Source organism: Poecilia reticulata, chromosome 7, assembly GCF_904066995.2.
Source record: "Poecilia reticulata chromosome 7, P_reticulata-male-v2, whole genome shotgun sequence".
Lineage (NCBI taxonomy): Eukaryota > Metazoa > Chordata > Actinopteri > Cyprinodontiformes > Poeciliidae > Poecilia > Poecilia reticulata.
Window position 1 is genome coordinate 29,178,367 of NC_088836.1, and position 123,211 is coordinate 29,301,577.

The 123,211-nt window shown below is 37.4% G+C and overlaps 4 protein-coding genes across 6 annotated transcripts; 2 read left to right on the forward strand and 2 right to left on the reverse strand.

The window, feature by feature from the left end:
* Positions 1-23,880: 23,880 nt before the first annotated feature.
* Positions 23,881-26,368, reverse strand: LOC103467845 (N-acetyltransferase family 8 member 3). The gene is made up of 2 exons (XM_008414553.3): positions 25,182-26,368; positions 23,881-24,648 (listed from the first exon to the last, which is right to left on the reverse strand). Exons 1-2 carry the CDS (start codon positions 25,198-25,200, stop codon positions 23,903-23,905), a joined length of 765 nt encoding a protein of 254 aa, XP_008412775.1. The 5' UTR covers positions 25,201-26,368; the 3' UTR covers positions 23,881-23,902.
* Positions 26,369-61,381: 35,013 nt separating this feature from the next.
* pfdn4 (prefoldin subunit 4) lies at positions 61,382-66,976 on the reverse strand. The gene is made up of 4 exons (XM_008414554.3): positions 66,842-66,976; positions 66,385-66,492; positions 65,411-65,551; positions 61,382-61,799 (listed from the first exon to the last, which is right to left on the reverse strand). Exons 1-4 carry the CDS (start codon positions 66,869-66,871, stop codon positions 61,668-61,670), a joined length of 411 nt encoding a protein of 136 aa, XP_008412776.1. The 5' UTR covers positions 66,872-66,976; the 3' UTR covers positions 61,382-61,667.
* Positions 66,977-70,371: 3,395 nt separating this feature from the next.
* bcas1 (brain enriched myelin associated protein 1) lies at positions 70,372-83,836 on the forward strand. The gene is made up of 15 exons (XM_017305972.2): positions 70,372-70,476; positions 70,620-70,691; positions 70,856-70,940; positions 71,599-71,912; positions 73,591-73,773; positions 74,546-74,605; positions 74,951-74,986; positions 75,199-75,414; positions 77,616-77,675; positions 77,827-77,868; positions 78,000-78,053; positions 79,023-79,145; positions 79,263-79,343; positions 79,658-79,873; positions 81,770-83,836. Exons 2-15 carry the CDS (start codon positions 70,653-70,655, stop codon positions 81,848-81,850), a joined length of 1,590 nt encoding a protein of 529 aa, XP_017161461.1. The 5' UTR covers positions 70,372-70,476; positions 70,620-70,652; the 3' UTR covers positions 81,851-83,836.
* Positions 83,837-95,499: 11,663 nt separating this feature from the next.
* On the forward strand, positions 95,500-108,619 carry znf217 (zinc finger protein 217). Of its 3 annotated transcripts, none has more exons than XM_008414556.3 (6): positions 95,500-95,657; positions 98,271-99,605; positions 99,712-99,819; positions 101,061-102,353; positions 102,483-102,611; positions 108,430-108,619. In XM_008414556.3, exons 2-5 carry the CDS (start codon positions 98,309-98,311, stop codon positions 102,593-102,595), a joined length of 2,811 nt encoding a protein of 936 aa, XP_008412778.1. In that variant the 5' UTR covers positions 95,500-95,657; positions 98,271-98,308; the 3' UTR covers positions 102,596-102,611; positions 108,430-108,619. The 3 variants fall into 3 exon arrangements, with proteins under 3 accessions (XP_008412778.1, XP_008412781.1, XP_008412780.1); XM_008414559.3 differs by lacking the exon at positions 95,500-95,657 and adding an exon at positions 95,664-95,871; XM_008414558.3 differs by lacking the exon at positions 95,500-95,657 and adding an exon at positions 95,664-95,857.
* Positions 108,620-123,211: the final 14,592 nt, after the last annotated feature.

Genomic DNA, 123,211 nt, shown 5'->3' on the forward strand with positions numbered 1-123,211 from the left:
TTATGTGAATAAGTCTTTATTTCATTTTAATTTTGTTTGAATGTTGTTTTTATTTCCCTTTTTTCATTTTTACTCACTGTTTATACTTTTATGTTGATTTTCTCTCATGTTTATCTAAAGATATCACTATTTAAATTCATCTTTCCTTACTGACTTTCAAGATTTCTTTGGTTCACTTAGTTTGTAGGCCTTTTAATTATGTTGACCTCTGAACTTTGACTGGTCCCCTGCAGGTTTTCAGCCTTCCTTTTGTAGGTTTGCTGCCGTGTTTGAGGTCATTGTCCTGCTGCGTTAACCCACTTCTTTACAGCTTCAGCCGTTGGACAAACTGTCTCACATTTATACTTTGGTATAAAGGGGTTCAGATTTACTCAAAGACTGCAAAACAAGACCTACACCAGCTGACAGCTGGTAATGAGGCTTTAGTACTGATATGCTAAGTTTAGTTTTCCCTAAACATGGAGCTCTATTTTGGTCTCTTCTATGCATATTGTTGCAGGCATCTTAAAAGTTCATTCAGATTCTTTGTTATGTCTTTGAGATTAGCTGAGATGCAGTTTTGAAAAGCGAAATTGCTCTGCCCTGTTTAGTGTAAAGATGCTTTCTCCTTCCAGTTGTGCTGTCATAAACTAACATTTAATATTTTAACAGACGTGGTTTCTGAGACTGAACTCTGGGGGTTCTGATAATGTTTCTAAGGATTACACTGTTTTACCAGGAAGCTCTCACACCCAGAAACATTTGGAGCTCTCTTAAATGTTTTCCACTCGTAAAGTTTTTTTTTTTTCTGTTTGAAGACTGAGTACAATTATCTAGTGAATGGCTTCATAACTTTTCCCAAATTGTTGGGCAGCAACAGTTGCTGGTCATGACTGATGTTCTTCTTCCTTGGCGTAATAGTCGGACACACATTATGCCAGAACCTCTCAATTAGAGTAAAACTACTGGAGCTCTGTTACTCAAGTGCTTTAATTAGCACCACCTGGTTACCAACTTCATCAAATTTCATGAAAGCACCAAGGCTGTTTTCTAATGTTGGATTTGTTTTTGTTTTTCAGACAATGACAGTAAAAAAACAAAACATGATGTATTTCTGTCTTTTTGGTCTAATAAAACAACTAGATAATGAAGTAAGTTGAAGCAGGTGTATTTAATTTTAAGAGTGTTTGTTGATATAATGGCATTGCCCTTAAAGATATATGTTTGGAGGTTTTCTCAACTGAAGTCTTATTTGTTGACACATAGTTTCAGGCAATCAAACATCCTGTTCAGGAGATGAGAAAGTTTGTATTTATCCAATTTTTTTTCCCAGATTCCTATAAAATCAAGCCTGTTCAGAACCATGATTTATTGATTGATGATTTGAGGATGTGATGACAGAAGAAAAGAACGCAGAAATATTGTAACCTGGAAAAAGACATATCTTGACACAAGAAAACTTTAAGAAAATGACTGCTTGCCAATTAATAAGTGGTCATTTTTGATTGATTGGTAAGATCAATCAACTTTTGGTGAACTCAATTATAACTTGCAGCCCTGATTGGGATGTAATGCAATGGCACAAAACTCGGTGTGAAGATTGAAGCCACTTCATTTAAAAAGCTGTGGCGTGCTTTGAATTTCTAAACTAATTCTGACCTTTCCACAGGTCTCGTTTGTTTTACTTTTTTAGCACTTAAAGCTGATTGTTTTCAGCTCAGCTTTAGTTTTACAAAGCACTTTTCACTTTGATCGCATCCAGCGGGAAACAACACCTGAACGGAATAACAACTCTGGATAAATCCAACAACAAAAACATGAGCCACTTCTGAATGCACACACATTCACATGGTTGTGTCTTTTTCTCCACAAGGACTTTACATTACACAATGCATTCTTCAGTCCTTTTATTTTCTGATAGTAGTCTAATCCCACCCCAAAACCAAGATCTAAACGTAGGAATCAGGTCGTGGACCTTATTATTCTTTTCTTTCAGCTTCGACTGTTAAAAAAAGTAATGTTCCCAAGAAAATGGAACAACTTTAAGGGGTAAACATGGAGCAGGGAACAACATGAACTATGAGCGTAGACAGCAAGAAGTTAACGCAGAGTGACACTTTACTTGCTACCAGTAAAAGCTGATCATTGGACAAAGATGGCGTCTCCAAGAGCTTCTCAAATCTCCAGCAGATGATGGGATAATTGCAGACAGGTGTGGAGTTTGCAGCAGGATGGCCACGCCCTCCAGCAAAGATCCTCCATTCAGGAAAGATCTCACACACACACACAGACGAAACACATCCACACAGCTAGATCCATTACTTGAACAGAGGAGTGTTTGGTTCTTAACCCCTACTGATGGAAGAACTGTCACTGAAAGATGGAGTAAACCATCAGTTGCTTACTCTTTCTGCATGTCTTTCTTATTACAAATATGCAAAATAAACTGTGGACTAACATTTTGAGATTCAATTTATAAACTATAACAAAAAACAGAACCTAGATTTTCATGGCTTTAACAGGTCCTGTGCAGCTTCAGAGATAGCTGAACACACTCAGATGCAGTTTTCTGGCCCAGCAGATTTCCACTTCCACTATTCTGTAATTTTACAACTGACTCATAAATAAGAATGCAAGAACACTTTAATCTCAGTTGGTAAAGTCTGTTCTGGATAACTGATCATCCAGTTATTGAATCCTATATTTGGAAATTGGAGAGAAAACAGGGGGAAGATTTAACTAGTTATGAGTGAAAACTGATTTAAATTTATATGAAGACTAAAGAATCAACTACTTGATTTCCAGTCCGTAATATATGATGAAGGGGGAGATATTAGCTTTAAAATGTGCTTAAATTACAGTGGGAGCTGCTTTCTCTAGCCAACATCATTTGGTCCAGTGAATGAATCAAAAGGACAATCCAATTAGTAATACCTAAAAGGTGTTAATTCCTTGTAATCCTCTCCTCTGTATTACCAGCGGCAGCATTCATCTTGAATCAGTAAACAAGTGTGGAGATAAGGCAGCTCCGTGCTTCAGGTAGCAGAATATGAGAGTTACATGATTCATGAGATCAGAATCAGCCTGTTGCCACTTGGAATGGGTAAACACAGCAGCTACAATACAGAAAGAATGGGGGGAAAATTTGATTTTATTGTGATTCAATATAAAGCCTTTTCTTTATAAAGCCATTCCTTATGGTTTTGTTGATGTCGTGTGTAAGATTTGAACATGCAGGATTAGATCTACTACCTGGGGCTGCTCGTGACTGAGGGCTGTATACGTTTTGGGGTGTGATTATGACTGAGGCCCCAGAGGCTGAATTTAGTGTCTCGGTTAGTTTCAAACACACTGAACGTCTTCGTTCAGATCATTACCACACATTAAAGCAGCAGCTTTTCTGGGATAAACATTTAGCTTGTGGCAGAGTCGTCCAGCATGCGTTGCTGGAAAAGTTACCATCTCACTTGTGAAATTTAATGCCCTTGTTTTCCAAAAACAGAAACTAATCCCACAGGGGATCATTACAGCCTCAATATCTAGAACACCGGAATAAAACAATAGAGACGAAACCATGACAAAAACAATCTTCAAAAACAATTTTTCTACATCAAAGTGCTCCAGTCATTTTAGACTCTACAGGATCTGTAATAATGATAATGACTATCATGCATAAGCCTAACTGCAGTTTCTAGACTGAATTAGCAATTACAAAAATAAAGTATTATAATGAAACATTAGACGTAAAATATTCATATGCGATTATCCCATCAGTGCATGGAAATGATGCTGGCCATCATTTCCATTTCTTATCACAGTTCAATTTACTGTGATAAATAAGAATAAAACCTTAATTCAATCCATCCATTCATCTAGAAAAACCTTCCAAGGGAGCCATCCATTAACATTTCTGATCAGATTACTGAACCGTCTCAGCTGACTTCTTTCGATGTGGAGAACCAGCGACTCCACTCCAAATTTCCCCCTGGAGCTTCTTGCTCGATATTTAAAGCAGAACTCAGCCACCCGACCTTTACCTGTACTGGAGGAATATTAAAACTCCTTCAAACTTTGGTTAGATTTAAGTTTAGGTCTCTAAAAGTCACAACTTATTATTTCACAGTAATATGTCTGCCTCAATAAACAATGAATCAATTAATGAGATGATCATTTTTAATTGCATGTTAGTTTACTCTCCTCCTTTCCCTTTCTTTTTCTACTGGACTCGAGTCTGGATAACACCAGGTTTGAGTCCGTGCACCAGACACCTCGCTTTTCTGTTTCTGTAACGTAATGAGGAGTGAATATTCACATCAGTTGCATCTGAATGCAACTGATGTGCATTCACATGCATTCGAGAGAATCTCTACATTAGAGAGAATGTCTAATGTATTATTAGTCTAATAATACAGAGAGAATGTCATTTTATTTATTATTTTTGATTGTTTTGTATATTCAAAAAGTCTTCAAGCTTCAGCATTAAATGTTATTTAGAAATTCCACTATATTTTTCTTTAAGAAGGTGTATTTGCCATTGTCATTATATCATTATGTCATTAGTTGAAAATGATCAAACAACAACATTGTTGTTTGTCACAGTAATTTCTGGAAAAATTTTAACATGCCGCAAATTTTTTTTATTATTGTGACAAGACTAGCGCTATCCAAATAGCACAAACGAAGCTGTTACTAAAGCAGTATTATAATGACTTCAAAAGGCAAATATTTTTAATAATCAAACCCATGAAACATAAATATGAATCCATGGATGGTTGCCTGGAATGTGAAGCTAGCTCTTGCTTTGTTCACACAATGACGAGATGATTAAAATGTACCTTGCAGGAAATGATCTTAAGCTTTCCATGTGGATGTGTCCACCAAACTCCCATGTCCCCCTCAGGAGATGGACCATGATTGAAATCTGTCCCCACTGTTAAACAGACAAAGCAAAGCCATGCCACTCCTCCCAAATCTAGGGCTTGACCGCTGCAGGTTTTTTTAAAAAGTTGTCTAATAGCATCATGCTCTCTGTGCACAAACCAAAAACACTCTGCAGCATCTTCCCTCGGACCTGCCACTTTCCAGTGGAGTCTCTTTTAATCAAGCCATAAAATTGATAGTGTTTCATTTTCCCAGTCAGCTCGGCTAAATGATGTGTTTAATACTGGTGCATTATGCATTAAGAAAATCAAAGTATTGGTCATTAAATAATAATGTGTTTTGATCTGAAGACAAGAAATGAAAGCCAGGAGGAGAAAGCAGTTTTTCAGAGCCATTTCAAACTGAGTTGCAAACCAATTTATGCATGAAGCGACGAGGTTGCTGTGAAATTTGTACTTTTGAGTTGCCGTGCTGAATATATGAGTGTTGTATGCAAATAGGTTTGGAACAGAACGGTTGATTGTTGGGCTTAGAAATTGTAGAAGCCACGTTTGCATGCAGAGCAATTTTTCAGAGGGCCTCTGTGCTTACAACAGGCCTGGTTCTGATTTCTACACCTCAGGAAAATCTGGCTTGGTTTCGCTCAGAGGCTGTGGGTTTGGGTCAGAGGGGCTGCGCTGAGTAACTGAAAGACACTGTAATAATATTTGAACTTGTTCATTATACACATTTATACCTTTGTAATTAATGCAGCTGTCAAGATCCAGAGGGAGTGAGAGCTGCAGAATGATAGATATTTTAGATATAAAAACATTTTCCATTCTTTGCAAAAAGCTCCATCTCTGTCAGATTGGATATTGTGTCAGTTCTTGGCAGCTATTTCCAACTGGAGCTACTGTAGGTCCGGACTTAGACTGTGTCATCTTAATATCTGCTGAATAGGCTTTTAAAAATAATAATAAAAAAATAAAAATCCTTTGTAGCTTCCGAATAAACTCTAAAGCGTACATTTTTTTGGCTATTCTGCAAACTTTCAGTTGAATAAAGTTTGATAACTATGTTAAAGTTTTGCTCATCGACTCCTAAGAATTCTTCAAGTAGTTTGATATTTGTGTTCATGTTTATCTTCTTAGTTAGAAGTAGGTTTAGTTTTAAAGTAACTTTTTTTCAAAAAAGAAATGTAGAGGAACAAAATAAAACATGAACAGTAGAGAGCAAGATGTAAACAGAAATACAATAAGGGCATGATAGAACATGCAAATTATAATGTCAAAGTAAATTGGTTCTTGTGGGTTGTAGTCTTTCAAGGACAGATGTAATTTGAAGTGAAGTTAGCGCTTTAGCATTAGCTTCCCTTAAATACTGTGTTGGAGTAGAGCTTTAGCATTGGCAGAACTGTTTACAGTGCTTTAGTCAGCTAGCGCAACCTTTTTGTTACTGATGCCCACCTCTGAATCAAACCACTCATTTCTTTTTTTCCCCAAACATTCAATGAAATATAATGGCATAAATGTAACTAGCTACAACCATTTCCATCTTCCATGACTCATGGACAGATGAGTCCTCTGATAGGTTCAAGGTTGTGATGTTATTTTATAAAACAAGCATGAATCTGGAACATCTAACGGCAACTGGTTGCACAATATTTTATAGTGCAACCATGTTACATTAAAATGCATGCCTCAGTTTTCAGATTTTCTTTTTTTTTTTTTAAAGTAAAACCATATGTCCTTCTTCTACTTCTCAATTATGCATTGCTTTGTGTTGCTCTGTCACATAAAATACGTGGAAGATTGAGCTTCTAATGTGACAAAATGCAACAAAATTCCACAGATAAGAAAACCATTTTTCAATGTCATCATTTTTGTGGGTAGCTAAATATGTTAAGGCTTTTTTTTGAGTGTTTTGGTAAATTCAGCTCAGTCATCAGTCACTCTGCTCTTCCTTGATGACTTGGTGATAATAACCGTGAATGACAAGCTCATCTCTCAGGATATTGTACTTTTCCTGTGACTGTTTTCTTGAGAGAGATGAGATGCATTATGTACGAAAAAGCACATTAATGGTAATGTGGATGCCACAATGAAGATGAATTGCCTTTGCCTTGTCAACTGTCTTCTGTGAAACCTCAGAAAAGAGCACAGGGAGAAAGGGATGGTTACTTACTGGCAAAAGGCAGTTTAGGCATGACTCAAATAAAAAGGTGCATTAGTGGCTGTGATTGACAATAGGCATGCGAGTTGTCAACATTTTGTATCTAACAGCCAGAAAAGACCAATTTTGAGACAGCCTCGAAATGAATATTCAGGATGATGAAAGCGTAAAAGCACCAATCCATCAGACAAATACGTGTTAAACATGCTTGAAGTTGAACGAGCTGAATCTGTGGCGAGGTGAAGTCTGTTAAACACCCAAGGGAAAAGAAAATTCTGCTATTTTTCTTGGATTTTTGGTGGCTGTTATCCGTGCAGTTTGTTGCTGACTCATTCAGCTGATGCAGTTATATTGGTCTCAGTTTGATTTAACTTTTAGAAACCTTTATATCTAAAATGTAAACAGATCAGTGTGAACCCACACGTCTGATTGCTCTGCTCCATGAGTGTGTTTGGACAGGGTGTCACAGACCTAATTGCTGGGCTTCTGCAGCAGGTCATTCGCATGGTGAGCTTGGATTACCTTTACACAGTCGGCATAATAATAGCACTTGTTCAGCTGGAGCTGATTGCAGTGATTATTTCTGCAGTGTTGTTTACAAACAGACTTCCTACCTGATTGTGATTATAAAGAATCTGTGGATTGGATTAAAGACATTTGGTGCAATGTGGGTTTTAATACTCATTTTGTTTGAATGCATGACTGTAATGCAGGGACTTAAAGAAGTAAAACACAGTTTCTGAAAACATCTGGACCATAGCGATTTAGTTTTTTGCAGCAGATAACATACCAGACCAGTTTGGCTGAAGACATGTGATTGCACACTGATGTTTCACACGTTCACAGTCAAACTTCATGGTTCAAATCTGATCTCAGAATCAGATCAAAGAACCTGATTGAAGTCAGGAGGGCAGCCCTCTATCATCAGCAGGGACAAAATCCCCTTAATTGAGCTCACTAACAGCTAACAAGAAAATTATATGTAATAATTTTTTGATTTGTGTTTGTGAAGTGTGTGCTGCTGACCTATCGGCCAGTTCACCCTTGTAAAAGAAGCCTTGATCTAAAAGGGCTTTTACTTATTTACCTATTTTCAAAGGACTCCACTTTACAGTTTCACAGAAATAGACGATTTGATGTTTATTTTGTAAGTACCAGTACATTGCCTGCTATGTGATTGTGTTCTGAAAATAGGTTAAACATTTTATTTTAATACAAACTCTTTAAAATGTTGGACATCTGTTCATCTGTTATGTTTTTCACTTGTATTTGGTGTTTGAAGAGCAATGAACAGGTGTGCATTTTAACTACAGGAGTCAAGTAACCAGCAAAGGTGGCAAAGCAAGCACATGTGGAGAATGCTAATGAATACAAAGCTTCATAGAGATGAAGGAGAGGTGGGGATCTGGCTGAAGGGAAGGACAGAAGGGCAGAATGGACAAAACTGAAACAGCTGTTGGAGTTTTGCTTTAATTCGTGATCAGACGTGTTATGTTTGAAGAGCTCCAGATTTATGCTTATTTTCTAGAGATCTGGCAATAAAAACCAGACATCACACTGATGAAACCGTGTAGTGTGTGAAGGAGGCGAAATGTTTTCAAATGAATAAATACATCAGGATGAAACAATGCAGTCCAGGACTCCACCATTGACATCCCAGTAGATGGTAAAGATGGACAGGAGCTTTGTTGTCACGGTTACATTGAGAAATACAAGCAAACATGGGGAACAACTAAATTGGGCTTGCTATGTGCCATATCTGATGTTGGGCTTTTTTTTATATATAAGTAAGTTGTTACTTTTTATAGTGATGGTTGAGAAATTAAGCTTACATTTGTTAAAATTACTGTTCAGACAATAACTTTTAAATTTACATCATAGTCAAAACAGCCTTACTAAAAATAGACAGACAGCTACAGGTAAAGAGCCCACAAACACTTCTTAAACATTTTTTTAAAATTATGAAAATTAATGCTTTAGCAGCAATAACACTGAAGAATATTATAACATTATCATGAATTACTTAGTAAAAATTTTATTAGAATCAATTTCATTGTCCTGTTTTATGAGCCAGCACTTTTTATAGCTATTGTCTAACTAACTACACATTAAATACATATTTATTGTATTAATTTCCCTAATAAATATTTGCCGTGATTTGCTTAATTTTGTCTCTTTTGACAAAACCCTCAAAACTTCTTTGTTTTCATTCAGCACATAAATCTGAGTTTAGTTGTTTCTTTTCACCAGAATATAAAAGCACTGCATGGGTTTCTGTGCCCTCAAGAAGCTTAAGTAGATAATTAAAAAGAGTAATAGGAGCATCCACCACTGCTCTGTATGCCTGGTAAGCAATGGGTCAAGCTGGTCCTGTACTTTATCGGTCAGAACAGCTTTTCCCAGAATTTCATGACAACAGAGTTCAAGGTCGCTGGTCAGAAATCATTAAATGATTTGCCACTGGTACAATTATAGATTCCTTCCACAGCTTGGAGTCCCTCCGCTGAATAGGAGACAGGTTGAACAGCTCTGTAAAGTGATCACACAGTTTGTTACGCAGGTTTTATACTGTATGTGTGGAACATAAACCTGACTGACTGAACACGGACTGAGCACAGCAGGCTCAGGGAAGACAGGACACTTATCCAACGCTCTAAAAAAATTCCTTTTCATATTAGAAAATAAATAGAAATCATTCATAGCATGTACAGCCTAACTAATCCTTCAACTCCCCACCTTGCAGCCACCAGAACCATTGTTCTGGTGGCTGCAAGGTTCTGTTGTTCAGTCCATTGATGACTTTCAAGTCGATCCATACTGCCTTCAGATTGATACAAGATGATTTTTACTCTATTTTATTTTTATATTGAAGCTTGCTCCTCCTGATCTCATTCATACTCGAGTCTTTCATGAAGAGAATATGGGAAACTATCACACCAACCCTCTGATATGTTGGTCTTTGGTTACCCACAGAGCAATACATTTGATGCATTTAATAGTAGTTTTTTCTGTACACTTATTAACCATTCTTGATAACTAAGGTTGTTTTCACACCTGATGGACTCGGTTCAATTAGGGACCAAAATTGCAACATTTGCTACATTTTCATCTGGTGCAGTTTGCTTTCACACTGCACTGTGTCAAAAGATCCAAACTAATTGAAAAACCTGTTCACTTCCTCACCTGTGGTGGTTCTGCCAAGCATTATTGAAGGAAACGACACAAAACTCTTCAACGAAGTTCAGGCCAACTTCCTCCTTTGCAAAATGGTAACAAAAATGGAGTAACATCAAATTTTAGCGATTGTTGGATTTCCTCTTTTGTCTAAACAACCACAAGCCATTTCTCTCTTTAGTTCTATAGACTCACACTTATATTGGCTCTGTTGACCCAGAATGTCCTGCACTAGTTTGCTCTCTGCTTTTGGATCGGTCTCCAGTCCGGATGTATCCACATTTGAATGGCACCATAGTTCACGTCAACCAAACCGAGACCTAGGTTTTAGGCAGACTAGAATTTGCTTTCTAGAATTTGTGGTGCGCATTCACACCACCCCAAATGAAACAGACTTTCACGATAAATGAACTACAGTCCAATTAAGGCAGACTAAATAAGGCTGATGTAAATGCACCCTAAGGAATCTTCTTCAGTTTTCTGGTTTGGACTAAAGGAACACTGCGGTGGATTCGATTCTCTTTTAGCAAACAAGAATCCTACCAACAATAACAAAAATGCCTCTTCATATTCTGGTTTCGTCTTACTAAAATAATAAACACGGAGACCGATAACTGTCACAGTGGCCAGTTTTCCTGAGGAAGTATTTGAACAGCACTTCTGACTCAGTGAAGCCAATGAATCCTTTACTTTTCACCACTGACACAGTAAGATTGATGAGACTCACTGACTTGACTGACTGCTGCTGCAGAGGACCTCAGCTGTCTGCGGACTGATGGTAGGAAAAAGCGCAGCCATGTGAATGTAAACCATGAAAGCTGAGGCTCCTTACGGCTCAGGAAATTTGGTGATACAGAGATCCTGTGTTGAAGCCATTCCCATTTGCTGAGAGGGAGGACATCGTTCAAACCTTTCATTCACTGCTGGAAATGCTTGAAAATATAGAATTAGCTCTCACACCTTCAAGGTAAAGGACAACAAAGTTGCGAGCAGGAAGATTGATCAAAAGGATCGTCACTGATGGGAAAATAAGTTGTTAATTGGGACAAAAACGTAAACGGGAAATCACACTAACAGGTTACAGTCACGTGCATCCATCACTGATTGTAGACATGAAGTGTTTGGAAACAACAGATGCTGCCAGTGTTTATACATTTTTATAAAAAAGAAAATTATGTCGCTGGAGCGTTGACAAGTTTTGGTAGAAATTCTGTCCTTTTCATCTCAGGGGCATAACAAAAATGCATTTAGTGACTTTTCAGCATCTTTTAGTTACAGATCTCCAGCTGTGGCTGTTTACTGACGAAGAAAACATTGAAATAGTCCATAATACAACTTCTAACACTGGTTTCCACTAGAAATTGTACTTAAATGGCAGTTTGGTGTGGGAATTACACGTTTCTTTTATTGCTGTTTGAGGCTGTGCTAAATATAAAAAGAGCTGGGCAAAAAGAGGCAGAAAGGCTGTGGCTATCAAAATTCAGCAAAAGTGTTTTCAGGAGAAATTCTCTTCAATAAATGTATAGTTACAGCTGCACAGTGCCATTCAAGCATATTCATTCCCCCTGAGCATTTCAACAATTTGTCACATTACAACCACTAACTTCAGTGTAGTTCATTAGAGTTAAATGTAATGCACCGGAATAAAGTAGTGCGTATTTGTGAAGTGGAGCAACACAGACAGGATTCTCAAAAAAAGTGAAATCTGCGTCGTAAATTTCCAGAATCATCTTTCACTTCAGTCACAGCTGCAGGTCCTTTGGGGTAAGTCGCTACCAGATTTTGGACTTTTAGAGACAGACATTTCTGCCAATTCCTCTTTGCAGTATCCAGTATGGATGGAGAACATCTGTGAACATATTTTTCACATTTTGCCACAGGATCTCTAATGGAATTAGCTCTGGACTTGCTGTTTGTTCACCAATATTCTCTAACATTTATGTGCCTTTATGTTTCTGTTTGACAATTAAAGGTTAAAAATAATTACATGTAATATTATAGTTTTATTATACAGGGTGGAAAAAAAATCACAGACTATAAATTGGATTTTTATTTCGAGAAATATGGCCGTTTCCCTAAAATAATCATACTATGTAATCCAAAAGGTCCTTCCTGAAGAGTTTTTACGTATCCTAAAAACCACGTTATTTGAAAAATGCATGATATATCAAGAAATATCAAGAAATAGGGTGAAAATATATGTCTTTCTGATTCTTGAACCCAATGCATGCAGGGTTTTTGGCTCTTGTTCTTGTTCCTGTTGAGACGTGTTGTCAATTTCCTCTTCACTGAGATATTTATGAGATTAGATAATAGTGTTTTTGGTTCACTGTGGGTCTCAGTGACTTTTAATTTACAACTAAAACACCAACCCAGATAAGACATCAAAATAGCTTTCTGCTTACCATAATGTGTTGCGCTAAAATTTGGTAGCGTAGCCTGGATGTAGACATTTTGTCTCACTGGGTATTTTGGGGAGAAATAAAAGACAATGTTTTTGAATTCAATTTAATTTAATCAGATGAAGTAAAAAATTTAAATAATGCACTCAGTATTAGTTGAAAGTAGTGCCAGCAGTATTAATTTATATTTAACAAAAAAATGATCATTCATAAAATTAATTGGATTTAAAAGAAATCATATTTGGAAAAGGAATAAAAAATTGTTTGAGAAATCATTGATGTTGCAGTGGTGAAAGTTGAGAATAATTTGTCGACTTTGTATAAAGGTTAATATGCGGTACTTCCCTGTGGTGTTTTTTGTTTGTTGTTGTTGCAAAAATCAATGCTTACACTGAATTCTTGTTAAAAAAAATCTATTGTTTGTTATATAATAATTCCACCCAAGGAAATAACAAATAATCCACTTAATTGTGAGTGGATCTAAACTTCTGAATGAAGTTCAAAATCTTAATTTATAAGATAATAAATTAGTTATTAGTTACAGAAAAACCCTGTAAATTCTAGACTCTAACAGGTAAAAGTGCACAAAAATCCGTGTAGGACGGCGAAGTCCTAGTGCAAAAATTTGCGTGACAGGTGGACGGAGCCTGGTGCTGCAAGGTTAGAGACCTTGTCCTGTCAGGCGATGGGGCCTGGATAATTACCGCGTTAAACGGACGGCAGAGTCCAGCGTCGACAAACGCTTAAATTCCACAACGAAAGTATGTTTTTATCTTTTTTAATCTTTTTTTTTCAAAATCTCTTTCTCTTTCTTATTGTTTATTCAATGTCACATGCTGTTTTTATTTTTTTTTATTTTGTAAAGCACCTTGAAATGCCTTGCTGCTGAAATAAAACAAATACAATTTGATTGATTGATTGATTGATTGATTGATTGATTGATTGATTGTAATTCACCTGAGCAGAGAAATCTGCTCGTTTTCTACTCTTCCCAGATCCCAACAACACAAGCTGTAACATCACCACCATTATATAGTTCAGCAAAGTTTTGCCAGTTAAACAGAATAAGACATCAGTCTGTCGTGGAGAAATCCAAGCAAATTTAAGATGCAGGCATGATTAGGCCTGTGTGGTTTGTGCATTTGACCCCGAGGAGGTGATGTGAGTGATGAGGCCCCTCATGTGGTGCTTACTCTGGTCTCATCAGCTTCTTTTCTGCCCATGAATGAGACAACAGGATGACAATACAACACAGGAACCCTGGTGTGTACCAGCAACTAAAGCTGAAAAAGATGGAAACTTTATGGCAACTTAGTGGGGATTTTCAAATATTGTCCAACAACAATTACATCTCCTGAGAAAGTAGCAGACGGATGTGCTTATTTATGGAATCTAAGCTAGCCGAGGGTACAGGCGACCCACAGCAGACATCTCCATTTCCATGCAGCACGCAAAATTAATAAACATCCATCTGTCTACCCTTCCTCTGCAGCCGACGTTCAAGCTTCTGGGCTGTAGCAAGTTGTAACTGGGTAAAAGTGGTTTTGCCCCAGAGCCACAAGGCAGGCGGCCTGGAGGTGTAGCCTGGTCAAATTTAGCGATATTAGTGGGGCTCTTCAGGCGTACAGTGGGACACAGACAGAAACAGGGCCAGCAAATGAAGGATGAAGGTTTGCCTGGATGTCTGTGTTTGTGTGTGTGGCGCAGTGGTGACAGTGAGTCTGTCTGTGGGAGGATGGATGAGTGGGATTTCACCCAGTTGGAAAGGAAGACTTATTGCTGTGGTTTGGAGACAATATCTACAATCCAGGATGGTTTTGCAAACAAAACTGTAGTTTCTAAATCTTTATCTTTTATTTTGCTGCATCGTGTTAGTGAAACAATAAAGTGACAGAGTAGCCATTAAAAAAAAAAAACAGATTTTCCCCTAAGTCTGTGTTTATTGATAAATGTTAAGGGGCCATTAGGAAAAGAGACTAAGACTGCAAACATATTTTTCTTTAAAGGGGCAGTATTATGTATTTTCCAGGGACATAGTGACAGTTTCAAAGTCCTTTACAATAGTCAAGGCTGCAGTTAATCAAAACTTGTAGAAGTTGCTCAATGAAAAGTGTGCAAGCGTGTGAATGAAAGAGTCTCTGTAAAGTGCGTTGTAGAACAGTGGAGCAATTAAAAAGGTTGTTTCACAGAAGTCAGTTCAGGAGTCTTTATTAACACAGTGTTGCTGATGTCCAACAATCTGGAGCTGTTTTTAGATTTCCTCTGGGGGTAAAGAAGGAAAAGACGGGGTTTATAGAGGACAGACCTTTCCCTGAGAGTTTAAACTGTTCCTTCTATCTTCCATATAACTTATTTTATGTCATATTTCTGAAACGCAACATGCAACAAAAATATAAATGTAAATTTTGATGCCTCACTTTGTCAACACATTGGTGAAAATGATAGTTTTACTAGGAGTTGCAGCTTTAGCATTGTTTAAACCTGCAGTTCTTCTGGCAGCAGTTCTGACAGGAAGCAAATATAAACCTTTTTGGAAAAAAAAAAATTTATGTCTGTTCAAAATTGCAAACAAATTATGTTTTTCCAAGCAGCGTCTGCTTCACATTACCTCGGTGGTTTCACACAGACTGCCCATTCCTAATTTGTGCACCGTGATGGAGGAAGAGAGAAGAAAGAACACACATCTGCCCGATAATTGTTAGTACAGGAGGGATCCTTGGTTATGGTGCTGATTTCACTTCTCTTAGGACAATAAAATCAGAATATCTCCTGGTGTTGCAGCAGTAAAATGGTGCCGTTCCATTTCTTTTATGAAGAAAAGGGATTATTTTTAGAATATCCCTATCAGTGGGGTTGTATTGATTTTGAAGCAATACAAATTTCACCATATAGAGATATATAGAAAGTAATGAATTTATCAGACTTTTAAAAACGTTAAAAAAAATCTATCCTGTGAAAAAATTGGATTTCTTGGTTTCAGTGTCAGAATTACTTCAGCAATTATTTTCAATTACTGTCAAACAAGAAGATTATTATTCTCAAATGAGTCCAGAAACACTTAATGATCATGGTGCAAGTGCTCAGGTTATTTTATGTGAGGAAATGCTTGAAATGTATTTATCCGACAAGATCCATTTTAAAATGGCTTCACTGTATGGTCCATTTTGTCCACGCAGGTAGGTTTGTGTTTCATTTAGCAAGAAATCCATTTTGGAAGGAAGAATCCACCTCAAAATGATCCTCAGAGACGCCAGAGCTTCAGCAAGCACAATACACTGTTTAGATATATTTGTCAGCCTGTCCAAACATTAATACTCTAGAGATACGGCTTCATGAAAAATGTAAGTTGTTTCTCTGTCTCGACCTATTAAATCCTCTATTAAGCTTCCAAAGGCAGTCAATAGCAGCTTCTGAGCCATTTGCACTTTGTTTTGTCTCACAGCTCAATACTGACGGCATGTAAAGCTGAGGAAAATGCAAAGGTTTCCAAGAGCAAGTACAAGAGATCTATTAACATATCACATCTTATCTTAGAACCTGTTATTAACAGAAACATTTTACATTAAAACTTTACATTATTGCAGACATTCCCATTGTTTTTAAACTGCTTTTGATTTAAAAGACTTGACCATCCTCTTCATGAGACTGTTAAAGTGTCTTCAGTCAGAGGCTTCTTCAAATTCAGTGTAATACAGACTGCTACAAGAGATCTTTCCTGCTAAGAGCCATCACTACGTACAATAACTTGTCGAAGAATTTCAATTAATATGAGTTACAACAACATTTAATTCCCTTCGGGATCAACAAAGTATTTTCAAATTTGAATTTTCTTGCTTTATGTCAGTTAGGATTTCTACTTTCTACATACCAGAGAATTTCTTTTTTCTTTTTGACTAAACTTACCATGACTTTAAGCAAATTTGCCCACCCTGGACAATGACTGTGTGAGTTTACAAGGTCCTGTATGGTCAAAAGCAGCATAAATATTTAGATTTCATTATGAAAATGCGCACAGGACCAAACACCTTAATTTTATTTTGGAGAAATATTCCGTGGTCTGAAGTGTTTGACACAGTAATCGTTGTTATATTTGGATGCTGAACTATTCATGAGTTACTTCCCCAAAAGAGATTCAGAGTTTGTGACTGTGGCCAAGAAAGCAGAGAAAGGTCAGGCACAGACATCAGGAATTATAGCGCATTATACAAGCAGCAGCATAATCTGTGCTAATATGACAGCCACCATGTTCGCTGTTACATAACTGATAGCAGAAACTACGCCAGTGTCACTTGCTTTCTGAAGGAGAAATCGAAGGCCTTAACAGGTCTATTTCTCTCACTCAGAGCTGCAGGCTCATCACGCCTGAGCGAAACGTCGTCCTCGCACAGCAACACATGCCACATATCGTCACCGCAGAGCAACATAATCTGTGTCTCACTGAACGGCCATAATAAGAAATTGTCCTCCAACTCTTGTCATGGAACTTCAGAAACCTTTAGAATAACATGCAGCTCAATCAAAGGGGGGAATGTAATGTATTTTCCTTGAAAACTTTCAGTGTGGATTTTTTTCTTTAATATAAGTGGAATCGTGATTAAATTCTGCTGTATACCCATGTGTGGACGTGATTTTAATGTAGTTGTGCAGAAACTCACCCAGGGTTATCTGTCTTTAGCAGAACATGACATTAATTGCAGTAGTTACAAGTCAATTTTCTATGGCTTATTAGCTAGACAGTCTTTTTGTTAACTGTTACAGCGTAATGTGAAATCTGGGAACTCCTGGGGGAGCAACAGACTTGTTGATTCTTGTCTATTTCTCACACCTCACAGACCTGCAAATGCATGTCTGCATGTTTTCCTTTGTTTCCTGTTTGTGAGCAGTCTTGGCTTTTCACAAGCTCAATCATGTAGCAAACAATGCAACACAGTACAAATATGTAACAGTATTTACATACTTACATAGAAATGCATTGCAACATTACTAAGGCAATGGCTAAATGGAGTTTTTATCTGCTATGTTTCTAGCTTGTATCTGTAGCTAACTGTGCTGCCCAGCTAATATGGAAAGAGCATAGAGAGAGATGTTCTTCCTAAAGGCAATGATGCATCAACATGACACACTTAACACAGTACATACTAGTAAGTAATGAATGCAGCAATATTTTCATCAGTAAGTGTACTTCTAATATTTCATTTGACAACAACCTAAGAATTTGCTAATGACCTAAGAAATCAAAGCAAGTAACAATTGAAAAGACACTGTGAATAAGTATTGTACACACTTACAGAAATGGATTCCAAATGTCATAGAAAAGCCTTTTCTGAGCAACACATTCATTGCTCAGAAATTTTGACCCATTCTTCTACACATAATGTCTTCAACAGGACTTTATTTTCATGCATTTCAGTTCCTTCTGTAGATTTTCAGTTAAATAATTGTGACATTCCTGGAAATTAGCACTCGCCTCATTTGTCGTTTCTAACAGGTTTCTTCCAGTTCTGCCCTATAATCCCTGACCACACTAGTCTTTCCTATTAGTTTTGCAAGTCACTGTATTAAAGAAAATGATATAACTGGGTGCAGAGTAGTGGAGAAACAGAATCATTTGCAACTCCCAGCAACAAAAAATTTAATTGTTGGTGAATATAATGAGGACCAGGATACCTGCAGCTCCTTTTTCAATGCGAGTGAATCATTACAAATACAAATTTATACTGCAGCAGAGCACATTACTTCACTTTTGAAACAAGTTATTTCTATTTCTAAGAGAACTTTTGTCTCGCAACATCTGTCAGACGATGCTCAGGATGTTTTATGAGTTTGTGGTCACCAGAGGTCTAACTGGGGCAGCAGACTGAGAGGAGCGAATGCCAATAGGCTGAATAAACCGATCTGCAATGCCGGTAATGTTGTTGGGGTTGGAACTCGGCTCTTTATGTCGGAGAGTAGAAAGCTGATTAAGTTAAGAGCGATAGTGGAGACGACTCCAAGTCCACTCCGTGCTGGTCAGCAACAGAAGCGCAGACTCACTCATCATGTTGAACCAGTGAAAAACCCAGGAAATCGTTACCGACTTCCTGCAATTCCTCTATGTGACTGCCCAAAGTGCATTTATCCAACTTTGGAATATTTTACTCATTGTTGTGTTGATTGTAATTTTTTTTCTTTTTCACTTCATCGCTGCAATCACGAGTTTCTGAAATAGGATTTGTTGTATTATGTTGTGCTGCTTTGCCTTTTAATGAGAAGAAAACCTCATGTATATTTTCTTGGCTTCCTGGGCTCATTTCTTTCATCTAATTGTTTTTTTTAATGTAACAATTTGATTCTTCATAGAAAATACCCAGTGGTGTAAACAGTTTTACTCTAACGATAAAAACTTGGTTGACAATGGATTTACTCTGCAGTATTTCTCAAAATACAAAGATATAAAAAGGCACAAACGGGGGAGGGGAAACTTATTCTACGTTATATATATTGAGGTCATTGACATCATAAGAGGTGGAAGAATTCAGCTAATCATCTGGCATTAACAGATTTTAACATCTGCCTTCATGTTCCAATCCAGTTTGCTCCGGTCTCCATCAAATTCTGTCTCCATGTGTTTCACTGCAGCCAAATGTTGCTTAAACTATGCAAACATGTCCCATATGATGGTTATTAGTCAAAGTGTTCAAATGAATTTGATTAAAACATTCCAATAAGAAGAAAACAACACCGAAAATAAGTTTTCAAAAGAACAAGCTTGTGGTTGCTGGAAGCTCGTTTTTGACAAGGTAAATTTAATCTTGATAAAATGAAACTTTACAACAAAATAACAAAATATTTGAAAAAAAAAACAAAAAACCACTGACCTTGACTGTTTCTTTGTATACCAATCTAACTGTATACACTTGGAGTAATTGAAAAACTTTTGTCCCATTTAAAATAATGTAATATATAAATGCATTCATTCTGTCTTTTGACTCTAAGGATCCAAACTAATAAAATAGCACTAACCAGATTTCAAAAGTTTAATGCAATTCATTTCTTCTGTGCAAGGACTTTATCAATGCTACTGTGTGCACAGTGCTCGCTCACTTTTCTCAGTCGGTGCTTATAAAGGACAAATTAAAACCTGATTGTCATTTTCCATCAGTTGTCACAATTACTTGAAGTACCTTATTTAAAACTGCAGTTTGTAAGTCACTGCTGTGATTGAGATGCGACTGCAATACGAGTCCCTCGGTTCATTAGCTCAACGAATATACACCAAAATCATTTTAAGCACAGGAGGATCACTCCGGAACTTTTACACCTCACTGTATCGGATTTGTAATAAAAATTGATTGTCCCATATTTCTCGTAATTACAGCAGCTGCAATCAATTTCTCCGTTGTTGTTGTGTCCAATTACTTCGTTGAACAAATCCCCACAGTCCTCTTCCTCTGAAGCTGCAGCTCAGCAAACAAGGCAGAGCTTCATCCTCTGCGACATTCAGCCTCCATGCAGCTGGTTCCTGTTTAAAACACTTATCAACCACAGGGCCATGCAAGAGTATTCACACTTCTCGAACTTTTTTCACATTAATCACATTTCACCCCAACAGTTAGATGCAGTTTTTTGAAGACAAGAAGAAGAAGTAGATAGTTTGTAAAGTGAGAGAAAGATGATGCGTTCTATTTTAAGTTCTCAACCCTATAAACATTTTTAATTAAAACAATTGCTTTCAGAACTCACCTAATCAACAAATAAAGTCATCTGGTGTGTAATTTCATCTCAGTATATATCCAGTTCTGTTTTAATGCTGAACAAACAGCATTAAAACCAAGGAGCAAAGCAGACAAGTCAGGGAAAAGTTGTGTAGTTTACATCCCACTTAGGTTAAAAACTATTACTGAAGTTTTTTTAATCCATTATCCAAAATAGAAGATTATGCACAGCTATAAATCTGCCAAGTTGTGGTGATCCAGGTAAAGAGAAGCATCTAAGAGGATCATGGGAGGTCTGGAAGAGCAGCATATACCCACATACAGGTGGGAGACCCTGTATGGCATGACCATTGGTTGTTCCCAGTCAATGCTAAAACAATAAAGTTTATTTTGTGCCCCCCAAAAAACAAGAAAACAGATTTTAGAAGTATGTACTACAAAAATTAAACTCAAATGTACAGTTTTCAGATTTTAGAACAAAATGAATCATCTAACTTTTACAAAGGAAAACAAAATATTGTATTTGAAGAGTGAAGCTTAGTGAGCTCTTTCCATATATATGGAAAATAAAGAAAGATAGGTAGCTCACTTAAATATAAAAGCACATAGTATGAAACTACAAATCTTTTAATTAATTTTAACAGCCCTTCGGTTGTATATGTTCTATGTGGATATTACAAAAACATCTTATTGCCTTTATAATTAAAAACATTTATGTCAGATCACTGTCCTAAACACACCATCAGTGACATATGATAATGGACCTTATGGACCTTAAGCTATTTTGCAAAACGAATGGGTAAGAAAATTGTTTCCGAATACATAACTTGTTATGATGCGTTTGTCTTGCCAAAGATAATCAATTACATACGTTGAAGTTTTTGGTTGTATTGTAACAAACAAAGAAAAATCTCAATGGGCACAACTTCTATTCCCATACATATAAAATACATCAAACTACCCATTCATCTAATATTTTATCTTTCATAAATATTCATGAGCATAATTTCCCACGTGCTCCGACTTCCTTAGCTTGGATTCATATGACCTATTTAACAAATTTCCACTGATTTTACTGTCAGAATCTGGTGTGTGGTCTTAACCTCTCCTCCGAAAGAGGATTATGTCCAATCATTCCATGAAATTAGGGGCAGATTTTGCATAATTTCAGCTTTTTAAATGTAGTAACAAAAGTTAGAAGAAAATGCAGACAGGAAAAGCTTTGCAATGTTTCTTGGGTTTATCTCCTAACGAAATTGGCCAGGTGCTCTTCTGCACTGAAGCTCTAGGGAATGAACCAAAAGTAACTTACTTCCTGTGGTGCGACAATGAAGATGAAATGCGATTATTCAAGGCAGTGGTGAATAACATATGATGATGAATGATCCAAACAATCTACGTTTGGCTCCAATACAGCAGCACAAAGTGAGCTGGTATCCTTAAGCAATTAATCACCATAATGTTTGCCTATTCAATAAGGGTACTAAAAGAAACAGCCCTGTTTACACACAGTCGCTGCTTGTAATGTTGATTACTTGCTTTGTTATTGTCATCAAAAGTTTGCCTAAAAGATATATAAGCGCTTTCTATCATAAGCAAAAACGCTTAGATCAAGATAGGACTTTGATTTATAAGATAAGGAAAAATACTTTACTGCAAGAATGCAGGAAGACACAATATTATCTCCAGCTACGCTGAAAAAAGTTTATACACACTCACACACACGCACATGCACACATTCAATACCATCCCATCACTTTTCCTCCAAGACCAGACAAGAAATGTTTTCCAATTGGATTTTTGATCTCTTCCTTTGAAGAGATTGTGGCCATTTTTTTATTGATCTTAAGCTATCTCACACTGGGAATCTTCACTCCTATAATGACAAACCGATAGAAAAGTCTCTCAAATCAATCCCAAAGAAATTCCTAAGAAATTCTGAGATGAAGGTGTCAAAAACATTAATGTTTAAGATCAGGCAAGCCAGAGTTGAAGCTGAAAGAATCTCAAAGCTGATACGTACTTTAAACTGTCATGAGGACACCAGTGGCCTCAGGAACCCATTGACTCACATGTAAGCGTTTTGGGGGTGACAGTTTAGGGGCTAAAAAAACTAAAGTTAGGTAATTCGTTACTTAACCATTCAAGGTTTTCCTGATGTACATTGGCACAAGTTTAGCTGTGGTGATTATCATAACCACAAGACTTGTGATGCATCTTGATCTAACGTTGTCACCAGATCCAAACAGCGAGAAGCTCCTCAGTGCTGCATGGGTATGAGTGGAATTACAATTAAGCTGTCATTACCTTGAAGCCAGTTGTGCTGGTGATTGTGAGAGGCTGACAACAGGTTGGCCAGCATTAACTCTCATCTTCCTTTGGCGGGTTCAGCACCTGCCTGCTGGCCACCAGCCGAATGTTTTTCTGACAGGCTCAGCAGGAATGATTGATGCCTGAAGGTCTCTGATGGTGAGTCCGTCTCACTGCCAAGCTGCTCCATCCAGCCAGCGTTCTCTCTTGAAACTCATTTTGGCCACACCTGTCCTTGCACGCTTTGATTCTCGATGTATTTATTTATTTTTGCTTGTAGGCTTAATGCCTGGTAACATGTACACACTTCCAAGATAAACCAACACTGTGTGGCACTGATAATTTTTTGGGAAATTCAATCACCTTTGGGGGATTTCTGATGTAATGTAGGATGAAAAATCTGTAACTCCATGTTGTTTACCTAATGAATCTTGAGGTGTGTCAGAACTGCTTAACAAAATCTAAAGAAGCTGGTGAGTTCCCATGGTCCTTCATGGTCCTGTATCCTGTTCAGAGCAAATATTATTGCCAAATGTCAACCTTTTGTTTGGTATCAAACACAGAGCTCTTTTTGTGTGTTTCACTGGAATGCTCTGCAGTATTGAGAAGTCTTTATCTTCTTTTCATGCCACACACATACACACACCTCACACCTTATCTCCAAAGAATTTTAAACCTTCCAATGTCCTGATACTACTGCATTTCATTGGTATTTTAAGCAAAGACTTGTAGGGTCTTAGAAGTCAGCTGGCATTAATTCCTCTGAGGCGAAGGGATTCTACTTCCCCTAGAAAGAAGCTTAAGAGAAAGTTCTCCCTGCTTTCAAATGACTATTTCTCCGTTTTCACAAACATTTTATTTCATTTTCTGTACAGCTAAAGAATGACTAATTAATTCTGATTATGTTTAATGTTCCATAATCATTTTAATGCTTCATATACATTTATTTTTTTCCCTTTGCAAACAATAAGCTTATTTGACCAAGCGAAAGAGTTGACTAATTGTCTCATTGTTCTGAAGGTTTGTGTGCAATGGACTGTAATAAGAGCAGGTGTATGCATAATGTATCACAGTAAACAAAAATACAAAGAAAATGAATATTGATGCCGCTTTGTAGAGAAAAAGGAATATTTATTCTTCTAGTCGAAACTAAGAGGCGAGCAAGCTAACAGGTGCAACTAGCTAGCGCACACAAAAAATTGTTTGAATTAAAAATGACAAAAAAACATAACTTAGTTGTAATTTTCTTGCTTTACTGAACTGTTTGCTCAGTCTCAGGTGTTGAGGTCAAACTAGTGTCAATTTTTCTTAAATTAACTTCTCCATTTCAATCACATTTATTCTTGCTAGCTTGGAGAACCAGGGATTAGCATGGGTGTTATGATGGGACGACGTTTGAACAAAGCCTAGTTTTTGACACATAGAAATGGCCGCGGTCTGAGGCGAGCTAAGATCCATAACGAGGCGGGAGAAGCCTCGCTCCTTGCAGAAATCCAGAGCCTTCCGTGTGAGCTGTGAGCCCAGGTTTCTGCGGCGCCACGCGAATGCCACGACCACGTGAGTCATCCGGGCGTAACTTCTGTCTCCTGCGTCTTGATCAAACTCTGTGCCGCTCACTCCACCGTTCAAGTCATCAAACCTTTCGCCTCCTTCCACCCCCCTTTGGCCCGTCACCGCCACCATTCCCACCACCTTGGCCTGACCGTTGATGTCTGCCTCTGCCACCCAAAAGCCATTGTCTGGGATTTCCAGGTAGCTTGCTTGAATGTCGGCCATGTCTGTGTTTAGCCTCCCCATCATGTAGCTATCGTAGATGTCATGGCAGCAGTAATAAATGAAGCCAGCCCAAAGGCTCCCAAAGAGCAATGCTTGAAAGTAGGAGCTACCTCCGAGGACATAGCCGGCCATGGAAATACTGAGAGCAATCCCGACATGGTCTGGATTGCTAATTGCCTTGAAAAACGCTGGGTAAACATGTTCAAGTATCCCGTCGTGAAAGAGTGACATGACCACATCTTGATCTGAGGGTTTGTATTCCCTGATGGAGAACTGGACTGAAAAAAGAAAGGGAGGGGGAGGGAAAAGAGTTTTCAGTGAGACTAATCTGCCTGTTGTTGCAATAATAAATTCCTGATGGATTTCACAATAGGCTCAGTAAGCTTACCTAATGCTTTTAAAAAATACACCCATCAATATACCTCTTACAGAATCACACAGTTTTTCATTGTAATAAAATGCCTTTGAGCTTTAATACAAAACCTCAATTTGCATGACAGCCTGAGGTGAAGCTCACAATTGAAATTATTAGCCTATTATTTCATTTTCACATTCCAAGCATGAGTCATTGTGCGATGGAAAACAATTAGGTCTCAAATGCACTGCTGATAAAAATCCAATCAAGGTGAGATCTTGAGGCAACAAACAAAAGGTCTCCGGTTTCACTGAGTGCTGTTATATGTCATCTGGCATTTAATTGGTGACACTCATTCTCTCACTTTCTCTCATATTAGCAGTTGAATCTCACTTATAATCAATTCCTCTAGTAGGAAAAAAAAACTATAAAAAAGCTGAAAAGAGTCTAACTTACAGTCGCTTTTGTGGGCCATGCCGACTCTTTCCCCTTGTCTTCCGCTTGCACTGAAGAATTTAATGCTGCTGCTGTGCCTGGACTTAAGCTACAGATTCTGATAATCAGTCGTTCATGAAAGGGATTGAAATTGGTCTGAGCATGCTCACCATACACACATGCACGCACGCACACACACACACACACACACACACAACAGGAAGACCTTAGACGACTTGCGACCAATGATTGTTGAAAGCACTGAACAATGTGTATACTAAGCCACACAGTTAAATTGAGATGATATCAATTTGTGGAAGTGTGTTAAAAGTTTGATTGAAATTATTCACAGCAATGATTTGATTAAGAAACATAGACTTTTTTTTATAAACTTAATTAGCTTAGTCAACAGAGTAAAGAACTCAATCACTGGGTTTCTTTGGGAGGATGAGCACAGATCCTGAATAAATTGAGATGGAAAACTGAGCAGAATGTAAATACATTGCACGATTGAGGTTTTAATAGACAATCCCCAGCCTAAAATAATCATAATCATAATACAGGTGCATCTCAGTAAAACAGAACATCACTGAAAACTAGTGAAACTCCTATTATTCACAACATTCAAAGTGATTACAATTGTCTATTTCTGTTAAGTTTGATGATTATATGAAACTAGCAACTATGTTTCTTTGAAAATTTGAATATTAAACTGGACCTAAAATACTGATTTTTTTAAATACAGAAATGTCAGCCTGCTTCTTTGTACATATTGTACGGTATACAGTATGTACTCAGTATTTAGCAGCTCTTTTTGTATGAGCAGCTTTTTGTAGCCGCTCTTTTTGTAACACCCTCCCAACAAAGAGGATGTTATGTTGGGTCTATTATTTTCCTCTGGAGCTTAGCTTATAGATTGCCTCAAGAGTTTTTGTCAGGTGAATTCGGTTGATCAAGCACAGTGGAACCATGATTTATACATTTCACTTGTCCACTCAATAATCAAACTGAATCACTGTTTTCCCTTACTCTAAACTATTTTTTGCTAGGATAACATGGGAGATCTTCCATGTCACCGACTGACTACTGGATTTTTGAAAAACTTGGTCTTTGTTAGCTCTAAGCTATTCTGAGCAACATTAAATGAAATAAACTTAAAATCCTTCATGTTATGTGTAATGATGCTACATAACATGAGTTTTTGAATTGTACTAATAAACTACTGCATTTTCCCACTATAAGGCACCTAAAAACCTTCAATTTCCTCAAAAGCCGATAGTGCGCCTTATTTATGGACCAATATTGAGCCACAACAGGTCTAGTAACTACGGCAAGCAGCCGCTGACTTCATTTTCCCCCGTAGAAGAAGAAGTGCGCGGTGCATGCTGGGATAGCTGTCAGAACGCTGGTTTGTTATTAACGTTTGATAATACATTTAAAGCCATGGGGGGGAAGAGAGACAGAGACTGCGGCAGCAGCATGTCGGTTGGTCTGTGTTACCCAGAAAGCAGTTGGGCACAATATCGCAACACCAACACCGTGAGTGAAACAATAACTGGGGCAACCTACTATATAAAGTACTCGGGGACCACTTCTTTACAAATGTGGATGTGTAATAATAGAGTATGGAACAAATTGGCAACCCAAACTGAAGCGTCTATTCTATGTGCCTTATATATGACAAAAGTTTTAAAATAGGCCATTCATTGAAGGTGCACCTTATAGAGCGGAAAATAGGTAAATGAAATCTCAGATGATATTCTGGGTGAATTGATTTATGAACTTGTACTTTTTGAGTAAACACATTCTGGGAAAGTTTTGGCTGTTTCCTTTCTGCCATTGAAGGTTAAAATAAAATTAATACTGTCAGCCTCTCTGACATAAAGGTGTCCTAGCCTGTTGGTGTCTTGTGCAATAACCTGGTGGCCCCTGGACATGATTTAATTTTCGTTGGCAGGAGAGGGGCCTTTACACCTGCTTAAATCAATAGCACTGTCTCATGAATCCATAAGGGCTGGAAGGTCGAGTCGTACTGGAAGCTTCTGGAACCGACTCACAACCACCATGCAAGTTCTAAATCCTGAACCTCCAACCTCACTAACACTGAAATCCCTTTTGGTGAGGATAAATCCCCTTAAGAGTCTTCCTTTCCTGTTTCCCAGTCTGATTTAAATCCCATCGGATCAATTTAAAAGCTCCGGCAACATTAAAGAAACAGACGGAAATTAAAAGCACATCGTTGTTGGTTTGATTAAGCTCAGTTTGATGCATTTGAAACAAAGTAATTAATTCCCAGGTTCTGTGGAAAACTTAATTAAACTCAATAAATTAATTTAATAAAATGCTAAAGGCTGCAGATGTGCTGATTTTCATTTATTGGTGGTAGTATTATCACATATGTTTTGGTGTTGTTAAGAGTAGACACAAAACGTTTAGCATTGCAATCATGATCATCATGACTCATCCAGGAAAAGGTTTAGATGAATACAGTTTGTTAAAGTAAAAAGATAACTTTCTCAGTTGACCATATTGTCTGATTTGACAAAAAAAAAAAGAAAACTACTAATGCAACTGAAATATTTGAAGTGGGATAATCACAGCATGGTGGCGCAGAAGGTACAACTGCTGCTTTGATGCACAAAGGATGAAGTTTGCGTTTTCTCTCTGCACATGCATGGGTTTTCCCCACGTACTCTAGACTCCGCCCACATTTCAAAAACATAACTTTTTGGGTTATTAGTCCCTATGGTTTTCCTCTGTGTCTTCTTGTTGCTGTGTGATAGACTGGTGACCTGTCGAGAGTGTCCACTGCCTTTAGCCTGATGACCATTAGAGACAGTGTGCTTGTTGTGGCCCTCCAAGGATTAGCAGCTATACACAATAAATGGATGGATGATTGTGGCATGACAGAGCAGAAATTGTTCCTGGAAAAACAAATGTGGTTCTGTTGTTGGTTTTGAAAAAAGACAATAGACTGCTTGTTATAATAAGGAGTTGCATGAGCAGCTTCTGAGGAGGGATCTAGCTGACCAAGTTGGCCAAGTTAAGAGACATGGAATGTGGAGAATAAGTCTGAGCAGCAGCTATAAGCCGACCAGAGCTTAGAAGCAACCTGCATGAAAAAACACCACCAAGTCTTGCACATATTCCTCACCTTGAAAACAGGGACTGATTATTTACAACTGAAAGTACACAAACAATTTGCTCCTGCAAGTAAGACAACTAAATCCACAGCATCTTGGTATTTGTAAAGGTGGTTGAAATCATGAATACTAGCCAATTTTTATTCAAAATCTTCAGATGTCTGCTACAAAGGTTAAAAGACATTTCATCTTTTTGGCATCATTAAGTTCAAGTAGGTCAACAAAACAATAGTTTCACCACATGAAATGTAAAGCTTTTGACTTGCCTACATTTAATTTAGAACAAGCTAACAGAAAATATATAACCTGTGAAAAGAATAGTAGAAAATATATGCAAATATTGTAGTAGTTTCTATTAGTATTAAAGTTCAGGGACGGCATTTTATAGCTGGATTAGGTTTTGCACAATATCCCAAGCTTTAGACATCTCTGTCCCATCTATAAACTGAAAATGAAGACAATATGGCGCCATTTCACACCAAACAAGAAATGGCCATCCACCTGAACTGGCAAGACGGTCAAGGATCGTATGAACACTGGATTCTGTGAGGAGTTGATTTGAGTCCCTGAGGATTTCCAACATTGTGCAGCTCTCCTAAATCGAGCCCTCTGTGGCTCACACGTCACCACTTTCCTCAAAATTTTATTGTGTAACATTTATTCAATTATAGATTAATTATATCAAAGCACATCAGAATTAAGACTATAAGGTTCAACATGCGCAGCTCTTCTGTCTTTTGTAAGGAAAAAAGAAAAGAACACCAGACTAATTTGTCTCTTTTTCACCAGCAGAATGACTCTGAATTTCTCAATAACGTGGAGCAGAACGTCGCAAGTGACTTTCTCTAAAACTTCTCATTTTATCTCACAGCTTCTTTGTTAGTGCATGAAGAAAATACAATACAAAGAGCAAGGACACCATTAATTGATAAAACTTAACAAAGACGATGTAAAGCTGGAACAATCATTGAGTGCCATTTTTTTAATTTTTTTAACAAAAACAATAGAAAATGCTAAATGCACAACTACCCTGTTACAATTTGGATGTTTCCATGGCAACAGATACAACTGACAGGTATCACTAACAATGAAGGATAATGAATTTAAAAATAATATAGATTTGACTGTTTTGACAAGATTACCTATAATCACCTCCTGAAAAATCTGACAGAGTAACATGAGTCCCCTGTACTTTACATTCTACTGCAATTTTACTAATGTGAGGTTTGGCTGCTGCAGATTCTGAAACGATGACAAGTAACAAAACAATGATTGAAAATTGATGTGCAGGATTTGGGCTGGGGAGAATAATGCAATTTTGCCTGGAGGGAACAAAGCAGCTGAGGTCAACAAACACTACCAGACAAAAGCAGGACTAACATAGCCTTGAAAATGTGATTGAGAAATATTCAGACCATAACAGGGCAGGGCAGGGCGGGGGGAAAGGGGGAGGGGGGGTGCTCGAGCACCTGCCCTTTTTGCTCCTTGCCCCAAAGTGCCCTTTTGGTCAATTTTTTAAAATATTTTTTATTATTATTTCCTAAGCCCTCTTCTGACACATAAAAACATGTGCTAAAATTCTATGCTTTTTTGTACAACATAATAAGCCGGTCACCTTGTTACCTTTGACCTTTTGCCCGTGACGCATGACGCAGTTGCCTCTCGCGAAGTGAGATGAGGCGGCTAACTAGAGCTCAACGTAGCGAACGTTCCAGATTACAGAACAGTTTTTGGTGAATTATAAAAAAAAAAAAAAAAAAAAAAAACGTTTTTGGTGAATAAAGTGGAGTAGACCTGCTACTTGTTAGATGACGGAAAACGTTGAAGTATCGTTTCTGCTTCAGCTCGGAGTCGCGGTTTAAGCAGAGAGGTAATGAAATACAACAGACACTGACAGGCCTCTGCGTCTGACTTTCTCTGAAGAACCACTGAGCGGGAGGAGACAGTCAGGTGAGGAGAAACTGTTCTTATCTTTCGATTCAGTATTTTTACCATACAGACATTAGGCTGTTGTTGATGACCCTGATAGATTCAGGGTCTAGATTCAGTCGTTAGTCGTTAGACTGATAGATTCAGTCGTTGCTGCTAGCTAACGACGTTGCTAGCAAAGCTAGATAACTAAAAAGCTTCTTCCCTGTACCGTTAATGATATCAGTTATTCTTTAGTATTTATTATGCAATAAGGGCACATCGCCCGTCCAAAACCGATCATCTCCATAATGGATATATATCCGATCTTCTAACTTCCTTTGCTGCATAATGTACATTTCATTTATTCTGGCGTTAGGTAAACGTATCTTGAAGGAAAATAACACTTAAATAAAAGTCCAACAAGGATATTCATTTAGAATTAAAAATAACTCACCCTGCATTATCATGATATATATAATGAATGTAATAAAAGTGTGTAATTAATGAAGAAGAAAAAACTCAATCCAGACTTTAAGTTTAGGGTCTGGTTCACGGAGTATGAAGTTAAATTTGTTTCCCAATTATTCAATGGGAAAAAAAACTAACCTCAGTTAAGTAAAATAAAATAGTTAATAATCTGTCCTAGAATCCGGTTAGATGTGCCCTTTTTTATTTTGTTTTTGAGCACCTGCCCCTTTAGTGGTCTCTGCACGGCCCTGCTCTGGTCTGTATCTTTACGAGACATTTTGCTTCTAAGGACGTTGGAGTATCGAGTCGAGGACGTTTTGAAAAGACGCGGTTGATAGCAGATGGTTAGAGAGAGGAAATATGAGGAAATGATCCGTCGCTAGAGGACCCAAATTTGGGTCCTCGGCGCTTGCCGCAACAAGATCAATTAAAAACACATGCTATACATTTATCAATATAGGCATATTGCATATCCACGTAAAGGGAAAAAGCTCTTCTAAATGATAGGTTCGATATTTTCTTCCTCAACAACACCCAGATTGAACACTAAGCAGATTAATAAAAAGAAACGCAATTAGACGCTAACGAGGCTAACGAGGCACACCCGGTAAAAAACTAAAAGAGCAAGGAGGCCTGATATACAAAAACTATTAATCAGAGTAAAGCCGAAGCTCTGAGGTTTTTAACAATACTAGAGTCACCATGCTACGTGCAAAACTCAATGAACCAGCAGCTAAAGAAGAAAAACAGAAATGGCTCATTTCACGAAGCTAAAATCAAAAATCCAGTCCTACCTTTGCCGTTTCGTGGTCATAATCCATATTAGAGTAAATATTTCCACTTGGTCCGATAATCCCTTTTCCCTGAGTACATCTCAAATGGTTTTTGGTTCGGCACAGAGGCATTTCCGTGTTTTACGTGCATTCACGTTATGCAGGGTCAAATTTGGTCAATTTACGTCACATGCCTTTTTTTCGCTGTAATTGGTGAATGACTTTAGTTTCCGTATTAATGTCAACGCCCTCAGATTCTATTGGCTCTGACGGTTCGAACGACATGTCAATCGTCAAAATTGACCAATGGGTTCCCGAGAAACTGCCCCGCGTAGTTTTGAAAAATTGAATGGGATTGGGAGGTTTTACGCACAGAGCGCAGCTATTGTAATATAATTATATATTAGTTTTTCCTTTGATCATATCATTTTGACAACTTAGTTTTCATTGCTATTTGCATTTTCATTGTTATATAATTCTATTTGAAGTGTTATTGTGAGTTAATCTGGTCCATTTTCAGTCTATTACAATTTGTCTATTTTTTTTTCTCTTTTTATGAATGAATGCAATGTGGATTTTTCAAAAGAACCCCCAAAAACAATTATTAGATGCAATTACTTATTTATGATAAATAATAATTTATTATATGAAAAGTATAAATGATTAAAACAGACCCTACAGAAATAAAAACTAAGAAAGTTCAAATGGCACAAATTGTGCCAAAATGGCTCATTTGGAAGGTCCGCCTAGATTTTTATCTAGAAGCACCTCTCTAAAACTCATATGATTAACTTTTTTTTTCATGAAACTTGGCACAGTAAAAGGTCAGATTGTGTACTGTTGTTACTACTTTTTTTGGCTTTCACTGCATGTTTTGAAAGGAGCATTCATAGATTGAAGTGGTTTTTTTATACGGAAATTGATTTTTTTCTTAATTTTTGCTGTTTATCATATTAATACACTTTCCTCAGTAACAGGCAGGGTGGTTTTTAGAGTTGTAACATGTTCCCTAGGGTCTTGCCTTTGTTTTGATACCAAAACAATTAAAATAAACTCTGTAGTTCTTGAGATACATTCAATTCATTTTGGGCATGTTATTTTCAGCCATATTGCTCAAAAGGAGGCCATGTTCCGAAGAGGTCCAACAAGGATATTCATTTAGAATTAAAAAATAACTCACCCTGCATTATCATGATAGATATAATGAATGTAATAAAAGTGTGTAATTAATGAAGAAGAAAAAACTCAATCCAGACTTTAAGTTTAGGGTCTGGTTCACAGAGTATGAACCAGACCCTAATAATTGGGAAATAATTGTTTCCCAATTATTCAATGGGGAAAAAAAACTAACCTCAGTCAAGTAAAATAAAATTGTCAAATCAAAACTTTTGGAATTGTAATAATTCCTTTTTTAAAAAACAAATCATTTTGTTTAAAAAAACTTTTTTAAATTAAATAACAAATTTTTGTCTAGTGAACATAAAAAGTAATTTGCCAAACATAAACTTTTATTTGCACACATCAGAAATCTTTTGTTGTGATTTTGGGCCCTACCCACGACTCATGTGAGAATCACAAGCAAAACTTTGAGTCACAAACAAAAACTTAGAATATTAAGAAAAGATTTCTGACAAGCGCAAATAAGTTTGTTTTGCAAAAAAAAAAAAATAATTCACTTCATGAGACAAATGTGTGATTTAAATGTTTAAAAAAGTTTTTTAAGCAAAACTCAGCAGGCTTTTCTCATGGTGACATGCATTAACAATTAAATATTTGCTTTTGTTTTTTTCTTTTTTCTGCAGTTCCACGTTAAAGTTTGATGCAGCTCTTCTTTCCTGAATGGATCATCTTCCTCTCCACAGCAAGTGTAGCAAACAGGAAGCATATTTTTTTTTATCGGAACACTAAAAGGTTGCATTGTGCCCTTGTTTATATTTTTAATAGTGTAATTCTGTAAAGACAAAATATGTCTGGTGGTCCAGCTCTGATTTACATATCTTGGTAAATTGCGGGTTTGAATATTGTAATACTTTCCTATAACAAAATAGACCTGCAGAAAGAAATTACTAAGAAAATATCTTACATATAGCTGAATGCTCTATGTAGAGATTCTCCTTAGCCTTGATTGTATATCTCACAATTTTTTAATTTATCATTGTTTATTAAACTTTGAAAGCTGAGTGGCTTTGTTAATATTCTGTCCTAAAATACGGTTGGATGGGCCCTTTTTATTTTTTTTTATTTATTTTTTTTGAGCACCTGCCCCTTTAGTGGTCTCTGCACGGGCCTGTTTGGGCGTCTGTATTAAAAAATGTTACAGAAAACATATGGGTCCTCGTCCGAGGCGTCAGGCTTTTTATGACCACACATAATTTAACTTATGGGCTCTGGAGATAATTACACAGTGAATACATCGTTGGCTGAATACAGAACAGTTGAAAGATGCAATAAGCAAAAAATAAAAGAATGGTGGGAATGGAAAATCACAATGCAGCGCTGTGCACTACCTGTTTTGGACAGGGGAAGTGTACAACTCTGTACAATGTGGGAGTGTATTTCTACATGTGTCTGTAAATACATAACTATCATTATAAGTCACAACATTTCAGTGTCATAACTACTGAAAGTACTGACTTTCAGGGCATATTTGGATCGATTGGGGATAAAAATGGCAACATATAGCTGGTTATAGCTGGTTTGGTTCACTTTCAGATTATACTGTCAAACGAACCAAATCCTTTAAAAACCTGTTCATCCCCTTGACTGTGGTGGCGCTGCATCAAGAACCACAGAAGGAATCAACACAAAAACTTCTGAAGAAGACACTGATCGCAACTTCCATCTATGAGAAACGTAAAAAACAATGAAGTGTCAGATCTTAGCAGTTGAATAATTTCTCTTTTGTCTTTTGGTATTTCTACCGATAATGCTAGACGCTGGTGTTTTTTATTTGGTTGTATTTAATCCCTTGCACTAATCTGCTTCCTGCTTTTGGAACGGTCTCTGATCTGCTTGGCATTCACATTTGAACATCACCAGAGTTCAGTTCAACTGAACAGAGACCTAGGATTTTAGCCAGAGCAGAGTTTTCTTTTTGGTGAGCAGAGATTGATTACACGTTCACACCTCCCCAAATGAACCGCACTTTCTAAGGAAACTAAGTGTAGTTTGATAAAAATGGACTGTGCACTTTTAGGTTTTAATGTACCCTGAAAGCTCAGTGACAACTGATACTTAATGACAAATTTTTAACTCAAAAACCAATTAAATTTTGAGTAAATTTTGTACTGAATTCTGTAAGTGACGGAAGCCAGTGAAGATCATGCAGAATCGGTGTAATATGGGCAGATTTCCGGACTCTCAATAGAATCCTGGCTGCACTGTTTTGAATGTATTGAAGCTTCTGAAGATGTTTTTTATGGATTCCAATGAACAGAGAGTTGCAGTAGTCGAGCCTGGAGGAGACAAAGGCATGGACGAGAGTCTCGGCGTCAGAGAAAGAGAGAGATGGACGAATTTTGGAGATTTTAAGAAACAGGTTTTAAATAGATGCTTAATATGATTTTCAAATGTAAGATGAGAATCCATTGTAACTACAAGATTTGTAACTGTGGTGGAAAGGGGGATGTCTTGTCCAGAAAAGAAAATAGTCGTCAAAGTTGAAGACTGAACCTGGTGAGGTGTTCCGATTAACATGGCCTCAGTTTTGGAGCAGTTTAACTGAAGAGAGTTCTGATAGGTTGGGTGTTTGTCAGGCAGGAAATGACAAGTACACTAATAATGAGAATGAGAATATGAATGCAGACCCTGTTTCATATAAGGACTTATTAATAAAGTCATCCTATCCATAACACTTGAAGTAATTAAAAGTCTTAGCCTTTATCTGAGGAAATGTAAATGGAGACATATTGACTCTTTGCTTTGCTTTTCTTTCAGATGCGTTTAAGTTTCTTCAAGTTGGGTCATCATATTATATTTATTGCAGAACTGCTAGAAAAATAAAAGCCTCTTAGCTCTGTTTAGCGTATCATCATCATCATAATCATCTCTCTCTCTCTTTCTCTCTCACACACACATGCAACTTAATCCACTTTTCTTCCGAAAAGAAAAGTGTCAGGCTGTTATTAGCCTCTTTTTGCAGTAGTGTAATGTATTTCAACAAGAAAACACATTGATATAATTCAGAATCAAACATGTACATGTGGCTCTGGGTCCATTGATAAGACAGTTACAAATACTCTTCAATTTATTGATCTGTTTTGAAACGATTGTGTGCTAAAGCTTTGAAGGGACTTGGCATCCATAAAGCTGAAGATTAAGGCTGAAGAAATAATCAAGATGAACATAAGAAATATACTACAAGTCTTTTCAGCACATCATTAAAAGTTTGCCATACATTTAGTTAAGAGTTTTTTCTGAGCTGATTGCCCATTGTCTTGAAGTTGAAAGTCATCAGATACACCTGAGTTGCCTTGGAAACCAACTAAAAACTAAACTGCTTCATTAAAAGTAGAGTGGAGACATGGGTACCACTGAACTGAAATTTTATTCGTGGTTGTATTCTTCCACAAAGACTGAAAGGGAAAGAGCCTGTTTAGTATGCTTGTCATAACGCTTTGACATTAAGGGATTAAACCATAAAAGTGTAATTTCCCCTTCATATGGCAAGACATCATTTAATCAAGCCCTAAGAAAACTTTTCTCCCCTTCCCACTGCTTTTCCAGAAACCTGGAAACAAATCTAGTGTGCGGTCAGTCGTGACTACCAATGAAAACAATGTCTTGCTGTCAGCTTGACCAGTGTATTTCATCTGATATTGAAGTTAAACATAATATTTTTTAAGCATTGCAATGAAACTAGCAAAAAATAAATAAACAATAAAAAAAAAATCAAATTTGGCTCTATTAAAACACATAAATAATACCTATCACCATTTATAAATGTGGCCTCCTTGTCAGTAAATTGCTTAAGTCTCCTTCATACCTGTTTAGGACTAACTTGTGGTCCTCAGGAGTTTCATGACAGTTATTATGTCACTGAATAAAGACATATTTACAATAATATTTTATTGTAAAAGCAATCATAATGTGACTGCGTCTTGACACTGGGCAGATCGAGGTTTGTCTGCAGAATCACATCTTCGTTTTTTGTTTCCTCAGAGCTTTTCCCTGTCGGAAGTTTCTTCACCTTCACCATCAGTTTAGCCTTCTTGAGTGATACTAGGTAAAGATTTGATCTATAATTTGAGCTTCACACACAATATTCCCATGTTGGGCCAAAACAACGTGGTTGATGGTTGGGTCTCTGTGGCATGTTTTTAGTAAGCCTAAAACACGCAACAGAAAAAAAATAAGAATCAAAAATAGATAATATAAAGTTCTGTTAATCTATTTATCATAGACTAAAGAGAGGAGCAAGTAGTTTACTCTGTAGAAGAAAGACATGGACCCGCCCTGTTCTGCTCCTATCAGTCACACATCCCAGAAGATTTACACTTGACTCACCATGCAGTTAAAACACACAATAAAATGAAATATGTAAAAAAAAACAAAAAAACATACACAATACAGTGGGATTTTGCCATTACACCTGTTTTTCAAATTTATTTGTAACTTGACAAGCCGGAGCAACTTTATTTACTGCATTGGTTGAGCTGTTGGAGCCAAGAGAGTAAAAATAGGGCCGGTACTAACAGCTACCTAGCGATCAAATTCTTTCAGCATTCATCAGATCTAACCATCCAGGCAGAACGGAGCTAATTGAGGTTTCAGGCTACAGTAAATTTGTGAATTTTGAGAGGAAATTGTGTCTCTATGAATGTTTGACAGACACTTTTTCAACTTGGATACAGTGAAAAAAATCCACAGTGCTCATTATTTCCCTGAATGGTTACATTCTGGTTCGTTCTGCAATACACCAGCTTTGTTATGTGATCCACAAGTATGGCTTCTGTTGTGTTCCCCTTATTCCACTCACACTGGTGGATTCCCAACTTCTGGTTATGATAAATCTGAATTCAGAATGCCGTAACATGACCAAAGTGTGTGAAGTCGCAGGGAGGTCAACCTCTAAATCGGACCTTCCTCACTAATCCGAAGACTGCATTCCTCAGAGCATTTCTGAGTTTCCAAGCTTATTCAAAGCATCTTTACACTATCAAAATCCATTTTAGTCTTACTTTGACAGAGCAACAACACAGCACTGCTCATGAGTTTTCAGCTATCAAAATGTGGAAGGTTAGCTGCAAATAAAACAAAGACTTTTGAAAAGGGACGGAAATATGCAATCATAGGATTTTGTTGTGATATATTTGCATCGTGTGGTAAAAGCAGCAGACGTACTGCAAGCAACCCGCTGGTATGGAGTTCTCTGTGTATCGGCTGATGCACAGCTGCAGGCAAATATAGTCTGTGATTTCTTTTGGATATTGCCTATTATGTTGGGTTTTTACACATCTCAGTCCCGAGTGCTGTTTAAAAGCCATTACTATTCAAATATTATAAAATCATCTCCACTGATTTTTTTCTTTGAATTTGTACTAGAAATATATTGGAGTCAAAAGAGGCTTTTGGAAAAAAGAATCATAGCTTATTTTACTGGTGTTGTTGAGATTCGAGCTGACATATTATGAGAACTTTCATTTGGTTTAATCACATACACTAACGATGTATAGAGGTTTGATTGGCTAAAATGTATTTAGTAGGGCAAAAGTCCATCATTGATGATCTAATAAATAATAAAGAATATGTTCATTTGGCCGTTCTATTTCGATAATTATTATTATTAGGTGGCTTGCAGAAAAAAGATCCTGGGTTCGAATCTACTTTGGACCTTGCCTGTTTTCCCACTGCATGTTTTATTAAAAACTTCTGAGTTAATCACTAATTTAGTTCTGTCAAATAAAGCACCAAATTATGCTGTTGCAGTGTCTTAATTATCTTAATTATTATAAAAATAATTAAGATAAAAGATTAATTTATCTTAATTATTTTATTTATTTATTTTTAATTTAGGGTGAAGGGTGCTGGAGAATAGCTACTGTACAAATAAGTATTACAACATCATCTTCATAAAATCAGTATAAGTCCTGATAATCCTAAATCAGTCATGATCAGGTGTTGATGAATAGCAATCAGTTCTATGTATTGGTCTAAATGTGAATCTGTCAGATTATATCTTGTTTCTAATGACCCACTACAAAGTAAATAAATCAGAAAAATAATGGGAGCTTGTTATGCTTTGGTTGTCTTATGATTCTCATTCTGATTGTAAAAGATAAGAACAATAAAAGTCAGAAACGGCTGCAGGCCCATAAGGGGTTGGAAGACGTTCTCTTTCAACTCTTGCTTCATTATCTTGCTTTATCACAAACCAAGTCATGCTTCGTTTTCTTGTAAGTGCAAAAACACTTCACAGCGCTCAGACAAAAGCGTCTGTCTCACCTTAAGTGAGGATTCGAGGTAATTTTCATTCTGTCTGAGAGACTGCACCCAGTAAAGGTGCAACAGTCTGCAGTATTTTTAAAAATCGGATCTAAAGAGGTTTGATAGGATCAGCAAACAGTAGCTGAATAAGTAGTTATGATCATTACAGGACATAATCAGCTCATTTGGCCACAAGTGGAAAATCTGGATCCCACAGTGAATAGTTTTAAGAGTAATTGTCCCTGAAGAGGACATTCACTTTATAAACAATGGAGATGGATTGATGAATTGAAGGTTACATCTTGTCTCAACCATCCATGCAGCAAACAAAAGGGAACAAATGGCCTCAGGGCTTTGCTAGAGGAAGACAACACCAAAGTTTTACTACTTTTCCAAAGCACATATTTTAGTATTTTGTTTTTACTTCCAATTAATTGAGGGTTTTTTTTTCTTTCTTTTTCCTAATAAGGAGATTTATTAGCATAAATAATACGGTGATCATCTGGTCAAACCTGATATGTGTCATTATTGCACATCTAAACAAATCAGTTTCTTTAAAATACTTGTTTCCATTTACAAAGAAAATACAAGTCATGTCTGTCTGTCTTCTCTGTTGTCTGTCAGTATAGGTCATGAATCACCATGAATCCTAATGTACATCAAAATAGTCCATCACAGATTCAAGCATTAATAAACCAAAATTTATTAATTTATTAAGTGAGCAGCCACTTTGGAAATGTGTTATTGGATTACTGGATTTTGATTTTCTGTTTTAAATCTACTTAAATATCCATCCATTTTCTTACACCCTTGTCCCTCGGTGGGGTCGGGACGGTTGCTGGTGCCCATCTCCAGCTAATGTTCCGGGCGAGAGGTGGGGTCACCCTGGACAGGTCGCCAGTCTGTCACAGGGCAACACAAAGACACACAACCATGCACACACACTCACACCTAGGGGCAATTTGGAAAGGCCAATTAACCTGACAGTCATGTTTTTGGACTGTGGGAGGAAACCGGAGTACCCGGAGAAAACCCACGCATGCACAGGGAGAACATGCAAGCTCCATGCAGAAAGACCGGGGCCGGGAATCGAACCCAGAACCTTTGTGCTGCAAGGCAACAGCTCTACCAACTGCGCCACTGTGCAGCCCCACTACTTAAATATAAACTGGGTAATGTTTTGTGAAGACTAATGATATAAATGACCACTTGCCACTAATGTAAGTGCTAATTATGCTAACAGCAGAGAAACAAGTTGCTGTTACAGAAAAATTGTCATTAGTGGCCTTGCTAACTAGCCTGAGCATTCACAACATGCTCTGGCCTGGAGAACCAGCTGCCTAGCAGACTTAAAGGGAGAGGGGGTGTACATGGGCATGATTGACAGCACTAAGATCCTCCTCCTGGCTCTGATTGGCTGTTTTTTTATTGGGAGCAGCATATTTCTGTAGGTGGCTGAACCACAGGAAGGAGAGAGGAGAGCTTTTTTTATATATATATTTTTTTTTACAGATTATCTGTCACATATCAAACTGTCACTGCGTTGTAACAGTTTAATTTTTTGACATGTTTTTAATAAAGCATATTGTTTATAGAAGTGACATACTGCAGCTTTATGTAGCTTCCTCAACCCTGCAGATTTTCTCTCTTCATGCACTTTTGATGTCAGTGAACTTGTCCCAGAAACTTTCTTTCTCTTTAAGCATCACTTTGAGCATCTCAGTGCAGATTTCTCCATCCCTGGTGTCCTGCTACCTGGTAACTTTTTACTTACCTCAGCAATTTCAACCAACATGATGGACACCCCTGGGTTATTAGGCTCTGCCTCTCCTGCAGCATGGTGACTTAGAATCAAGAGATCGTCAAGGTGCCGCTTCAACTATTATAAAATTAAAGAAATGTTAACATAACTTAATTCTCTGAATTTCCTTTATCCACTTGATTTACCATTTTAATCCAAACATACAACTGTAAGTAGAAGAATAAATGGCAAAGTAAACTAACATTGGAAAGATGAAAAACACAAAACTATCCACTCAAATGTTTTCCACTTAGACTTCTGACATCAAAATGCTGCGTGTAGAAAGTCTGATCAGATATGACACCATGTAAGACCAGAGTGTGAGCTAAACCAGAGAGGCACCACTTAGCCTGCCTCTACTGAGAATATTTGCTTTTCAACAAATCATTTAGGAAGACAGATTGCTGAAAAGTCAGATACATAATGTGGTTGGCTGGGTTTATTTCACAGAAAATCTTTTACCAATTTGTAAAAGAAGTTGAAATTTGACAGCAGTTGAAATTTATAACCAGAATTCAGACAGTGGGAGGAAGCTGGAGTACCTGGGAAGAATCCATCTGTTCACAGGGAGAACATGCAAACTACATTCAGAAACCCAGAGCCCTCTTCCTGCAAGACGACTTCAGATGGATGGATTGTTATTTAAAAATATTCCTTCCATTTTTTTAATTTCTCATCTTTTAATGTCTAATTAGACATCTTATTTTCAGTGCATGACTTTTTAATATATGGTTCATTTCTTTTTTTTTGTATTTTGGTGACCAAATATTTCCATTTCTTGCATTTTGACTTAAAGATTCATTAAATCCTATTGAATCACTTGGATTATAGCAATATTTTTCTCATCTCCTTTCTGGAACATTCCTGGGTCCCAACCCTCTTCATGTAACAGCCACGGAAACACACTCAATTTGTAGAGCTTGTCCTTAAATCTGCGTTAATAGAAACTGGCTTAGCGGAGAACTAATGAACCAAATAAAGATCAGGGAAGGCCAGTTTGCTGAATAATCTTTTAAAAACAGATTTGACATCAAGAAAATGCTTGAGACCAGAACTGTACTAAGGCTCAGATTCATCCCAGTCTCCCACAGGGGATGACTGGGTCAGAAAAAGAAACTGCAGCAGCCTCAAACTAAACTCCATCTATCTCACTTAAAAAGCTGCCCACCTCCACCTAGCCAACCGATACGCCTGGAGACATCGAGGGGGATTAGGGAGGGATTTGGCAGACGGATAAAACTTTGAATAACCAGTGGCTTGTTTCTTTCATGAGGAGAAACTGATTTTGTTTAAGGTTAATTATGGTCTCGGGGAGGTGGTTGTAGGCTAAATTAAACAAGCGATTCGTCTGGAGCAGGGAATATTTTGAAGTGTAACATCTTATTGAATCCCTGATTAAAGACAAGAGGCATTGTTATGTTGAGGATGAATAAGTGTAAATGATCAGGTGAATAGGGAAACAATGCTTAATTCATCCAGTCATGCAGCCATACAGTGGTATAAATTGACAAACAGGAACTTCTACAATATGCTCACTTATCTTTACATTGCAGATTCTAAATGCAGGAATTATCTTAAAGTGATTGAAATGAAGACCTGATCAAAGCAAGTGTCATTTGTTCTTTTCGCTTTTCTGTACTTTTTTTTTTACTTAGCACAAAGCTTCTACGTGGATGGATTAGAGATATTTGTATCACAGACATATTATCAGACATTAGAACTAGGAACTTCAGCTATTTTTATAGATGTTGCAGAAAAAATGCCTTTAATTAACTTCGGTCTCTAATTTATCTTAAATCCTAGATTGAATGTGGATCCTTGTTAAAATAATGTCAGATGACCTAACTGATCTTATTTTCATATAACACCCTACCAAAAACGTACACAATTAAATTCACATACATTTAGGACACATCGGTTTAATTCTGACCAGATATTTGACCACTCTTCTAGCCCGACCTGGCAGAGTTCATTCAAATTGATTTGGTTCCTTGCACAGGTTAAGACAAAGCACACAAATCCTCTAGAAATAAAAGGTTGGGGCCACTTTTTTCATTCCAAAACTAATTTTGATGTGTTTGTGGGAACATTGTCCCGTTTTAACTTATGTCTGACTGTCTGTCTGTCTGGCTGCCGATTTGAGGGGAGGTTGAAACTTTTGTTGAGGTTGAGGCAGAAAGTACCGTGCCACACTGACAGGGGGCACAGCTGAGCCCCAAAGCTGCCCACGAGCTCTTCTTCTACACATTCAAAGGACATAAAACAATCGTCAAAATACAGTCCGAATATTAATGTTCTCTCGCCAATTATCTCCACTGAAGCAACCGTACTTGAAAAGAAAGGCAAGCAAATTTTTTTTATTCTATTCCATCTTATAATAAGTACAATTTTGACAACAGAGTAATAGAGATAATAGTGAAGAAGGGAGGAATTTATAAACAAATACAGTTAAACTTGTATATATTTTTCAATCTTAATAAAAGAAACAGACAGATTGGATGAAAAACATTTATGTATTATTATTATTTTGCTATTTAATTATTGGACATTATGGAATTGATCATAGAGTAATTAACTTAGGAGTTGAGCCACAAAACTCAGAGAAGCATCAAGTAGAAATTTATGAATGTGCGATTTGACGCAAAGTCACATTGACAGGAAATAGCAGCACTGTATCTTTAAAAAAATATCACTGAAAATGTATTGTGACTTTTTCATATATATATAAAAAAAACAGCTCAACTGAATTATAAAAAGCCTAAAATTATGACATTCGCTCCCATAAAAAATGTGAGTGCTCTTCTTACAATTTTTGTCAACGAATGGAGTTTAAAGACTTAATGCAACTGTAAATTTTACATCTCTGTTTAAACAAAGGGGCACTCTCCATTATGGGCGCTTTCAGTTATTTATATTTCTATTACCTGGTTGTGCTTGGTGCTCATTTAAAAGCAAACAGCCTCTTGTTTGATAAAAGAGTTTTGTTTAATGCATTCTGCCGAGCTATATTCTAAAAATGGATTAGGCAAAGGAAGCATTCAAGTGTAAAAATCTATCTGTGCAACAAATTATTTTATCTGATCTAGCATATTACAAATGCACATCCCGTAAAGCACAATGAATAAAAACCTGGCACTTTGTTGATAAGGCAGTAGCTCTGAAAATGCAAATTGAACTGTGGGATTTAAAGGATGAACAAAGAAAATAATTTGAAATAATCATATTCTTAATGTTCAGTGTGCGGTGGCAGCAGCGACAAGACGATAGAGTAGTAAACAAACAGAAATGAGTCATGATCAGCAGCTGCTGCTCATCTCTGTTGTACTCTAAAGATTCCCCATCTGACCTCTGGTCCAACCAAGAGTGGAGGTATAATTAGTGAAACCAATGCGACAGCAACTGCTGCATCAAGCTGTCAAAGGGCTTCACACATCCAAGATTACTGGTCGCATTTCATTTCAGATTGGATCTGAAAAAAAAAAATCATTTTTTTTTTGTTCTGGAATTTTTGAATAAGAAACAATGAAGCAAACGTCTGCAACAACATGATGCTGCAGATACATACCCAATGAATAAAAATGAGGCAATTTTCTTTCTAGCACTTCTTATCCACAATGTGCTTCAAACTGTTTTACAGTTTAAGAAGAATGGAAAGAAATATTAAAAACATTAAATACCTTAAAAGGATATAAATAAAACGTATGCATCACATAAAAAAATAAAGTGTGACATGCTAATTTAAATCAGAAGTAACAAAAAATATTTGATAAGGCCTTTGTTGATCTTCAGAAATTGACAGGAGTCAGTAGTTTCTGCACAGCTCAAATGTTCAATTTATTTTGGAGCAAAGAACCTTACATAATAAATAGTGCATCTCCTTATTGAGGTCTGAACCAGAGAACTTTGTATATTCGGCTCTTTGAAGGCCTGAGGAAACTACATCTACCCACCTGAAAACAAACTCCAAATGTATTTAGACCTAAGACTTTTTAGATGAGTAAAAATGTTGTACCTGCTGATCGTGTCTTGATTTTGACAGTATCACTCATTTTACACCAGTTTGAACAATGTAATCAGTTCTTTGATTATAGTTTTTGTATCATTAAAATTCAACAACCTTCTGCAACCGGTCCATCAACAGTTTGGTTTCCTCAGTTGAATTCCCAGCTGAGGAATTACCAGAGAAGACCAATCATACTCGTTTCCACAAATGGAAAAAAAAATGTGTGAAAAAAAAAGCGTCTGGAAGTAAGCATACTAGTAAATTTAAGCTAAAATCTGTGAAATAATTATATTGTGATATGATATTTGTACAGAACATTGGTTTCAGGCAAGTACACAATGTCCTCAAGGAAATCCTCAGATTCAATGTGAGTTGCTAAGGTGAACTTTTATGGCAAGTTATATCAGTCAGGAGGAAAAAGTCTTGGTAACCAAACTACAGGACGTGCTTTGGGAGATCAACCTGTCCATTGTGACTTACAAACTAGATGATAAAGAAATTCTGCCATCATTCGGTTAATTTTTACTCCCTGTTAGGATCAGTATTACCACTCTGATTACTTACCAAAATATTTAATTGACAAAATAGTTTGTTAATTAGATATTGGCAAAAAAAAAGATCTTTTTTATGGAAAAAATATCCACAAAAACTTCAGCTTATTGTGTTAATAATCATTTAATATTGGAATTATGTGACTCTCCAGTCTTTCCTCTATGTTTAAGCTTCTTGGTTTCTCTTCAGGTAGATGCCACATTCCCTTCATGGTGTAACTGTATGCTTGTGTTTTTTGTTCTTCATTAAATCCTTTTTTCACCCCATTCTGCTAGACTGCCTGCATCTGTATTGAAATCAGGTGGGCCTAATTAGAGGGATCAAAACAGCTGCAAGAGAGTATGAATGGGGGAGACTGAAGAGAGGAGACTAACACAGATAACAGATCAAAATTGGAAAAGATTACTATGAAGATGAGAGAGCAAATCAAAATGTAGAGAAAGGAACAAAAAATTAATTAAAAATAATAATAAAAAACTAAACGTGAAGGAAAGAACTGGATATGGCAAGAACGGTACAGTTTGTGGGTACAGAAAACCCACAAACTGATCAGAACACAAACACACAAGACAGCAAAAACAAACAAACAGTTGTTATCATGACACAATTGGCCTGAATGCAAAGTTTGCCAATTAGGCATTTTTAAATTGTATTTTATGATGTTTGATCAAATGTTTGTTTTACTTTTTTAACTGAAGTGCAAATTTGCTAACTACAAACTGTGAAGACAAAATTTAACCCTCAAATGAGTGAATTACCTGTTTGATGAAATGGCAACATTTAGCTTTCCATTGGCTCGACTGAAGGGCTTTAGCTGCCAGTTACCCGTCCAGCCATCACATGTCATCACCCGTTTACTCAGGCAGAGAAAAACTAATCCATAACTAATGGCACAGTATTTTAAAAGAGGAAGACAGATGGTCGTAGCGCCACACAGGGAACGGTAGCGCTGAACTGCAATGAAAAGGTTAGCTGGGTTATTCATGGACTGTCTGAGAGTTATCAAAACAGTGGGTAGATAATTTCCAGTGTTTGGGTTCAGATTCATGACAAAGTGCCTGAGCAGCCAAGCAGAGCGGGTTTAAAATGCCTCATTAATGCTCCCAAAAGTCGCAGGCTACAAGCGCAGAAACATTTTAATAGTACCTCAGTTTCATTGACTTTCTTTGCATTTCAACACTAGTCATGGCAAAGTTGCAATTTCCTCTTAAGGTGGACAAACAGTATTTGAAAAACTATAAAATTATCAGAGGAATAATTAGCAAGAGAGAAATAATTGCTCTGAAAATAAATGGGGTTAGCTGCTACTCCAGGTGCCTGTGGTCCGAGCGAACCCTGCTCCTGCCTGCTTTGTCGCAGACCTGCTCAGTCTGGGACGTTCTCTTTTGACATCATGTCCATGTTCTGATGTTCATCTACGGAGCAGTTAGGACAGAAATTACCACTTTCTTTTTTTTTGTTTTTTTCCACAAACGGATGATAACAGTTTAAAATATGCAGTGGTTTGCATGGTGCAACACGTTTATGTATCACCCCATCTGCCCCGCAGAAACATTGACGCCGTCAAAAATACAGTGTGGTTCAGAGATGTACCGTTAAAGATAGCGATGAAGGATGGCAGGATTCCAGGGCTCACATCGTGTCTAATCCTTACAAAGCTAAGGTGGAAAATGGTCCTCCTCATATTTTTAATTGGGTCACCCTGTTAACATAGTGTGACTGTTGCAGAGCATCAGTAATATCTTTAGATCTGTAGACTCAGAAGGGGCTCATTTTAAGACTAAGCTCCTCCGACGGGTGATCTACATATATTTAGATTACATAGCGTTTATAATCATTTCTAATATGCTGTTTTTTCATGTAAATATTAGGACACAGATATATTAGAGATAGTAAAGCACTAATATTTAGATTTAAATAACACTGAGGTCTAATAGCACACGGTCTCAGTACTTTCTACCTGCCCCTTAAAACACTTCTTTGCTTGTTATGAAGAAAATGCTCTGAGCCACTTTTGGGCTCTGTGATAAGCATCTAATATCGCTGTGCTTGATGCTGATTTTGCTCTTTCTTAGAGTCAGCAGATATATCAAAATATAAATTGCATGTGATGAGAATAAGTTGCTCTACGTTTACTATCTTCTTAAACACATGGGGAAACTTGGAGAAAAGAAACATGATTAGGCCCCACCCTAAGAGTGAATACTGTCTATTTCCAGTGTTTAAAGTGTCTTTTTTATTACATTCAGTCCATGTTAAACAATGGAGTAAAAGATTAGTCAACAGTAAGTAATGATACAAGATCATACATTTCATAAAACATATGAGTCTGACTTCTCAATCGCAAATAAGGAATATTTATGTTAATTACTTGCATTATAAAACCTGGCATCAGTGTCTGCAATATGAATAACATAAATATCTTTATACTTGCAGTGATGGTGTTTCATAAGTTCATGAGTTGTTGATGGATGATTGTTTGAGATGCACAAGATAATTTTAGGTATTTCCGCAACATTTTTTGTCAATTAGGTTGTGCATCCACACAAATTAATTCTTTTTTAAAACCGGGTTCAGGGTTAATAAATTTCAAAATGGCAGTTTTATGTTTCAGTGTGACCGTTAAGACTCCAGCTCTCTTTCTATCCCGTGAGCGCGAGCGCCTTTAACACAAAAAACAAACATGGCGCCGTTGCGTGTTTTTTGTGTCGTTCTCTGGCAGGGTTGTAGCGCCACCGACTGGCCTGGCATACCTATTACATTATTTTCTGGGGCACTGCAGTCTGTTGAGTGGGCTCCCTTTTTTCCCTAATTGTTTACAAAAAATATGCTGTGCTTCTCTTCTTGTGTACCTTTTCTACTTTGACTTCACTTTAGTGGTTAAGATTAGTTCAGCAAACTGCTGTATGAAGAGGTTCGTTACAGAACAAACCTCAGTATAGAGAAGAACCAAGGAACAGAACCAAGGAACCAGGAGTCACTTGATTTGTATGTTGAAAATCATGCCATTTTTGACTACAATTTCACAATTATCCACCACTTTGTTGCGGTCTATTACATGAAATATGTGTAAATAACAATGTTTGAGGATGCAAAATCACCAAATTGAAAAGAAAATTTCAAGAAGTATGAATATTTTGGTTTACCATTCATTTAGTTAAACATTTATCAAGCATTAAGTTAGTCAAACCATGAATCATAATAAAGGAATATCACCTAAGTTAGGAAATTTATAAGTGTTGAAAGTTTCTTCTCGATTTGTGGGTCTAAAAGTATTTATTATGCTTTTGATCACAGCAATGATAGCATAACATTTTTGCCCAACTTTTGAATTTCCTTTACCATGAAGCAGTGACAGCAATACCTGCAATAGATTATCTCTATTGATTTGATATTTAGGTTTTCATTCGTCTGCAATAAGCAAAATTTCAGCCGCAGACTTTTCATTAGCAGAATGTCACAGCAGAGAAGATGGTGAATGTGGAGGAGGGTCAAAGTTAGCTTTCATGCTCCCAGTCCAACACAGGGGACCTTCTCCATTTACGTACTCGGTAGACACTGAAAATGTAGACAACTGACTTATATAAAATAACAATTCTTTTTATTTTATGTCCATATCCTTCCTAAAGTGTTAGTTTTATGTTAGTTTCCATGGTATTTGGGGTCAGTTTTGACCCTACCTTTTAAATCAACAAACAATGTACTCAAAATACTTTTTTATTGCCTAACGTCTTGGTGACGTTATTAAAGTAACATAACATTGGTTAAATGTTTACAACAAGGAAGGAAAAGTATCTACTTTGTTAACAAGGGTCAGTTTATAATCCTATGTTGAAAATCATATAGAGCCACTTGTGGCTTCTTCTTTACCATATTATTGTGAATTTCTGGATGTGGATTAATTCCTGTTCAAACTCTGCAAATTTTGCTCTTAAATAGTTTGTAAATGCTGCCCGGGTAGTGAATGTATTCTGAGATTTAAATGCTCTAAATTGTTGGACTGCATGTGATTTGTGTGATCTACATAAACGTGATATTTCATGTTTAAACATGCAATATATTCAAAAGATTACACAGTTTCAGGTTTTTGTCTCTGAAAAAGTACGGTCCAACCAATAAATGCAACTTGATTCAGAAAGACTGAAAAAACGAACGATATGAATAATATGCAAGAATGGAGAAGCAATTATGCCTAACATTGCCCCGACAAAAAAATGAAAAGCACATGGAGACGGGGAGAATAACATGAAGTAAAATGGCTTCTACTGTGATGTGGCAAAGTGTTTTTTGATAACTGTACCCTTTACGTGCCCATTACTTTTCCAAATGTTTTTACTTTTTTTTTGGCCCAAGCAAATCAGCTATCATTTTTCTAATGCAGCGATACATCAAAGATAAGAGCACAGACCTTTTCCAACCTCCACTCACATCACAAAGGTCTCTTGTGTTTTTCATTCCACTGAACATTAATATAACATAATTTGCTTTAACATTCAGGAATGGGATTGCCAACCAGATAATTCACATCAGAGTTAAAAGTAGAGCTGTCTTCCATTTTTATATCTCCACAGAATCCACATGAACTCTCTCCAGTGCAAAGTTGTGCAAACTTTCTTATTGTCAAAAGATAAAAACAGGTGTTGTCTCTATATAATATCTTTCTATTGTGCTTATTTACAGCTGTCATTTGTTTTCCAATACACTATTTTCCGAAAAGGGCACCTTTAATATTCCTGCAAAAACCTAAATGTCAAGCAGAAAGTGGCCAAAATACAAAAGGGAGCACAAACAGACCGAAAGATTGTTCACAAAGATTCGACCTCTTGTTAATAGCAGCAATGTAGCACAAAAATAGAAGAAAGGAAAGAAAAAAAAGCATCTCGGTCCCATTCATCTTCCCTTTGTGTTTTGTCAGGTGCACACAACAGATTCTACTCTGATACAAGGAGTCAGAGAGTCGGCAAACCTCTCATCTGAGCACATATTCTATTACAGGAAAAGCACTCCACAGACTTGGACCGGCCCTCTTGTCTGATGCTTTCAGCTTATGAATGAGGATGGAGACTTTTTCCTCTGTGGTCTTATGCTCTGAAATCTGTGTTGATCTGACAAGCAGGGAGAAGTGCTGCAATAAAATATGTGGACTGCCAAAGAAACATATTCATACCCACTCAACTTTGTCACCTTTTCTCTCCATACAACCCCAAATTTCAGTCCACTTTATAAAAATGTGATGTCTGCCACACCAGTCCTCGAGTCTTAAAAGTTTTGGATGCATTTCTGCTCCAACACACCCAAATTTAGTGAATGGTTCATGACCAGGCTTTTGCTAAACTTGTTGACATGCCAGGGAGGTACAGTATTTCAGTCTTTTCTTTCAGTGTTGGAGAACAAATGCATCTAAAAGTTACAATTAAAATCACACATGTATATGTTTGTGCATGTGCTAAGTCATTAAGAGACAAAATGCGCCATCGTCCTCCTAGTATTCCCTGTTTTTTTCCGTCTTCTCCTCCTGTAGTAACATCTGGTTGTTGATCACATGACATGTGTGATGCAAAATAAAAAGTGTTCCCAATTCAATGTGATACAGTCAAAAAAACATTTAATGATTATTTTGTTTCCATTAAGCAAACACAACTAGTGACACTCGATAACTAGACATGCAATAGTGCAATATTTTGGACTGAATCATTTTAATACATAATTTCTCTCGTTCTAAACCAGAACCTTATTCCTCCCTGTATGTTAATGGCCATTATTCTGCCAGAAGATTCAGGCTCCTGCAGGTTTTATGTCAGGATTACTCTGTATTTAGCTCCATCCCTTGTCCCATCAACTCTAACCAGCTCTCAGTGCTGTAACCCTTTTATTTTTTTAATTATAGATTGAATAGTGTTGCGGAAGATGTCCAAAGCTTGGTATATTGTTTTTCAACCTAACCATATTTTAAACTGCTAAACTGCATCCCTGACCTGTCTGCTGTCTTCCTTGGTCTCCCTAATGCTGCTTGTTCACTGATGTTCCTGAACAAACCTTTGAGGCCTTCACAGAGCAGCCGCATTTAAACTCAAATTAAGTCTGAGACTGATGGGCTTCATTAATCTGATTGGTTGCATTGGATTTGATCAAAAATATCAAAGCAAATGGGGATGGAAACAAACAAATGATACAATTCACATTCATTCATCTGTACAAAATGCCAAACTTTAAAGTTATGTGCCACTTTATGCTACCGTTTGCATAAAATCCCAGTTAAAATATATGAAATGATCAATAATCCTTTGATTGAAAGCACATATTTACTACTCTGACTTGGTGTCCATTTCTGTTCATATGTGGAAATAGAACAAATTCACTGCAACCACAGGATTATTTTGTGAAATGAGTCAAAAGGCGGCTGAAATAAGTGTAGAATTGTTAGAGATACTTGAAGCAATAGTTACTTAGTGTGTCTGACCCAGGTTAAAATGAGGGAGTCAGACTCACAAGGCATCTGCTACAAAATGCTCCACTGGGTTGGAGATTCACCCCTCCAGCATCACCTGAAGCAGGTATTAGTGAGCTGGGGAACCACAGTGATTCTATGGTATCACTTCGGGCCCTCGGCTCCAGCTGTGGCGTCGCTGGAAGCTGCGGCTCTAAAAGCCACGGCGATGCATCCAAAGCAGCCTTTGCATTATTAGTCAGAATAGAAATAACGCAGCCCAGCGGGACTTCCACAGCTGTCATAAGTGAGAGCCAAATTTGAAATACTAAGTGGTGAGTGAGGGAAAATCAGCATGAACTCCAGCTAGTGATGACTCTCAATCAGCATATCTTTATAAAACATGTGCAGCTTCCCTGACTCACATCCAAGGACGAGGGCTGGAAGAGCCGAGCTGACCGAAGATTCAGTAATGTAAAATTCAATAAGTAAACCAAACCCAAAAGACTTCGCTGCTAGCAGCAGTCCTCAACAAATAATATTCTATAGAACGCAAATGTTTCGTTCTGTAAAAGAAAGAAAGAACAAGCAAGAGAGAAAGAATGAAAGAGCAAATGTTAAAATGTATAAACCTTACCAAACAAGAAAGCAATCATTTGCATATCAGATTCATGAGCAGTTGACCAGACATCCTTATCCAGAGCCTAACTCTGCAGCTTCAACCCAGGATGGCACACTTACTGAGGTAAGCAACATTTCAGGTTTTTGTTTCTGCGTTTCCAACCCGTAGGATATAAAATGTCCTGACTTAACCCTTCCAGAAAAATCCTATAAAATTAATTTCTTCCCATGTGGTCCCCATTTCCTACATGCAGAAAATGTTTCATGTTGTATTCACACGTTGAACATGTAATCAGATATTTCTCATATGTGTAAAAATGTGGAAATATGTGAAATCCATGTTTTTCTTTTTACTTTTTATTACGGAGCATTCAAAATCCACATGTAATAGAAACAGCCGTTATTCTCCCTCAGAGGGGGGACATCACAGAGCAAAGTGTTCTTATGCAGCTCAAATCACTTCTCATGTGGTACATAGTTTTTTTTACATGTGATTTTTTTTCATGAGAAATTCATGGGATATTTCCATGAGGAGAAGATCACACTAATCCTTACCAAATACTCTGGTAAGCTGTCTTCAGGTTGGTATGCCGGACACTTGAAATTGAAACTGACTGCTTGCCATACTGGTCATTTAATACCTGACCATATTAGGACATTCAGAGCATTGAAATTTCCTCCCCAAAATCTGTGGAGTTGATCCTCAAAGCTGAGAATATGACGTCCTGTTTCCTGATACTGCAGCACATTCTGAATTCCTCACCCTTGATCCCAAAACGCATGCATTATTCAAAACAGGAGTTCATTACAGATAACAAACCCAAAAAACCTGACCGGATTTGATGTTCCTCACACGTTTGGATCAATATAACATCCAGCAAATTAAGGCGAGATAGAAAACAATGTGACAGGAGCTGGAGTAATCCTTTATGAAATCAACTAATAATAAGCAAAGTTTCTTTCTGTTGTTTTGAATAATAAATAAGGACATAAGGTTACGTGTTCTCCCTTATAGGTTGAATTTCTTCCAAATTGAAGGGAAACTCATTATTACTCTTGTTATAGTAATGTGTGCTGAATAATAAGAAATATGCTAATCCTTTCCAATTTTCTTCCACAAACATTGTTTTTTTTTTTAATCAGCTGAACTCCTTTGTGATGCATTTGCTGACAAAATTGAAACCCTTTGTCTATCTCCGGCTCCTCAGACATGTTTCCTTTGCACCAACTCATGATTGCAATCAGCCGTCGACATAATTTAGCAGTGCTTTGTGTCATTTTACCCAATAACTGGATCTAATAACCCAAATGTACAAAGCACTGAAATGCAGAAATGGATGCTGAAGTTGACAAAAGAAAGCATAAATCAGAAAAACATTTTCGCAATATAAACATGTTATGATTTGGGTTTTGGATCTGCTAACCCAAAAGTTCCTCATCTGGACGTGGCCTACATGCACGAGTGGTTAAAGCGAACCAGCCTCTCAGCTCTGGCCAACTAGATTAAAGCCAGTCTTAATTGTGCTGCACCCTTCTGCCTCCCTTTTTCATGCTATTCTCTCCTGAGTTGGTCGAGTGGCCTAATTGAAAGCATTCAACAGACAATTTGCTGGCAGGATGAGACGAGCTTCTTGGCACACGTCAAAGTTCCACCCGCCAGTTGGAGCTGAATGAAGCGCTGAAACCGGAGCTGAAGTGAAAACACAGCGCGGCGCCATGCTGAGGTGTTAACAGAAGGACTGAGCATGAGGTGAAAAGCACCTGGACCTGAGAGGAGTTCACTAAACACATGAATCAGGGTTTTATTGGACTTGAGCAGTAACGCCGAGTCTTTTCCTGCTTGGACGCAAAAAGCACACGCTCGTGCTGAAATTTGGGCCACTGTTCATCAATTACATTTAATTGGAAGGGGGAGGGGGAAAAAACGGACAAGTTATAATACATCCTTGTTTTCCCACTTTTATTTCAGTCCATTAATTAGGATATGTTTCACTGAAGGAGGGAAACATGTACGCTGGAGGAGTTATGGCTGTGGAGACGACTACAACAAACCCTCTCAGTGCTGTTGTTATGCCATAAATTGAAACTAATTAGGTGACAGTAGAGCTGAGTCGGCGCAACTCTAATATGACTGAAGGGTCGTTGGTTGAAATCTCTACTTTGGGAACATCCTGGCAGATTAAATGGGGAAAAGTCATTCTTCCTGAGTGAACGCCATTAGAGGAGTGGTACACACACACGCACACACACACACAGCTGGATAATGGACCTGGCTGTGAGATTCTCTGTTGCACATGCAACTTTTAATACCAGCTAGGTTCCTTAATGTGATTTACCGTGAATTTCACATTCATCCATTCACCCCCACAATCGTATGGCTGCCACCTAAGATTCTCGGCGAAGACGAAACCATCCACCTTGCAATTACGGTCATGGACAGTTATCTCAATTTCCTTAGCTCAAATCCTGCACCGTCGCTAAAAATGTTTAAGTCAGCATCCTGTTATTCCTGATTTTGAAATCATAGCTGGGTCTTTACTGTGTGGAGCTTCCATGTTCTCTCTTTATGTCCATTGAAGAGTTCACTAAGTCTTGAGTGCACCTGGAGTCAGAGCTTCAAGAGCTACCACTACATCTGTGTCAAACTCCTTGAATTAGGCCACTTCTGACACAGAGTCATTATCAGAACTATCTTAACAGGAATAAGAAGAAAATAAATTAGACTGTTGACAAACGGTCAAATGTCCATCATCCAGGCAGAGGCATTTTATTTATTTTTTATTAATTATTATTTTATTTTTTGAATGCCAATCTGCACTGAAGACATTGATTGGTTACCGAGTTTAGTTCTGGTCGATAATTTTTTTAAAAGTTTGATTAAAATATTAAATGAACGTAATAATGGATGTTTTTGTAACAGAACAAGCCAAGATAAGCTAAATATGAGACTATAGACAATAAGTTAAGAGCTGGCTCTTTGTTAGAAGCCGTGCATAGAGAGACAAACTTCCCATCTAATGCTCACCACACATTTCAGATGTTCGTTTGTAAAAATATTTCCCTTCCACTTCGAATTTTAGATGCTACTTTGTGTTGGTTTATTGCAAAATAAACAGTAAAAAGTAAAATTAATGTTTGTGGTTATAATTGGACCAAATGTGGAACAGTTTAGGGAAATGAATACTTCTGTAGTTTTGACCATTGACTCTACTGAACACCATGTTTATGAGAATTTATTAAGTAGTTTTGTTTGGAGAGTTGTCACGTTAATTGACTAGTTTGTGAGTCTCAGTCAGAGGTAAGGTAATATGATTAAGACTTCTTCCCTTCTAGTGACCAAATTAAATCAATAAATTACAATGTGGGAGTTTCATGTCTTTCAATAAGCAAATTTGTTAGAAAACTTTAGTTTCTGTCCTCCAATCGTTCCTATCACTAATCACATGGTAAGGCAACAATTTAATGACAGATGCAGACATATATGATGAAAATATATTTCTGGTTAACACAAATAATAGATGGAAGCTTGCAAGCTCTGACTCCCACACATTTAGACTTAACAGTGCATGGCTAAATATTTCCATTTCCAATTTGGCAAATCATAAATGGAAGACAAACAAACGTTTAACTAAACCACTGTATGCTGGTTCTGGGATGCTTAATTTGTTTTCAGAGCACTTCGAAGTCCTGATTGCTTCCCAGATGCTCACCGAGGGATCGGTTCACATACAAACTTGTCTTCATCATTCAGATGATTCATCGGCTGCCACCGTGGAATTGGGCCGTTATTGTCGGAGCTGATCAACTTGATGGACAGTAATGAAATGAATGACAGAATATATTCCTGCACAGGGATGTGCTTCCACACACAGACACACACAAAGTCCCCAACCGCAGAAAGTGGAAGGAAATTCTTCAACAGCTTTTTGTTCATCGGTGTTAAAATTTACAGAATCTTGCAGTTTAATTGGATTGAACCAATTAGAGGTGAACAAAGTATTGGCACGTTCAGTGTTTTCTACCAGTTGTATGCTACACACAGCTTAACGACTCTTTAATCATTTGATTTCTGGGTTCTGTTGTGTCCTTGATGGCTTCTGGCTCACTGTCTCTTCACAACACTCAATTTTATTTGAAGCTTCAAGACTTCTCTTAGTATTTTCAGTGCATCATCCCTGTTGTTCTCTCATGTTTACGCTGTTGAAGGTAAGTAGATTTGTATCTTTTCATATCTCATGACCTCCTAAAACACTGGGAATATCAAATCATCTCGATTTAAATTAGCTAATCTTTTAACGCTCAGAATTTCCACACATTCGATTTTTTTTCTGTTTACTGTATTAACTGGGCAATTTTCAGAAGTGAAAAGAATGAGGTTAGTGTCACCAGAAAAAATTTCTACTACCTCTGCACCTGTTTACTAATCTATTCCAAAGTCGCAGGCTTATGTGTGACAGCAACATAACTGTGAAGCAGGGACAGAAAATAAAAAATAAATAAGTCAAACCAATCCAAGAGTTTCCATTTTTTTCAGAACCTTTTCCAGGAAACATGGTGGGTTCACAGTATCACTCAAAAAGCACACAGTTTTGTAAGCTCTATGTCTATCTAATCTTAATGATGTCATCATTAAAACTTATATTTCTAACTTTATGTGAGCAAAAGTAACAGAGATGAAATGATGGATTTCCAAAAACGGTTCTTAGGAATGGATCTGCACTCAGCTTTTCTAACAAGGATGTAAACTCACCGATTTCTCATAACTGTCCATTTTAATGGAACTACTGTTTATGTAATATTTAATTCAAACATCTCATCTTTTCACTTGTTTTTGTTCTCCTTAACTGTAAGTCATCAAACATTAATACACGTGGCATCCTAGCCATCTGACAGAGCTAAGAACAAGCTAAACGTCCAGAATGCTCCATTCTGATGGCTCTCAGTTCTACAAATACATGCATTACTGTCCATGATGGGCTCAGCTGGCCGTTTGACAGGTGCTGCATTGTGCTTTTGAGAGGCGGAGGATGGTGTGTAATGAATAGGGTCTGGCTGAGACACAACAGCTGGAGGTGATGAAGAATGGCTCTGGCTTCCTCAAGCCGTCGGGGTTGACTCTCCTGACATTTAGCCAAACATGTGGAGATAGTGAGCAAACAATTTTTCACCTTAGCGAAAAACAGTGAAGCGTTCACAAACTCTGAACTAAAAGCAGGTGACGGTGCACCGGCTTTCCAGACCTGCAAATAATGCAGATCTGTTCATTAAGAATAGATGATGTAATCAAGCTCTGTTTGATGCATATCAAACTCAAAAGCACACACACTCATTCTGCTTCAACTTTGTTCTCACATGAAAATACTTATGAATTTTTCTCCATCCCTTATTCAGGATTCTTCTGCCAGAACCGTGACGTGAACTTTACAGGCGCATTCTTAAATATCTGCAATGTGCAGACATGTTTAAAAGGTTTTTCCTAAAGCTAAAGTCAAAGCGGTTGATTCGCTGTAAAATTACTGGAGAGACAGAGACACCCACTGGCATGTTTCAGCTGTTACTTGATGCCTGAAAAATATTCAGGGAACGAATATCAAATTTATACCTTAGCTTGACTTCGCATGATGCTCCTTCAAGGTAATCTATGCGTGTTCTTGAAAATCCAAAGTGCCTTAGCGGCCCTCCAGCAGACTTTGATAATATATTAGCTTAATTATTATTAGTTCAATTTTTTTATTTGACAAACTAGAACAAGGTCATGCAAAAACTGTCAAAAAGCTTTTGCAGTTCAGCCAGAGGGCTCCAATGTATCAGCATTCAGTGCTTGTAGTTGAAACGGAAGCAGAGAAGTAAAAGAATAGATAGGAAATAAGCAGCTGAAGAGCATAAGAGCAGGGACAGAGAGTAAACAAGGCCATGGGGGAAATAAGTCCAGTCATTTCCATGTGTGTTCCTCTGAGCCCGAGGTTTAACAAGCTGTTCATAAAGACGAGCCTGTGTGGGTGCAGCTCCTCTTAATCATTGCAGCAGAAAAACCTACCGGGAGGAGAGACTTGTTAATTGAGATCTTGATCCTCCAGTGGTGTCTGCTATGATTTCAAGCTTTCCGGTTCTTCTTTTAGATGTTTTATTAGCTGACGGGGGCCACACTCCAGGATGCAGTTTAATGAGGTTTGTGCATTGTTGATATTTGAGAGGGCCACCAACCATCCAGCAAAAAGGAGGGGGAAATGTGTCCTAACAGCAATGCGAGAAACAACATTTGCACCTGAAATTCATTCATTTTATGACTACAGGAACAGTTGGAGGCATGAAGGCCCAAATAGAAAGAAAAGTTTTAAAATTCAAATTGGTTTGCGATCAGAGATGTTCATATTTGGGCTGGTATGATATTCTGACGATAATTTGACATCAGAAAATCATCCTTCTTGTATCAGAATTTACCCATATGTTTTAAAGCTAATATGAGTTTATTTAAAACTAAAATAATATGAGAACAGATCATTTTATACGTTGCATAAAAATGCATGTAAAAAATGCTTCTTTGCCATCTGCCATCAAACCTTTTCTATTCAAGGCCAGATAGGGTTGCCAATTGTTTTTAGCATTTGTTAAAAGCCAGAAATAGTAATTTTTAAATATATAATGTAACAAATTCAGATGTTAACACTCAGATAACTACGTCTTTAAGTAATTTGGGAAAATGGCAGTCCAGATGTCTTGGATTTGTATGCTTCTCATAGATTTCATTTAACTCAATATTTGACTGAAGGGGGAAAAAAAAGACACTTAGAAAATACAAGTCAGTTCAAGAGCAAGGGCAGCTTCAGATCAGCTTCAGGATCATTTTAAGAACAGTATTATTCAGACAAATCAAATTAAAATCAATGACTACCCAAAGTCATCCCATCCCTAAAGGACAGATCCTGGAAGAGCACGCGTCGTCAGGACAACAAAATGAAAACAGAGACAGGAGCAGACGGATCTACAATCTGCTCAGATTAAGTTGAACAAAGCAAATCTGATTGGCGGCGTTTCATATTCCAGAAGGACGATAACCTGAAACATACCATGAAAGCAAAAAGAGGTGGAGTATTTTCACAACAGCTGAGTGCATACCCCCATCCTGCTGCAGCAGAATAAAAATAATCTCCATGGATACTCAAAGGGTCCAAACATCAGGGAGCCGCTGCCAGCAGGGACACCGATACAGAACATTTTATTTTTGGTTTGTTTACTCACGATGAAGGGGAGGGCCGGAGAACTAATCATTATTATTGCAATAAATTAAGTAACAAACTGTTAGAACTAATTTCAATTAGAATTTGTGCAGCTTGAACGTGAGGGCAGGATTTTCTCCAGCTACCTGTCTGTGTACCCAGCCTCTCACCTGTTGATTCCTGGAGTTGGTCCCTCTCTCTTCTGACTCTCCATATCATTAGACAAGCACAGAAAATCAATCTAAGCCTTTAAATTAAACTGAATCTACACTAAAGATTTGATATAGTTTTTATAAATCTAAATTTTTGCTTTGGTATTAAATTGCTCCACATGCATATTGTTTCAGAGTAATTTTATCAAATGACCTTTGATTACTGCTTTGCCATTTTCTTTACAAAAACCAACCAACTCTAGATAAGTCAGCAATCTTTCAGTTTTTAGGCTTTACAAATTCAACAGTTAAAGTGGGTTCAATACGACCTGATCTGAACCACAGCACATATCACATTGTATTACAGGCAAACTACAAAAACATGTAGGAGTAAACTTCTCCCTCCAGACAGCATGCATAGGAATTAAAAGGTTAAGCAGCAGGCAGGAACTGCTAAATAAATACAGCAAAAAAAGGGGATAATAAGGAGGCGTTTACAGATTCCCAGGAGGGAAGACATCAGCAATAATGTTGTAGAAGGCTGTTGCTGCCAAAAATCAATTCAGCTGAATAGTTTTTCCTCAGGTTTTAGGAGCCCATCGATCAACAGATAATTTACATGTTCAAGGCAGCTGCTGATCTCCCCCAGAAAGCTCTCTGAGATTGGATTATGCCATATTTAATGCTGCAGTATGTAACTTTAAAGATGAGTAAATGTTTGTTAGACATTTGTTGAAACTGTCACTATATTGTGACAGTACAGTATGCAAAGCTTTACAAAGCTCCTCCACTCTTCCCAGTGCTACTTTTGCAATCTGCAGAAAATGCACTCCTGATCTAAACCAATCAGAGCCAGGAGGAGGGCCTTAGTGCTGTCTATCATGCTCATGTACACACAGCTCAAGGGTCTAATAGCGAAGAAACAACTTGTCGTTAAAGGAAATCTGTTTATTTGCAGCCATTGTCGATCATGCTAATAAGCCTTCGCATTCATGACATAACTGAGTTGTATTTTAGTTCATCCTATAATATTGCATGATTGAATGACAAATGTGGAAGGAGGTTAATGGTAGGTTTATGTATATTTGCCTACTGTGTATGCAAATATTTTAAATCCCCTTTACTTAAGATACTGAAGTTATTTTTGATGTCTAGGATTTTCTTCATCATTACTGGCTAATCACACCATTTCCAAGTTGTTGGAAGAGGTGAATACTGTTGAACAGATAAATTCTGTAAGTCAAAGTTGACACCGTTTGCTCTGGTTTCGTGAAAAGAGTAGTAATAAACTTGACTGAGTGCTTTTTACCTTAAACAGATCAAATAAAATAGCGATTTTTAAATGGTGCTTTTATATTCACTGCTTCTGTATTTCAGCTTGATGAAGACATGGACTAATATGCAAAATATCCATCTGAGACATTAGTATAGCCATAAAAAAAACACTCATTCGAACCTGATACATTTTAGTAATGAATGAGTGCAGAGCATTTTACAGCGACCAACAACCTTTACGCTGTCTAACTAAAACACAGGCGAAGATCCAGTCAAGATTCTTGATAAATTAGCTTTTTCTTCAACTCTGCGCATCACTCTTCTTCAATTTACTGTAGTATAGTTATTTAAACCAAATGCATCAGGGAAGTGCATTGATTTTATCCAACAGAAAATCAGAGTTTTTAGATTAATGCAGTTCTTATTAGAGACAGTAAGACTTACAAGTTTAAATTAACTTCCACCTTTTTACTTCTGTTTTACAGTAACAAAACACAAAAAGAAGTATTAAGGAGTACAGGCATGCGAGATTATCGGCATTATTTCATTTAATAACCAAATATTAACAGGTATTGTCCTTTTTATTATGCTTTCCAATATCAAAGCACGGACTTCTGTAAACGCAGGCCAGAACCTACAAACGATCAACATCCACGTTCATGTTTTTGTTGGCATCATCAAGGATCTGAAACATGAGCTGGAAGGAAAAGTAAAAGTCCTCAAGTTTCCATTTGGCAGCTTAGCTTTCATCTGCCTCCAGGTTGATGTTGTTACCAAACTTGGCATAAAGCTGGACCTTCAGGTCGCCCAGCACCTGCTGGATCTCTGTCACACGTTCCTCCAGGCCTTTGACCTCCTGCTCCAGGGCTTCCTGTCAACAGATGTGGACAATCCAGTTATAAGACAAACAGAATCCATTTTGAAACTCTTGAATGTGTTTTATAAATGTATCTTTTTCAGTGAGTGAAACCAGCTTGAAGTTACTGAAAAATCAACCATTAGGAAACATTACTTTTCACTCCTGACCTGCAGCTTTCTAATACTGACAAGGGGCTGTAAATGAGAGAAGCTTTCCAAACTTTTGCTGGTGCTTCATTTTCTTCTCTAAAAACTTTTTTTATTCCTTCCTGTAGCTCAAAGTCTTGGATGTGAAGAGGTCAACATGAAAACAAACAGCCATTACAGAACGGCAGGGAGCCCTTGTTAACATTCTCTCCGTGAGCCGGATTTTCCTGAGTAAACTCATGAATCAGTTTGCCCTTAGAACCTCTTCTGCAAAGAATCCTACTGTAAACAGCAGGTTTTCTGCTAATTTTGAGTATAAAACATTTACCTAGTTAAACTGTGTTATTTTTATATTCTGGAAAACAAATTGTCTACCAATTTCCAGTCTAATAAAGTGTTATTTCTCTGTATTTTCAGTATCTAGTCCAACCAACAGTACATCAACTAGGACCTCTAAAACCTAGACTGGATTATTCAAAACTACATAACAGATTACGAAATTTAAAAATCTATTCTAGGATTTCTAGACACCAGTTCTATTCAAAAACACTAATAATCCCAGAGGATTATCTGTTGTTATAACTCATATTATTCAAATTTCTTCAAAAATATGCTAGAAATCCCAATCTGTATTTCTGTAAATCTGAAGAACCTTCTGACTGAAGACACCATTGTTATATTACAGTTAAAAAAAAAAGAATAAAAAAAAAGAAAAAAAGTGTAACTTTAGTAAGCAACAATCTGTGGGCTTCCTGGCAATCAATATAAAAAAAATTAATTTGATAAATCCTAAATAAATTATTGAAATCAAATCAACGTAATAAGATCTTAAGTTATGTTTTTCATGGTTTACGTTAGTGGTGTGTAATTCAGCCTCCAGGGGGCGACACTCTGCATGTCTTAGATTGTCCAACACAGCAGACTGAAATGACTAAATTAGCTGGTCAGTACTCAGTTATGGAGATTAATTTGATCAAATCAATCTCCATAACTCCCTGTTCATTGAAGAAAAACATCTAAAACATGGAGGACAGCAGACTTTCAAGACAAACAACCAACACCATATTGAAATAAAGACTAAAGTTGGGAAACTTGAATATATTTCTTAGACACTTATCAAGAATTTCCTTGTAAATGAACCAGAAAAACCAAACTAATCCATCTGACACTGGAACCTCAGCTGGTGTTTCCTGCTCTTGCTGCCCTCTGCTGCCCATGTTTACTGCAAACAAAAGTCCAGTATAAAGCCACCAGAAAAACAAACAAACAAACAAACAAAAAAAACAAAACAATTAAGTTCTACAATTAATGGTCCAAATGCAGAAGATGTTGACTTTAATATTTAGTCCTACAGTGGTCGTGAAAATGGAAGAGGAGAGAAATGGCCTGTCATCTTCAAAAGGTTCTGAAACTATGCCAATAAAAAGGTCTGTTTTTGTATTTTTAAAGGAAGGATTAACCCAAATATTTAAAAAGTTGTACATTTTGACTTGTTTGAAAGGCAATGGTCTAAGTGACACCTACAGTACAAGAGTGAAGAGGTCAGACATAATGTTTGGAGATGTTAAAAAAACTCATAGCTATAAATAAAACAACACATTTCAACTTAGAGCTAAAAATGTTAGTCACAGATGGATGAATGGGTGGATAAATGAATGGGTGAAAGAATAAATGGATACTGTGGACAGTGGGATAGAAAATAAATCCAGAAAACAGCTATCATTTTCCACACATTCTCATCTTTACCTGGAAAACTCCAAGCTTTCACAAACTCCAAAGAATCTCTGGTTACAAAATACCAACTATTTTTTCCACTTTTATCAAAAAGTTGTTTAAAAAAGTTCTTTAAAATTATTTCCACAAATACATGTAGAAATCACATTGCATGTTTTGTGTTGGTTTTACTCTTCACACACATAGATTACCACAATGCCTCACCTCATTGAAGGAATATTTATTAAATGACATTGTCATTATTAGAGGTGTGCCGATCAATTGGATCATAATCGGACGATTTCCGTGAAAAAGTGTATGATCAGTGATCGCCGATTACTGTCTCTTGTTGCCGATACCGATCACCTGCATCTCATTTCTCAGCCTGTCTGTGCAGCTGCTCTCCTCTTTCCTTCACACTGCGCAAACGCGCAGCAACAAATCCTAAGCGATGTCGTGTGGAACTATAACGCACTGAGTGATTGAGGACGTTTGCGTGTTGCAGCGGAAAATTGAAGCACGTGGGGTGAAGCACGTCAAAATGCATCAACACAACAAATCAAATATGGTATAAAAACAATGTCATACTTGACGGAGTTTGGCTACATCGAGGCTCACTGCAGTAAAAAAGACATATGGAGGATCAGATAGCAGGTAAAGCAGCGCACAGCTACAAACACTCACCTGGATTAGCATGACGGTCAGAAAGCTGAACAAATAACCCGCAAAATTATTTAAGTCTTCGAGCTGCGATGTAAGACGCTGGTTCTGCTCTCGCTGTTGAACCGCTGCTACGCGCTACAGGTAGTAATATTTCACAGACGGAGCGCCGCTTCTGCTCCACCTGGTAGTGACTCTCACACTGAACCTCTGCTTAAAGCTGCAGCATCTAACCTAAAAAAAATTATTTTACATACGTATTAAAACTTTCGCTGTCCTAACATGAGACAGATAATCTCTAAAAAAATAATCGATCTCCTCCCTGTTCTGCATAATTACTCCGCTCAGTCAGAAACAGCCACTCAGAACTAGCAGTAATCAGCTAGCCACCATGCTATCAGGAAGGTTTCATTCAATAACTCAGGATTGTTTATTGCAATGGAACTTGTTTTTGCCTTTGAATGTTAAGTTTTATACTTGAATTTTTTTGGCAATGTTGAGAGGTTTTATTTTGGGTCTTTGCATTATTTAGCCTCTTCAGAGCCTTCATATCTTTTCAGTTTGTTAAAGATAGTATTACCGATAGCAGTACAGTTTGCACAATGCCTGTTTTGTTTAGTTTTCTTCTTGGAAAAAGTTATTAAAAACAAGTTTTTATCTAAATTAAGGTGAATTCATGGTTCCTTTTCCCACATAATGTAACCGGTAGTGTTTATGATTAAAAAATAAATAAAATAATTATGTGATCGGTATCGGTGATCTGCCCTCATGGGTGATCGGAATCGGTAGGAAAAAACCTGATCGGCACATCTCTAGTCATTAGATTTAAAAAAGACATTGAAACATTTTTTCCAAACTCTGTTAGCATCAAGTTCATAAGCATCTCCTAAAAATGAACCTTAGTTTCTTTAAGTATTACGTCCGCTCTCTGCCTCTCAAACATTTAAGGCACAGAAGAGAGAGCAACAGAGTCATCATCATAATACAGGTATGCTAAAAATTATAATGTTAAGCTTCTGGAATATAACTCCAACAGAACAGCATATCTTATTAAGCTTTCAGAGAAGACAGAATAAGAACAGGTGCTAAGTGACAAACACGTACCTTGGCAGCTTCTAGCATTTCTTGCGTTTCTTCCTGAGAGTGGCCAATAAAAACACCACCAATCTGGTAAGGGACCAATAAAGAGTCGTCATCCAACATCATGAGGTCATCGCTGGCGTCCTGCAGGTTCTGCAGCGTTTTCTGCACAGTGATGTTAGCAGACAATTACACTGAGGGCTATTTAACTGTTGACATTAATTTAGCAGCTCACCAGCCTTTCAGGAAAATGTAAAACTCCTTATTAAAAATAACCTACCACTATTAATGATATAAATCAAATAGTATATGTAATGAAGTAATATTTACATTAGATGAGTTTGATATAATCAAAATGTTGTCAATAAATGAAGTGTACCAGCTTGTATCCGTTCGTATTGCATATTGCAAGTGAGGTCATAATTTACATATTAATGTAAAAAATATAACAATTCTGTAAAAGGTACTGCAAATCCTTTCTTGCAGCAACATAAAAACTTTATAAACATCACTGCTCCCAAATGACTCAAACTCAAAAAGTGTTTACATCCCTGCCATTAGCAGTTTTCTCATTTCAAATAACATTCTTGCTGTCATTTACATGTGTTCTTCACTTCTTAGTCTGTTGTTTTTTATACATATACACATTTTGTGAACTTTAAATTATACTATTTCCCTTAACATGTCTTTTAATTAATGCGAGTATGCCAATTTAAAAATGACTGAGAAGTCGTATTTTTCTTATGTTGTAAATGTCTCTCTTCTGCAAAGTCTTTTAAACCTGTTTATATATGTCCTTTGTGAATTTCCCCACTGTGGGACAGTAAATAATGTTTATATTCTAATTCAAACTAAACACCAGAACCTTCTGGTATGCATCAGGACAGCAGGAACATTGTTATGTTGCAGTAATTTCAGATATGCGTCTCTGGTCAACTCAGTATAGTTCAGTCTTTATGTTCACATTACTGTAGTTTTAAAATCGTTGTGATACTTACTTTCTTCGACTCTATTTCGTTTTTGAGTTCCCCCATCCGACTCGTGTTTCTGGCAAATTTATTGATCTTCTGTTGGTCTTCAAAAGTGACGACAACGTCTTCAACCGCCTGCAACCAAGCTCCCGTTAGCAGGTTCACCAAAAATATACGTCAAATATGGCAGACAGAACCACAAATCTGTGTCCTGTTGGCTTTCACTGCTCTTGTTTGGTTTGAGATAACAATCGTCATATCTGAAGAACTGAACTACAAGAATAAAAGTTAGCAGCTGAGGGACTGGAGCTAACTTGCTAGCTAGCTCACTGCACGAGGATGTGACATGAATTTAAAAATGCTCCGGATATCAATAATTCTGACTTCTATCTCTCCAACACCTCAGCTCTTTAACTTGTTCCGCAAATACATACTGCATATAAAGGTTCAAGAAACAAAAGTATTTCTTTAAAACATCACTTACTACAGGTCCCTTCATGGTGGCAGCTGCCATCTTGACTTCTTCTATTTTTGAACAGCGGCGCTCAGCAGAACACGACTGCAGCAGCGCCTTCTACCGGGGGACGAATATATTGCACGCATATACACATTTTCACAGCATACTGCACTCACTCATACAGATTTATACCCATATGCATGGCAGGGGTGTGTAGTAACTAGTTCTATTCCCTCAGTAAATTTTTTTAAGAAACGTTTTTGAAAAAAAAAATATCTTAAGGAGTAGTTTTATTACACCATTCTTTTTTTTAAGTCTTTGTAAGGAGTCTTGCAACCAAATTTGGGACTGTTAAAGGCTGCATGTCATCCGAGCTATCAGATTCAGAAGGACAGAACAAATGAAATAAATACCTGTCCAAACATTTACTATATTATATTTTTCTTGCTCATAAATTATTTTTTATTAATTTGTAATGTTGCAATTAGGTTGTTTTTTTTTACATATTAAATCCAGAGGAATTGTTCACCATAAGTACCGTCAAGCCAATATGATTTATAAATAAAATAAATGAAAGCATCAAATGCTCTAAATACAAATTACTCCTCTGAACTCCTGAAAACCCTACTCCAAAACAAACCATTTCTATTCTAATAAAAAGCAATAGAGAATACTTTGTTTTTTTATACACTGACTGAAATCTTTATGTGCTGTGCCTCACTTCATCCTTCAGCTGCAGGTGAGCAAAGGCTGCTACTTTGTAACTGTAGTAATCAATACACATTTTTTCTGTCTATCCGTTTGCTGTTCTCTTTAGAAATTCACCACAGTATTGCACAGTGCTATTGTTTTTCCTATCTTTTGGTGACACACTGTTCAAGTACTGATATGCTGCAAGCCAGCTCTTTTTTCCCCTTCACTTGTCCAGCTTCATTGCACACAAATCTAGACATATGAAGAATTTGAAACAATTTTAAACTTTTTTCACTTTGTTCAAGCAAATAATTCTTATGCATTTTCAGTTCAAGCAATCAAATACTTGGGAATAATTAACTGTCTCAAAAAACAACAAAAAAGATTCCCTTGAGAAAGTCCACAAACTAAAATAAATAGATAACTGGTAAGAAAACATTTTGGCATAAACCATTATGCCTTTTTTCTTCGCGGCACTGTCTGCAACCGAAATTACATCCTTACATTAAACACACATTGCACTTGCATGCTTTGCTTAAACATTTTAAACAACATATTAACATGTAACAATTATCACACCAGAATCTGCAAACTTTCCAATGCAGATCCAGCATCAACCGGAACTGCTGCTTTGCTCGTATTTGGACAGCAAACAGTACTGCACCCAAGGTCAAATATTTGCTGAACACATCTGCGAGGTAAGAGCATCATTAATCTAATTGTGGGCAACACCATAATAAGCTGTTACACACAAAGATTCGGGACAGTCATGAGGACCTTTGCAAATATCCCAGTTTTCTGTCTGAAAATCAATGGCCTGTTTGTGAAAGTCTCTGCCTCCAATAAAACCAGTAGGCTGCTATGCGTTGGTATGCCATGAAGCGTTTGCATGAAGTGCACTGGCCAACAAGGGGAATCCAACTCCCACCTTAGTGTGCAGAGTATGGCCTACAATTGAGGCATTGTTTTTGTGGATGACAAGGTTTATCATACGAATTTCAATACAATAAGTAATGCATTTTAAAAAAAATGCAAACACTTAATTAGCTGGTGTAAAGCGAAGTATAATCAGACTCACTGAAACATAGAGTGAATTCTTGATATTATACTTAAAGCAAATTGAGGAGTATGATGTATGATTTAATGGTAGAGTTGTTGTGAAAAGAAAGCACATCCTCTCAGTTCAAGACTTTTATGCATCTAGAAAAGTACATGCTCTGGTCTTCACTAGGTTTTAAGATCACTTAAATATCCCCACATTGTGAAACTGATAACAAAAGCACTCTACAACTTTATCATTTATTGAGCAAAGTCAAGCTAGTCTAACTTTATTCAGCTCTGACAGAATTTTGGCTCAGTTTACGTTCAGAACCATCCTTCACTGCTTGTATGACCCAGTTTCAGCCAAGCTCCAGCTGTTGGACAGATGGCCTCACACGTTGTTCCAGAGCATTTGTTTGTGGTCGACTCAATGGATGTAGTGTCTCACCAGATCAAAACTGGACTCTTGTGTGTCATGTGTTGCATCAGACATGCAACTGGCCAATGAGTTAAAGGCACCCTGAAATTATCCAGTCACAAGAGGCCTTCCTGTGTGACACCAGAAAGCCTCACAGATGTGACTTTACCCAAAATAATAAGTTTTTTTTTTGGGGGTTTTTTTGCAACAGCTTATTCAAAACTTTGTTTTGTTTATTGAAAGTATCTAAACACCTCTAGATTTTGCACAGAATAAAAGTTTCATTGTTATTAATTTGACATTGCTCATGCAACATTGAAGCAAACTTCTTAATTTGTGGATTCATCTGTAAAGAATCTTGTAAAACAGATTAATGCAGCTGCAATGCAGAATCATACAATTAAAGATTGGAATGTCTGGAAAACATTTGTATGTTCAGAAGCTGACAGTCAGCGACTCTTAATAACTGTGGCTTAAAATGATAAATAAAAGCATGAGTAAAAACATCTTTCTTGGAGCCACAGGCTTTGAAAAATTTTTTTTTTTCCACAGGCTTTAAAAAGATATTTTTTTCCTACCAGTATCAATATCCTGTAAGAGAAAATGTACTAATCATTTTCCCCGTTTTTTTTTTTTTTTTTTTTTTACCAAAGTTTAAAGTTTTTCTTTAACATAAAAATAGAAAATAGAAATAGAATAGAAAAATAGAGATAACACAGTCCTTTCAAATAAAAACATCAAGGGTAGATATCTATAAGAAAGCAGTCTTTTTTCAAAGCTTTTTCAAATTAAAACTGTAGCTGCTCTAAACGAGTTTTATTTATCAAGACTGAGAGCAAAACTGGTCTTTGAATCAGAAAAGTTGTAAATTTTGGTCTAGATTAAGGGATACGTTTGTCTGATAAAATACCTAGCAGTCTATTTAAAGTGGGCAGGAGAGAGGAATCTCTTTGCAAATAAAAAAAGTCAAAGTTCAAGGGTTGATTCATGCTACGAAAATAAGAAACAGAAAATGCCTATAATGACGTAAACATTAAGGATTCTCCTTTTAAAGTGAAAAAAATGAAGCAACATTAGTGCAAACATCCAGTTTTTTTTAAAGTTACTAATGGATGCATGCCAAAACAACATCCTTCATTCGTATCCTGTTACTCTGGGTAACAGTCATCAACAACCTGTCCTGCACCGCCTCAGTTTTGTGCAGTAGACCTTAAAACTCAATGAAAATATGTGTTTGTGTTATTGTCCCCCCTGTAAACTCACTACATCTGCAATATGTTTTCTAACTTAGAGATCACCAAGCTTTCAGATGGATTAAGATGAATTTTTTACTGTAGGAAATCCAGCTGACTGCTTCAAAACAGTCACACCCATTTTAAAGCATACATAAAACAGTCTGTCAATAACAGCCTTTATACGCAGGCAGCAAGACAGGAGGAGTGCATCCATCTCTCTGACAGGCATATATTCTTTTTTTTTGGAGTCACTTGACCTACAGGAGTGTCACAAGGTAAAATATTTGACTAAACATACTCACAATACTCATTAATTGTACTTTTAATGATTAAAATATTTGATTTCTCTATTTTGTTTTATGTCTCTACGTAACATTTCATATCCAAGAGTTTTCTTATTGTGCTGGATGTGTTTTAGAAGAAAGGGTGGCAAACCCAGACTGGGACCATCATGGGAAATGAACACTCATCTCCTGAAGAAGTAACTGAGGTAAAAATCCTACATAGTAGGCACTAAACATGTACAACAAATCTTGAACTTTACAAATGAATGCACATGGGAGAACAGCATGCCTTAAAACTGGTGATTGTGATGCAGCTACATGTTATTTTTGAAGTTCATAGAGATGCTTTGTTTCCCTTATTCGTCCATAGAATGGGACAATTCCAGAAAAACATGAAAATGGATCAGTGAATGGCATCTCTGCAAGCATCACACTCAATGGACTGGAGGCTGATGGTGACTTTTCATCCTCCTTTTAATTTCTGACTCAAAATAGACCTTGGTTTGCCGGCAGAATGAGCAAAGCTATGCACTGGAAATATTTATCCTTCTTGTTTTCACCTTTCACCAAATTCCACTTCCTGGGAAAATATCACAGGCTAAATTGGCTGACCTTTTAAATGTCCCTGTTTGACTTACCATTCAGACTCATAAGTCTCTGCAAATACAGAGAGTCCCAGCTGGGTCCTGTGTCGGATCTCCTAATGTAAACTCTGGGCGTAGTCTCAGGAACGCTGACAAGGAGCGATTATTTGATCTGTCACAGTGAGGTTCGTGTCACTGCAGCGACAGCAGCGCTGAGCAATTCCCACAGGTTCTTTAGTTTGTCTAAGAGCTGGAATGTTGACCCTGGAGATAAAGATGCCACTTTCTTGCACCGACTAGCCCATGTTTACTTCATGAAGAATTAGACGCTAGGATATCAATTAAATGTTGCATGCAAGTGGATTCAAATCCTAATGTGCATTGATGCCTAGCAGACACAGCTGTGTAATTATTGAAAAAGATCATCTCAGACTCCTTATTTACACTAAACAGGACTTTCTTAGAGTCTCTTTTAGTGATATTTTCAACAATAAATAATCATTGTGACTGGTTTTCTGTTTTTTTACAGTCAAGAGTGACATCACAGTTCATCAGAATGGCAAGCTGCAGTCTCCAAAACTTGAGACGAAAGCTGAAGCCGATAATGTGACAGCTGAACCAGAGCCGGAACCGGCTCCGGCTGAAAGTGTGTCTGAAACCACTGACTCCCCACCAGCCGACACGGAACCAGTCAAGAAACGCAAAGAGAAAAGTCATGGTTTTGGCAAACTCTTCAAAAAGAAAGACCGTAAAGCGGACGAGAAAACCGAGGTTCAGGAAAAGGAAAAGATCTCCAGTGAAGAGCAAGTGGATGCAAGTCAGCTTCACATTGAGCCTCAGCAGGTGAGTGCAAGAGTCCTCTATATATATATATATATATATATATATATATATATATATATATATATATATATATATATATATATATATATAATGCTAACAGATAATTTCCATACTGCTTAGGTTACAGATAAATTAGTAAAAAAAAACGTTTTTAACTATGGAATGATCTATGAAGCAAATTAAATGTCTGCATATTGTCATTTCAGATTACATTTCATCAACTAGAAGTGATTATGAACAGAAAAAAATATATTTCTAAATTGCCCAAAGGTGTGTTTTATTGCCTCAGTGATAAACTGATGATTTGTCCACGGTGTAGAAAAGATACAACTCGCAAGTGTAGTTGCAGAAAATGTACAGATGCCGTAGCTGCTGCTTTTATAATTCTTTACTATTTATTAATTCTGGCATTAAATATATATTTACTGTATCTAAATACTAATCCTGACTTTCACAACAAATGATTCAAGCTGGAATCAAGGTGATCAGTTCTTAATAAAATGTGTGCTTTTAAGTGAGGAAGTGGTCAGCATGGAGAAGCCAGAGGTTATACATGATGAGCGTAATACTGCAAACCAATTCAAGAATGATACAGTTATATAGCATTAGGCTCAGAAATTCTTGATAAATTGGAAGGAGTCAAATTCAAAGTGCCTTACACCATAAAAACACAATGGACAGCATTAAACATTAAATTTTGTCAAACGCCATTATCAAAATCATCAAGCCAATATACATCAAATACATTGATCAATGTTCCGGTTATTATGAATGAAAGGCATCTCTAAGCATGTGGATTTTTAGCCCTAAGTTTAAGTAACTGTTTTGGATGTTTTGCCATTTTCTGGAAGTTTGCTCCAGATTAGAAGAGCATAAGAGTTGAATGCTGCTTCTCCATGTTTGGTTATACGGTTCTGAGGATGTTCCCACAGCCAAAATGGACATACAAAAAAATAAAAAATAAGACAGCAAAACGTTCAACCCAGTAACAATAAATGAGCCTATGAAGAACTCAAAGGCAGAAGCTGAGGTTTCTGGATGATTTATCTAACATTGGAAACTAAAGAACCTCATTAAGATACATCCTATGAAGCCCCATATTTATTAAACTATGCTGCAGGTTTGTGGCACCAGCATGGAAGTTCTTAAGAAATCTGAGCTCCATTAACTGGTATAGTGGATCAGAAAAGACACAGCTAGCTTTTGCTTCCTGTGTGCATCAGTGACCCAGTCTGCCACTGCTCCAGACAAAGATAATCAGTGTTATTGGAAATCAACATGCTTCTGATAGCCCAAATCATACCAAACTTTAGCTAACATTAGCTTTTTAGCTAACTTTAACATACACACAGTTTTAACTTGATGGCCAGCCTGTTGAAACTGCAAAATAGAAGTAATTTTAAATTAAATCAACCAACCAGATGGACATTGCAAGACAGTGGTCTTTCCTGACATCTCACAAGGCATATCTCTCACACATTGTTGAATATCAATGAGTGAGGGGTGGGACACACACATTAATAAAAGGCCCGATTGTTGACAATGCCCCGAGTAGGCAGAGGCATGGTTGGAATTGTGCTCCCATCTCAATGCTGCGATTAAGACACTCACTGGTTGCATATCAGCTCTGCTGCTCCAACATCCTCCTCAAAGGCCCATTCTCTCTGGCGGCGTATAGGAGACGGCAAACGTAAAGCAAGAGTCGGAACCTGTGACTGAGCCAGAGGTCGGAGCGACGACAGAGTCGAGTCCAGAGGAACAGACAGTTCCTGCAAGCGAGAACGGAAACGATCAGCCTGAGGAAAGCCGAGAGGAGAGCGAGCCAGAGGAGAATCCAGTTATGAACTTCTTTAAAACACTAGTAAGTGACACCGTGTGAGAATTTAGGTCATGTTTAAACACTGTTGAAATGTCTAGTTGTTTGTATTGTGAAGGAGAGGTGTACTAAACTAAAATCAAGAATCTAGTCTTGTGAAACTGTGAAAAGAAAAATTATGTAAATTGGAGATTGATAAAATATAAATATAAATATATATATATTCTTCTAATAATTACAATCTGAATGTCTGTAAAAGCTCTAACATCACCCTTTGACTGTAAATGAAATTATGATGACTGCCTGATGGAAATCCTACAACAAGCAGCCATTGTATTTCCTCTTCATCATGCTGTCTTTTGGATGCATGGTGTTTTAAAGAGTTACCACCGCCGCAGCCCCATGCTAATCAAGTCTTTGAACATGCGGGAATGTGGTGGCCTTTTGTTCGTCCCATAGGGTGAGCTCACAAGGGAGGCCTGTGCCGCTGGAAGTTGAGATTTGTGCAGATAGTGCGCGGGCAGGCCTACGCCATCTCCGGAGCACAATGGCCGTCACAATGACAGCCCATGTACTGTACGCGCTCTGTCAGAGACCTCAGTGTGCACTCTGTCTGCCTCGGTTAGCTTCCCATAAAGGCTGAATTCATTAAAAAGGCTTTGGTTTTATAGAAATAATAATTAGTTTTGCTAGCTGGTGCAGCATCAACCACATCCTCTGACTGGGAGAGTTTTTGTTTTTTTACGATGCTTCAGAACACATTTACACTTGAAATATTTTTCTGGTTAATTTATTTTCCCATTCTGTTGTATCACAGGTTACTCCCACAAAAACACCTAAAAAGGAAACAGCTGCTCCCGATGCCGCAAAAGATCAGGTGAACAGATGTTCAGTGCTGAATTTATTATCGGCCCTCTTTCCTTTTCTTACAAGTGCTGATTATCACACCACATTTCTATTCCCAAAGCTGTTAGAAGTGATTGCAAAATGCAGAGGGCTAATTAGCAAGCTTTCTACCAGTCTGGGGATTTCAGCTGCAAATTATAGTTAGATACAGTATATTTCTATTTTTGGCCCTCCTTTTGAAATAATGATGTCTTGTTTCCTAAAAATGGGGCATATTTGTTACCTGTAGTGGTGCATAATGAGCTTTTTTGCTGATTTTTATTTGCTTCTTTTAACCGTGTATTTCTAACTGCTTCCTTTTTTTGTTGCGAAATAGTCCCAGAAGGAGACCACACCTGCAGAAGCCACCACTGTGAGCATATAACCCATTGCAGCATCTCAACGTTCAAAAGAAACCACTTTCAGAATTTACCTTATGTGGCGATTTTACAAAAAATAAAACTATTTAATCATTTAAAGTAGATAACAATCTAACCTAAGCTTGCTATTAGAAAATATGCTTGTTGGTAAACATCATTGTATTGTTATCTTTGCATCAGTATATCATTTTTCTGTCTTGAATAGTTTGCACAGACATCAGAACAGTCTGCAGCACCCAAAGGAATGCCTGCTCCACCCCCGCCACCCCCAGAGCCTCCCAGACTGGAGACCAAAGGAGAACCAGCTTCCAAAGCTGCAAAGCCAACACAAAAAGAAGAACCAAAAGCTTCTGCAAAAGAACCCGAGTCCGCAAAAGGAAAATCGACAAAAGATGCTCTGAGTAAATTCTTCCGACCAAAGGTAAAGAAACGCGACAAGTTCAGCTGCACTGCATTTTATAATGTAAAAGATGTCGGTACTGATATAAGGCGAGAGGGGTCAAGGAGAAGTGTTTCAGCTAGCAGAGCCAAGCGTACAGAGGTGGTACAGTAGATTATTATGTCCTCACACTGACCATGACTCATCTGGCTCCCAATTGGACAGAAGCTGGTTTGTCTGGGAGTGGCAGAAAGAGGCCAAGTGTTGCATCTTAGCTGACGCAGCAGTTGAGTAAAGTTGCCTCTTTTGTGTAATGAAATGTTTTCAGATGAATTGCAAATAGTGAGCATGAAAATGCTTATCTGGCTAATTTTCAACAAAAAAATCCATCCAGCATCTCCTTTAATCATTTTTATTGCATAAGATGCGTCAGTATAAACTACTGGCTATTAAGTATTATGGTGAATAACCATAAATGCTCATATTCAGATTTCAATCTAGTTGAGCAGATAAAGGAGAAAAGGTTAACGTAAAACTTTTGAAGAAGTTTTACGTTGTTCTGGCATAAAACATAAATGACTCATAACTTAATTATGCTGATCTGATCCGCAAGATTTCAACTTCAGCAACTTCAGAGTCAACCAGTGATTTTGCATCTGTGTTAGGGCAATGCAAATATTGCATGTCTCACTTGTTGTGCAGTCGTTTTACTCCCTGCAGTAGCTTACTTAGTATTAAAATTGCTTATGTGAGAGAAACAGGACAGCTATAAAATTTAACAAAACTGAAAAATTAAAATGATGCAAATAAAATCAAAAATACTGTTAAAATTTTCTTAGTAATGTTTTGTACAATTTTTGCTGACCATTAATTTAGCACAGAGCCTCATTTGTTGATAATAAATGTCTTTACATCAGGCCTTTACCATTTTAAAGATTTTTTGATGTTTGATCTTCAGACATTTTGTTTGATGTGTTTTAGTTGTATTAAAGACCATTAAAGTCACAAATAAATATTTATTCTAAAGAAAAAAAAAAGGATTTTAGTTAAACTTTAATGTCAAAATGTTAAAATTCAGCTCTTCACAATGCCTCTTGCTGTAAATAAATCACCAATCATCAAGTCCCACGCAGATGTCAGCTTTGAAAAATGAAGGCCGGCATTCCAGACACAGGAGACACAGCAGTGAAATTTTGTTGTGCATTAAATTTGTATCATGCATCTCAAAGTCTAAAGGCCAAAACAGATTGAAGGTTTGTTAAAACTCGTCAAAAAATACAATTGGATTACAACCCACTCAGTGACAGACAGTCTGTTCTCCTACTGCTGCTCCACAATGCAACACCACCTAGACATCCTTCTTGGTTTTGTTTTAAATGTAAACATCACGCCAACTGACCGTCCCACAGTGAAATTTATTTGGTCCTTCTAAAGTGTGAATGACTAGAATAAAAACAGATTTTTGCAGTAAAACCTACGACCAACTGATAACGTATTCTCTCAGTCTGCACTTCATCACATCCTCCAGCCACAGCACTCGCTTGCCCTTTCATAAATCAAGTGTTATGGCTCTGTCACTACCTCGTTTCACAAGTAGCGCCAAGAGCAACACGTTTACAAGAAACTTCATGTCACCTTGGTTGTTTTAAAACTCACAGAGACAGCCAGAAGGCACCCAAGTCCCAGCTATTAGTGTTTTGCAAAAGGCATCAAGGAGATCCCTAACAATATTTCTGGTAACATGGGGAAATGTATGTATATGTGTACAAATCCAGATTTACATGAAATAAAAAGGCAGCTAAATACTTTTTTTTTAAATCCTTAATAACAAAGCTTGTATACCTCCCACTCTTTGAGAAATGCAGGATTACTTAGAATGAGAAAAGGAACCATTAACTTAGACCAATAAAATATATTAAGCTCTAATTATAAAAGTGTTTTTCTACGAAGTGTTGAGGCACTGTTCAAATCTCGTGGTCCCACAGGTTACAGCTCGATTGAAAATGAGCATTTGCACCAGGTGTTGTATTCCTATGAATTGGCATCAGGGCCAGAAGTGAAAAATGTTGACGGATACCGGAAAGTGAGCTCTAATGCAGGACTGGATGCAAATTAAGGCACACATATGTCCACATGCACTTAAATTGAAATGCCATTGGCAAAAGTGTCATTTATTGTAAGATAAAGCTTTCTTATCACTTTAATATTTCACTAAACGTAATAATTCCTTCACTGTCCTGCAGACCATCAAGGAGGAAGCACAAGCTATTGAAGTAGAGGTACAGCCAGTTGTAGAAGTACAGGTAACTTAAGAGACTCTGGTATCTATTCATAAAAATCTGTATATTAGAGTGAATGCCTCACTCCGGGTGAAATCATCCTTTAATTAAGGGCATTTTAATTTGTATCTTAATGTAAATGGGTTCAGAACATAAAAACAGTTTTACTCTGCAGGAGACAGCAGTGGAGGCACCAGAGCCTGTTGTAGAAGTGCAGGTAAACAACAAAAAGTTCTCAATTTTGGCTTTTCATTCTCTTTTTGATAGTTGAATAAAATTGTCTTTAAATCTCCATTCTGGTACAAAAGTTATATTACATTTGCATTTGCTTATAAAACTGAATATAAGGTTGAATCTCAGCAAGCTGCTGTGGAAGTGGGCAAGCAAGTTGGAGAAGAGGAGGTAAATATGCAAGATGGCCGCCAGAATGTTAGCTCTTTTCACTCTTTATTTCCATTCTGCAGGCATCTTTGAAATTATTCCAATCAATGTTTTCTCACCGACAACCCCGTTTCCAGAAAACTGCAGTGGTTTAAAGAAATGTAAATGAAACTGAATGTAGTGATTAGAAAATCTGATTGGAGTAAAAGTGAAACAAAAACACCCACACTTGTTTTCTACCCCACTGGAGACGAGTGTGAGAAAATAACGGACAAAATACATGAAGAAAAATTAGAAAACTCCCCGTGAAAAGGTTGAAAAACTTAAATATCTTCAACATTTTATACTTCTGAACATAATACCATGTTGAAAAGCAAAGTCAGCCACAGAATCTTCATAAAATTTCACCAGTCTTCATTAAATCTTAAGCCAGAGTTTAAACCTGGCTGCACATCTGCAGCCAGGTTTTGGACCTGCTGCAGCAAGTCCAAAACTCAGCAGCTTTTGTATTTTTGATGCAAAAACATATTTCATATTTTTCTTTTATTTATTTCTCAGACCCAAATTAAAGGCCAAATTAGATGATGTGTTAAATTTATCTTCTTGTATTTTATTAAAAAGTACAGATGTCTTACTTTTTGGAAAAACACATTTGTTCCCCAAAAATCTTCAACTTTCTTGATGATTCTTTGGAGGTGGAGAATCTCTGTGTCCTCTGAAACTGACATTTTCTATTTTCTGGGATTCCTTCCTACATTGGCTCTTAAAAGCACCAATTCTTGTTGTTGTCATAGCGGATTGTTTGGGTTTCTTTCTTCCTTCAGGAACTTTTTCCTTCCCTCTCCCGTCTTTTCTGATTGGAATTCCTCCTCTCTCCCGTCACAGGTGGCAGCTCCCGCTTTCACTCCGTCAGCTACATTGACGGCCGCGCCCTTGGGTTTGTGTACGTCTCATGACTTGTGTTTTTCCTCTGTGTTGTTTTGACAAAAGAAGGTGGATCCTTCCAAATCTGGCACTCTGGAGGCAGCAGCGAAGCCAGAACCACCTCCACCTGTTCAGGAGGAAAAGAAGCTAACCTCCAAATCATCTTTCATGTTTCTCTTCAAGCCCAAAGTAAGAACTGATTCACGTCAGATCTCCCCTCTCCCCCTTATAATCTTTTAATATGTATAGGTTTGCATTGTGATAAAAATCACCTGTCAGCGAGTAACAGATTGATGTGAACTTGAGGTACTGTTAGATACCATGACCACAAAAGTCCAAGCAGCCTCCACAAGTGGAGTTCGACTCCTCAAGAAATCAACTGGCCTGGTAAATAGAATCATCTCTTGTGTGAATAGATGCATTATTAACCAGAATAATGCCATCTCAGATTAAAACGTGCTCTAAACAGCTTATTTGCCCGAAGCGTCTCTCCGTTTGCTGTCATATTCAAAAATCATAACAATTTCTCAGAGCGTGTGTGCTCATCTTTCATAATGCAAGCTGTGTCCTAACAGCAGGGTGTGCATCTTAATGTCGGTTCAAATGTCGCCTTGGAGTTCAAACTCCGAGCAGCAATAACAGCCACTTTACTCTAAACTCATCCTGGAGCAGAACAGCTAAACTTTATGCTTCTCTTTTAGGCTGCCGACCCCAAAAAGACGACTCCAACCCCGCCCTCTCCCGCAGAGTCGCCCCAGCCTGCTAAAGCTAAGGAGGAACCTAAAGCTGTGGCCAAGTCAGAGGCAGTAGTAGATAGCAAGCCGGCGGCAGCCGCCTCTCCGGCTGGAGACGATGCAGCGAGTCAGGCCAAAAAACTGGAGAAGAGGAACTCCATCCAGCTGTTCTTCAAAAACCTGGTGAGAGGAGCTTCATTTTTCACCCAGATCTTGTTAAAGCAGCAGCTTAGCTCTAGTGACATGTTTAAATTATGTGCAACTTGCTTCTATTTAATTCAGTTTATTTATATAGTGTCAATTCACAATATGTGTCATTTAAGGCAAGTCACAGGAAAAAAATGTCAATTCAATTATCCAGTTATTCATACATTGATAGGTACATAATTTAGTAGTAAAAAAATATATATATACAAAACTTTTCTATTGAAGTCAGTGGTATCCAAACTTTCTGCATTGGGCTCCAAAACCTTGCAAATCTAAACTACTGGTGGGTTAAAAAATTTATTAAATTAAAAACACAAAATTATTGTGATTTTTAAATTTTATTTAGTTTTACCTACTTAACAATAAACACGCTTTTGTTTAATCTGTATATCATTAAAAATCCAAGACATCAAAAGCACTTTATATGATCATAAAAAGAAAAAAAAAGATCATTTCAAAAATGTTCAGGTCATCAATTGTTTTCTATTTTGTTTGCCAAATTTTTATTTCACTAAATTTGTCATCAGAGGCTAAACAGAAACATTTCAGGGGACACAAAAGGTCCCCGGGCCACACTTTGGACACCCTGATCTACAGAAGCCTGGCAAATTTTTTGAACTCGTTGACTTGCAGCATTCACTTCCCTTTAAGTTGCATGTTTGTAGTTATAGATAAAAGAAAGTATACCCTATTTCAGTCAGGACATGATCCTAACTGAAACGATAATCTTTACCGTTTTAGAAAATTATTGAGATCTACTCAAAAGTGCTGAGAGTCAAGTAGCAGATTTCATAGCGTTATTGGAACAAAACTAATTTACTGCTAAGATTGGATTTAAATTTAATTTGGTTAAATTAATTGGGTAAGAGCTATAAGGTAATTTCCAATTAGTTCAGTAAGAGACAAAAAAAACAAGAATTATATCTTTGACAGAGTTCATGATCAGGCAATATTAAAAGACTGAAAAAATGAGGACAGGAAGTGCTAATACAAAGCAATAAACTATCAAAATACATGCTATGTGGCTTGACCCAAACTGGGTCATCAACAGGACATTGATTTCAAACAGATGGCTGAAAAAGACGTGAACCAAGGTGCTGCAACAGCCTCGTTAAAACCACATCCCAAACTGACAGAAATGCTGCTGAGACCCTCAGAGAGCTGCGCAGAAACAAACATCTGCAAACGTCCAAGAAATGAAGGCGCAACATAAATAATAACAGGCCAACATTTCTCTGCAATAATATGAGAGAAAATAAGTCAGTGAGAAACCAACTATTGTTTTTTCTGATAAAGTTAATTCTGCAGGCTAATGAATCGGATATTTCTGGGTTTTTCCACATGCAGATTTTCTATTTTTGCTTCCTCTTTTTAAAAAAAACAAAACAATACACATGTGGAATCTGTTCTGTGGTAAAAATCAGATGCACATTATTGTTTCCTAAAATATGAAATCTTGGGAGTTAACAGAAGCTGTAATTTATTTTTTACCATGTGTGCATTTGCCTCATGTGATTAACATTCTTCATTCTAATTTTTACTCCCCACTAGATGGCAGCAGCCACTTGTTATATTATTGGAGGTTCAGGCCCGGCCCTGCTGAGAACAAAGCCGATTAGCACTTCATGCCACTTCATGTCTCTCAACTTTCAGTTTTACACCCAGCAGTGGTTTAGTACAACTATGGTAACATAAAGTGAACATACTTCACATTGTTGTCAGTTACATTTTTTTTCCTCTCATAGACAAGCTCCTGGCAAGGCAGTTTAAGGAAATAGTGGTAAAAGAGGTCATTTCCTGTGGTTAAATATAGTTGTGCAGACAGTTTTACAGTGAACAAGAATTTACTGTTTTCTCCCGTCTTATTTATAGGGTCAGAAACGCCACTCTACAGATGCTGGGGTCCAGACAGAACCAGCGACTGCTGCTACAACGTCTGAGAAAACCAAATGAACCCTTTAAGTTTCCCTGTACAGAACCCCCCCGGCTGTCCCCTCCCCCTCTTTCTAGCTCTTACTTTGTCTTTGTGTCTGTCATATTTTGTCATCATCATATTAACTACTTTTTTAGATGTTGCAATATGAAAAGGAGTGCTTTTAAAAAGGATTCAGGAAAGAATCGCATGTGGGTAGATGAAGAAAAGGAGACATGGTGCCTATAAAATACTCTGCCCAACCCACTAAAATGGCAAGTTTATAGTGATGTAAAAAAAAAAAAAATCAAACCAGTACAAAACACTTCAGATCTTTTCCCACCTTTAACACTAAATATAAGTTGTGCATCTCTGATCAAAGACAAACCAAAGTATCTTAAAGCAAAATAATAATAATAATAATAATTAAGTTGTACGCTTCTTTCTAACAAGGTTTGTGCTACTTCCAGACTCAGTATTAGCCAGGACATGCCTCCCATCATGTAACACACCTCTGATTAACTCAGATATAATTCAGCTGCTCTGTTCCTGACATTTGTTTAGTCACAGCTTCCAGTAACAGTCACGCTCTGCTGGGAGGTTCGCATTCATCAGAACAATCTCATTCTTAAAAATAATTTCTGAGGCACTAGATCTACCATGGAATGAAGTTGTTGTGGTATATGGCATATTTGAGGACAGTCAATCCATCAGTATCAATTTGATGAAAATGTTGTGTAACACAGATAGTACTAAGAATTGGACATCCCTCCAAGACTGATAAAAAGACAAAACTGACCAGGTTCATAGCAACATTAAATGAGCTGCAGGAATTTCTGTCAAGTACAACCTACAGTAATACAGCAATCTCATATGTGGCCAGATGGAAGGCTTTATTATGAAGAAAAAACATCCAAGTCTGGCTAAAAGTTCCAAAAAAAACACTTCACGTTTCCTGAAAGTGTGCAGGAAACTATCACCAAGCAGAACACCATCCACAGTGAGGCATGGTGGTGACAGCATCATGCTCTGGGACTGTTTTTTTTCAACTGGAACTAGGGAGTTATGAACAGTTCCACAAATTACTTAATGATGGATCCAAACCTTCAGGGTTCTGGTGACAAAAATGAGGAGGAACTTTTCTGAACTAATCAATTTACCACCAACAGAACAAATAAAAAGTATGAAAATGAGCAAACTTATGCAATATTTTAGGTTCCTTATTTGTATTTATCCTCCCCATAAAAATATGCCTGTTTATATTTCATTTGAGTTGTGGTTTCACTAAAGGTGGGAACATATCTGACATTAATTATCTGAGTTTCCTTTCTTTTTTACATCGCCCAAACCTGGCATTTTGATATGGTTTGCAGGCTTTTTACATTCACCTCACGGCAACGTGAAACCAAGATATTATGGCAACTTCACTGAAATTTATATTTTTGATCATAAAAATACATTGAGTAGTGCAGCAGTGTGAGTGAAATCTTTTCTACAAACTTTTAGGCCTAATCTGACTTTTCCGTGTTTCTGTTCTAACATACTGGGCTTTTGCAATATATGGTCATGTGTTTTGCTTTTAGTATCTAATTCCTGTGCTAAAATTGAAGGGGCGATGCCGTGTGGGTTATGTTATGACATCCAGGCACTTCTGGTACTGGAGTGGTTCCAACAAAATTGAAATGAAAGCTATTTAGAAATACGGAGAAAAAAATCAACACCTCATTTAAACAGCATGTACAAGCGCAAATATAAATATATGCTAGCATTGAAATACTGTGTCATACATGAAATCACAATCTTCTTTTTTCCCTTGGCATCTTATTGTAAATATCAATGTTAACAAATACACTGGGGATGGCAAAGTCTCGTCCACATCTGTCCTTTTGCATCCTGTCATTTAGTCTAAGCCTTATTATGGTGTTCGTCATTTGTGTTTGTCACATGTACAATTAACTCGCTTTTGATTGCTTCCATGCATGTGTAACTTCTGTCATCTCAGAGACAATAAACACGTTCACCCTTCACTCTTCTCCTGCCGCTTTTACTATGAAGAAACTTTAAAAGGAATTCCAAGGTGTTGCTGGAAAGTCAACAGTTGTGAGTCAGCAGGTTTGGCAGAAACCCAGACAAACGAGCTGTAGCACAAGTGTCAGAGAATACTGAGGGAAAACTGAAAGTATTGCAATACCGTGCCAAACTTCTGAGTAATCCACAATTTCTTTATGGCTTCAACAGAGTAATACCAAGTGTGCCGTCTTAAATCTGAATCATGATCACTAATTCTACAGGTTTTTCAAAGTTTGACTTTGGATGTTTTAAGCCCAGTTTCTTTTCATTTTACATGTTGATTGTGTTTCTTTTCTTTCTTAAATTGCTTAAAGCTGACCTATGCAAACAGCATCCCACAGTTATTGGCCTTTGGCAAAGATGTGCAAAATGTTTAAAACTAAATCGGCGTTGAAACAGAAACATAATCTGACACACAAAACAAAAATATGTATGAAAAATGTGACAGTTAATATGACAGAAAGTGTTTGTGTCTGGTGAATCGTTTCTGTGTGGATTTTATCACATAGCTTTGATCACTATCTTGCTCAAACAAGCAAAATGTTCTTATTTTTATTTTCTGGCAAAAACCATCAGATTGTTATTTAAAATAATGCCATGCACCACCTAGCATGATTCCTGTGACCTTTGGAGGAGAAAAAAAGCCCACAGCATCACAGATTCACCACCATGCCTTTTCCAATATGAATCTCCACTACCAGACTCAGCTGGAGTGTTTGTTGCTTAAAAGCAGTTTTTGTTTTACCAATCTCAGTAAAAATCTTAGTTTTAGTCAAAATCTTTGCAAAATTTACTAAATTCCACATTACTCTTCCAGTTGTTTTTAACTTTGTAGTTATTGCTTTAATCCTATATGTGCCATTATCTGATTTATTAAGATCAACACTCTGATTGAATGTAATGTTCTCGTCCATTTCCTACTTTAAAGTGCCACAACAGATGGGCCAGTGTTTCACATCGGGAAACAGAAAGTTTCTGAAATGTTGCTTGATAATTATTTGATAGGGTGGAATTTTTTCCACTGACTAAATAATCTCATTTTCAAGGTTGCATTTTTCTCCATATTTAAATGTGACACTGCAATAAGAAACTGATATAATATAGTTGTGTTGCAATTATTAAGAATAATTTCACTGCAGTATATTTCATTCGAGCATAAACGGCTCAAAGAAGGGACACGTCTGTGTTGCATCAGCCTACAGCAGGCAATTAAAACACATTTGAAACTCTTGATGCAGGTTTTTTTTCTGACAGACTCAAATACATAAACACTGAGTAACCAGTTACGTCTATTTGTTGCTATCTGTCTGTTTAACCTTATAATTACAAAATGCTTTTGTCGCTAAACGGTATTATGTGTACAGAAATGATCGGTTCTTGTTTAGGCTTGAACGATTCAAGTTGTTCTGAAATGTTTGACAGTGTTGGGTAATATGGAAATAGTGCAATATATGAGTAATATGGAAGCACAGCAATTTATCAGTATAACTGACACATAGGCCACTTAATACTTACAGCGCTTTGGAAAAGTATTCATGCTTTTTGAACTTTCTCACAGTCTGTCACGTTAAAACTAGAAACTGATCAAATAGAAGCAGAAAGTGCATAACTGTAAAAACGAAATATTTCTTTTTAGATTTTTTTTGTTATAACTGTTATAATCTTGTTTTCGTACACAGGCCTCTGCAGAGCTATGTGACATGTTGAGGGTTTCCTGTCTCAGCTGAAGAAAACAATTCCCTCAGCATGATGCTGCCACCGAAGTGTTTCATGGTGATAATGAAACACTTCATTATCACAATGATATGGTTTTTTTGGATTTTGTCACTGCAGACAAATGCATGCTAAACGTTTCATAAACCATGTATCACTGTTCACTTCACTGTTATGCTACACTTAATGCTGCTCCATCAAATCCTGAAATATGCTGAAGTCTCTAGTTGTAGCATGATAACATTTTCGAGCATAACTTGGAGGGACTCATACAGATTAAAAACAAATAAAAAGTGTCAGAGCTGCTGGATGTTACAGTTTAAGAAAAACCTGCAGTCTTTCTCTTTGCCATTTTTAATTGATTTTGAAGTGTCCAGCCAAGTGTGCACTGGATAAAAATGACCCATCATTAACTGATGAGTCACAGCGCCTGAAGGCATAACTCACACTGCTCCTTTGTTATGAAGGAGGCATTCTCTTCTTCCACTGCTGTTTGAAACAGGAGATCATTTTAAACATAGACCCAAACTAACTCGTATGGTGGTGAAGGAAAAAGAAAAGTGAAGTACTTTGTGTTTTAGACACAAGCTCTGTTGTATTTTCCCCTTCTGAGAATTGTTTTAATTAACACCCAGTATGGCCTTTTTTTTCCCCCAGCAGTTTGTCTCATGTGTGAAGAGCTCATTTTCATTGGCAAAGCATCAGACAGAAATTTTAATTAGACAGAAGGAGAAGAAAGGTTGAAACTTCTGCGAGGTTTCAAAGAGTACTGAAATCAATAGTATAAGCAGAAAGAGTGCTGCCTTAGCTCGATGTGAAAAAGCTGATACATGCCTCAGTGATATGTGGGGCCATCAGTTCCTGATCTCTCCACTTCCTCGTGCAGTTACCGAGAAGTCTCTTTTTTTTATGCGTTTTGTGTGTTGGCGGAGAGGAGGACAAAAGCGTGTTCCTGCATGCAGAGTTTGAGATAGAGAGGAAAGATTTTCAAGACAATTAGGAAAACAAATATCACTAGCTGCCTAATCCTAATTAAACTAAAAAACTGACTCCTTTGTTCAAATACTTTACATGTGAACAAATGTTTCTACACATCTCATAATCAGATGAATGCAACTAACCAAAACCAATACACAATATCTTTATATTCTGTGATTATCAGTAAGTGTAACTTCCATTGAAGTAGAAGTTTCACTATTTTATTGCTCCAAGTAAACAAGTAGCTAGCGCTGTCCGTTTAGATAGAACCATTTGATGCGCAGCGTTCAAGACAAGAAGAGATGACCCAGAGACAGATGTGTGTTACATGTTACAGGTGAATCAGAAAAGAACCTGAAATTCTTGATGCAACCCTCTTCTCTCCTAAAAGAACATGTCACAGCACATATCAGATGTAAAACATTCAAAGCTGAACAAACCACAAGATCTTTGCAACTTTGTCCTCTAAATAGATAAAACGTCCAATTAAAATTAAATTATGCTTTGCCTGATTTATTTTTGAAGCTGACAATTGGGCCTATGAATTGGACCAGAGTCAATTTGAGAGTTTTAGTTTCAGTTAAAGAGATGATTTCATGCAGTTGAGTTTATAACTAAATCTTTAGACAGAAGTTTAAACAAGAAACAAGTGTCCAAAAATGAGCAAAATTACTAAACTAATTCAATTTATTTTATTTGCATCGGCCAGATTTATAACAAAAACTCAAGGCACTTAATAACAATCCATTCATACAGAGATTTATATAGTTAATTCAATCAAATCCAGACTTAATGTCAGTTACCGATATTCTGACTCGATGCTAGCAGTAAAGTTTGACTTGTTATTCCAATCCAAACTAAAATCTGCTAATTACATCTCTGTTGATCACCTTGTTGAAAGAGTGGATGGTCACATGTCAAACTGAAGGCCTAGGGGCCAAATCTGCCTCGCCATTGTTTTTTTATGTTGCTCCCAGACTCTAGAATAACATAACAGTTGTGCTTTCATATTATTTTATAAATCAAAATCGCTTATATCTTTATCTGTAATCATCAAATACTAAGACAGCTGTTAACAGTTATTTTTAATTGTTTTAGCAATTGTTTAATTGTTCAAATTAAACAATTGTTTAATTAATTGTTTGTTCTCAATACATTCTGACTCACATTGCTTTTTGAGAACATTCAGTATCTTGATATGGCCCAAAATGAAAATGAGTTTGACACTCCTGCTCTACTGCATTGAGTCAGTAACTGTGCAGCAGTCCCTCATATTAAGCATGTGTGTAGTTGCAGGGGAAAGGAAAACTTCCCTTTAACAGGGGATTTGAGGAGACAGAGCAGACACACATAAACACAGAAGAACTGATCCAGGAATACTTCAAAAAGTAAAGCCTTAATGGCAGCAGTAGCTCATTTAGTGGCTCCATCAAGGAGTCGAACACCACTAACCAAATGAGCTCTGAGCCTGTAATAAAATCCACGCGATACAAAGTACATAAAAGTTAGTCACAGCAGCTCCATCAGTTGCTTCATCCAGACGAAGAAAGGAGTTAAATACAGAAGACAGTCAAGTGTATCATCTAAGAAAACATGGAGTTATTTGCAGCAACAGCTCAGCTGATGCCCCACACTAAGAAAGTATCACAGCTAAACAGAACTCTGGGCCAGATGTAGCTTCTGTGAATAGAAAATACAGAGAGAGATCATAAAGTTTATGACAGCAGAAACTGCAGACTATTCATAGTTGCAGTGTTGCAGTAGGAAATAGCAGAGAGAGGGAAGTTTGTCCTCAAGCAGCCTAAGCCTACAGTAGCATAACTGTAGTGATGATTTAGGAGAACCCTCATAACTATAGTTATTAACTATAGAAGATCTGCTTTCCCTTCTAATTTTAGAAATATGACCAATATGAAGAAAGATAACACCTATCATATTTACATTCTTAGTACAAAGTTCAGTTTAAATACCATCCAGAGTAGGTGACTGATTAAGCAATTTGTTTTACAGAGGCTATGATCCAAAGAAGATGTTGTCTTAATTTAAAAGAAAAATAGCAAAATCCAGGTTTTCATGTCCTCTACCGGAGAGATGGGAGCTTAAAACTCACAGTACTAAAACCTCAGCTGTGCTCTATGAAATATTAAAAGTTTAATCTGTTTGAACACAAAAGAAACATTGACAAACACATTTGTGAAAATGTTTAATGAAATACAAACTGCCATAATTTCTTGTAAATAGTTCATTTAAACCTGTAACTTTAACAGCGTTTTATATTTGTGACAGACATGTTTGATGCTAACCCTAAGGCATTCCTGTATTTTTGACCGAGTTGAAAGCCAGACTTTCAAGTGGAGAAAGAAAGTAACGGTATTTTAATGTGACCTGACAATTATAATAAACAAAGCAGCAAATCTACAACACAATAGATGAGAAAAGGCCCATTTCAATTCCCAAGATACCAGACCGAAATGTGGTAGGAACTTCAGGCATGTGTGGTGAACACAAACCTCAATGATACATTGTAAAGAGTGCAACAATGCCTCCACTACACTGTGGAAAAGCATACAGATGATCACTTCCAGCTTCTACAAGCTACTGAATTAGAGAAGGTTTCACTCATTTCAGGCATTTTTGACAGTTTTTTCCTACACTGTGCAGAGCTCACTCAGTGGACGCTACAGCGGTTCTGCCCCGCACCATGTCGTTTCATTTTGTCCCAGGACAAAGCATGAAACTGTGTGAATGCAGTGCTCTCAGGACATGTGTTGGTGACTGTGTGTTGTGGAGGCACAGAGCTGGGAGGTCTGACAGGAGCTAAAGCGTCAGCTGCAACCTGTACCGATGGCTGTGTTGGCTGCTGAAACAATCTGAGGACTGAGCAACGATTCTAATCTGATTAACAAACTAATGGCAGAAAACATGCATCTGTACTCCTCAATAGCCTTTCATATTACAAATATTTATGTATTTTATTGGGATTTTTCTGGTTTACTGCTTTGCATAATTGTGAAAAAAAGCATGTGTGATGTTTTATGCCCTAAATGGTAAATGCACTGCAAAAACACAACATGTTACCAAGTATTTTTGGTCTGGTTTCTAGTTCAAATATCTTAGTACATTTAGACAAAAATAACTTGAAAGTAACTTTTCAGAAGATATAGGAACTTCTTTTAAGTCAGTAATTCCTTAATACTGATGAAAAAGTGTTAGACCCACTGACAGATTATTTCACTTATAACATGGGAAAAATATCTTGTTATAAGTGAAATAATCTGTCATTTTAGCTGCTACTTTTTTATAGTAGACATTAAACTAGCAGATTAACTACTCTAAATCAATAATTATTGACTTAATTATTATAATTTATTATTAATTATAATAATGTATTAATTTATACTAATTATTATCAATAGTTGTTGGTAATAATTAGTTATCAACAATAATAAATTATTGACTTAATTATTACATCTTCTATATCTTCTGAAAAGTTACTTCTAAGTTAGTACTCTTGAAATAAGATATTTACACTAGAAACTAGACCAAAAATACTTGGTAAAATTATGTGCTTTTTTTTTTAGTGTGGGCTGAACTTGGGTTAAGTTGGAGTTAAGTGCCTTGTCCAAGGGCAGATTTACATCTGGGAAGTTGAAGTCAAATCTATAACTTTCCAAATTTAAGACACTTTCCTTCCACTGATCCACACCAACCAAAACAGTATAGAATGCAACCAATTCCCTTCAGCAGTCATCTAATTAGTAAACACCTGTGGGTAATTTAGCCTCAATTGAGCTGTGAAGCCCCAGAGGTTTGTTTGAGAACATTAGTGAACAATTATCATCATGGAGACAGGATCACTCCAGACAGGTCAGGAATAAAGATGTCAAAGTTAAAGTCAGGGTTCGGTTCGAAACACAGCATCGCAGAGACAAACCTACAAAGCCAGATATCCTCCACAGACCTGCAGCCGTAACTGCAGTGAAAGGTGTTTCTAATAAAAGGAATGGAATAAAATTGCACTCATATCCAGATTTTTATTTCCACTTCATTATCATGCATCCCCTTTGCTACCCAAATACGTCAAATCCCAAGAAAATACTGTAAACTGTACATTTTTGCATCTTAACTGGCAAAATGTGAAAACGTTTTGCAAGGTACTGTAAGTGTTTTCAAACACGGCTCTGTCCGCTAACTGAGAGAGAAGTCGCAGCTCCATTCAGAGTGTGTTAGGGAGACATACTAATATTCTCACTCATCTTTTTACTCTGATCATATCTTTCAGTTGTTGCTTCAAGCTGCTGGAGGAACAGGAACTGTCTGTGGTTAGAATCTTTGAATGATTGCTATATGGAACCTCTGAAATGCTGTCGGTTTTGAGGCACACAGGTACATAAGTAAACAGAACTTCTGGAAAGTATTCACACTTTTCTATGTTTTATGTTACAGCCTTACTGCAAATTGTACTAAATCAATCACAATTCTTCACACAAATACTGCATTATGACAGTGTGGATTTTTTTTTTTTTTTTTTTTTTGTGATTTCTTGGTGTTAATAAATCAGCAAACACTCAAAAAACTTTTTCCACATTGTCATAACGGGGTATTTGTGTGCAGAATTTTGCCTTGAGATTAATTTAATAGAATTTGGAATAAGGCTGTAACACACAAAAATGTAGGAAAAGTGAAGCACTGTGAATATTTTCCAAATGTTCCGTATTATAATAATAATAACTGAAAATCCCTTCACAGTAAAGTCAAGTGCTTAGATGCATTTTTTTTTGATAATTATGGGCTGGATTAGGACTTTTACAAAGTGCTGTCTGCCAATGCTATATAGTGCTTTGCTGATACTTCACATTCTGAGATGGTCTGTTGTTCATATAATTATATGGAGCTCTAGGACTCTGCCTGAGGATTACAGGTTTAACTTGTTTAGCTGGGGTTGTGTGGCATGTCTGAATTCAGGTGTGGTGTTTGTACTCTGACATATTCAAAGAAATATTCAAATAGCACCACTGTATTTTATTTACAAATATTACTTTGGCTTTTAATTTGTGTTTTTTAAGAAAACAAGTAAACTTTTTGATTAAGCATTTTTTTTTTCGTTTGCATAAAAGCACTGTTTGCAACTTAAAGCCTTTTCATCAAAGTTGCTCTTTGCTTTCTCTGTCATTTGTTTTCTGTGTAACGTCCACATCAACTTTCTGAGAGGTCACAGTGGCACAGAAAAAGTAAAAAAAAAAAAAAAGTCTAAATGCCAAATGAAAAAGACAGCCGGGCTCATGCAGCACAACAGAGGTACCTTCCTTCCTAACCCCTTTCAGACAATTTCACCACATGAAAGAGAGGAAATGTTGAAAATGTGAACTTCTGAATGAAGCAGTGCTTTTTGTGTCTGCTTAAATTTCTCTTCTTTTTATGACCAGTAACTCCACAACCCGGTAGCTCTGAATCAACACCACTGGGCCAGGGGTGAGAAAGGAGATTACATATTATCAGAGTCCTTCAGAAGCGGCACCAGGTTTATGAAAGAAGCCAGGCTGCGAATCCGGAGGAGAACAATGCAGTCAGCTGCTCCTGACACACCGAGACAAAAACAAGCCATTCCCCATTCGTGGATCCTATCCCAATCAGGGTGGGTGTCCACTGAATGCATAATCATTCATTTGAGCAGGCCGTTTATCTCCAGCTAAAATGTTGCTAACTGCAACATGATGCTCAATGCACACATGTACTTTTAAGAAACACAGGAGAGCAGCATGGCTTTGGTGAAATGTCCCGCACCAACACAGAGGTAATCCAATCAGTTAAAAGTAAGCACCGTTTGCCACTTGATGATGTCATTACCAACACAGAGGGATTCATTTTAACTAAACAGCTGCAGTAAATCAATAAATTCGTATTCCTTCACAGCTAAAAACAAACTATACCCGTTTGTAACTAAAGTGCCTTTAAATGATTTGCAAAGCAAATCTTTTGGCGTTTCTGCAGTCCTGAGGGATCACACTGCTGCCTTAGATTGATAGCTTTTCTCAGAGCCTTTGTGGTCACAGAACAATAGGAAATGAGCGGGAGGCCTCGACGTGTCACATGTGGTGCCTTTGATTAACATACTAGACTTGTTTGTGTAACAGGATCTTGGGGTGAGGTAGGAAAAAAAAAGTACTAAAAACTGAATCACAACGTTGGAGGGGGTAGGAAGATATTTTAATTTGACTGAGAGTGAGTCAGTCTTCTGAACTATTATTTTAGAGCTTCTGCTTTAGACTGATTTTGATGGTTGAGACTGAGGAGAACACACTTTAAAAAAAAAAAAACTCCAAAAAGTCATTGATGCTTTGGAATGTACAGAGAAAAATGTAACAAATATAACAATGTAGATTTTTAGAGAAGAGCTGAGTATATATAAAGAGCAGTGCTTATATAGCAACTTTGTTTACTTAAAAAGATATGTATATCTAAAAGCAACCTGGTAACGTGGAAAATCAATCCCCTAATCTAATCTAATCTAATCTCTAATCTAATCTAATCTAATATCTAATTTTGCCACTCTCTATGGCAGAAACTGTCATTGAGCCTTTGTAAGACGGACCTTTTGCATCACTGTGGAAGAATTTTGACCCACTCTTCTTTGCAGTATTGTTTTAATTCAATCATATTCGATCAATTGCAGTATGAACAGCTTGACTAATCGATTGGCTTTATTTTTGATATTTGACTCCCTACAAATCTTCCTCTTGTTTATGTGTTATTCTAACCATTCAGAGCAGATTTAGTGTTAGTGTGTTCGGGCTTAAATTCACAAACTCGCTGGACATTCTCCATTCTGCAGCAAAATTCACAGTTTCATCAAATATTTCAAGTTATGCAAGTCCTGACCTGAATCGAGGCAAATCGATTGGTGGTGCTGGATTCTTGACTTCTTGGATCGTCCATTATGGTGGTCCTGGAGTAACTTTGGATGGATGGATCCTATTCCTGGGAAGGTTTAGCAAAATGTTTTGTCAATTTATTTACATTAATTCCGACTGTAATTTGCTGGAGCCACAAATGTCCAGAGATGGCTTTTGTTGCCCATTCTAAACTGATGGATGTCAGTGGCTTTGTTTCTCATCTTTTCTTTAATTTCTTCCCATCAGAACACAATAAGTGGCTTTTTGAGAGCTTTCAGTCAACTTCATGTTGTCAGACAGGTTTTAATTAAGAGACTTCTTGGTCCTACAGACCTGGGCGAGGCAAGTGAAATTGAATTCAGCTTTTCAAAAACTGTGGTAAATCAAACCACATTTGATTAATGTGGTTTCTGAATGAAGCAGTGCTACTTGTGTCTGCTTAAATTTCTCTTCTTTTTATGACCTGTAACTCCACAACCCGGTAGCTCTGAATCAACATCACTGGGCCAGGGGTGAGAAAGGAGATTACATATTATCAGAGTCCTTCAGAAGCGGACTCTGATAATATGTAACAATTGACAATTGATGAGACATAAATTGTGCCTCATTGATTTAACAATGAGGCACAATTGTACTTTTACTGCATTGAACAGCTGTTTCTGCTTTTTATGAATAAAATAATTTTAAAATATATATTTGCTCATTGTTGTCTGGTGGTATGATTTGTTTGGCAATCCTAAACAAGAAATCTGTAAAATAGGTGAATTTGTCTTTTTTTTTAATTTTATTTATTCATTTTCTTTTTTGTTAATCTTTTCACAAGCATATTTTTCAGTTACACATTTTGATGACACCATTTACCCAGACCTGCACACCTACCCGTGTTTTCACTACCTAGTTGACACAGCATCGTCCCAACCTGTAAGGTAGCAGCAAAGAAACTCCAAACATCTTTTAATATATCTTGGCAAAGCAGCAGGCAGTTTAAGAGCTAACAATCCTCAGATAGTTTTGCCAAATGGAGTCTTTGTTCCATGTTCCACTAGGGAGTGGTTACAGATAAAAGTTTTTCTCTTTTTTTCTGTCTCTCCTTTCGGGGGAGGGAGAGAGCGTCTCCGTAATGAGTTTACACTAAAGTCTGCTGAATATCTCCATTGACTGAAAGATGTTGAGTTAGCATCAATGTCTTCTTTGGAAAGTTTTTTTAGAGGTGGAGGAGGGGCGGGTTTTAGGCTGCATGTGATCTTCTTTATCTCAAAACATCTGTGTTGCAATAGTGATTTCTCTGTGTTTTTAATACGTATGACATTGATTTAAGTCAATTCTTTTTCATAATAAAATCATGCTTTATCATGCCCATCATGTAAGGAAGTATATTTCCTTGTGTAGAATCACATTAAAGTGGATTTGTAACTGATCTCCTTTGGGTGGGTTCGACTGATGAAATAGGAAGAACATGAAATTTCCCACAACTCAGCCAACCTGCTTCTGCATCTGCATTATAAAAAAAAAAGAAAGAAAGAAAAAGAAACCTCATGTAACAGTGAAAGACTAAGGAACCCCTCCCCCACCTCCACATGGTAGCTGATGCATGACGTGAAAATGGAGGAAAGAACTACAGTTTAGGTGAGTTACACCTCAAAGTGTCACGTAGCCTCGTGTCAGCACACTAATTCACTTTATTGTGACAATTTACCCATTTTTTCTTCTTAAAAACGGGACGCTTTAGCAGCATGCAAAGTCAAAGCAGTAAACAATGCAGAGCTCATGGACGTCACTGTATAGAGGTGCAACAGTTATAGTGAGTTTTGGATAACAATCTGATATAAGTGTAAATAAATTACTAAATCTTACCTGCGCCATTATTAGAGAAATGTTTTATAGGGATTAATATTACAACAAAGAGATAACTACTCCCAAATCCTCAAGTGTCTTTTTTTTTTTTTTTTTTTTTTTACAATGTGTCACTTTTCTGTCATTCATGACCACGTGACTGTCGTGTGGGATTTTTTTTTTCTTCTTTTATGGGGAAGGGGGGGGGGGTGACGCCGTGCACGCGCTCTACCTCCCTCCAGCCCCCCACCTCGAGACAGAGAGTGGCACAGCGCACGCGCCTCAGAACTCAACAGCTGCACGCAGTGAGGAGGACTCGCCAAGTAGAACAAATATGATTCACATTCAAACAATTGATTAGGTGAGCCGTCCACCAGCACTCACACATACACACACAGAGAGAGAGAGAGAAACAGAGAAAGAGAGAGAGGACGCTGCGTGAAATGAAGAAGCTACCCGACACAAACAGCAGCAGCAAAAAAAGCAGCGTGGCGGCTCACTCCTTCCTTTTCGCTCGTAGTATATCACTATAGTTAATACTAATCCGGAAATTCGGACTTGGTAGGTATTGTTTGGTGAGTTTCTACAGTTTGCTCGCAAGTCGTGAACAGCAGACAAGAAAGTGGGGAGAAAATGTTTCCTAACTGTTTCTGGTATGCTCAAAATTACTTAACACGACGGGTTCATAAATTATGTCGGTGACCTTAGCGTGTTGTTGTGGTTCAAGTTTTAGAACAAACGGTTTAATGTTGCCATGACATAAGCGTTGTCGTCGCTTTTGAACTGAATTCTTTTTGTTGTTGTTGTTGTTTTTATTGAAGTTAAATTGTGACACAAAACTGTGTGGCTTTTTAAAAAAATCAAATGAACTCCTCGTGTTTGGCTTATAATGCACACATAGAAGCGTAATAGCCAGACTATTAAAATAAAACTTTTATTTTTGTTTGAGCTGTATTTAGTTAACTGCTACTTGTAGCATCCCCCCCTCGCGACTCGATAAACGTTGAGGGTCCCTCTTAGACCACATCTGTGCTTTCTTGAATTACAAGGTGACTAACAGGAACACAAAGCTTGCGTGTACTTAAAAAAAAAAGCAGAAGAAACTAACAAAAACGCTCAAGGTCCTGCTTGTTATCGACAGTATAGCCAGAGGTCAACTGGATAAAGTGGCATCACATTAAGTTATAAACTTAATGTCAAAAAATATTAAATATTGTTTAGATTGGATTTAGTTTGGATTTGATCTTAAGCAGAGTCGGGATTTTCCTGTTGACCCCATTTCCTCTTAAATAATGATTCACTTTTTATGTAAGTTCCTACATTAGGTTTTGCTAGCAGGAACAATAAAACACTTGAATTAAAATTATTTTATTATGATGGCACTTTTAGTTTCAGTCTTTTGATTAAAATGTAATTTAGCTTTAATCATAATTTGTAGTCAAATTGTAGCCCACTAAACTTTTATGTTTTAACAACAAACTTTTTAATTGTAGTCATAATTTTAGATTTAAGTTCTGCCTAACAAAACACGTTTTAATTGGGGGAAAAACATTTGGATTTGCTTTTTTCAGTGCATTGTATACAAACTGAACAGAATTAACTGATAAGCTAAGAAAATGCTAAGCTATCTAGCACTAAAAGTAAGCATTTATTATGGCAAAAGTTAGATTTTAAAGTGTCTTTAAGATTGCTCTGCCACTAAATGTAACCTTAAAACATTTTTTAATTAAAATAACTTTTGAAAAATATTGAATAAAAAAATATATAAGCGGAAAAAATAAACTCCTAAAATAGCATTTATCATACCCTGTTAAAAGTAGGAAGTGGAAACATTCTGCCAAAAAGTTTTAAATTTTACATATATTATGAAACAATCAGGTCCTTTCCCCCCCGCTGATCAGTTTCAGAAATCCTCACTTTAAATTTCAGATTTATAATTTGTCAATATGATTGCTTGGTTGACTTTTCTTTTTTAACTCTCCTCTCTATCTCTCATTTCTTACTACTATGCATAAAAAACAAAGCAGTGAGAGATTATCCTGTGCAGTAGTTGCATTTAGTTTTCTGTTTTCTTGGTTTGCTGCTCTTCAGAACAACATTTGTAGCTAATCTGCAGCATTTAGAAGAAAGATTGAAATAGTTTAAGATTCACATGCCTTTTCTGCATTCTGTTTGCTGTTGTCTGAGGAATCTGTAGCTGACGAGACAGAGAACGGGGAAAATACCAGCACCTACTGGTATTGAAATATTCTAGTTATTCAAAAAATGTCATATTGGAAAGCCCATAAGAAATTTGGCCATATCTGTTTTTTATATGTATAAAATGGTTTGCATGGTTAATCCAGTTATGCCACATATCAACCAGTCAAAGCAATAACAGGAACTTCTTTGTACACTAGACCTCCATATGCATGCTGTAAAAGAAACAGAGGATTTTAATGTTATACATTAGTGGACCATCCCATATGAGTCAGAAAAAGTCTCTTTGTGTTGCTTGTTTTCATCATTTAGGAATTTAAAACAAGGAAATCCACGTAATAGGTGATTAAAACAGGAAACACATTACATGAACATGAAAAGTAATTAAAAAAGGGGATAAACTGCTGATAAATATTCATATTTTTAGTATTAATAGCTGTAAGCTAATTGGTTAACCAAACAGTTTCCTGAGATTAAGGCTACATTGTATGTTAACACTGAGTCTTTCAGCTTAGTGTGGTGCTTGATGTAGTTTTCAGACACTAAGGTTAGTCTTTCTGGTTAGGGGTATGTCTGCTGTGACTTAGAGACATTTAGTTTTTATCAGTGGTCTGTACAGAGAGGAAATGAGTTGTCTGTGTAGTTGATTGCTTAAAACAGATGCATTTCCTGTTTTCAGTATTAGAAGGTTGTTCCCATATATTTAAAGTTGATTATAAGGCAATGAATGGGCCAATCTTGTTTCGATATTAACCAAATCTTGCATTTTTTTTAGGTTCCTCCTCTGGACTGTGCGCTGAGCCTCAGAGGAAAATGCCAACTCACTCTTTACTGCCGTTTGTGGACAGCCCAGATGGCCTTCTCCAAGATATCCTGATTAGTAACAATGCAGGAATCCCAGGGCCTAGTTGCAGCATGAAACCACAGAGCGCTTGCACTGCGAAGGCCGTGTTACAGTCAGAGGACAGTGTGCAGCTATCCTGCATGTTTTGCGATCAGGTTTTTACGCATCAGGATGAGCTCGGCCCGCATGTGCTCACACATCACCCCACTACGTTCTACGAACCCACGGTGCTGCGGGTCGATGCCGAGTTCAGGGTCCCCGGGGAGAGATCCCGGCCCAAACCCAGCGTCCTGCCCACGCAGGAGGAGGCGGCAGCTCCCAGCTGCATCGTTTGCGGTCAGGTGGCGCAGGATGCTAGCGAACTGGAGACCCACATGAGGAAGCACAAGGACTACTTTACGTACTGTTGCAACGTTTGTGGACGGCGATTCAGAGAGTCATGGTTTTTGAAAAATCACATGAAGATGCATGTGAAACCGGGACCAAAGAGCAGGGCTGTTCTGGACCAGGAGGCCCCATTCACCATTAATGGCATCACCCAGGAGCCGTCCTTGGAGCCCATCCTGTCTGTTTACAAAATGTGCATGGTTTGTGGGTTTTTCTTCCCTGATCATGACAGTTTGGCGGAACATAGTAAGGTTCACAATCGAGAGGCGGAGCTAGGTAAAGATGAAGGCAAGGAGACGATTGATGGTGCTACTGAGTCCCACAAACGGGAAGCTTTTTTACATAGTCTCAACCTGCAGCCTGCCTCTGAAAATAAAAGTTTAAACAATGCAAGATCATCTAAGTGGATTCCCCAGCTCGATCCCTTTACTACATATCAGGCCTGGCAGCTTGCGACAAAGGGCAAGATAGCAGTTGGTCCTAATAATACTAAAGATATCGGTCAGGAACTCAGCACAGACAACGAAGACTGTGGCTCTGATAAAGAAGAGATGAGTGTTATATGGTCAGAAGGTCAAGGAGACAAAACTGTGAAAGAACTCCGGTCTCTGCCGCAGTCTGCTACTGAAACCTCCAACCCACCGCGGAGGTCACTCATGCAAAAACATAAGGACAAAGAGAGGCCAACCACTTGTGAGGAGTGTCACAAAACATTCAGGACCTATCACCAGTTGGTTCTCCACTCCAGGGTCCACAAGCGTGAGAGAGGTGGCGAAGATAGTCCAACTTCTTCTGCTGATGTGAAAACGCCAAGAACTGTCTCACAGGACCCGGCAGAGGAGGCACATGAGGAGGCTTTGGAGGAAAACTTGATTTCAGGTAAAACTGGAGCTCTGTTTAGGCTGCTACAAAGTGCTCCATCTGCTGACAAGATGGGAAATTACACCTTTTTTTTGACATATTCCTTTACTGTTTTTTTTTTCAGGAGAAGATGGTCTTGATAGATCAAAATACAGGTCCAAAGAATGCAGCTACTGTGGCAAATCATTCCGATCGAGTTATTACCTCACAGTTCACATGAGAACTCACACAGGTATTTATATATCACTTTTGCTTTAATTTGTAACCTTAAAATAGTATTGATACATCTTAAAATGTTCCACATTTTGTAATGTCACAAGCAGAAACTTGTAAAAGTTTAAAGGATTTTAATGAGAGTGCATGTGAGTGTAACAGAAAGCATTGATGAAAACGATACATTGTTTTGTTTTTTTTAGAAAAGATTCTGTGGCATGCTTTTTTTTTTTTAGCATCCCTGAGGCAATACTTTTGGTGCAGCTATATCTTGCAGTTTTTGGTGCACATCTTGATACAGAAATATTTTGCCCATTCTGCTTTGCACAATAGCTTAGTCAGAAGTGATGAACACCAGTTTGTTTATGGTCTTTATCCTGCTAGAAAGTGAACCTTTGCCCCAGTCTAAAGTCTTTTGCAGCCTGTAACTGTCTTTCTGCAAGGATTTACCTGTTAATTTACCCTTAGCTTTGAGCAGCTTTTCTGTCTTTGCTAAAGAAAAATATCTCCACCACATGGCATTTTGAATTTTTACACTGGTCTCACGTGTCAAGAGCACATCCTCACATTTGCTGTGTCTTCTGTAGTCCCTGTGGAAACCTGCGAACAATGATTTTGTTCTTGCTGATTTTTCATGGTGGCCAGATTTGGAGATTTCATAACTAATTGTTGTCCTGCTGCCAACTTCTGTCACCTGAGCCAAGGGTTTCTGAAGCTCCTTCGTAGTTGTCATGGATCTCTTGATATCTCTTCTCTGATAAATGCTCTCCTTTCCCAGTTGGCCAGTTTAGATGGATGGCCATATCTTTATAAGTTTGCAGCTTGGCAATACTTTCTCCTTCGTAGTTGGATTGAACACCTTTTATCAAGAGCTTTACCAAATATTCACAGTTTGGGATATTGTTTGTAACCAAATCCTACTTTAAACTTCTCTACTGGTTTATCCTAATCTGTTTGTTTTTTCACAAAAGTGCTATACAAATGCAGGCTATTTACCTTTAAAGGGAGCTGAATATAAATATAGGCCTGACCTTTGAACATTTTATTTATAAAAAAAAAAAAAAAATTTAAACATTTTTCTACCGCTTGGCAATTATGATCTACTTGTATGGGTCTCTTTCCTAAAATCCTAATAAAATGTATCTAAATTTGTGACAAATCAAATCATCCCTTTATGTTGCATGCAAAAAGGCATAATTTTACAATTAATCTGAGGTTCCTGCAATCAAGCTAAAGTGATTTAATTTGCATATTTTCCAGGTGAGAAACCCTATAAATGCGTTTATTGCAACTACGCAGCCGCTCAGAAGACTTCACTAAAATACCACTATCATCGTCGCCACAAAGACAAACCATATACGGAAAACTCCAGCAGATCTGGACCTCTACTACCTTCTCCTGATGGTAGCCCTGCCACAAGCAGACCTAAACTCTGGGATTCAAAAGCAAATGGAACACCTAAGGTTAGATTTGATGGCTTGGACATAAAACCAGATAAGCATATTGTGCAACTAAACACAGAAGGCAATGATGTACAAGTAGAGCAACCACTAGCGGTTAACCTGAAAAAGGAGGAAAGGAACGAGAACTCTGAGGGTCCATTAAATCTGTCCTTGAAAGTGTCTGTTTCTATAGCTGCCGAAGCCAGATGTGCATTGACACCAAATTCATGCTCACTTTGCACATATAAAACCCTTTACCCTGAGGTTCTGGTAATGCACAAAAGGTTGATGCATAAAGACAAATCAGATAACACCAAAAAGAACGAATATGGATGTAGTGTGAAACGAAGACGTTATACAGGTTGCCCCCCTGCTCTGGAGGGGAAAGACGTTACTCCTCTCCAGATGACTGACAGACGCCATCCTCGCCGGACCAAATCCCCACTTCCACAACCCTCAAAGCCTCCAGAAAGTCTCCCAGTAAACCAGCCTCACGGCCCAAAGTGCTCACCGGTCTCTGCACCAGGCCGAGACATCAAACCGGGGTTTCAACCTTACCGACAAAACGTTGAGTCCCATCCCAACCAGGAATCCTCCAAGTACACAGAGGTTATGAGAAAAACCAACGCAGGCAGTAAGTATGTAGCGGACAGGTCAGCTTCACTGGACAGAGTGGGAGTAAGCGAGAGGAGCTACCCATCAAGGAGCGGCGCCCTTTGGCACTCGGATGCTGCTCGCCTGTGTCTGTCGAGCAGATTTGGGAGCCTCCCTCAAGTGGATTTTGGTGACCCGTCTGGCAAGAGATTGAAGCTTTCTGTACCAACAAACAGAGCGACTGAGACTGGCGAGAAAGCATCTTTTAGACCACCGCCACTAGACGGACCCAGCAGGTTGCTTTTTCCAGGAAGAAACACATTGCAGGGGCCAGGCCCATCCTCGTCTTCAGAGGCCCTGTGTCCAATAAAAACCGGGTCTGCACCTCTGGGGGGAAGTTTGGAGTCGGAGTGGAACATGATGAACTTTCTGCACTACACACCAAATGATCTGGCATCTCTCTACCACAGCACACCAACAAACCCCAGTCACGGAGGACTGTCCAACCCCAGAGTTGGTATGTATTAAATTTCTACACCAAGAGGGAAACTTTGTACAGTTTTACTGAAATTTTACTTCAATGTGTTTGTATATATATATGCATAATCCATCTTTTGGAGAACTAATACTAATTATTCTTGCTCAGGGGCCAGAACTCTACTGTACCAACCCTTACCGAGCCTGCCCAGCCTTCCGAGGAGAGACCCCTCAACCTCTTACCCACACCAATGCTACGGGACCACTGACAAGAACTCCTAAAATAAAAAGCACCAAGGTAAACCACTGGAAAATATGTGCAACAAATTTGTTTTGAACTTCAAACCTTTTATTTTTCTTTTTTGCTTTTTTTGTTGTCCTTCACTGGATTGAAACTTGTTATCCGCGGTATAATTTTGTTTCCCTTTGTAAACAGAGCTGCTATCTTATTTCGGAGAACTTTATGGAAAAAGTATTTAATTTCTGCATTTATAAAATGAGACTGCTCAGACTGTACCTTTGTTGCCTTTAATTTAATGTAGATTTGATAGAAGAAAATTTGTGTTGTATGAATATTTCAGGGGCTGAGAATTTCATTATACAGTTATTTTCTTATCCATGCGGGATAAGTGCACAGATATCTCTCCACTTGGTGTACACTGGGATATTGCTATCAATTTAAACATTTATCTAAAGTCATATTCTACCCGAACTAATCTTTAATTATCAGGCTGTGTAACAACAAAAGCAGTGTGAAAAATTAGATAAAATCCGCCTCTACGTGAGACAGGGTTTGTGTGAAAATGGCGGCTCTTCGCCTTCAGGCAGCAGTTAAACAGTTTTGTTTTTGTCTCTTCCAAAGCACCGATGAGAAGTTTGATGGCCTTGGCCCATTAGATTACAAGCAGGCCACAGAAACCGTTTTCTCTGGATGCTCTACCTCATGCTGCTCTCTGTACACTTAGTTATTTTGAAAGCTGCTGTTGCTATAATGTCAACTGAGCTTTTGTACCTTGATAAATGGAGTATTTCAGAAATCGTCAAAAACCACACGTGACACACAACTACATCTACATTTTTGGTTGTGGATTAACTTCATGTACTTTAAGCAGAAAATACTGTATTTACAAGATTCTTTTAAAAGGGTACATTTAATCATTAACCTCTAGTGCCTCGGATCCATCAGCTGCGAATCGTGGTTTGATTTGTAATAAAATGATCAAACCTTGTCATTTGATTGGTGCACATTCAGTCTTGAAAGTGTGTAGTTTCAAGTGACCTTTTATGTGTGTGCCTGGGAAAGACAGCCACCTAAAAGCAGCTGTTTTGATTAATGATTCAATTAAATGTGAACTGTGAAGAAAAGAGTCTCAGGTTAACTGCTTTACTCGATGCTCAGGCGTCGCTTGTGTAATTTTGTTTCTTTTGCATTGAAATGCTTGAGATAAATGTGGGTTTTTGTATTTGGCTTGCATGTAAACTTCATGTAAAATTGATACTATTGTTTTGAGATTTGTATGACATTTCAGTAATAAAAATGAGAGGCAAAGAACTTGTCAAGGTTTTTCTCCTCTGTATGGCCTTTCATTTCTCTTCTGATACTTTGAGTAGCAGTCTTTGAGCTTTACATTCATTCATATGATAAACTTGCAGCAAAGTTTTTTTTTTTGTTTTTTTTTTTTTCAGTCACCAGTTTTATGCATTCTCCGAAACTGGTGCATCTCGGGAAATTAGAATATATTCCAACTTTTAATTTATTTCAGTAATCCCACTTACAAAGGGAAGCTCTTACAACGGCATGTTAAGTCCATTGTAGGAGTAAATTTCTGCCAAACGTTTGCTAGAAAATTATCAGAAATTTTGAAATTAATCTCACGAATTGACTAGAAAAAACTTGGAAAGTTATGAGTAACATAAGTTGAACATTTCTCTTTTTTTTTTCTTAGTTTTGAGTTTTCTAGTGTAAATTTACTCCTCTATTTTATCTACAATGACCCTAGTCCCTTACCCTTATCTTCCAGCTTGTGAAACTGTTTACTTCCTCAGATAATTAAGACATTATACAAGGCCAATAAAAAGGACGTTTAATAAGGAAATGTTGTGGTTTACCTTTTAATGTAAGTGTCCAAAATGTCATTGCTGAAGAAGCTAGCGGTTCCATAAATGGCAACAAGGGTAATTTGCCACCATAAGAGGATTTCCAGATGAATAAATCTCACATAAACTATTAAAAATAGTTAATGTGAACCCATGTTGCTTGAGCTCCTGTGTGAGGTTTTCAGTCAGTGAACCCTGTCATCTGCATATGTGCTTTTTCAAACCAGTATTTCAAACAGTATTTCATACTTCCCTCTGCTCATTATCCTTATGGAGATCCTGATTTAATTTTCCACTTGGATTTGGCTCCTGCTCATGCTGCCAAAAATACCAGCATCTGGTTTAACCACCATGGCATCTCTGTTTGTTGGCCAGCCAATTCGCCTGTACTAACAGAAAATCTATGGAGTAATATTAAGAAGACGATGAGGAAACCAGAGCCAACAAAGTGAACGTCAGTTTTAAAGCAAACTGGCCTTCCTTAACATCTCAGCAAAGCCGCTGTGTGATCACTTTAACTGTAACTCATGCAAAATATTTACTGTCCAGTACCTTAACTTGCTTTTCATAGGCCCACAATTATGCGTTCATTTTTTTAGCAATGTAGAAACTGTCACTTGAAATATACTACTTTGTATAATGAGTTTGTTATTTTTGTTCTGGATGTTTCTCTGACTCCCCTGAAAGGAGCTGGCATGTAGATGGCTTGGTTTCTTTACATAACCTGCCTTCCAAAGTTGAAAACAATTTGAATGGTTCTTGCAGGGTCGGGGGGGGGCTTGTGTCTGTCTCCAGTGGTCATTGGGCGGGAGGCAGGGAACATCTTGGACAGGTCATCAGTCCATCACAAGGACAAACAGCCATGCACACACACGCTCACATCTAAGGACAATATAGAGACCAAATAACAGTCAAGTGGAAACTGGAGTACCCAGAGAGAACTCGTACATGCACAGAGACTTCCTGATTCGAACACAAAGCCTTCTTTCTGCAAGCAACAGTGCAATCTTGATTTTTGCAAAAATATTTGTTAATTTACAAAAAGGAACAAAGTGAACATTTGCATCTTAGATATAAAGTAATCCATGTAATCCTGTTTGATTTAAATATTTACTGTGAAATAAGAATTGACTCCATTGTTTTGGTCTTTAACTTTAACCAAAGAGAGCCTAAAGAAAAGTTCTGACTTCATTCCTTAACTGTTGGAGAGTTGGTTCAGCTTGTTGAATTTAAGTTGTTCACGATTTAGTTGTTTTTTTTTGTCTCCAATTCACTTTAACCTTTACTTTCTTGCTTTAACCACCAGAGGGCAGTATTTATTCAGTCTGGATTGTTGCCTTGGGTGATATGTTTCTTGAGCAGAGTTGCAGTGCAGTTGTATGCTGTAAAATCCTATAGAGTGACCAATCTGAGAGTTGAATGACAGAGCAATGGGGCAAAGTGAATTATACTGAATATATATTTACATACATATGTCTGCCTTCATTCTGAAAAGTAAAACTTATTGCAAGAAAAAGAAAAAACGTAACAGATTATGGTAGCGCCTACGCCCAAAGTGCTGATGTCTCATATATGTTACCCAGCACAGCAGGAACATATTATATTTATTTATTGAATTGCTACTTGTAAAAGAAAAAGGAGGAAAAACAATCTGTGATAAGTTTGGAAAAAGCCTCATCAACAGGAGACATCAGTACACTATTGTTGACTTTTCTCTATAAAAGGAGACGACTGACAAAACTTATCCCTGCTGTGTAGTCTGTAAACAACAAACTGCAAGAGACAATCTTCAGCGCACTGAACATTTTAAACTTTGATTCTCCTTCTCTCCCCCTCATCATCCCCCTCCTCCCTTTTTGAGGAGACCACATCTGTTTGCTGTCTGTTCCCCTGGGCCTGCACTGTGTAATCTATTGCATTAGCTCACATTAGTGCATATCGCCCATGGGCCTCGGTAATCACAAACGCAAAATGAGCATTTCACTTAGCATCACCCTCATGTTCCCTCACACTGTGGCAGACCTAGAGCAAAGGCGTTCTTGAGGACACGAGTCGACAACAGCTTATGACATCCGTCCTGTTACACCCGATCCCCACGTCAAAAGAGTGTGACGGTTTTCATATAAAGCTTCGTTAATGGGCCAAAATAAGAAACACTTTGTTTTCCATCCTCTGCTTACTTCCTGTTCTGGATCTTTTTCTGTAACACGAGAAGCTTGAAGAGAGGTAACGTTTCTCCCAGAATCTTGGTCTGACTTCAATCATTTTTAGACATCGCGGGCCCTTTTCTTCCCTTATGCTTTGTTTTGCTGCTAAATCATTCTGCAGGAAGCAGACTTTTATCAAGTTTTTGATGCAGATTTAAAATATAGATTAAAGAAATCAGTTTCACATGCTTCAGTAAAAACTTTTTCAATCTGGTTGTTTGTGCAGGCAGAAAAAGCCCAAGGCATAAACAAATGAAGCTGCTGCTACAGGCATCCAGACCAGTAGGGGGCACCCAGGATCACCCTACATCTCAAACAATACTTTTCATGAAAAATCTGCAATGTTTTTGAAGCACAGGCCTACTTTTACAATTGCTTTTAAGGGTTATGAATAGCAAAAATAAGAGCACTATAAGTATTGTGATTGTCATGTGTGCCCTTCATTTGAAGACCAAAATAGGGAAGAATAGTTTTGTTTGCACTTTTTTTGGAATTTTTCACTGTATTATACAATCTTCAGAAAGTGCAATATTCCTGCCACAATTTTGATCTGAATATTCATTTTCCAGGGACTGAGTGCAATTTTATCATTATTATTTTCACTGCAAAATCATTATTGTGTGAACTGGTCAACATCATACTTTATTTAGACAAATTATTTGGCAAATTAAATATTAAACGTGATGCTTGATTTATATTTTAATTGAAAACGGGGCATCAAGAGAGACATTATAATCAAATAAAATCTAAGCTTCTGTTATAAACCCTCCAGCCAGAAGGGGGCATCCAAGAACACTCTATAAGAATACACATTTCAAAACATTTGTCAAAAACTTGATTCTGAATTTTAAAATTTTCTTTGTCGGTCAATGAAAGTGAAATAATTTACTAATAAACTTGGTAAAAGGAAAATCAATACATGATTAAAAAAACATTTCAACATTATTCATGAATAGCTATAATTTACTGTTTAAAGTTTAGAATGAATTGTTGATATAATTTTTATAATTTTTTTTTACTTGTTCTGCTTGTGTCAGCCTGAGTCAGTATTCTTGAACACGGATGTGGCAAATTAATCAATAATATAACTAAGCTTGAATCTTTGCCTTTCAGTATTTATACATCTAGAACTTTTTCCATTTTTGTCACATTATAACTGAAAACTTTTAATTTCATTTTTCATTTCTAAAAAGTGTTGGGTACATTTGTATTCAGCAGTCTTTCCTGTAATCTTGCCTTTAGAAATCGCCAAGTAACGAAAGTTCAGTTGTGTCAAATGTAAGCATGAAAGCAGCTGTCCTATGAAGACCTCAGGTTTGTTATGAAAGCTGTGGCCTGCTCGTGAATTCTTTGTAGAAGCACCTTTTGCTGCGAGTCCAGGTCTTTTGGATTATGTTTCTACCAGCTTTGCACATACAGTGTAATAACGTCTGTGCTTTATTTGTCAAATTGGTTGAATTGTATATATTCTTAATGTTTGTTTTTGTTATTGTTGTCCATTTGTCTTGTCCGCTTTGACATATGCTGCTGCCTTTCTTGGCCAGGTCACCCCTGGGAAAGAGATCTGGATCTCAATGGGGTTTTTACCTGGTTACATAAAAGGTTTATTAACAATAATAAAAAACAGAGGCTGACATTTTAGCCTCCGTTTGGACAGAGAGTGTCAGTAAAAAGCAATTTTCAAGTTTTGCTATTACATATCAGACAGGTTATATATCTACTAAGCTATTCCATTGCATCTGTGGCTGTGTGTTAAGGTGAGCTGCCCCCCTGACAGGTGAACCTCTTCCTTCTGTCTCTTATGTTTTTCAGTCTCCGATAGGTTTCCTGTAGAATTGTCTAGAATCTTCCTATCAACTCTGCGCAGCTTTCCTGACCCTGCGGATGAACAGCATCCCCACAGCATGATACTGCCACCACCACATATCGCTCTGGGCATGATGTGAGGATATTGGTCACTGTGCTGACATTAAATTACACAGAAGAAGGAAGTTAAAATGAAGCTTGTTGCACTTGTTTTAAATGAGTCCTGAATGAAAATAGTGTTATAAAAGTAAAAGTAAAAAAAAAAAAACTTGTATCATAAACCATTTGAATAAAATTTTGCTTAAAGCCCCATAATACCATAGGGGTGAGTGTTATGTGCAACAAACCAAGACAAAAATCAGGCCATGTTGAACTACTTTCTCTTAAAATTCTAGGCATTTGCATCAAATACTTACATTTTATTTAAGAGACTCCTTATCTTGGAAACGTAGATTTTTTATGTTTGATTTTATAGAAGGTTAAGTTTAAGACTTATAGATAGAAGCATTTGATATTGGATATTTTTTATATGCATATGTGGCTGTATATTTTTTCTTCTTCCCCTTTTGTCCTCTCTTCCCTTGTCTTCTCAATCCTTTTATCACTCATAATTGTTGCCTCCAGAACGTCAAATTGCTTGAATTAGCAATTGGGCCAGCACAGCAGTTACATGGTCAATTGTTGAACATCCTGTCAGACTTTGAGGCTAAAAGTCTTGCTTTGTCTGCGATCGCTCATCATCGTCACCCCATTCCCTCTGAGGAAGAGGGAGCGATGTAACGGTTCCCACAAAAACAGCCCGTGGCCTAAGGAGAGGGATTTGGGTGTCTGGAGACAACAGAGGCCATATGGAGCGGGGCTGAGATAGCAAGGCGCATGTACAGAATAATGGATGATGTGTCATGTTTCATGTTGCAGAGAAGCCATCAGGAGACTTGGGTTGGGGGAAATCAAAAGGCTCACACACAGCACAAGCGACTGTTGGACCATTTAGCATTTTTTGATTATTTTCATGCTGGGAGAGCGCTGAACATATAGGCCTGATAGATGAGGTCTTCTGTTTTCAATACCTGTGGTCTGTGTAGGTTATTTATGAGTGAATACAGTCAGGATTCAGAATGGCTATTATGTATTGGAATGATGACTTTACCAGCCTGATGAACCGACCACCTGTGTACTGAATCTAAAAAAGTACTCAAGCGGGTCAACAGAACCAAGAGCAACAATAAATAGAAGAACAACTTTATCCAAAACATCAATCAACCAACCATATAATTAAAATGCGTTTCTATGCAGTCAGCTGTGACACAAGTTGCTATACTCAGGTTACAAACCATAAAAAAACATGCAACAGAAACACCAGAAAATTAAAATTAAAAAAAGTAAAATAGGACAACAATTAAACATCATGTTGTAGAACCCAGCACCAGATACTGATTTAAAGAATGAGAAAACAAATCTAAAAGAAAGTATATCTGGTCAAGATGGCTGCCACACAAACCATGACTAGCCTAGAGTGTTAAAAATTGGACTTAAGAATGGCACTACTTCAGCATATTCAAATAAAAAAACAACAAAAATCTGTCTACTTATCTATCTGTCCGTTTAAATACATTTGTTTACTAAAATATAGTATTCATTGCATTTCAAAATCCAAATTATTATTTGTTAGATTGCTACTCATGTAAGGTTAAAATCATCAGCTATAATGTAACTGGTAGGATGTAAGCTAATTACAAATGATGATGACGATGATGATAAAGAATCTGGTGTTGACTTGTTGGTGTGGACAGGGCCCCATATAAAAACCTGCTTAGGGCTACAAAAAGGCTTGGGGCCTGCCCTGCTTCCAATATACTAAAAATAAGAGACCACTTAAAATGATCAGTTTCTCTGGTTTTACTTGTTATTGTTTGAGTAAAATGAACATTGTTCTTTTATTCTACGAACTACTGACAACATGTCTCAGAAATTCCAGGCAAAAATGTAGCATTTGTTTGCAGAAAATGAGAAACAGTCAAAATAACAAAAGAGATGCAGAGCTTTCAAATCTCAAATAATTCAAAGAAAACAAGATCATATTCATTTAGAAACAACAATGCTAATGTTTTAACTCAGGAAGAGTTCAGAAATAAATATTTGGTGGAATAACCAGGAGGTTTTCAATGAGGTTCAGTGCAGTGGTCTCAATTTATATATATATATATATATATAACAGTAATCACATTGTAATGCAGCGCCTTCATCCCTTCAGTAACAGCCCTGCAAAGGACAGAGTGGACACAGGGAAGAGGAGCATATGCCACCACTGCAGTGGAGATAAAACCTCCTCAGTCCAAGAAGCCGATTGCCACAGGGGCCGTGTATACAGAGTCCCTCCCCCTTCCTTTTTATCAGCCCTACCTGAATGTGAAATAAGCCGAGCACCTCCTCTCTGTTTTTCTCCCAGTGTCAGAACTACGTTTAAGTGCTGTTTCCGATACCCATGAGTAAGCCCCATAAAAGCCGCCCCATCGCCGCAGCGTTATTGTTTCTTGCGGATGATTGATTGATGGATGAGGGCTGACACTTCAATGAAGCCATTTCCACTGGCATCTCTATCTGATGATGTGCAGCGTATATTTTCCATCCACGCCTCATTGCTTGCCTGTGTCATTCCTGGAACTTCATTTACACCATGTTCCCTGAAGGACCTTTTTTAGCCCCATCTTCCTTTCTGCCCCCCCCCCCTCCCTGGCTCCTCTTTTTATCTCTTTCCTTTTCTATGCCATAAAATAATGCCGTTTCTTGTTGACACTGGAGGGGGCTGGAATCATTCGCACGAAATGATAAAACCAAAGGCGTGGAGGGGTTATTTACAGCATGCGTAACACTGACAGAGTCCCACTGTTCTGCTTTTTCGCTGTCAGAAGCCAAGTCCATGCTGAGGCGGAGCAGAGCTGTGATATACATATCAAACATACCTACACTGTATACACAGGCGCATTCATTTACTGGTATCTCCTGAAGGCGTACAGTGGCCTCCAGCGTTGCAGATTCAGCTCAGAGCCTGTCCGCAGCCGCCTGAAAAACATGTTAAAGTGTATCAGTTCGATGACAGTGTGATTGAGGTGGCTTTTTTTGAGACAATTGCCTGTTTTTGCTCATATGGGGAGCAGATGGTAAGCAGGCATCAGTGCGGCAGGCTTTCTGGGATGACGGCCATGAGATTTCCCCCTCAGGTGCCATTGGAGCCCCTTTAGAGGAGGAGAGTGATTGGTAGGACATGGCAACCCTAAGCAAAGGCGTTTTTTCCCCCTCAAAATTCCCTGTGTTTTACAGTTTTAAACAAAAACCCATTGTGTACGACATGTACAACATGACCCAGGCTACAAAAATGTTTAAAACTTGACCATTAGCTTTATTTCAAGACAAAGATGTATTAAATAATTTGTTTATTGTATTTATGTTAAAATTGGTACCTTTATTTGGATCAAAAATTGGGATACTCCTTATTACGTTTTGTGAAATTAATAAAGTAGGTTTTATAATACCTTCATTGTTGCAATGAACCAAACCAGAGGTGCCCTAAAGTTTTGCCCCCGGGACCAAAAGTGGTCAACTTTAACTTCTGGTGGGGCATAAGATTCATTAAATAAAACATTTCAAAATTAGTTTGTTATGATTTTTTTTAGTTGCATTTACTCAACAACAAAGAAAACTTTTATAGAATCTGTATATCATAAAAACATAAAAAGGGTTACAGTTATCTGCTGTAATTTTGAATAAGTCTGAGGACACTGCTAAACCTGGTGTATATTTAATAAATAATTGATAATTGAACATATCTCATATCTTGATTTTATTTGCATATTTGTGAATTATGCATAAGAAACAGCTTGAATATTGCTTCACTTGGAAACATTTGAAAGTTTCCTGGCACGTATAAATAGTTTGATAAAATCATTTGGAGAGCGTGTTATGTGCAAGATTGTTCTGTCAAGATGTTTTACAAAGTTATCATGGAAGTTAGAAGGAGAGCAACTTTTATCTGGGAGGTGAACTTTGAAACCGGACTGGACTTGTGCTTTTAGTCATAATGTTTCATATCTGCTCAGTTCTGGTTTGTTGCTTTCATGAAACCCTCCAAGGTCTTCACAGGTAACAAATATTTTATCAGTTATCAGCTACAATGCATTCTGGCATTGCTACTAAATGTCTAAAAGTCAGCTTGCTAGATATCATTGTGCAGAAAACAGTAAAGGAGCTGCCCTTAGGCCATCTTGGGATCTTAATGTGTTATTTCTTGCCATCACTTTAGTGTGAAAAAGCATGTGAAGCATCTGCCTTTCAGCACCTTGAGATCAAAATGTACCCTGTAGTAGACTGCAGGGAAAATCGGAGGACAATGCACAGTTTACCACATGATGCATTTACCAAAGCCCTGTGTGGGTCTGTGTGTGTGTGCGTGTGTATTCAGTGTACCTGACCTTGGCTGCTGTAGGACACTTTGGTTCATCAGGAAAGATGATTGTTTCCTTTAAAAGATATTAGGAGGAAAACGTCTGAAGGAAACTGACATGGCTCCCTGCATCCCTGATGGTTTCCACTCCGTTTCTTTTATAGTCCTTCAGTAGGTGAGGGAATAATCTCCCGCCACAGTATTTATATATTAAGCAATGTCTTTCCCTGCAGAAACAAGAGTGTAATATTTTCTACACGAGCGTGTCATCCTTTATCAATAATCACCTTGGAGGGAGAGCTGCTCTTGGTGAACAGATATTGACCTCTGTGGTGATGAGGGTACATTACCAGTGGTGATCCTTCACCACAACACAGAGAGCAGGGCGACGGCCGCAGGAGCAGGTCGCTTATCGACTGTCACTGGATCACAGCAGGACCATGCTACAGTATATCACCATTTCAGAAAATGAATCTTAGATCAGCGAAAAACCTTCATACAATTTGACAATTTGAGCTTTCTTTCAGTTTTTTTTTTTACATTTTGTCCCACAAAAAATCTCAATATATTTTTTTATTGTAGTATATGTGAACCAATATTTTACTTTTTTTAAATTTGCTATTATAAATCTGAAAAGTGTGGTGGACATTTGCATTCCAATCCCTTTGTTCTGATATTCCTAAATAAAATCCAGTGCAAGTCATTTCCTGAAGAATTAGCCTGATTAGTAAATGCAGTACACATGTGTGTGTGTGTGTGTGTGTGTGTGTGATGAATTGAGTCAGTCATGTGAATACAGTCAGTATAATTACAGCTGTTAGAGAAGGAACGCAGATGATAGGTTAGGAATAAAGTTTTGAAGAAGTTTAAAACAGCATCAGATTGTTTAAAAATATTAATCTAAAATCCATCATGTTTTTTCAAATTGTGTGAAACCACTAGGGGGCAGTAGGGGGGCTCAGAAAACTGGAGGGAAGATGAGGGGGAGGAAAAAACCCCCCAAAATATTTATATAATTAATAATAAAATTTTTAATCAGAATTTTTTTTTATCCAATCTGTTTTTCATTCGTTATTATGACATGATACGTTGCTGAAATGTTATTTGCCATGGTGATCTTTCTGATTTATGAAGCTTCTTTCTCAAGCTAGCATAGCACAGCCAACTAAAATCTATAAAGGAATGAAGCAATGTAATAATTATTGAATAGAGAATAAAAGTGAAAAAGAAAAATACATTCTAAAAGTTCCTTCACATTTTTTTTGAAATGTGAAAAAGTTCAAGTGGTATGCATAATATTGCATCACTCAGCATAACCTGTTTGGTTAAATCCGTCCCTTTAAGGTATTATCTTCTTAAAATAAAGAAAAGAAAAAACACAATGTGTGCATAAATAAGCTGCTGGCTCCGTGAGAAGACGAGCCAAGAAGTCACAAAGCAATGGCCCTTCTTGTCTAATTCAACGTGACACTGAATAGTACACACAGAGAAACAAGTAACCTCAAATTGGGTTATTCCTCCTACCTGCCAGTAATCCAGTTGATAAGCACTATACATGTAGATTTCTGAGGAGCAGAGAAATCAGATTACTCAGAGCTGAACTGGGATTTTCAGTCTAAATTGGCTGTTCTTCCGAGGGCCCCCTCGTTCTAACAGGATGAATGAGGGGAAATAAATGACTTGACTTTGCTCAGATAAATAGTCTGCAGAGGAGCTCTGAGCAATGGCAAGCAATGCGGGCTTACTGAGCATACAGACATTCAATGTGTAGATACATTTAGGAGAAAAACTATCACATCTACAAAGCGTTCAAAGATTTGAGATGGATGCTGGAAAAAATGTTCTGCAAAACAAAAGAAGCTGCACAGCAACTGAAAACTGTTTCTGAGAACAACTGGGGGAAGTAAACCTGACTTCCTGTCATGGATGACTAAAATGTATGATGGTTTCATAAAGGAGCTTCAGAAAATCTCTTAGGTCTGTGTCATTATTTTATAATAATGGCTTAACGCAACTCTGAAGTTACATTGGAAGCTTTGAGTTTGGAAAGCAAATATTTTTTAGTGCTCTTATGTGAGGTTGTCATTTCAGCCTAATTTGTTGACATAAAGTTGTGTAAAAGTTTTAAACCATCCTTGTTTTTTTTTATTTGTTTATTTGATTTTATATATTCTTTGCTTCTAGGAGCCAGAACGTTTTATAATCTTTAGCAAAGTGGTTTTGATCAATTGCTTCCCAGACTTTGTGAAAATACGTACGCTTTTATTTTGGAGGAAGATGAAAAACCTGCCAGGCCTTGAAAGTACCGACAATTAGACAAAACTTAAATTGAAAGCCATGCCAAACATTTTTTAAATCTAGAAACTGTGATTTAAAAACTAAAATTAGACGACTGGATCATCTAGTGTTTTCTTAAAACAAAAGTAAAAATAATGAAAAAAAAAAACAACTTTATTCATAAAATCATGTAACAGTTTTATCAACTGCAGCGAATCAATTTCTCTGTATGTATTAAAAAGAAAAGGAAGAAGCTGCAGTCCTTTCCTTTAGTAAAAATATCCTTCATTAGTGAGGTGCTGATGTCACTTTTTCACAGTTTGGTGGCTCAGTGCTTCATTCTTCGCTGAGGCTGTTTTTTAAAATAACTTCCCTGCTCGTGTTAGTCATCAGTTCAAAATTGCTTGTAAAAATAAACAAATGAATAAATAGAATCTCACTCTGAACAGCCGTCTCGCCCAGGGTACGCACCCACATTTTGACACCAAGCTACCGCAAAGTGGCTTAAAACAACTCATAACCTGGATTTCTACACAAGTAATATGTGGATTAAAATGAATGTTCATTTCTTTATACCACCTTTATCCCTGTATACATTGCTTCTGATCTTCAGTGAATAAGAGCGGGACAGCATCGTTAACAGATGTCCCGTTTTTCTAAAGAGAAAATTGAAACCTGAATTACTTGTTAAGACGTCCAACCTTTTAAGGAGTAAGGTTATGTATCACAACTTGTCCTTTTCTCACAAATATGGAAAAACAATAATGCATTTTCCCAATGTAAAAAAATAATATTGCTCCAGCTAGTGCAAACGTGTAAAAAGGCTTTTATTCACATCAGCTTAAGTAATGAAAGCAAAGAGTTGCAATAAATCAAGAAAATGTTCAGAACGTGATTTGAAAAAGAGCCAGTTTCAGTCAGGAGTTGAACAGCACAGACACAGTTTAACAATGAGATGATCTGTGTGTATATGCGTTTAGTTAACATTTGTAACTAAAAGCATATATGGTTTTAAATCCTATAAGAAGATATTGTCACGAATTATCTGCAGAACATATTCAGGAACTTTTACTGGTGAACCCAGGTTTACCAAGCAAGGTTCACTTAACTTTAAAAAAACATTCTCTGGGTCGATTTGGACATTTTTTTTATTTCTCCAACAATTTCTTCCAGTACTCACTGGAAAGAATTTACACACTCACCGTGGTAATTTTACTCTTTTAAACTTCCAAAGTCAAATTATTTAACAAAATTCAACTTCACTGAGTTTTAAAATCAGGAATTTGGTGATTTTAAATTTTTTGTGAATTTCTCAAAACTTCTCAATATGGAAGATAAGATGATTATGACTGCTGAGAAAATAATCTCAGAGAAAAAAGTCAGAATTATGAAAATACATTTCAGAATGTTGGGAAAAAAAATAAAATACTGAAAGAAACAGAATTCTGACCTTTTTCTTCCCAGAAAGTTTTTTTCTTTGCAGGGCTAATATTCACATAATATACATAATACGTAGATTTAAGTTACATTTAAGGTGAGGATTTATGAAAAAAAAAGCCCCATAAGAGACAATGTTTTTCAGACAATTAGTTTTTTTAAAATGAAACTTTGAAGAGAGTTTCAATTCCAATTTCGATTCATATTTATATTGGGGAAAAATGAGCAACTAAAAAGAGAATAAAAAAGTAATTGACTAGACCTTAGCCACTTTGTATCTGAGTTTCCATGGTAACTTTGTTCAGACCTATTTAGGCTTGCTTTTTAAAGAGAATTGATTGGAAATAACCCTGACCTCAACCTATCGATTTCCAGTTACTAAGGACCACAATCACAAAAGAGATTTACGGCTCCTATCTTCACCAGCATCCCACTGCATGTGTTCTAGATGTGACCTTTGGAGCAGCAGCGACACTTAAAAATGCACGCCTTATTTGTAGAGTTTTTTCTCTATTATACTGCATTTCTTATCCAGCGAAAGCAGTTTAAGCAAGAGCATCAGAATTCAAGCAGTTATGTGGCACTCGAATCCATCCGTGTGTGACTTGGGTGTTAACACCTCAGCATGATTTATGTCCCAAGCAGCATTTCCCTGCATCGCAAATAGCAAGACTTTCAGCTTCTCTTCTGCTGTTTTTGTATTTTCTAACATGACACATGAATCCCCGGTGGCCCTGGAAATCAGACAACCCAGGTGCAACACTAATATCCTCCCAGTATCCAAACATTTCCTTTAAAAATAACTGGCACATTGGGGCCCATAAATTAGAAGTGAGCGCTGCTCAAGACGTCTGGCTTCCAATAAGACCGTACCCAGAGCAATAAACTTTGACATTGGTGCTTGAAAAATGCCTGCCCTTTTTCATTGTCAAGTGTTACAAATTGATGAAATGAGTTCATCGATGTTCCCTGGTCATTATCTCTCCAGTGGCACTTTGTTTTACAGACAGAGGGAAAAGGAACAGTGCAGATTAGAGGCCCAGGCACAGTTTATCAAACAAAATCTAATATCATCCATAAGAGAAGAATCTGGAAATCAATACTTCATTACTAAATTGTTAGTGGGGATGAAGAGTAATTGTGTGAGTTCAGAGATGTGTCTCGGCGGCCGGGGCATAGGAAGTTCAATGTCACCCGGGAAGTGATAAGTAAAGGCACTGATGGGAAGAAACATTTCTGTAATGGGGGCTGCAGCAGGAGGGCAGTGGCCTGAGCACAGAACAGACAATAGACACTAGTTTGCCATTGATTGGCTCGACTATAAAGATGAAATGGCTTAAAGAGCAAAACTGAGAAAAAGAGAAAGACGGAATGAGAAGGAAAAAATAGAATGTGACCGAGTACCGCCTTCTGAGTTCAACCTTCTTCAGTGTTTTATGCAAGCAGGAGAATCTTCTGTTTTCTCGTCAACCAAACAGAGATGCAACACAGTAAAAAATAATAAAGAGTTTTGCTGCTTGCTACACTTAAAGGCTTCAGATAATCAAACAAATTTTAATGCTAGACAAAGATAACCTGACCCTACGTTTCCAAACCCTTCTCCATGTTTGTTAAATCAGAGATTAATTTAAACTCTTTGGTTTCGGTTTCATTTGTCGTTCTACCGTCAGACCTGTTGAATGAAAAAAAAATCCACTGGCAACATGAAGTAGGTTAAGGAATCTCAAAAAGAAAAACAACAGTTTGTTTCAGATCATTCTTTCATTGAACCGCCTACACGTTCAACTGAAAGATCCCTACATACACTGGTTACTTATTTGTATAATGTAGAGCTTAGATACAAATCAAACAGCCGCAGAACCATAAGGAGTGTGAGTCAGGAGATGTTAAACAAGCCTTTCACATTCCACAGCAAACCAATGAGACAGAATTAAAACAATTCTGCAAAGAAGAGAAATCCAAAATTCTTCTGCTGCAGCAGCAGTGGCTGCAACCATTTATCAAATGTATGTCAACTTTTTCCACTTAGTGCCAGGTTCATTTGACTAACTTTTTCTTTTACCCAACTAAAGTAAGTACAATGAAAAGTGTGAAAAAAACAGCAGACCACTTCATGACACAGCTATAGCCATTAGCCGTGCGTCCGTCTTAAATATGGATCAGCGTTAATGAACCCTTGTAAGTAACTTTGATGAAAGATCACAGGCATACCGGGACATTCTGCACTGTTTAGAGTGCCGAACATTTGGCTTTCTGGAGCCCTCTGGCTCCTCTTTTGTTCACCGTGTGTAGGGGGGCACATCAGTGCAATGAGCACATCACCCCTGTGCAGCTCGGCATCGCCTCATCCGTCTAAAAGCTTGTGTCTGGAGTCCCTCTGACCCATTCCCCTTGCTCGCCATGTTCAGCCATGCAAATCAGAGTGCCTTCAGTTTGAACATTTATAAGATGAACCTGCAGCTCATGTCTGGAGCCACTGGGGGGTTCAGAGCAGTTGCTTAAAATATGACAGGAGAATTTGCAGTTTTAGGAAAAAGACATAAAGTGGGGTAACAAGTTTATGTAAAAAGTTGACTCAGACATAAAACAAAAACAAATTTATATAATTCAATTGTTTTAACTGATTTAAAAAAAACTGGTGGCTAGTATTTATGATGTCGTCATATTTACTTGTATTGTCTCCAACATTGCCAATAAAAAGATTTGTTAAATGATATATTTTGCTAGCAGCTAACGTAATAATATTGATTTTTCCTTTAAGTATCTGCTGGTATGTTCACATTATTTGAATCTAGTCTCTCTTTCCGTTCCTAATTTTTGTTGCACCTGTAAGTAAAGTTGGTATTTCTGTCCTTGCCTGCGTTAGTCACTATCACTACAACTTGTATTATTGACACAGATCGTGAAAACAACCTACCTACCAAACCTATGTATTTCATATCAATATGCAACATAGAAATGTTGTCTCTATGCAGATGATACTGAGCTTTGTTTTTTTTTTTTTATACTTTGATACAGAATGTACGTAGATTAGCGGAAATTATCTTCGATCATTAACTTTCCTAATATAGACAAAAAGCCCCCAAAACAGGAACAAACTGACCCGAAGTCGGTGACATTCTTTGGTAGATGATTTATTTTTCATACCTGATAAAACTTCAGAATTAGAAAATGGTTAACTGCAAAAATAACCAGCAGTCACACCAATGCAACACATCAAGTGTTCAAAAGGTGACACCAAAGACACAACTAAAAACTAATTGCATAAATCAAATGAAAAGCAGATGAAGTCGAAACGAGGATCCATGTTTTCCTAAAACATGCCAACATTTTGACAACTCTTCAGAGTTCTACATTTCTTATTTTTACTCTTTTATTTTTGCCAAACAGAAATCTAGTTTTGTACAGCTTACTGTGCAAAACTGTACTACTTGTTATTTTCATCTCGACTTTGAAGCATTAATTCTGATTCACAAAAATATCTAAAGAAATGAACAATTTAAAAGGGAAACTTCTAAAGTAAAACAAATGGGGAAAAAATTACAACTACTACAACTGCCACTAATATACTTTGTCAAAGTTTAGAAATAAAACTGCTTGGTTAAGCGAAAGCAACAAAAAAAAAATCTTAGGCTTATGAAAAGATCATGATTTTGCATAAAGTACAGGCATTCAAAACTCTGCCCTGGTCCTTAGTGTGGGAGCTACTGGCTGAGAAACGCTGTCATGACACAGAACTGCGGTTCATAGAAACGCAAAGCAGCAGCTCTTCCTCTGGTGATGGGCTGAGTCCCTCATGCCAACCAGGAGAGAGAACATTCAGCCTGTTAACAGAGGAAAGTTTGAAATCAATTCTCCGCAGGATTAGGGGGAAATAAAATTAGGTTTGGAAGACTTTTACATCTGCAAAGCCAAAATCATGCTGAACAACATACAGGATATATAAAAACTGTAAACATCCCTGTAAACTCCAGTGGTGTTTGTGATGCAAAAATTTAACACCAGGAAAAATCATTCCAATTTTTTCCACCTATAAAGTGGCCCATATGTTGCACAATTGATCTAAAAACAAGACTGTTAGGGGAAATGTGCAAAATAATAAAAAAAATATTCAGTTATCTGGTCATATAAGTTTGTAGAGATTTAAACACTCACTCTGTTGCTCATTTTGCGACAATTTTATCATTTAGATGAACTTCAAATAACGTTCTTGGTAGGATTTTCCAGACTTTTGTCCATTCTTATATTTTAGTTGAAGCCTCATTGAACAAATTATCTGTCCAAAACAAAAGGCGCAATACACACAGTTCCCCAGTATTTACAGGAAGCAAAATGTATAAATACTTTTAATACATTAGCTGCATTTTCTTTCAAATATATGTTCTACTGAAAAAATTGTTGAAAGGGAGAGTTACTTTGAATAATTTGAATTCATTTTTGTTATCCTCAAATACTGAATTGTGAAAAAGCAGCGGCTCACTAGACATGGACAAGACGGGACAGCAATGTTTGGAAATCAGAAGGTTTTTGAAAACTAATAAAAAGACAAGATAAGAAACTGGTCGTGAAGGTTGCGGAGGCGAAAACAACGACACTCCAGGACTTTCTGGGAAGTACTGGTTGCGTTGCCAGTTGATAAAATATGCACCAGTTGGTCCATGTTTCTGGAACAAGGAGCAGGGCTGCAAGAAAGAAGCTTTTTTCTTTTTAAAGTAAAACATTCAAGCCAGTTCCTTATGGGAGATGCATACACCCAAATCAACACAAGAATGAATTAATGAAAAGAAAATGAAGGATTTGGAGTACCCGATACCAAAAACCACAACTGAGTCTGTCTGGAAATCCACAGAGCAACCAGAAGATAGATGGCTGTGGACAACAATTTAATCTGAGCTGAAAAACTTTGTTGTGGACGACTACCAAGACTTCTGACCAATGATTACTGTAAAGTTGAGCAAACCTTTTCAGCTGCACCATTAATTATTCCCCTCAAACATAAATGTTTTATTTAAACTACACATGAAATATAACATATTTCATGAAATATAAAATATTTCATGTGTACTGTTAATATTTTAACAGTTATGTTTTACTGCTAAAATATTAACAGTAAAAAAATGTTAAATGATTTTTTATGCCGTATGTTTTTTTACATGAAAAAATGTTAAGAGGGCTGGTTACAGTTGTAGAAATGATGTAAAGCCACATATGGTGCAATAGTTGCTTTGGTCCTTTAAGGATGGTTTTATTAATATCATCTGGACAATAAGAAACTGCATTTTGCACATCTGTTCGCACAACTGCAACAGTTGCAGAGCTCCAACTTCCTCTAGATTCTAATTTCAAATTGAGCACAAACCTGAGAAAAAAACATAACTCATGTTTCGGTTCTTTGCTTCAGTTTAATTTTGTTCAGCTGATCTCAAGTTTTTCAAAGCTTTTCTTGATTTCTTCTTGGATCCATCCATTGTTCTACTCCGACCAGCTTCCCTGTTCCCTCTGAAGAGAAGCATCTGCAGAGCATGATGCTGCCATGACCCTGTTTGCACTAGATTTATTTAGGGGGTAGTTAATGAACCCAAATGCACACTACCATCAATTTTTCATTTGGGGATTAATGGAAATTTGGTCTGTCACATGAAATCCAAGTTAAAACATTCAAGCTTACAGGTGAAAATGTAAAAAGGTTCATACTGTATGAATACTTTTGCAGGGTACGGTATGTAAACACCTGCAGCAATTAACACAGCTGAATATTTTTATTCTAATTAAGCCACCACCTTCCTTGCACAACAAATGATTAGTAATAAAACAAGCTGTAAGATCCACACGCTGCCATTTCTAGAGATGATATTTGAATGTTCAGCAAGTCTACTGCTCCTTTTAAAATAAGCAGCTCCCTGTTGTTGACAGAGAAAAACATTATTTTTTTTTTTTTTGTGCAGGGCTTTGACGTTGGTGAAGTGAGGCTGACAGTCCAGTAACAGGGGCCGTTTGCTAATGATTTTTGAGCAGCCCCCAACCGAGTCCTAAATGTCTGCAATATCCATAAACAACTCTATACTGTCCAATTAGGCAGACAGAGATGTACTGGGCTGTCAGACAGATTTGCATGGCTAAGCACCTGAGATCCAAAGGATGATGAGGGGGATGGTTCACCGGCCAGAGAGAGAATGTGCACAATGGATGACTTTCATTACAGCATTACCGCTTTACATACACACTCATCCAATTACTGCCTGGATTAATTGATCATCGTACCTTTCTTTTTCCTAGCAACAGCGTCGGAGCTGCTGTGTTTTTCTCCTTTCTGCGCTGCGTCCCCTCTCCCAGGTTTCCAGTGAGAGCTCTTCATAAGAAAAAAAAAAAAAAAAAGTCTGAGGGGACATTTGGAGAATGGAGTGGGGGTTTTGTTAGAGAAAGCCGTCATGAGCCACCACTGTGAGGACGGCCATTTGCAGGATCGCATACGTTGGGAATAATTAGAATTTATGTGTGCTCGTCAATCCCGCCTCAGCCTCTTTCCTGCTGTAGAAGAGCCATCAGTGGTCAGAAGGGTTCACCGGAGCATGACTCATCCCTGAGCGCGTTTGATCAGAATGAATTATGCCTTTTAGATTCATTATGGCACTT

Bases quoted from the DNA above. Each gene is read 5' to 3' on its own strand.
- pfdn4 (XM_008414554.3), bottom strand. From the start codon at position 66,871: ATGGCAGCTGCCACCATGAAGGGACCTGTA. The intron at 66,493-66,841 runs GTAAGTGATGTT...GCTTGGTTGCAG, and splicing joins CCACCATGAAGGGACCTGTA to GCGGTTGAAGACGTTGTCGT. The intron at 61,800-65,410 runs GTACGTGTTTGT...ATCTGTTGACAG, and splicing joins AAATGCTAGAAGCTGCCAAG to GAAGCCCTGGAGCAGGAGGT.
- bcas1 (XM_017305972.2), top strand. From the start codon at position 70,653: ATGGGAAATGAACACTCATCTCCTGAAGAAGTAACTGAG. The intron at 77,869-77,999 runs GTAAACAACAAA...ACTGAATATAAG, and splicing joins AGCCTGTTGTAGAAGTGCAG to GTTGAATCTCAGCAAGCTGC. The intron at 79,344-79,657 runs GTAAATAGAATC...CTTCTCTTTTAG, and splicing joins TCAAGAAATCAACTGGCCTG to GCTGCCGACCCCAAAAAGAC.
- znf217 (XM_008414556.3), top strand. From the start codon at position 98,309: ATGCCAACTCACTCTTTACTGCCGTTTGTGGACAGCCCAGATGGCCTT. The intron at 99,606-99,711 runs GTAAAACTGGAG...TTTTTTTTTCAG, and splicing joins GGAGGAAAACTTGATTTCAG to GAGAAGATGGTCTTGATAGA. The intron at 102,354-102,482 runs GTATGTATTAAA...ATTCTTGCTCAG, and splicing joins ACTGTCCAACCCCAGAGTTG to GGGCCAGAACTCTACTGTAC.